This window comes from Ornithorhynchus anatinus, chromosome X1, assembly GCF_004115215.2.
Source record: "Ornithorhynchus anatinus isolate Pmale09 chromosome X1, mOrnAna1.pri.v4, whole genome shotgun sequence".
NCBI lineage: Eukaryota > Metazoa > Chordata > Mammalia > Monotremata > Ornithorhynchidae > Ornithorhynchus > Ornithorhynchus anatinus.
In genome coordinates this window covers 117725832-117849904 of record NC_041749.1, presented here as the reverse complement: position 1 = coordinate 117849904, position 124073 = coordinate 117725832, and the positions used below count along the sequence as shown (strand labels likewise).

The 124073-nt window shown below is 50.4% G+C and overlaps 3 protein-coding genes and 2 non-coding genes across 6 annotated transcripts in view; 3 read left to right on the top strand and 2 right to left on the bottom strand.

Moving 5' to 3' along the window:
• LOC103170860 (integrin alpha-M-like) overlaps positions 1 to 2051 on the top strand; it is a 9207-nt gene extending 7156 nt beyond the window's left edge. The window contains exon 13 of the mRNA XM_039910295.1: positions 1972 to 2051. Coding sequence (XP_039766229.1) covers positions 1972 to 2051 — 80 coding nt within the window. The remainder of the gene's footprint in view (positions 1 to 1971) is intronic.
• Positions 75 to 212, top strand: LOC114806768. Its single transcript, XR_003754830.1, has one exon. It is a non-coding gene; the product is annotated as a small nucleolar RNA SNORA7 (small nucleolar RNA).
• Positions 2052 to 43422: 41371 nt separating the features above from the next.
• CCDC105 (coiled-coil domain containing 105) lies at positions 43423 to 48218 on the top strand. Its single transcript, XM_029049775.2, has 7 exons — positions 43423 to 44118; positions 44388 to 44492; positions 44816 to 45014; positions 46951 to 47117; positions 47406 to 47501; positions 47723 to 47836; positions 47942 to 48218. Exons 1-7 carry the CDS (start codon positions 43549 to 43551, stop codon positions 48140 to 48142), a joined length of 1452 nt encoding a protein of 483 aa, XP_028905608.1. The 5' UTR covers positions 43423 to 43548; the 3' UTR covers positions 48143 to 48218.
• Positions 48219 to 50834: 2616 nt separating this feature from the next.
• Positions 50835 to 121068, bottom strand: CERS4 (ceramide synthase 4). Of its 2 annotated transcripts, none has more exons than XM_029052092.1 (11): positions 120536 to 121068; positions 65168 to 65348; positions 62156 to 62273; positions 61873 to 61991; positions 61266 to 61323; positions 60409 to 60459; positions 58272 to 58364; positions 57703 to 57831; positions 54557 to 54663; positions 53398 to 53554; positions 50835 to 51345 (listed from the first exon to the last, which is right to left on the bottom strand). In XM_029052092.1, the coding sequence occupies exons 2-11, from the start codon at positions 65338 to 65340 to the stop codon at positions 51175 to 51177; spliced, it is 1176 nt and encodes a 391-aa protein (XP_028907925.1). In that variant the 5' UTR covers positions 65341 to 65348; positions 120536 to 121068; the 3' UTR covers positions 50835 to 51174. The 2 variants fall into 2 exon arrangements, with proteins under 2 accessions (XP_028907925.1, XP_028907926.1); XM_029052093.2 differs by lacking the exon at positions 120536 to 121068 and adding an exon at positions 87239 to 87344.
• On the bottom strand, positions 112204 to 112341 carry LOC114806880. Its single transcript, XR_003754935.1, has one exon. It is a non-coding gene; the product is annotated as a small nucleolar RNA SNORA7 (small nucleolar RNA).
• Positions 121069 to 124073: the final 3005 nt, after the last annotated feature.

Genomic DNA, 124073 nt, shown 5'->3' with positions numbered 1-124073 from the left:
GAGGTGGGACAGGGAATGAGTCTTATGCGTCTGTTGTCCTTTCCAAGCATTTTGTATAGCGCACTGCATTTAGTCCCCTCTCAGGGTCACACATGGAGAGTTTTCAGTACTCTACCAGTCTCAGCTACGAGAGGGAGAGTCAAGCAGAGGCCTATCCATTCCATTCCTCACTTGGCCAGTGGCTAGCGAGTGGAAGGCAATCTGCTACAAATCAAAACTCACCCATGCTGGACAGCAGCGGCATGGGAGAGAGCCGAGGGCAGAGACTCGAGTTTACTACACGGAAGGCGGCAGTGGTAAATCACTTCTGGATTTTTAACAAGAAAACTCTATGGATACACTACCAGAATGACTGCAGATGGAGAGCGGGGCGTTCTGGGAGAGAAGGGTCCATGGCGTGGCTATGGGTCGGAATCGACTCGACAGCATAAGACAGGACTGCATTTAGTAGGTGCTGAATACATACCAGTGCTAGTAGGAGTAATAGTATTTATTAAGTGCTTGCTCTGTGCAAAGCCCAGGACAAAACACTGGGAAAGAATACATAGGTGGAAATTAGGCACAGTCCCTGCCCTTCAAGGGACTCCCAATCTAAGGATAAAGAGGGCAGGGGTGGACTGATGATAGACACGTGAAGAACAACAAAACACTAGAGAAGCAGCATGGCCCAGTGGATAGAGCACGGGCCTGGGAGTCAGAAGGTCATGGGTTCTAATCCCAGCTGTACCACTTGCATGCTGTGTGACCTTGGGCAAGTCACTTAGCTTCTCTGTGCCTAAGTTCCCTCATCTGTAAAACAGGGATTAAGACTGTGAGCCCTGTGTGGGACAGGGACTGTGTCCAACCTGATTATTTGGTAACTACCCTAGCACTTAGAACAGTGCCTGGCACATAGTAAGTGCCTAACAAATACCATTTTTTGTATTTGTATTTATTATTAATAATAAAATACTAAAACAACATAAAAGAAAAGGACGAATACTGCCAGTCTTCTCCCTATCCACTACAGAGTGACCAAGAGGATATAGGCTTAAATGAAAGCACTGGAATTTCCCACTGAGCCTAAAGAAAGCAATCTATCGTTGGTGTTTATTGAGTGCTTACTATATGCAGAGCACTGAACTAAGTGCTTGAATATGACTATGAAAGCAATAAAAAGTGGAATGGGTTATCTAGGGAGGCTGTGGTTTCTCCATGCCTGAAGATCTTTAAGTAAAGAATAGACATTATCTTTCCTGGATGGTCTTCTACTTGTTTGAAGGCAGGAAACTGAAACATGACCTCTTGAGGCCTCTTTCAACTCGAGGGATAGTAAGCAAAACATAAATCAAATACAAATACCACAATTATTCATTCAATCATTTAATCATATTTATTGAGTGCTTACTGTGTGCAAAACACTGCACTAAGCACTTAGTACTGAGCTTGTACTAAGTACTAGAGCTTGTACAAAGCGCTAATAATTATTATTAGTAATAGTAGTAGAATGTGCCAAGCATTATACTAAACCCTGGTGCACATACAAATAAGCACTCAATAAATACCACTGATTGATTAAAAAAAGCAGATTGTATGCAGTCCCTGTCCTACATGGGGCTGATCTGCAATGGCCTTGTCTCTCCTTCTCAATTCTATTTCAAGTCTACTTTTCAATCCCTTCCTATCATGAACCTGTTCATATGTCTACTCCGTTGTCTCCGAATAACAAAACAAAGTATGTAACAATATATAACTCTCTATCTATCTCTCTATATAAAACATATATATATGTATATATATATATATATATATATATATATATGTAGTGCTTGATGAAAACACCACCAGTGACCGTGATATTCAACTTTGGGTGCGCGTGTGACTGAAAAGGCCAATGCACAACTACAGGCCTGACCACACCACGCACACACAGACACATTTGATATTTGCAGCATCTGGTGTCGCTTTCACTTTTGTCTCCTTGTCTCTCAGGCCCTGAGAAGTGTCTGCTTGCAAAGAGTCACTCCTTTCCCAGTTGCAGGGCTTCAGTCTGGTCTCTCTGTGGCAAATGACTCCCAGTCTTCAGCTGGAAGGCAGCATTGTCTGAGGTCTTGTTCTGCCAGATCCTTAACAGGTTTCCTCTGTCCTCCTGGCTTTTGACTTCCTAATTTCAGCTCACTATGCAGCAGCTGCTTGGATATCAGGCTGTTGTCCCTTTTCCTCACGGGTCACACTTGTGTGGCTGTGTGAATAACCGCAGTACGTTGCTGTCTCGTATTCTGTTTGTTACTAGTTCTGGCCCCCAGATCTTTTTCTGCTGAATTTGCTGTCTTTCCTCTTCCGGTACATGTGACTGTTTTTGGGCCCCAACTGTTCCATCTTACAGCTCTCCCTGTTTAATCTTCTTTTTTTCCCCCCTCCCCCCAATGTGTCTTAGTCAATATGAACTTTATTCCTGTCTTCCCAATTTAGCATTATGTCCCAGCTGGAAGAACAGGTCCAGGTTCCACGATCCACACCATCGGTAGAGCTGCTGATGGGGTCCGTCCCCATTCTCTACTGAGAATAGAGTTGCTACTGGACAGGAGAATTGCTCTGGGAGACCTTCTGAGCTAAAGGAATCATCTTGGTTTACATAACGTCTTCAGAGATGTTTCAAAGAGTCGATCACAGTATAAAAATCAGCAACTTAGACCCCTCACCCACCAAGTAGGTTAACGGTTCTACCTGAATCTTCGTAAACAGGAAACCATCACTAGAAACTGAAATTCAATGAAGTATCACATTTGTTAGTGACTGCAGAAACAGATGTTAATTTTAATAGATGGCCTCTCTCGCCCTCTCCTGAGAGTTTCTGTTCTGAAGACCACTTTCACTTCCCAAGCTGAAGGAAAAGAGGGATATCCTCAGCTGCATCTCTCCTGCCACCTCCACTCAGGAAATTTGAGGCCACCTTAGTTGAGTTTCTAAATGGAATGCAGAAACTCTTCCGTTGTCACATCTCCTCCAAGAGACCTTCCCCATTTAAGCCCTCTTTTCCCTGATTCTCTCTCCCTTCTGCATCATCTGTCCCCTTGGAGCACCCCACCCTCATCCCCACAGCACTTGTGTCCATATTTGTAATTTATTTTAATGTCTGTATCCCCCTCTAATAATAACCATAATCATAATAGTAATAATAATGGTATTTGCTAAGTGCTTACTATGTGCCATGCTCTGTTCTAAGCACTGGGGTGGATACACGCAAATCGTTTTGGACACAGTGTCTGTCCCACAAAGGGTTCACGGTCTTAATCCCCATTTTACAGATGAGGAAACTGAGGCACAGTGAAGTGACTTGCCCAAGGTCACACAGCAGACAAGTGGCAGAGCTGGGATTAGAACCCAGGTCTTCTGACTCCCAGGCCCACCAGAGTTTCTCCCTCCTGGGATCTCTAGAGTGTAAGCCCTTTGTGGACAGGGAACATGTCTACCAACTCTGCTGTACTCTCCCAAGCACTTAGTACAGTGCTCTGCACACAGGAAACACTCAGTAAAGTAGCAACATGGAGAAGCAGCATGGCCTAGTGGACAGAACATGGGCCTGGGAGTCAGAAGGACCTGGATTATAATCCCAGCTCTGCCACTTGTCTGCTGTGTGACCTTGGGGTAATCACTTCACTTCTCTGGGCCTCAGTTCCCTCATCTGTAAAATGGAGATTAAAACTGTGAGCTCCATGTGGGACAGGGTTTGGGTCCAACCTGATCAGCTTGTATTTACCCCAGTGCTTAGAACAGTACCTGGCACATAGTAAGCACTTATTACTATACAAAAAACCCATAAAGCTCCACTTTTTCACTGTCCTGTTATCAATTTTCCCTTTCCTATCAGGGACTGATATTTCCACTGGTCCACCTCATTTGTCCAAGTTCAGCTTGTCCAATTTTGTCCCTAAAAAATAATCAGTCAGTAGCATATATCAAGAGCTATGTGCAGAGCACTGTCCAGCCACTTCAGCTCTCCTGCATCACCTAAGACTTAGTTACTCGACCACTGTCCCTTCCCTAGTAACACTTAGATACACAACTAAATTCTATCACTTCCCTCTATCTATAATTTTAGTGTCTGCCTCACCTAGTAGACTGAAAGCTCCTTGATGGCAGGGATCTTGTCTACCAACTCTATTGTACTGTACTCCTCCAAGCATTTAATGCAGTGTTCTGCACACAGTAAGCACTCAATAAATACCGTTGACTGATTGATTATAAGTGTTGAGGGTAGTGTTGGGTTCCTGTGACCGAGATGTTGTGAATTAATCAGGGAAGACTCCCCAAAGGAGATGGGCTTTTAGATGAACAGGAGCCTAATGGACAGAGAAGCAGCATGGTCTAATGGAAAGAGCACAGGCCTGGAAGTCAGAGGACCTGGGTTCTAATCCTGGCTTGCCACTTACCTATGTGACCTTGGACACGTCACTTAACTTCTCTGTGCCTCGGTTCCCTCATCTGCAATACCTGTTCTCCCTCCTACTTGGACTGCGTGCCCCATATCGAGCTGATGATCTTATTTATGTTGGTATTTGTTAAGCGCTTACTATGTGCAGAGCACTGTTCTAAGCGCTGGGGTAGATACAGGGTAATCAGGTTGTCCCACGTGGGGCTCACAGTTAATCCCCATTTTACAGATGAGGTAACTGAGGCATAGAGAAGTTAAGTGACTTGCCCACAGTCACACAGCTGACAAGTGGCAGAGCCGGGAGTCGAATCCATGACCTCTGACTCCGAAGCCCAGGCTCTTTCCACTGAGCCACATGATCTTGAATGTGCACCGGCCCTTAGCACAGTGCTTGACCCATAGTAAGTGCTTAACAAGTACTGCCATTATTATTCACTGTATTATATTTCGAGTGAGAGGGCTCCAGGCTGGGGGAAGAACATGAGTGAGGAGTCAGAGATGGGGGACTCAAAAGCAAGGTATTGCTACAAGTGGAGTAGAAGTATTAATAGTAGTGTTAGTCATAGTAGTAATAAGCATTTACTGTGGGCAGAGCACTGTGCTAAGCACTGGGAGAGAATACACAGAAACTTGGGCGGAATGAAGAGTGTGAGCTGGGGAGCTGCAGGCAAAGGGGGATAATGTGTGAAGAGGGAGAAATCTGGTGCAGAATTTTGAAGTCAGCGGTAGGGAGCTTCTGAAAGTTTGTGAAGAGTGGAAAGATGTGTGGCCAAGCAGTGGTTCAGGAAGATGCTCGAAGCAGACAGTGTGGAGGATGGACTGAAGTGGGGAGAGCCTGGACTGGGGGTAGAGAACAGCAAGGCCTTGTGGAAAAAGCACAGGCCTGGGAATCAGAGAATCTTTTTTAAAAAAATAGTATTTGTGAAGCGCTTACTATGTGTCAGGCACTGTACTAAGTCTTAATCTTAGTAGTCTTAAGATTTTACAAATGAGGGAATTGAGGCCCAGAGAAGTGAAATGACTTGCCCAAGATCGCCCAGCAGAGAAGCTGTGGAACCGGGATTAGAACCCAGGTTCCTTCTGACTCCCAGGCCCGTGCTCTATCCACTAGGCTACATTGCTTCTCTCAGGAGCTAGGTTCTAATTGCGACTCTGCCCCTTGCCACCTGTGTGACCTTGACCAAGTCACTTCACTGGGCCTCAGTTTCTACAGCTGCATAATTAGGATTCAATACCTGTTCACCCTCCCACTTGGACTGTGAGCCCCATGTGGAACAGGAACTCTGTCCAACCTGATTAACTTGCATCTATTCCAGTGCTTAGAATAGTGCTTGACACACAGTAAGCGTTTAACAAATACCATTATACATTTTTAAAAATGCAAAAAAAAGTGGGGGAGCCTAACCATACAGTGGAGAAGCAGTGTGGCTTAGTGGACAGTATAACCGCCTGGGAGTCAGGAGGTCCTGAGTTCTAATCCCAGCTCCTCCAATTGTCTGCTGTGTGACCTAGGGCAAGTCACTTCACTTCTTTGTGTCTCAGTTACTTCCTCTGTAAAATGGGGAATAAGACTTTGAGCCCAGTGTGGGACAAAGAGTGTGTCCAACCTGATTTGCTTGTATCTACCTCAGCTCTTAGTACAGTACCTGGCACATAGTAAGCAGCTCAACAAATACCACAATTATTATTATTATTATTATGCTGTGTGACCTTGGGCAAGTCACTTTACCTCTCAGTGCTTCAGTTTCCTCAACTGCAAATTGGGGATTCAGTACCCCTTCTCCCTCTTAGTTAGACTGTGAGACCCATGAGGGACAGCAACTGTGACCAACCCAATTTACTTGTATCTACCCCAGCGCTGAAACAGTGCTTGTCACATAGTAAGCACTTAACGAATGCCATAAAGAAATAGAACATGATTGGGTTCACCAATAGGTTACGGGTTGAAAACTAGGGGTTTTAGGTGATAGAGTGCCTAAGTGACCCCCCCACACACAAACTCTTAAACTGTAAACTTAGTGTGGGCAGGGAATGTGTCTACCATCTTGGCTGTAATGTGCTCTCCCAACTGCTTAGTACATACAGTTCTCTGCCCACAGTAAGCGCTCAATAACTAGAAGCAGCATGGCTTAGTGGAAAGAGCATGGGCTTGGGAGTCAGAGGTCATGGGTTTGAATCCCGACTCCGTCACTTGTCAGCTGTGTGACTTTGGGCAAGTCACTTAACTTCTCTGTGCCTCAGTTACCTCATCTGGAAAATGGGGATTAACTGTGAGCCCCACGGGGGGCAATCTGATTACCCTGTATCTACCCCAGCGCTTAGAACAGTGCTCTGCACATAGTAAGCGCTTAACAAATACCAACATCATCATTAACTTCTCTGGGCCTTGGTTCCCTCATCTGTAAAATGGGGATGAAGACAGTGAGCCCCACATGGGACAAACTGTTAATCTTGTATCTACCCCAGCATCTAGAACAGTGTTTGGCACATAGTAAGAGCTTAACAAATACCATCATCATCATCATTATTATTATTATTATTATAGAGGAGATGTGCTTACAAGTCAATTAGCAATTAACGAAGATCCATAGGGAGTACTGGGCCCAACTCCCTCTGGTAGGTAAATTCTTCTAGGGAAACAGCTCTCTGTGGGAGATAAGGGCGATAGATGCCTCCTTAGGGACCCCAGGTTGGACTTGTGTGGCCCCAACTTGCGTAGGCCATAGTCTCTCTTGGGGTCACAAGGCTGGCAACTTGCCCAGGGTTGTGGCCCAGGTGACCTGCTGATGACTCCTTGCTGAGAAGAACCAGGCTCACAGGAGGCTTGAAGGTGTCAGGTTAACATCAACAGAAGGAAATGCTTCTGTTGTGATCTGTGATCTGATTTGATGATTTTCTATCTAACCCAGTGCGTAGTCAGGACTTGGCACACAGTCTACAGCCCAGGATTGCTCTCATTCTTGTTACCCCAGGGGGTGGGAAACTGAAGGAATTCACTGCCAGGGGAAATAGTGCAGCCAAGAAGGTCCTCCAGTTCCAGAGTGCTGTGGGTAGATCCAGGGATGAGGGGCCATGCTGGGTTGCTGGGGGAGAGTCAGGGGTGGAAAGGAGAGAGGGGTGTTGGATGGTCTGGGCTGGGTCACAGGAGGGAGAGTCAGGGTCAGAGAGGGAGGAGTCAGGGACAGAGAAGGACAGACAAGTGGCAGAGCCTGGATTAGAACCCATGACCTTCTGACTCCCAGGCCCGTACTCTAGCCATTACGCCATGCTGTTTTCCTGTTCCTTTCCTCTTCTCCCTTCCCTCTCTGTCCTTCTCTGTCCCTGACCCTTCTTCAGCGCTTAGTACAGTGCCTGGCACGTAGTAAGCACTTAATAAATACCAAAATTATTATTATTATCATTATTATTAAAGCCCCTCCTTTCTTCTTCTACCACTCCCTTCTGCATCACCCTGTCCGTTCCCCTTGTTCTTCCCCTCTCCCAGCCCCACAGCACTTATGTACATATCTGTAATTTATTTATTTGTATTGATGTCTGTCTCCCTCCCTTTAGACTGCAAGCTCGTTGTGGGCAGTGAACGTGTCTTTTTATTGTTGTATTGTACTCTCCCAAGCACTTAGTACAGTACTCTGTACACATTAAGCGCCCAATAAATACGACTGACTGAGTGAAGAGTTAGGAGTGTTGGATGGTCCATGTTGGGCTACTAGGGGGAGAAGCTGAAATTTTCTGAAATTTTTATATCATCAAATCCCCGTGCCCCATATAAATCAATCAATCAATCAATAGTATTTAATGTGTGCCCACCATGTGCAGAACACTGAACTAAGCGCTTAGACGAATACAGAACAATAGAGTTGATAGACACTCATTCACAATCACTGACCTCAAGAAGTCTAGAAGCAGCATGGCCTAGTGGATAGAGGGTGGGTCTGGTCAGGTTCTAATCCCTGTTTCACCTCTTGTCTGTTGTGTGACCTTGGGCAAGTCACTTCACTTCTCTGTGTCTCAGTTACTTTATCTGTAAAAATGGGGATTAAAACTGTGCACCCCAGGTGGGACATGGACTGTGTCCAACCTGATTGACTTGTATCTACTCCAGCACTTAGTAGAGTGATTGCCTTGCCCATAGTAAGCACTTAACAAATATCACTTTAAAAAAAAAGGAGCTCATAGTCTAGTGAGGGTCTTACAACAGACTAGTGCAGAGGTGAGGGGGAATAATGTTGGTATTTGTTAAGTGTTTACTATGTGCAGAGCACTGTTCTAAGCGCTGGGGTAGACACCGGGGAATCAGGTCGTCCCACGTGGGACTCACAGTCTTCATCCTCATTTTACAGATGAGGTAACTGAGGCACAGAGAAGTTAAGTGACTTGCCCACAGTCACACAGCTGACAGGTGGCAGAGCTGGGATTCGAACTCATGAGCTCTGACTCCAAAGCCCAGGCTCTTTCCACTGAGCCAGCGCTGTTCTAAGTGCTGGGGTAGATACAAGTTCATCAGGTTGTCCCATGTGAGGCTCACAATCTTCATCTTAATCCCCATTTTACAGATGAGGGAACTGAGGCACAGAGAAGTGAAGTGACTTGCCCACAGTCACACAGCTGACAAGTGGCAGAGCCGGGAGTCGAACCCATGACCTGGGACTCCCAAGTCTGTGCTCTTTGCACTGAGCCACGCTGAGGAAGGGGAGGATGAGGAGGGCGAGGAAGAGGAGGAGGGGGGAAGAGGGGGAGGATGGGAAGAATGGGGAGGAGGAAGAGGAGAACGAGGAGGAGGAGGAGGAGGAGAACGAGGAGGAAGAGGAGGAGAACGAGGAGGAGGAAGAGGAGGAGGAGTAGGAGGAGAACGAGGAAGAGGAGGAAGAGGAGGAGAACGAGGAGGAGGAGGAAGAGGAGGAAGAGGAGGAGAACGAGGAGGAGGAGGAAGAGGAGGAGGAGAACGAGGAGGAGGAGGAAGAGGAGAACTGAGAGGTGTCTTGGAATTCCGCTTCATGGAATGCAGCAAGCATTCCATGAACCTGCTCAGGGAACCTGCTCATCATCCTGGCCTCTGGCGCCAACATTCAGTCCGCCCCCCACCCTCCAAATCTTCCCACACGCCCCTAATGCCCCACGTCCCCTGGGCTCCCTCCTCCACCTCCTATGTAATTTCTGCTTCCTGCCTACCACTGCCCCCAAGGTGAAGGACATCCAGACTCAGAGTCCGATCCACTACGATGCAGGGCCTGGCCCTGGATGGACCAGTTTATCAATTCAGCTGGTCTGGATCACTGGCTCCTCTCCTTCGGGCTGGGTTGTGTCTAGATAGAACAATGCTTGGCACATATTAAGCGCTTAACAAATACCCTAATTATTATTATTATGGAGGCCACCTGCCACTCCCGCTTCAGCATCACCCAACACTGAGCCCCTGGTTCTGAGCCCTGATGGCTGACGTCGGTAGCCTCGTCACCATGTTAGTCACCAGAAGGTGGAAGAGTTGGCCTACTCCTTGTCTGCCTAGGCCACTTCCCCCAGATTATCTGGCCACCTCCATCACTCACCTCCCATCCCTACAAGCCCATGGCAACTCACTGAGAGCTCCAAGTTGTCTCCAAGGTACATAGCAGACAAGCGGTAGAGCCAGAGTTAGAACCCAGGTCCTCTGACTCCCAGATCCGTGTTCCACGCTGCTTCTCTTACTTTTACTTTTACCTCTGCTTCCTACTCCCAAGCATCTAGGACGGCACTCTCCACACTTTGGGTGATGATTACATTCCGATGATAACAATGGTGAGATTGATGATATGTACATAACCACAGTTCAGTGATAATTCAGATACACCTTTCACTATTGAGGGCGCCCTTCTGAGAAACACAGGATGTGCCAATATCTGATGATGTGGCCTCTGTTCCGCCTTCTTAGTAAATCACTGCCCTAGCCCCAGCTTCCAGAATGGTTTATCTCCATTCATTCGATGGTATTTATTAAGCACTGACCGTCCAGGACACTGTACTGAGTGTCTGGGAGACTAATCTGGGTTCCTTTCAATCTGGCGGCCTCTGGTGGCTCATTGACTAAAATCCTTCTGGGCTCCAAGAGCTAACTTAGTGGCCCAGTTGGCTAAAATCATTTATCAATCATCAATCACTGAGATTTAATGAGAGCTTAGTTTTTGTTTGTTTGTTTGTTTCTTTTATGGTATTTAAGTTCTTACTATGTGCCAGGCGATCACTATAATAAGCTCTGGGGTAGATACAGTCCCTGTCCCACATGGGGCTCACAGTCTTAATCTCCATTTTTTAGAGTTGAGGAAACTGAGGCATAGAGACGGGAATTGACTTGCCCAAGGTCACACAGCAGATAAACGGCAAAGACAGGATTAGAACCCTGGTCCTTCTGACTCCCAGGCCCAGAACATGCTCTATCCACTAGGCCACACTCCTTCTCTGTGTGCAAAGCAGTATGGTTAGCGCTTGGGAGGAAACACCCCCGTGCCCTTTAATGTTTAATGTTGGCATTTGTTAAGCACTTACTATGTGCCGAGCACTGTTCTAAGCGCTGGGGTAGACACAGGGGAATCAGGTTGTCCCACGTGGGGCTCACAGTCTTAATCCCCATTTTACAGATGAGGTAACTGAGGCACTGAGAAGTGAAGTGACTTGCCCAAAGTCACCCAGCTGACAAGTGGCCGAGCCGGGATTCGAACCCATGACCTCTGACTCCAAAGCCCGTGCTCTTTCCACTGAGCCACGCTGTTTCCCCTTTGGTAGGCCAGTGGTCAGTACAATACTCAAAGTGGCTTAACAAGAGTTGGGGGAATGACTTCCTCTTAAGAAATGCGGGGAAAAGCCAAAAACAAGAAACAGAAAACAAAACCAATCACCCACCCTACCTCTCCTTTCCAATGTTGAAGCGGGGGGAGACGCGGAGCTCAGTGGAAACCGAACCAAGGAGAGAACCATCCTCTCTGGAAGCAGCGTGGCTTCCAGAGCATGGCTTCCAGAGCAGAGCATCCAGCTCTGCTTCCAGAGCAGAGCATCCTCTCTGGGAAGCAGCGTGGCTCAGTGGAAAAGAGCCTGGGCTTCGGAGTCAGAGGTCATGAGTTCGACTCCCGACTCTGCCACTTGTCAGCTGTGTGACTGTGGGCAAGTCACTTAACTTCTCTGTGCCTCAGTTCCCTCATCTGTAAAATGGGGATTAACTGTGAGCCTCACGTGGGACAACCTGATTACCCTGTATATCTCCCCCAGCGCTTAGAACAGTGCTCGGCACATAGTAAGCGCTTAACAAATACCAACATTATTATTAACCATCAGATGGGAGTGCAAAGGAGCCATCCCGGCATGTAAACAGCATTGGGTGACTAGCAGGTGACCCCTGGGAGCCCGCTGGAGTGTAATTGAAAGGGCCCCACAGCTGGAGAAGGCTTTCTGCACGGATGCTCACATAGCCGAGAAGATGCCAATAGTCCTAATTCTATTTACATGTCTCTCCACTCTCCCACTTCTGAGACCTTGCTTTCCCTTACCTTCCCCCGGCCAACCAATCGGCCTGAACACAGCCCTTCCACTCTTCAAAGCTCGCCTAAAAACCCCACCTCCTGCGGGAAGCCTTCTCAGATTAACCCCCACACCCCAGACATGACAGCCCAACATCCACCCTGAACACTCCTGTACTTTCCTCCTATCCTCAGCCCTTACGGACATATGCATTCTTTCATTTTTGGCATGCTTTTATTTGTTTGATTATTGGTACATTCAAAGATCAATTCAGTTGGTTAATCTGGACACATTCTCACTACGTCGGATGGTATTCTCATGCTTCCTGTAGCCAGCACAAAAAAACCCCGGGAAGCCAGGAAGATATGTGACAGAGAAACAAGTCTGGCCCATCGTGCGGGGCAGGGCCAGCAACAAGGCCCAGCCGCTGGCTCAGGATGGGGACTGACAGCTCCGGGAGGGGAAGGGGGGACTCAAAGCTTCAAGCCAATCACACGCTGTCTGGGCCAGAAGAATGCCAACGTGGGTCTGTCAAGGCAGTGGAAGCGAGGAGTACCAAGAGAAAAGGATTCTGCTGGAGGGAGCTGCAGCCAGCGCCCTTGCCAAGCCAGAGCAGTCTTCCCTCGGGGAGCAAACCACAGGCAAGCCTTAAGATCAACTGACGTTCACAGAAATCAAGGCCAGATTTCTGCTTCAGCCCAAAATGACAACCGGGACACCCATCAGGTGTGGAAGGGGCCACAGAGGCTACCTGTCAAGGCACAGAGACACGGAGGGATGTAGAGTCAAGTGGCCTGGAGGCCAGATGGCAGGTGACCATCAACCAGCCACAAGCCAGCCCAGAGGAGAGAAAGTCATGGTTCGGACCTTCTGAAAGAATAGACATGTCCATCGGAGCCAGGCCTCACATCTGGGTGGCTCAACTCTGGGGCCGGGTGTACCCCCCAACCCCTTTCAGGACGGCGGTGGGTGGGAAGCAGACGTTGACTGCGGACAGGAGGCAGAGAAGGGAGCATGTGGTAGGTGGAGAGAAGTGTGGTTCCACCTCATTGCCACACTGGGGCATCTGCAGAGCGAGGGAGATGGGACATCTTGATCCACCATGTTGGAACTCTTCTTCTCTCCCAGCCCTCACCGCCACCTTCAGAGCCCTACTAAATTACCCCCCACCTCCTGAAAGCCTTTCCCCACCAATTCCCAAAACCCAGCATCGAAAGATGTCAGAATCAGGACACGGCATTGTCCCTTTATAAAAATAATAATGATGGCATTTGTTAAGCACTTACTACGTGCCGAGCACTGTTCTAAGTGCTGGGGTAGATACAAGGTAATCAGATTGTCCCAGATGGGGCTCACAGTTCTTATTCCCCATTTTACAGATGAGGTAACTGAGGCATAGAGAAGTGAAGTGACTTACCCAAAATCACATAGCTGACAAGTGGTGGAGCAGGATTAGAACCCATGACCTCTGACTCCCAAGCCTGTATTCTTTCCACCAAGCCAAGCTGTTCCTCCCTTGATACATCTGGAATCAAACTATAGTTCAGCCCCTTCTCCCTCTCCTCATCTGCCCTTGGCCTCCAGAAGTCTGTGCTGGCTTTCCAGAGTACACAGAGCCTGGGACTGGGCACTGTGAGGAGGGGCAGAGTGAGGAGGAGGAGCAGACACCATCTCTGGCCTTCAAGGTACTGACGTGGGGGAGCCAGGACACCCATTAGCCCAAAGTCGGGAAGTGAGACTCACTTTTCTCTCTCTATCTCTTGCCTCTGCCCAAAGCTCTGACCCCTAGCCACAGACCACAGCTCCTATCCACAGCCCCTTCCCACAGCCCGGCCGCAGCCCAGACTGCAGCCCTTACCACAGTAATTGCCCGTTTTCTCTCCCCGTTCAGTCTGGGCCTCCTCCCCCAACCAAACTCAGCCTCCCAACCCCACCCCTAGCTCCTTTGACAGATTTCCCCTCTCTGTCTCTCACCCGAACAGGAAATGCTGCTTTCGGACTCCCCTAGTTGAGTCCTCTTTCTTTTCCTTGGGCCGGACGAATGCAGGGGCCAACGGGGCTTAAGCTCTGAGCTTCGGGTTTCAGAGGGCCTCGGTCAATCTCAGACTCATGCTACCGCTAGACTGGACTGATTCGGCTGCTGTTTGTGGGAAATAAAAACCAGCCACAAGGTAGCCCGGATGGGTGGGATCAGCTTTTAAAGAAGATGCTGCCCTTGAAAGAGCACCAGAGAGTAGGAGGCATGCCCCGGCATTCATCGGGGTGCCTTCTGGCTGCTCTGAGGGGTGTGTCTATGACTGGCGGGAGAGGGAGACTCCCTGCCAACCTCTTCCTCCTCCACCCTCTGCCCCCCCTGACCACAGCCACCTCAGCTGGCATCAACCACATCCCAAAACTGGTAACTGTCTCCAGGATTCTTACTATATGCCAAGCACTGTCCTGAGCCCTGCGGGAGATACAATACCAACAGGTCAGACATAGCCTCTGACCCAAATGGGGCTTGCAGTCTAAGGGAGAGAGAGAACAGGTAAGTTATCCTTATTTTTATTGACTAGGAAGCTGAGGCACAGAAAAGTGAAGTGACTGGCCCGTGGTCCTGCTTCAGCCAAGAGTGGAACATTTTTGTGTGTGATGGATGTGGAGGGGCAGAGAGAGCTGAGCTCCAGTTTTGTAGGAAAGCAGTGACATGAAAAGGGCAGAGGAACTGGATCACTTTGGCCCTAATGTTCCTCATTCCATGTTTCTCATTCTTTCTGCCCCGTCTCTTCCTCCTGTCACTGTCCGGAGTCTCCTCCTGAGACACTGGCACTGACCTTTTGATCTGAACTCCTTTTTTTCTGTGACAGTGGTGGAGGGGAAGAAAAACTTGAACTCCAGTTTTGCAAGGGAAGTAGTGATGTGCAAGAGGCGGAACAAATGGCAGGTCTCAGTTGGGTACCCGTGCCGCAGCCTTAGGAGGGGGCTGGTGCCAGGTCGGGGCCAAGGCCGCTCTTTGGACACACGACAGGTACAGGCCATGTCCCATTTGGAGGGAAGTATCACCCCCTGTGTGACATCCTCTTTGGACTGTACAAAACAAGTTCTGCAGAGCCTGTAGCCATCCCCCATGAACTCTGCCACAGGACACAGGGCAACTTGACTTTATATGAAGATGATCTTCCCGATCCAAGAGTGTTGTCTGCTGTTCCTGTGTTATGGGATCTGACTCAGAATACTGCAAACAATATCAATTTGGAAGATTCCCAGCTTGATGGAGATTACCTTTTCAAGGCTGCAGGGCTTCCAGAAATGACAAACCCCACTGCACTTTTCACTCATGACAGTTACAGTCCATGTTCTGTTTGGAGGAAAGCATCATTCCTCTGCCATGCCACTTGGCAGCTGTGTGACTGTGGGCAAGTCACTTAACTCCTCTGTGCCTCAGTTCCCTCATCTGTAAAATGGGGATTAACTGTGAGCCTCACGTGGGACAACCTGATTAACCCATATCTACACCAGTGCTTAGAACAGTGCTCTGCACATAGTAAACGCTTAACAAATACCAACATTATTATTATTATCACTCACTGTGTGACTTCCTTTTCAGACTGTACAAAATATGTGCTGCAGAGCCTGTGGACATCCCATGTGAACTTTGCCATGGTAACCAGGGCAACCTGACTTGAAAGATAGATGATCTTCCAGATAAAACAGTATTGAGAAGCAGTGTTGCCTAGTAGATAGAGCATGGGTCTGCAAGACAGAAGGATCTGGATTCTAATCCTGGCTCTGCCACTTGAATGCTGTGTGACCTTGGGCAAGTCATTTAACTTCTCTGTGCCTCAGTTACCTCATCTGTAAAATGAGGATTAAGACTGTGAGCCCTATGTGAGACACGGACTCTGTCCAACACGATTTGCTTGTTTCTATTCAAGTGCAGAGTACAGTGCCTGGCACATAGTAAGGGCTTAACAAATACCAAAATTACTATTATCGTTTCTATTGTCTGCTGCTCCTTGGGTTACAGGATGTGACTCAGAATACTGCAGTCAGTATCAATTTGAAAGATCCTCAGTTTAAGGAAGATTACATTTCCCAGGCTCTTTGGTTTTCAGGAACAAGAAACCCCTCCACTCTTTGCACACATGACAGGTACGGACCACATCCGGTAGGGAAGAAAGCATCACCCACTGTGCGACTTCTTCCTGGACTTTATGAGACAAATTCTGCAGAGCTTGGGGACGTCCAACATGAACTCTGCCACAGGAACTAAGTCAACTTGACCTTATATGAAGCCCTTCCAGATACACTACTATTGTCTGCTCTTTTCGTGTTAAAGGAGCCATTCTGGGCATGTCATCTCTCTCCTCAAAAATCTCCAGTGGTTGTCTATCAACCTCCATATCAAACAAAAACTCCATCACCTTTGCCCCTTCTTACCTCACCTGCCTTTTCTCATTCTACATCCCAGCCCGCACACTCCGCTCCTCCGGTACTAACCTTCTCACTGTGCCTCGTTCCTGTCTGTCCTGCCGTCAACCACTGGCCCACGTCCATTGAATGAATACTTCTGGCCTGGAATGCCCTCCCTCCTCAAATCTGCCAAACTAGCACACTTCCCCCCCTTCCAAGTCCTACTGAAATCTCACCTCCTCCAGGAGGCTTCCCAGATGAACCCCCTTTTTTCTCTGCTCTTCCTCCCCTCCCCATCACCTCGACTCACTCCCTTTGCTCTATCCCCCTCCCCGCCTCTGAGCACTTGAGTATATATGTGCATATTTATAATTATAATTCTATTCATTGTTATTAATGATGTGTATATGTATCTATAATTCTGTTTATTTATAATGATGCAACTGCTGCCTGTTTACTTGTTTTGATGTCTGTCTTCCCCCTTCTAGACTGTGAGCCCGCTGTGTGCAGGGATTGTCTCTGTTGCTGAATTGTACTTCCCAAGCGCTTAGTACAGTGCTCTGCACACAATAAGCGCTCAATAAATACTACTGAATGAATGAATGAGAATACTGTAATTGGTATCAATTTGAAAGACACTCACTTTGATGAAGATTACATTTCCGAAGCTCTTGGACTTTTGGAAGCAAGAAACCCCTCCACTCTTTTCACACAGGACAGTTATGGGCCATTTAGAAGACAACATCAACCACTGTGTGTGACTTCCTTTCTGGACAGTACAAAACTAGTTCTGCAGAGACTGAAGAAATCCCACATGAACTCTGCCACAGGACCCAAGGCAACTTGACTTTAATTGAAGAAGTCCTTCCAGATACACCAGTATTGCCTTGTGTTACAGGAGCTGGCTCAGAATACTGCAATCATTATCAATTTGAAATACCCTCACTTTGATGAAATCACATTTTCAAGGCTCTTGGGCTTCCTGGAGCAAGAAACCCCTCTGTTCTTTCAATGGGTACAGGTCATGCCCCGTTCAGAAAAAAAAAATATCACCCACTATGTGATTTCCTTTCCATGCTGTACAAAACAAGTTCTGCAGAACATGTGGTTATCCCACATGAACTCAGCCATGGGACACAAATCAACTTGACTTTAAATGAAGGCCTTCCAGATACACCAGTATTGTCTGCTGTTCCTGTGTTATATCATCTGACTCAGAATACTACAATCAATTTCAATGTGAAAGCCCCTCACTTTGATGAAGAATACATTTTCAAGGCTCTTGGGCTTCCAGGAGCAAGAACCCCTCCACTCTTTGCCCACACGACAGGTATGGGCCATGTACCATTAGGAAGAAAGCATCACTCACCATGTCACTTCCTTTCTGGACTGAACAACCAAGTTCTGCAGCTCCTGTGGACAACCCGCATGAACTCTGCCATGGGAACCACATCAACTTGACTTTATATGAAGCCCTTCCAGATGCACCAATATTGTCTGCTGTTCCTGTGTTTTAGTATCTGTTTCAGAATACTGCAGCAGTATTAATTTGAATGACCCTCACTTTGATGAAGACTACATTTTCAAGGCTCTTGGGCTTTGAGGAGGGAGAAACCCTCCCACGCTCTGCACACACAAAGGGTACGGACCATGTCCCATTTGGAAAAAAGCATCACTCAATATGTGACTTCCTTTCCGGACTGAACAAAACAAGTTCTGCAGATCTTGTGGACATCCCGCATGAACTCTGCCACGGGACCCAAGGCAACTTGACTTTATATGAAGCCCTTCCAGGTACACCAATATTGTCTGTCGTTCCTGTGTTCTAGCATCTGTCTCAGAATATTGCAATCAGTATCAATTTAAAAGACCCTCACTTTGATGAAGACTACATTTTCAAGGCTCTTGGGATTCCAGGAGCAAGAAACCAACCCCTCCACTCTTTGCACACACAAGAAGTATGGGCCAAGTCCCATTTGAAAGAAAGCATAACCCATTGTGTGTCTTCTTTCTGACCTGCACCAAACAAGTTCTGCAGAGCTTGTGGACAGTCCACATGAACTCGGCCATGAGACCAAAGGCAACTTGACTTTATATGAAGCCCTTCCAGATACACCAGTATTTTATGCTGTTCCTCTGTTACAGGAGCTGACTCAGGATACTGCAGTCAGTTTCAATTTGAAAGACTCTCACTTTGTTGAAGATTACATTTCCAAGGCTCTTGGGCTTCCAGGAGCAAGAAACCCCTCCACTCTTTGCACACATGACAAGTATGGGCCATGTCTCATTTGATAAAAAGCATCACCAACCTTGTGACTTCCTTTCTGGACTGCACAAAACAAATTCTGCAGAGGCTGGGGACATCCAACCTGAACTCTGCCACAGGACCCAAGTCAACCTGACTTGATATGAAGCCCTTCCAGATACAACAGTATCGTCTGCTCTTCTTGCGATATAGGAACTGACTCAGAATATGGCAGTTGGTTTCAATTTGAAAGACCCTCACTTGATGAAAACTACATTTTCAAGGCTCTTGGGCTTCCAGGAGCAAGAAACCCCTCCACTCTTCACACACACGACAGGTAAGGTCCATCCATGTCCCATTTAGAAGAAAGCATCACTCACTGTGTGTGACTTCGTTTCTGATAATACAAAACTTCTGCAGAGCCTGTGGACATCCCATAAGAACTCTGCCATGTTACCCAGGGCAACTTGACTTTATATGAAACCCTTCCAGATATACCAGTATTGTCTGCTGTTCCTGTTTTACAATACCTGACTCTGAATACTGCAGTCTGTATCAAATTGAAAGAACTTAACTTTGTTGAAGTTTACATTTTCAAGGCTCTTGGGCACCTTGGGGCAAAAAAGCCCTCCACTCTTTGCACAAATGACAGATACAGGCCATGTCCCATTTGGAAGAATGCATCACCCACTCTGTGACTTCCTTTACGGAGTGCACAAAACGAGTTCAGTTCTTGGTCCCCTTCTATTCTCCCTCTACACTCACTCCCTTGGAGAACTCATGCGCTCCCACGGCTTCAACTATCATCTCTAAGCAGATGACACCCAAATCTATATTTCCTCCCCTGCTCTCTCTCCCTCCCTCCAGGCTCACATCTCCTCCTGCCTTCAAGACATCTCTACTTGGATGTCCTCCTGCTACCTCAAACTCAACATGTCCAAGACAGAGCTCCTTATCTTCCCTCCCAAACCCTGTTCTCCCCCTGACTTTCCCGTCACAGTTGTCAACACAACCATCCTTCCCGTCTCACAAGCACGTAACCTTGGTGTCATCCTTGACTCCGCTCTCTCATTCACCCACATATCCAATCCGACACCAAATCCTGTCGTTCTCACCTTCACAACATCGCCAAGAGCCACTCTTTCCTCTCTATCCAAACCGCTACCACGTTAGTACAGTCGCTCATCCTATCCTGACTGGATTACTGCATCAGCCTCCTTTCTGACCTCCCAACCTCCCAACCTCCTGCCTCTCCCCACTTCAGTCCATACTTCATTCTGCTGCCTGGATTATCTTTCTACAGAAACATCCAGGGCATATCACGCCCCCTCCTCAAAAATCACCAGTGATTGCCTGTCAACATCCCTATCAAACAAAAACTCCTCACTATTAGCTTTAAAGCTCTCCATCACCTTGACCCTTCTTACCTCACCTCCCTTCTCTCCTTCTACATCCCAGTCCTCACACTCCGCTCCTCTGGTGCTAAGCTTCTCACTGGGCCTCCAACTCTCCTGTCTCGCCGCCAACCGCCAACCCCTGGCCCATGTTCTACCTCTGGCCTGGAAGGCCCTCCCTCCTCAAATCCACCAATCACTCTTCCCCCTTTCAAAGCCCTAGTGAAGGCACACCTCCTCCAAGAGACCTTCCCAGACTAAGCCCCCTTTTCCTCAGCTCCCCCTCCCTTCTGCATCAGTTCGACTCACTCCCTTTCCTCCTCCCCCCATCTCCCGACCCACAGCACTTATGTATATTTGTATATATATATAATTCTATTCATTTATATTGATGCCTGTTTATTTGTTTTGATATGGGTCTACCCCCTCTAGACTATAAACCCACTGTGGGCAGGGATTATCTCTCTTTATTGCTGTATTGTACTTTCCAAGTGCTTAGTACAGTGCTCTGCACACAGTAAGCACTGAATAAATACGATTGAATGAATCAATAAATGAATGAAGTTTTGCAGAGCCTGTGTACATCCCACATGAACTCTGCCACAGGACTCAAGGCAACTTGGGTTTATATGAAGAAGGCTTTCCAGATACAGCAGCGTTTTCTGCTGTTCATGCTACATTATCTGACTCAGAATACTGCAGTCGGTATCAATCTGAAAGACCTCCAGTTTGATGAAGATTACATTTTACAAGATTACATTACAGAAACCCCTCTGCTCTTTGCATAAATGACAGGTATGGTCCATGTCCCATTTGGAGGAAAGTTTAACCCATCATGTGTCTTCCTTTACTGACTTTACAAAACACATTCTGCAGAACCTGTGGACATCCCACATGAACTCTACCATGAGATCCAGCTCAACTTGACTTTATAATAATAATAATAATTGTGAAACTTATTAAGCCTTACTGTGTGCCAGGCACTGTACTAAGCGCTGGGGTGGATACAAGCAAATTGGGTTGGACACGGTCCCTGTCCCACGTGGGGCTTACAGTCTCAATACCCACTTTACAGATGAGGTAATTGAGGCACAGAGAAATGAAGGGACTTGCCCAAGATCCCACAGCAGACAAGCAGCAGAGCTGGGATTAGAACCCAGGGCCTTCTGACTCCCCGGCCCATGCTCTATCCACTACACCATGCTGCTTCTCATGTGAAGCATGCTGCTTCTTTATATGAAGAAGTCCTTTTAGATACAACAGTATTGTCTGCTGTTCCTGAGTTACCAGATCTGACTGAGAACACTGAAATTCGTATTAATTTGAAAGACCCTCAATTTGATGAAGATTACTTTTTTAAGGCTGCAAGCCTTCCACCAAAAAGAAACCCCAAACCCGTGCTCAAAGCAGGTGATAGGGAAAAATCCAGTAATGGAAGGCAGTGGAGTCCACAGCTCTGTTTTAAAGGAGACAGAAGACTGGTTCACTCAGACCGATCGGCTTTTGGGACTTTAGGCGGCAGAGTGGCCTTTACGGTGATGCGCCGCCCCCTGCAGGTGATCAGGGACATTTCTGCTGGCCAAGGTTTAGGGGTTCAGGCTCAGACTCCCAAATTCCAGTTAAGCCAGAGACCTCTAACTGGTCTTAGCTCCAGTTAAGCTGAGACCCCCTTGTCCCAGCAGCAAAGGTCTGATGGTAGTGGCAGAGCTGAGCCTCTACGGTCATGTGGAACTGAATGCTGCAGTCCCAGAGCGCAGCCTACCAACAGAACCAGTACCAGCTCCTCACGGTACAAGGCAGATTCACTCCCACTCCCGATCCTGTGCCCCTGCCCATGGAGAGATGGCCTGGGAGGGAGATAGGCTAAAGGCTCTGGAAGGAATTACCCTCTGCCGCCTCCCTCAGGGAGCTAGAGGTGGAATTGGGGTTTTCCAAATCTTTCCCAATCCACGCCTTCATCTGCCACTTTCATCTTTGCTCCCTGTGGATTCAAGCATATTTAGGAAACAGGAGTTTTTTATAAACTCTGATACTAGTATTTAAGGCTATATATTCCTTACTGATATGATCTTCAGTGTTTCACGTTGCCTTCTCATACTTGCTGATCTTTAATGAATACACAAAATTAGTTTTGAAAACTTGGTGGACACTGCAACCAGCCTAGAAAACCCATTTTGAAAAGTATTAATAATAATAGTAACCATAATAATGATAGGAGGCAGACCAGCCCAGCACCGCTGCCGAGATTCTGGTCCAGGCATTTTTTTTTTGTTTTAAATGGTATTTGTTAAGCTCTTACTATGTGCCAGGCACTTTACTAAGCACTGGGGTTGATACGAGCTAACCAGGTTGGACACAGTTTATTGTCCCACGAGGGGCTTACAGTCTTTTACAGTCCCCATTTTACAGATGAGGGAACTGAGGCAAAGTGAAGTGACCTGCCCAAGTTCACACAGCAGAAAAGTGGCCGACCCAGGAGTAGAACCCAGGTCCTTCTGACTCCCAGGCTTGTGCTCTAGCCACAAGGCCACGCTGCTTCTTTTTTGCACTGAACAAGCATATACTGGGCCCGTCAGTGATTGCCCCTGTCTGATCCCTACTTATGCCTTTCTCTGAGGCTCCCATCTCACTTCCTTTTGAGCCCAGTCTAGCGAGGAAGCCCCAGAGTGGATGCCAGGAAGTGAGGGCAGGCTTGAAGGTGGCAGGGAGATGGTACCCGGCCCCAATCCTTGCCCCTCAGGAAAGAACGTGGCTGATGCAGATGAGGGGGAGCTGTTACTAAGGGGGGGGGGGGGGCTGCCTCAGGAGAGATTGTTCCCCATCCAAACCCAACACTGGGGTTTGGCAGTTCCAGACCCAGACCCCTTCTGAAGGATTTAACAATAGGTGGATGGGGGTGATTCTTAATGTTGGTATTTGTTAAGCGCTTACTATGTGCCAAGCACTGTTCTAAGCGCCGGGGTAGACACAGGGGAATCAGGTTGTCCCACGTGGGGCTCACAGTCTTAATCCCCATTTTACAGATGAGAGAACTGAGGCACAGAGAGGTTAAGTGATTTGCCCACAGTCACACAGCTGACAAGTGGCAGAGCTGGGATTCGAACTCATGAGCCCTGACCCCAAAGCCCGTGCTCTTTCCACTGAGCCACGCTGCTTCTTGTGACTATGGGGGCTGAGCCTCAGGGTCTCCCAATAAGTCCGAGGCCTGGGACCATCTGTCTGTCCCTATGATTGTGGATCTGTCCACCACGGGAACTGTGGGGGGTGTGCAGAGCTTGTGCCTGAGCTACTGTCTCAAGCCAGGAGGGCCCAGAAAATCAGCACCCTCAACTTGATGATGATGTTGATGATAACAGCATTTAGATACAATATGCCAAGCACTGTACTAAGCGCTGGGGTAGGTACAAGTTAATCAGCTTGGACACAGTCCCTGTCCCACATGGGGCTCACAGCCTAAGTAGATGGTAGAACAGCTATTGAATCCCCATTTTACAGATGAGGAAACCAAGGCACAAAGAACACAGCTGAGATTTGGCTGAGTGGGATTAATACCAATCAATCAATCAGTGGTATTTAATGAGTGCTTACTATGGGCAGAGCACTGTCATGAGCACTTGGGAGAGCACAACAGAATTAGCAGACACTTTCCCTGCCCATAAAGAGTTTACAGTCTAAGGTTGGCGGCTTTCCTCTATGCCAAGCTGCTTCCCTTCCCCAGGGGGAGGGCAGGGGAAATGTGGAACTCCCAACTTCCTTTTTCTTGCTAGGATTCACTCCCTCACGTATTCCAGATGTGAGGGATCTCCAGCTCTCAGAATCTCCATCTCCCCATCTTCTCCCCTCTGCCATTTTTCCCTCTGTGTCAGCCTGCCTCCTCCCTCCAGCCCCCACTCTGTTTTCCTCCTGGTTTCTGCCTCTGTCCTGGAGTTTCCCTCTTTCTTTCAGTCTCTCTCCCCTTCCAAAGCCAAAGCGAATGGGTCACTTCTGCCCTTAGTTTCTTCTTTCCACCGACCTCAATTACATCTCAACTTCACTGGGAGGATGTGAAGGAAGGGGCCAAAAGTCGGGGGATACCTACTGGGGCTGAGTCATCTTGGGTGAAGACTTCTGATCGAGAACCCTCATGCTATTTCACCAAGAATGCAACATCATAAATCCAACCAATTCCAACTACAGCTGGAGCCCATGGGGCTAGGAGGGAGTACTGAGGAGAAAAACAGAGCTGAGCTGCAGATGTTCATGATTCGGTGAAGCATGGATCTTATGTGACTTCTGTCATTGTCCCATTCTGATCCCTCCTTTTGCCCCACCTTTTCTCTGTGGCTGGCAACTCACTTTCTCTGGAGCTCAGATTGAGCAGTGGAATGGGTAACAGGCCCTGAAAATAGACTCGAAAGTGGCAGCAATGTGGTGCCCGGCCTTAATTCTTGCCCCTCAGGGAAAGAACGTAGCTGACGAGGAGGAGGAGCTGTGGCTGAGGGTAGAGGGAAAGACCTTTCCTCAGGAGAGACCACTCCACTTCCAATTCCCCCTCAAGTGTTCCTCAGCTTTGGATTCAGTCTCCCTGAAATAGGTTGACTATAATAATAATAGTAATAATAATAACTGTGTTTGGTAAGCGCTTATTATGTGCCAAGCACCGTTCTAAGTGCTGGGATAGATACAAGGTAATCAGGTTGTCTCATGTTAAGATCACAGTTCTTAATCCCCATTTTACAGGTAAGGTAACTGAGGTACAGAGAGGTTAAGTGACTTGCCCAAGGTCACACAGCAGACAAGTGGCGAAGCCGGGATTAGAACACACATCCTCTGACTCCCAAGCCCGTGCTCTTGCCATTAGGCCACACTGCTTCTCTGGACAATGTGGGGGCTGAGCTGCAGTGCCCCACCACCCCCCATCAACATGAGCCTAGGTGCCGGGTCCATCCAAGTTGCAACAGACCTGTCCAGCACAGGGATGCCACCTGTGCACACAGCTGTGTTCCTGAGGTGCTGCCTCATGCCAGGAGGGCACCAGCCTTATCTGCACCCTTGGGTTCAGCAATAACATGCTTCCCCAGTGGGAAGGTGAGGAAAATATGGGGCTCCCAAGTTCCTTTCACTTGGTAGGATTCACCCCCTCACACATCATGAGTGTGGGGAGGCCTCCAGCTCTCAGAATATTCATCCCCCACAGACGCCTTCTCCCCTTTGCCATTTCTCCTTGAGTTGTCAGTTGCCCTCCTCCTCCTAGCCCCCTTTCCTCCTTCCTTCTGCCTCTCCAGCCCCTCTGGCACTCCGTCTGTCCGATATTTTTATTAGTATTAGCATTAGGATATTTCTTTAGCACTTACTGTGCGTCGAGCACATCTAATCAGGTCGGGCCCAGTCCCTGGGCCCCATGGAGCTCACAATTTAAACAGGAGGGAGAATGGCTATTGAATATCCATTTTACAGACAAGGAACCCGAGGCATTGGTAAATTAAATGACTTGCCTAAAGTCACAGAGCAGGCAACCAGTAGAGCCACATCAGAACTCAGGTTCTTGGATTCTCGAGCCCGTGCTCTTTCAACAAAACCAGGCCACCCCACGATAGGGTCCCCTGGCCTGTGCCCCGCTCTCCCGTCAGCTTCCTTCCTTCCAGCCGCCGCCACTGCCAACCACCACAACCCACTCTGGAGTTCCGGAACAGACTCCTCTGAGGCCCTCACTGCCGGAACTCATGTGGCTTCAAAGTCGAAGCTTCCGAGGGACCCTGGAGTGCTGGCCTTGGGGCCCTGGGCTTCGTGGTCGGGCCCCGAAAGGGCATCCCCCCAGTGAACCCCCCCCACCTCCTAACCCCATCTCACCTCTATCTTCTGCCCCTGTTTCCCTGAGGGCGAACGCCACCTCAGGCTTCTCCCTGTGATTCTCCTTCCCCGACCCGCCCGGGAAATGTCTGCCCACCGGTTCCCGAGTCCGGCTGGGGGGCCGGGAGGCCTCCCAACTCCTCTCCTCCGCCCTGCAGAGGGAACCCCCCCCACCTCCGAGGGCAGCCTGCCCTTGGGCTACTGCTCCAATTCCCCTGAAGGGAATCCAGGCCTGCTTACGATGGTGGTGGCTGTTGTGCCCGCCAGTGCGGGTTGGGGGGGAGGAGAGGGGACAGAGAGTCCTGTAATAATAATAATAATAATGCTGGCATTTGTTAAGAGCTTACTATGTGCAAAGCATTGTTCTAAGCGCTGGGGGATACAAGGTGATCAGGTTGTCCCACGTGGGACTCACAGTCATCATCCCCATTTTACAGATGAGGGAACTGAGGCACAGAGAAGTGAAGTGACTTGCCCAAAGTTACACATCTGACAAGTGGCGGAGCGGGGATTAGAACCCATGACCTCTGACTCCTAAGACCGGGCTCTTTCCACTGAGCCACGCTGCTTCTCTTAGTGGACTGGCTGTCTGCTAGAGTTTTGGTGACCCTGAAAAGCGTTGCAGTTGACCCCCGAACCCCAATCCCTTCCCCCAAAAAACCCATTGCAGCCTCACTTCAGGGGCTTGAAATTATTAGCTCGAATTTCAGAAGAGAAAAGTGGAGGTGTCAAAGAGGTGTGGCCCGAGTCCTGGGTGTGAGGGAAACATGAAGGAGGGGGGCCATCTTCCCTGGCCCCTTTTCAGTCATTCATTCAATAGTATTTATTGAGCGCTTACTATGTGCAGAGCACTGTACTAAGTGCTTGGAATGTACAATTCAGCAACAGATAGAGACGATCCCTGCCCAATAACAGGTTCCCAAACAGTAACATAGGAATTTGGGTTGCAGAAGCAAGAGGCAAGACAGACCCCACATTACATACCCTTTGAGTTTAAATGACAGCCTAACTATAACCACAGCGAGGGAAATTCATTCATTCATTCATTCAATAGTATTTATTGAGCGCTTACTATGTGCAGAGCACTGTACTAAGCGCTTGGAATGTACAGTTCGGCAACTGATAGAGACCATCTCTGCCCATTGACGGGCTTACAGTCTAAGTGAGGGAGACAGACAAAAAGACAACTTAATCACAATAAATAGAATCAAGGGGATGTACACCTCTAACAAAATAAATAGGGTAATAAAAATATATACAAATGAGCACAGTGCTGAGGGGAGGGGAAGGGAGAGGGGGAGGAGCAGAGGGAAAGGGGGCAAAGGGGGCTTAGCTGAGGGCAGGTGAAGGGGAGCAGAGAGGGAGCAGAGGGAGCAGAGGGAAAAGGGGAAGCTCAGTCTGGGAAGGCCTCTTGGAGGAGGTGAGTTCTCCATAGGGCTTTGAAGAGGGGAAGAGAGTTAGTTTGGTGGAGGTGAGGAGGGAGGGCATTCCAGGACAGTGGGAGGACATGGGCCAGGGGTTGACAGCAGGATAGGCGTGAACGGGGGATGGTGAGGTGGTAAACGGCAGAGGAGCGGAGCGTGCAGGGTGGGCAGTAGAAAGAGAGAAGGGAGGAGAGGTAGGAGGGGGCAAGGTGATGGAGAGCCTTGAAGCCCAGAGTGAGAAGCTTTTGTTTAGTGCGGAGGTTGATAGGCAACCACTGGAGGATTTTAAGGAGGGGAGTGACATGCCCAGAGCGTTTCTTCAGGAAGATGATCCGGGCAGCAGAATGAAGAATAGACTGGAGCGGGGAGAGACGGGAGGAAGGGAGATCAGAGAAGGCTGACACAATAATCCAGCCAGGATATAATGAGAGCTTGTACCAGTAAAATAGCCATTTGGATGGAGAGGAAAGGGCGGATCTTGGCAATATTGTAATGGTGAGACTGGCAGGCATTGGTGACGGATTGGATGTGTGGGGTGAAATGCTCAATGAAATGCTCAATGAATAGGTCTGACTGATTACTACTGCCCCTCCCAGCTCCCATTTGAGAAAGCACAATCCAGTGAGGCCAGGAAGAGCCAGCCACCATTCCAGGGGTAGGGGCCGCCAGGCAAGTGGGAGCTCAAGGACATTTGATTGACACCCTCCTCCTTGTTGTCCCCACCCCTCCCCTGGAAGGGAGGGAGTGAGGAAACTGAGGCCCAGAGGAATAAAAGGACTTGTCTAAGGTCACCCAGCCAGGCTGAGCATCTGGACAGCCTCTCAGGCCGCCCGACTTTCCACTTAGGGCTCTGGTGACCTTGGTCTCTGCCGGCTGCCCAGATTGGGGCCTAAGGAGGTGTGAGAATGAGTTGCCCGGGAGACTTTTTGAAATAACCACATTGGCCATTTTGGTGGTCCTGGGGCTTGGCCCCCTGGCTTAACAGAGCAAGTCAGATGGGTGGGGGTGGAGGAGGGCCGGGGAGCAAGGCCCTGGGCCGGCAGGCTGGAAGGTGGACCGGCTGCCACCCAGCTGGGAAGGGGAAAGTGGAATGTGACCAATCTGCCTTCTTATCAGAGCTGCCACAGGCTTGTCAACAAGGACCAACCCGGGGCCCCTTCTCCTCTGGGAAGATGCCATTCCTGAAAGACTCTGGGATGCTGCTGAGTCCTCCGGAACCCTGCAGCGCAGTCAGGTGGGAGGATGAGGGAAGGGGCTGCCCACCTTCCTCTGCTAGAACATCAAAGGCTGTACGATCCCAGAAGGGAGAAACTCTGATGGGCCTGGGAGTCAGAGGAGCTCTGCCCAGCTATGTCACTTGTCTGCTGTGTGACCTTGGGCAAGTCACTTAACTTCTCTGCACCTCAGTTCCCTCATCTGTTAAATGGGGATTAAGGCTAAGAGCCCCATATGGGACAGGGACTGTGTCCAACCTGATTATCTTGTAACCACCTCAGTGCTTAGAACAGTGCCTGGCACATAGTAAGTGCTTAACAAATGTCATTATTGTTATTATTATTATTATTACTATTATTATTTCAAACCCTACATTCAAGAGAGAGATGCAGAGAGATGTGAATTCAAGGAGTGTTTCTGTTGTATTCCTTTGACTGCACTTTGGCAACTTCAAGAGATATTAACAACAACAGCAATAGTAAAGATGTTGCCTAAGCACTTACTGTGTGCCAAGCACTCTGATAAGCACTGGGGAAGATACAAGATAATTTGATCTGAAACCCATTAGACTTTTCTCCTTGATCACTATGTTATCAGTCTGTCTGGGACATTAAAAGTCTGTGTTTGAGCTCTGAGGGGTTATGAATTGATTATTTATTCAAAATATGGATCAAAACAATGCCTGGGAAGATGAGAAGGAACCTTACCAAATGTCTCCAGAGACTATAGTTTTAGAGCAGCAAGAAAAAGACTGCCACATCTCACAAGGTTTTGTAAATCTTTGTAGACTTTCAGTAGTAGATAGGGTAAAATGCATGCAATGTAGAGTGAGAAGATCTAAAAAGAAGCAGATTGATGAGGGATGGATTGTCCTGAATTATTAAACAGGTCACTGTTTGGGGATCAGCATTAAAATCCAACCTAAAAACCTCTCACCCCATAGAGCAGGGGCACTGGACTAATTAACCTAGCCTGGCAATCTTTATTCTAGCCCACTTCTGGGGTTAGGGAAGCCCTGGAACCTATTGGAAAGAGCATGAGTCTGGGAGACAGGGCACCTGAATTTTCCCCCATAGCACTGATGTACATATCTTTTTGCCAGATAAATACCCAGATTGTTTGGTTTCCCATAATCCCCCTTCATGGGGCTGCTCTGGCCATGGCTGCCCCTAACCGTGTCCTCGCCAGACTTTCTGTTAGGGTATTTCCTCCTCTCTTTGCTGACTGCTGCCCTGCAGAGATTTTCCAGGGGGCAGCTGGACTGGGAGTACTAAGCAACAGGATGTCCTCAAAGGGCCAGCCTGAAAGAGCCTCGGATTCAGATTGTTCATCCCTTCTGCTTGTTCCCCACCAGAAACATCAGGGAGTCTCATTGGTTTGGTCAGCAGGTCCAGGGTAAGGATGGGGCAGGGGTGACCCTCTCAATTTACAGATGAGGAATCTGAGGCCCAGAAAGGTTAGGTGATTCATCTGAGGCGACACAGCAGGTCGGTCTGTGATCCAAATGGGGCTGGGACCCGGATCTCTTTTTACTTAGCCTTTAGTGGGTTGCGTCTGTGAGCTGCTCAGGGAGAGGGGCAGGGGGTGGCTACTGGTATCTCCACTCTGGCTGCCCAGACCCAAGTTATTTTATGTTGGGGGCAGAACGTGGACCTTCCTACAAATAATAATAATGATTATGGTATTTGTTAAGTACTTTCAATGTTCTAAATGCTGGTGATGATACAAGTTAAACACGGTCCCTGTTCCACATGGGGTTCACATTCTTATCCCTATTTTAGAGATGAGGTAACTGAGACCCAGAGAAGTTAAGTGACTTGTCCAAGGTCACACAGCAGACAAGTAGCAGAGTCAGAATTAGAATCTAGGTCCTTCCAACTCCCATGCCCATGTTCTATCCACTAAGCCATGCTGCTTCCTCCAGGATTTGCCATAGCCAAACTATCCAGTTCTGAGGTCCAGAGGACTCACCAAGCTTTCCCCTGACCGCAACTCTTTTCTGGGATCCCAGCGCGCATGGGTCCTGGCTCATTCCTCATCCATAGGTTAGGATGGGCCCAAGAGGTAGGGGTGCGGGGGCAGGTTAGGGCAAGAAGGACACTTCCTTCTCAGCATTCACACTGCTTCTATAAGGAAGGCTCCAGGTAGGCTTCCCTGATAGGCTTTTAATTGAGATTTCCTGTAGGTCCTGATTGTATTTTAAACTCCAAATCATTTTAACAGCATAATAATAACAGTAGTATTTTTTAATTAATGTGGGTATTTGTTAAGCGCTTACTATGTGCAGAGCACTGTTCTAAGCGCTGGGATAGACACAGGGGAATCAGGTTGTCCCACGTGGGGCTCACAGTCTTCATCCCCATTTTACAGATGAGGTCACTGAGGCACAGAAAGGTGAAGTGACTTGCCCACAGTCACACAGCTGACAAGTGGCAGAGCTGGGATTCGAACTCATGACCTCTGACTCCAAAGCCCGTGCTCTTGCCACTGAGCTTTTAAGCGCTTACTAATGTGCCAGGCACTGTACTAAGCACTGGGGTAGGTAAGCAAATTGGGTTGGACACAGTCCCTGTCCCACGTGGGCTCACAGTCTCAATCCCCATTTTACAGATGAGGTAGCTGAGGCACAGAGAAGTTAAGTGACTTGCCCAAGGTCACCTAACAGATGAGTGGTGGATCTCGCATTAGAACCACGACCTTCTGCCTCCCAGGCCCTTGATCTATCCACTATGCCGTGCCACGGACCCCTTGCCCATGCCCACCCTCTGGCCTGGAACTCCCTCCCCTTTCATACCCGACAGAGCACTACTCTCCCCACCCTATAGCCTTCCTCCCAGAGGCCTTCCCTGACTAAGCCCTCATTTCCTCTAACCACCCTCTCCTCTGCATTGCTTATGCAATTGGCTCTGTTCCTGCCCGCCTCCCCCAGCCCCACAGCACTCATGTACTTATTCATCTGAACTTTATTTCCACGTCTGTTCCCCCCTCCAGGCTACGTGGCTTCAAGATGGTGGACCTGGCCATGAGCTAGAGATCAACGGGAACATTGGAGAGATTAATCATGATAAATGGGTACCGTACCATTAGAGAATGAGCGGTGCCAATTTCTTGCTCAACCACCAATAAGCCACAGAATCTGATTGGCAACACGGGGTCTAACGATTGTTTGCGCTGGTCGGAACAACTTCGGGAGGGCCAAGGGGAGCTGACTGCATCAGCTAGAGTTGGGATTATACAAATGGACCTATATATTAAAGCCTACATGTGTAAGCAGCCCAAGCTCAGTACCTGGTCCAGCAGCCACGTGCTGACATCTCCTGGGAAGGAGTGGGATTAAATTTACCTGCCTTGGAGTGTGCTGTTCTCCCTTTCTTCTTTATGCTACACCTCTCTGAGAGTGGTAGCAATTCCCCCTTTCTCCATCTCTGTCCACTTCTCATCCCCCTGCACCCCCTGCACCCCCTGCCCCCAATCCTGTCCCAATGAGCTCAACCATGTAATACAGCCCATATGGATTCTGTGGACGGATTACTACTTCCCCATCATTCATTCATTCATTCAATAGTATTTATTGAGCACTTACCATCAGAAGCATAGCCGCTGTCGGTCAATCTATCATATTTATTGGACGTTTATTTGGTGTTTGCTGTGTGCAGAGCACTGTACTAAGCGCTTGGGAGAGTATAATATAACAATATAACAAATGTATTCCCTGCCCACAATGAGCTTACAGTCTAGAGGGCCTCCAGCAACCAGGTGGAGGAACAGGGGAGGGGGCAGCATTGATGGCAGGGGACAGGGAGCAGAGGGGGAGACTTCACTGTACCTCCATCTTGTCTATCTTGCCACTGACCTCTTGTCCACATCCTGACTTTGGCCCAGAATGCTTTCCCTCCTCAAATCCGACGGACAATTACTCTCTCTCCCTTCAAAGCCTTATTGAAGGCCCATCTCCTCCAAGAAACCTTCCCTGACTAAGCCCTCCTTTCCTCTTCTCCCACTCCATTCTGCATCATCCTGACTTGCTCCCTTTATTCATCCCCCCTCCCAGCCCCCACAGCACTTCTGTACATGTCTGTAATTTATTTATTTGAATTAATGTCTTTCTCCCCCTCTAGACTGTAGGCTTGTGTGGGCAGGTAATATACTATTGAATTAATATATCTGTTTATTGTTATATTGTTCTCTCCCAAGTGGTTAATACATTGCTTTGCACACAGTAAGTGTTCAATAAATATGATTGAATGAATGAATGAGATTTCTGCCTCTCTTTGGTTCACTTTCCTCATCTGGAAAATGGGGATAAATCACCTGCTCTCCCAATCTCTTAGACTTTGAACCCTGTTTTACACAGGGACTCTTTTGGATTTGATTATCTTGTATATAGCCAAGTACCTAGGTCACCGCTTGGCACCTAGCAAGCATTAATAAATGCCATACTTATCAAATTGAGATGTGAATCATTTGCTTTTTTTTTATGGTATTTGTTAAGCACTTACTATGTGCCAGGCACTGTACAAAGCACTGGGGTAGATACAAGACAATTGGGTTGGACACAGTCCCTGTTCCACATAGGGAAGCAGCATGGCGTAGTGGATAGAGCACTGGCCTGGGAGTGTTCTAATCCCAGCTCCACCACTTGCCTACTGTGTGGTCTTGGACAAGTCACTTCACTTCTCTGTGCCTCAGTTACCACATCTGTAAAACGGGGATAAGACTGTGACCCCTATGTGAGACAGAGACTGTGTCCCACCTGATTTGCTTATATTCAACCCAGCACTTAGAACAGTGTCTGGCACATTGTAAGTGTTTAACGGATATGATGATCATTATTATTATTATTATAGGGCTCATAGTCTTAATCCCCCTTTCAATGAGGGAACTGAGGCACAGAGTAGAAGTGACTAGCCCAAGATCACGCAGCAGACAAAATGGCAGAGCTGGAATTAGAATCTAGGTCCTCTGACTCCCAGACACAGGCTCTTTCTAGTAGGCCATGCTGCTTCATGCTGTTAGCATTGGCGAGTAGAGAAATGGATCACATCAATTTGACAGTCTTGTATTGGAACCAGTTAGGTTACTTCACTGGTTACTCAATGCTCTGGTGATCTTTCCACCCACTCTTCCTCAAACCTCATTCTCCAAAGTGCCTTGGTAACCCTCCTCTGCATGAAGGAGCATGCCTAGATCACCTCCTTCCAGGCTGCCCACTGTTTGATGCCAGAAGACCACAGCTCTACCTGTCATTAAAGCCTTTCTGAAGCCCCATCTCCTCCAGGAGGTTTTCCCTGATTCATCTCTCCTCTCCCCACCTTAATTTCCCCTCCACTACCACTTAATAATAATAATAATTGTGGCATTTGTTAAGCACTTACTATGTGCCAGGCACTGTACTAAGCACTGGTGTGTATACAAGCAAATCGGGTTGCATACAGTCCCTGTCCCACATAGGGCTCACAGTATTAACCCCCATTTTACAGATGAGTTAACGGAGGCCCAGAGAAGTTAAGTGACCTGCCCAAGGTCACACAGTAGACAAGTAGCAGAGTTGGGATTAGAACCCAGGTCCTTCCAGCTCCCAGACCCATGCTCTATCCACTAGGCCATGCTACTTCCTTTCATTACTTCCCTTCAGTACTTCCACATCACCAAAACATTTTGGTGTTTCCCCCTCCTCTTGCCCCCACTCCATTCCCCCGGCAGCACTTAGGTATACAATCTTTACGTTCTATTACTTTCCTGTACCTGTACGTTATTTTAGTGTCTGTCTCCGCCATTAGATTGTGCGCTCGAGGGCAGAGATCATGTCTATTCTATTTTACTCTCCTAATGATAGTAGTAAATAACTGGTACTTGTTAAGCACTTACTATGTGGCAGGCATTGTACTAAGCACTGGAGTGGATACAAGCAAATCAGGTTGGATACAGTCCGTGTCCCACGTGGGGCTTCTAGTTTCAATTCCCATTTTAAAGATGAGATAACTGAGGCCCAGAGAAGCCCAAGGTCACACAGCAGACAAGTGGTGGAGGCAGGATTATAACCCAGGACCTTCTGACTCCCAAGCCCGTGCTCTAGTCAGGACACCAACCTGCTTCTCCTAAGCGCTCGGCACCGTGTTCTATGCACTACTGAATGCCTACTACTGCAGCAGTGATTTAGGCAATGAGCGGTGAGGGCAGAGTGGTTCTGGGCATCTGGGGATTGATTGCAATTCCAAACCAAAACAAGACTCCATTTGAGTTAGATAACAATCCTCCCAAATGTGGCAAATTAGCCTGAGCTTAATCTTTAAGTAAACAGCAGGAGTGATGAATGATACTGTCTGTTTGAACTAAGGGGTGTGCACTAGTTCTCTCTCTGGTTAGTTATTACAACTTGCCAACTTCCACGGAAGAGTAATCTCAGTAGAGCGAAGCAAGACTTGAATGAAAATCTCCATACAAGTAGGAACCAAGGCTCTGTGAAAGTGCTATGCCTAAGAGAGTCAGCAGGCACTGAGGGCGCTGTCATAATAATAATAATAGTAATCATAATAAATTCTGGTATTTGTTAAGCGTTTACTATGTGCCAGGCACTGAACTAAGTGCTGGAGAGTGGTCTCCAATGGGCTCGTGCTCTAACCAGTTTAGAGAGCAGCATGACCTAATGGATGGAGCACAGGTATGGGAGTCAGAAGGACCTGGGTTCTAGTTCCGACTCTGCCACTTGTCTGCTGTGTGACCTTGGGCAAGGTACTTCACTTCTCTGGGCCTCAGTTACCTCATCTGTAAAATGGGGGTTAAAACTGTGAGTGTGAGCCCCATGTGGGAGAGGAACTGTGTCCAACCCGATTACCCTGTATCTACCCCAATGCTTAGCACAGTGTCTGGTACGTAGAAAGCACTTTACAAATACCACGATTATTATTATTAGAAAGGTGGTTAGGAAGGGAACATGCTTAGTAGATAGAGCACAGACCTGGGAGTCAGAAGAACCTGGGTTCTAATCCCAGCTCCACCATGTTTGCCGTATGACCTTAGGCAAGCCCCTTCACTTCTCTGGGCCTCAGCAGCGTGGCTCAGTGGAAAGAGCCTGGGCTTCGGAGTCAGGGGTCATGGGTTCGACTCCCGGCTCTGCCACTTGGCAGCTGTGTGACTGTGGTCAAGTCACTTAACTTCTCTGTGCCTCAGTTCCCTCATCTGTAAAATGGGGATTAAAAGTGTGTGACCCCCACGTGGGACAACCTGATTACCCTGTATCTCCCCCAGCGCTTAGAACAGTGCTTGGCACCTACTAAGCGCTTAACAAATACCAACATTATTATTATTAACTTCTCTGGGCCTCAGTTACCTCATCTGTAAAATGGGAATTAACTATGAGCCTCACATGGGACAACCTGATTACCCTGTATCTACCCCAGCACTTAGAACAGTGCTCTGCACATAGTAAGTGCCTAACAAATACCAACATTATTATTATTATTATTATTATTACCTCATCTTTAAAATGGGGATTAAGAGTGTAAGCCCCATGTGGGAAAGGGACTGTGTCCACCCTGCTTAACTTGTATCTATCCCAGTGCTTAGAACAGTGCTGGGCACATAGTAAGTGCTTAACAAATACCAGATTTTATTATGATATCATTATTATTATTGTTTTGTTATATTATTATATTAGATATTATTAGATATTGTTATAATATTGTTAGATATTATAATATTGTTGGCTATTATTATAATATTATAATTATTTATTGTCATCATATGTGTTTATCTTCTTACTATGTGCCCAGCACTGTACTAAGTGGTGAAATAACAGTCAGGTGGTACATACAGTCCCTGTCCTACATGGGAGTTCACCGTCTAAGGGGCAGGGTGAGAACAGGTATTTGATCCCCATTTTACTGATGAGGAAACTGAGAAGTGAAGTGACTCGCCCAAGGACACAACAGGTAAATGGGAGAGCCGGAATTTGAACCCAGGTCCCCTTGCTACCAGGCCTGTGCTCTTTCACCTAGACCAGACTGCTTCTCATAGCCATGCCGCTTCTTGTGGGGGTTGTTTTTGAAATAGGTCATGGAGCCTCACAACAGAGGAGGCCCCCTTCCTGTTAACCAAGGGGGTGGTGGGGTGTGATTAGAGGAAACAGCTGCTTCCCCTCCCACCTCACATGGGGTCGAGGCTTCCAGGCCCTATTTCTGCTCACTTAACAGCAGTAGGGAAGTGTGTTTGACCTTGGGACTGTGTCTCCCTGTGTGAACTTCAATCACTCTATCTATCAATCAATCCACATTATTTACTGTGTGCAGAGCATTATATCAAAGACTTGGGAGAGCACAATAATTAGTAGACAATATCTCTGCCCTCAAGGAGCTTATGATCTAGCAAAGGCAGGCACTAAAATAATTTACAGGTAGGGAAAGCAACAGAGTTTAACAATATATAGGTAAGTGCTGTGAAGGTTGGGAGTGGGTGAGCACCTAAATGTTAAGCAGGGGATGAGGAATTCAGTGCATATGGGCCTGGGAGTCAGGAGGACCTGGGTTCTAATCTTGACTCTGCCACATATCTTCTGTGTGACTTTGGGCAAGTCACTTCACTTCTCTGTGCCTCAGTTACCTCATCTGTAAAATGGGGATTAACTGTGAGCCTCATGTGGGACAACCTGATTACCCTGTATCTGCCCCAACGCTTAGAACAGTGCTCTGCATATAGTAAGTGCTTAACAAATACCAAAATTATTATTATTATTTCTCTGGGCCTCAGTGACCTCATTTTTTAAATGGGGATTAAGACGATGAGCCCCATTTGGGACAGAAACTGTTTCCAACCCAACTTGCTTATACAGTGCCCTAATGCTTAGTACAGTGCCTGGCACATAGTATGTGCTTAATAAATATCATGATTATTATATAGTAGGGAGGAAAATAATATGGGGAGATGAGAGGTTTGTCGGGGAAGGCTTACCTTCCCCAACTAAACCCTCATTTTCTCTGCATCATCTTCCTTGTGGGTCACCTTTGCACCTGGATACCCTCTAAGTACATGATATTCACCCCGCCCCAGCCCCACAGCACCTACGTACATATCTGTAATTTTTTATCTGTATTAATGTCTGTCTCCCCCTCTAGACTGTAAGCTCCTTTTGGGCAGGGAATGTGTCTACCAACTCCATTATATTGTACTCCCCCAAGCTTTTAGTACAGTGTTTGCTGTGCACAGAGTGAGCGTTCATTAGTTACCACTGATTGATTGAGATGTGATTTTAGTAGGGCTTTGAAGATGGAGAGAGTTGTGGTCTGCTGGGTATGAAAAGAGAGGGAGTGAGCAAGGAGTCCATGACAAGAAAGAGATAAGAACAAGGCACTGTGAGTAGTTTAATTAATTATGGTACTTGTTAAGCATTTACTATGTGTCAAGCGCTGTTGTAAGCAATGGGATAGATAAAAGTTATTCAGGTTGGACAGTCCCTGTTCCACATGGGGCTCACAGTCTATATAGGAGGGAGCAGGATTTAATCCCCATTTTACAGATGAGGTAACTGAGGCACAGAAAAATTAAGTGGCTTGCCCAAAGTCACACAGCAGCAACTGGCAGAGTCAGGATTAGAACCCCAAACCTCTGACTCCCAGGCCTGTGTTCTTTCCACTAGGGCATGCTGCTTCTCCAATAGTTTGGTATTAGAGGAGTGAACTAGCAGAGAATCATGAAATAAATTGCTTAAAAAAAGTCAGCTCATCAGATGAGCTTTCGTTTACCTTGAGAAAAACAGGAAGAAGCAGGCAAAGATTAAACTCAGAGTAAATAGCCAGGCTAGGCTGACAAATCGGCTACTTCAAAGCCCACACGGACCTCTTCCTGCCCTCCCACCACTCTTTTAGGTCCTTGATTTCCCCATTAGTAAATTGGACTTTCACTCATTTTTGCTAAAATGGTAATCTGTTCTTTGGGGCCGGGTAGCCTGCCCTAGACCCAACCCCACATTAGCTGCTGATGCCCCCACCCCTGCCTGACAACATGGGGTGGTGGGAGGAGAGAACTACAGCTTAGTGATGCCCTTCAACCCAGTTGGATTTACCAGGGGGCGAGGAGGTGCCTTTCCTCCTCCTCCTCTTCCACCTGGCTACGCAGGCAGGAAACCTGGGCCTAGTCTGACTGGCCTGGGTTGACCCTCACCTCCATCATGCATGCTCCTGCTGCTGTCCGGCCAGTTGGTGCCAGACAGTGGCTACTCTTCATCCTGGAAAATAGTGCCCGCCGGTCTGGAGTCATCCCCCATCCCGCTCTCCGTTGTGCGTCCGATACTCACCTTCTCTGACATTTTGACTCGCTCCCCGGGGGCATCTGAAAGGCTTGCCTCCGCCCCGTGTCCTGACCTACTCATAATTATCTAATGCAGCACGCCACCCAGACCACTTCTACTGCTGCTGGCTCTGTCCTGTTCCCAGCCGGGTCTCTGTCAAGTCCTGTTCCTCAGTCAGTCAGTCCATCGTATTTATTGAGCACTTACTGTGTGCAGAGCACTGTACTAAGCACTTGGGAGAGTACAATATAACAGAAACATTCCCTGACCACAGCAAGCGTACAGTTTGGCGAGAAGGGTGTCTGAGAAGGAGAGAACATTCATTACAACCAAATCGACTCCAGAGAACCTTGGGGGAACTGAGCTGGCCCAGGGAGCGCCTTCCCATCCTCAGGGGGGAGGCTCCATCCTGACTGTCCCGGAGTCCTCGTCGGTCAGTATTTATTGAATGCTTACTGTGTGCAGAGCACTGTACTAAATGCTTGTGAGAGTACAGTATAAAAGACACATTCGCTGCCTACAACGAACTTACAGTGTACTGTCACTAGCTGTGTTGAGGCTCCAGCCCAGGAGGGCACAGAGTTTTCTCCACCTGCAGCTTCCGCCTGAGGGCTGAGATGCTCTTCTATGGCTCTGCCTGGGCAGTCAGTCAGTCAATCCTATTTAGTGAGCACTTACTGTATGCAGAGGACTATACTAAGCGCTTGGGAGAGTATAACAATATAACAGAAACATTCCCTGTACATGAGCTTACAGTCTGGAGGGGGAGACAGACATTAATATAAATAATAATAATAATAATAATAATAATGTTGGTATTTGTTAAGCACTTACTATGTGCAGAGCACTGTTCTAAGCGCTGGGGTAGATACAAGGTAATCAGGTTGTCCCACGTGAGACTCACAGTCTTAATCCCCATTTTACAGATGAGGTAACTGAGGCACAGAGAAGTGAAGTGACTTGCCCACAGTCACACAGCTGACAAGTGGCAGAGCCGGAATTCGAACCCATGACCTCTGACTCCCAAGCCCGGGCTCTTTCCACTGAGCCACACTTCTTCGATGGATGTGTACATAAGTATTGTGGGTCTGATGGGGGATGAGCTTCTCAACTGCGTGACTTTGGGCAAGCATGACTTTGGGCAAGTCACTTAATTTCTCTGTGCCTCAGTTACCTCATCTGTAAAATGGGGATTAAGACTGTGAGCCCCACGTGGGACAACCTGATTACTTTGTATCTCCCCCAGCGCTTAGAACAGTGCTTGGCACATAGTAAGTGCTTAACAAATACCATCATCATCATTATTATCATTATTATTATTATTATTAATAAAGGGAGCAAGTCAGGGTGATGAAGAAGGGAGTGGGAGAAGAGGAAAGGAGGGCTTAGTCAATAAGGCTTTGAAGAAGGGGAGGGTAATTGCCTGTTTGATTGCAGATTTAGATAATAGAGGACAAGTGAGCAGATATCGCTCCCTGCCTCTGATCTAATCAAGTGGCCAAGGGTTTCAACCCTGACAAGGGAGGAATAAAGCCATCCTACCTTGAGTCTTTTAATATGCCACTCTCCCTGATAAGACAGGTAGTGGGAGAGTACTGGTGATGTGCTCCCTTTGAGTAGCTCACTCAACAGTATTTGGAGGTTTTCTTGTTAAAGCGGCAATCAAGCGGGCCTAGACGCGAAACAGCTTAGAGTGGACAGTCAGAGAGAGGAGGGCAAATGCAAGACTCTGACCACTGTGCTCCCACAGGGTTCAGCTGAGGCTATGACCGTCCATCTGCATCATGAAACAGCAGAATGCTGCATGACAATGAAAACAGTCATCAACCAATAGTGTTGATTTAGCATCTACTGTGTGCAGAGAACACTGTACTAAGCACTTGGGAGAATACAATAGAGTCAATAGGCACAATCCCCAGCCTCAAGGATTTTGCAGTCTACTTTTATTTTTAATGGTATTTGTTAAGCTTTTCATTCATTCAATCGTATTTATTGAGCACTTACTGCGTGCAGAGCACTGTACTAAGCGCTCAGAAAGTACAATGCACCAGGCACTGTTCTAAGCGCTGGGGTCGACACAAGGTAATCAGCTTGGACACGGTCCATGTCCCACATGGGGCTCACAGTCTTAATCCCCATTTTACAGATGAGGGAACTGAGGCACAGAGAAGAGAAATGATCTGGCCAAGTTCACACAGCAGAGTTGGGATTAGAGCCCAGGTCATTCTGAATCCCAAGCCTGGGCTCTATTCACTAGTCTGCACTGCTTCTCGTGTGTGTGTGTGTGTGTGTGTGTGTGTGTGTAAAGTTCTACTGTCCAACATGCTTGGGAGAGTCCAATAACAGACACATTGCAGACACAATCCCTGCCCTCAGGGATCTTACAGTCTCTTGTGTGCAAAACACTGTACTAAGCTCTTGGGAGACATCGATAGAGTTCATATACACAACCCTTGTCCTCAAGAAGTTATAATCTAGCAGTGGAGCCAGACACTAATTTACATAACAGGTAGGGGAAAGCAATAGAGTATAGAGATCTGTGCCTAAGTGCTCTGCATAAATACCCAAGTTCTTAGGTGGCACAGAGGAGGTGAAGCGGCAGTTAGGGGTGGAAGTAGAGTGAGGAGATGAGATTCATCAAGGAAGGGGTCCTGGAGGTGTGACCTCAGAAGGGCTTGGAAGACTGGGACAGCCATGGTCTGCTGGATGTGAAGGAGCCAAGGGAGTTCCAGGCAGGAAGGGAGGGCAGGAGCAAGAAGTGGACAGTGAGAGAGGTGAGAACAAGATAAGAGTGACTGGGTTGGCTTGAGAGGGGCGAAATGTGTGGGCTGGGGTGTAGAAGGAAAAGCATGAGGGGCCTGGAACGCCCTCCCTCTCCATATCTGACAGAAAATTCCTCTCCCCACCTTAAAGCCTTATTGAAAGCACATCTCCTCCAAGAGGCCTTCCCTGACTAAGCCCTCCTTTTCTTTTCTTCCACTCCCTTCTACATCACCCTGACTTGCTCCCTTTATTCATCCCCCTTTTCAGCCCCACAGCACTTATGTACATATCTGTAATTTATTTATATTAATGTCTGTCTCCCCCTTTAGACTGTAAGCAGGAAATGTGTCTGTTATATTGTTGTATTGGACTCTCCCAAGCGCTTAGTACAGTGCTCTGCATGCAGTAAGCACTCAATAAATATGATTAAGTCGGGGCGGGGGTGGAATAGATTTTAGAGAGGCTTGAAGCCAATGGTCAGATGGTCAATGGTCAATGGTCTGACTCACAGACCATTGGTCTGATGGTCAGAAGCATAGCATAGAGAGCACAGAGACAACTGTTCGCTTCAAGTCTGGCATTTTTAATCCCACTCCCTCCTGGGAAGGTTCCTGGGAACACATAAACCCAGGTCCAGGTACTGAGCGCCGGGCCGCTCACACAGGTAGTTTTAAAGACATCTGTTTATTTGCATAAGCCCACCCCTAGCTGATACATCCCAAAGAGGAGCGAACCCACATCAGTCCCCATGCTGTAGGACAGGTTCTGTTGCTCATCACTGGAGGTTGAGCAAGAAGTTGGTATCTCTCAATCTCCACCGGCCCCCATTCATGGCTCTTAGACTTTCCTCCAACGGTCTGTTGACCTCCACCTTGTGGCTCGATCTGCCATCTTAGAGATGTGTGCCCTGGGGCAGGGGGTACCCCCGAAAGATCAAGGCACTGGGGAAACACGGGGTACTCAGGTCGATCCCAAACTGCAACGGGGTGGGGGCTGGAGGTGTCCCATGGGCTGCGCTCCAGGGCAGGGGCTGGAGGAAGGCGCCATGGCCTGCAATGTCGGGGTGTGTGTGGGACGGGGGCACCGGTCCTGTCGGCGGATGCTGTGCGCAGGCAAGGAGAAACCTGTTGAACACTGGAGAGGTGGCCCTGGCCCTCAGAGCATGCCGCAGATAAGAGAGGATGGGGGAAGGGAGGGGTGGCGTCAGCTCCACACCGGTGGTATCTGGGAGCCCCCTCTCCTCACTGTGGGACCCACCCCGGATCACAGGGAAAATTCAGCTCGGATCTTCCTCCGCACACAGCAAAGGTCAATCCAGATGACGGTTTGGAGCTCGGGAAAAAAACAGCCGTGGCACTCCGGGGATGGGTTCAAATCCCGGCTCAGCCACTTGTCAGCTGTGTGACTTTGGGTGAGTCACTTAACTTCTCTGTGCCTCAGTTACCCCATCTATAAAATGGGGATTAAGACTGTGAGCCCCACGTGGGACAACCTGATCACCTTGTATCCTCCCTAGCGCTTAGAACAGTGCTTTGCACATAGTAAGCGCTAACAAATGCCATCATTATTATTATTATGCCCTGGGCTCCATGGTAGAAGCAGTTCAGGGCTCACCTCACTTCCATGGAGCCCGAGCCTGAGTAGGGCCAGGGAAACAGTCGGGAGTCTCTGCCGGAGGAGGAGAGGAATGGAGGGTTTTGAGGAGTGGAAAGAAGTGTGCAGAATGGCCTTTTTCAAAAATGATCTGGTCTCCAAGCTGGTATTGTAGAGGGGAGGACAGAATGCGTGGCACGTGGAATGGGCATGGAAGAGTCCCGGGAAGGATGGGGGAGTTTGGCAAGCAGGCGGGGATTACGGACTGGGGCACCCAGTACCCGAGTTCTGGGGAGGTGAGGAACGTAGTGCTGAGGAGGGGTAGGCAGGCCTGACCCAACATTCCTAGTTCTCTCCTTCTGTGAGCCAGATTCTGTTACCATGGCATCCGTTTGTGGACTGGGGGCTCCATTCCACTTGGCCTCAGGGGGAAGCCGAAAGGGGTCTCTTTCCCTAGAGTCTATTTCCATTCCTGTGCAAACCCTTCCCTTCCCTTCCTAGTTGTCTCAGCGATGCCCCGGGTCAAGAAGAAGTTAGACCTAGAATCTGAGGACTGGATAGGGGGATCCAAATGGCGGAAGGAGATCGAGGATACGATCCAGGAGACCCAAAGCCTGAAAGAGAGGTGCAGGCAGAATGCAGTGGCCATGTGGCATCCCGAGGGGCCACCCCGCGACCCCAATGTGGCCCGACACCTGGTCCGGGAGGCCTGCCTGGCACCCTGGCGCTTCCGCATGGAACTGGTTAAGGGCGGGGGCATGTTGGAGACCCCACCACTCGGCAAGGGTGTCACGCTGTGGTGGGGCAAGATCAAGCCTCCGGCCTGGAAGTCCCGCTTGCCTCTGCCCCTCCTCCGGGACATGACCACCCTGCAGACCACAAAGCAGATCCAGTCCTATACCCGTGGGTGCCGGCTAGTCGCCGCTCGCCTGAACCGGGCAGGGGACCAGGTCAACCAGAAGATGCGGGCGCTGATGAAACAGCGAGAATCCTCGGACCGTGTCCTGAGCATTGTGCGCCGGGGGATACTGATCAACCAGCAGTGCAAAAAGCTGCGGAGCTACCGGCCCCCCTCGGAGAAGGTGAAGCCCCCTCGGTTCTCCCTGTGCTCCACCCGGGGCTGGCTGGGGGACACACCTGGAAACAACCCTCCTCCTACCCCGATATGTTCTGTCACCCTGCTCTCCCCGCTCCCCACGTCCCTCCTCCCAGAGGGAGGGCTGGGGGCAGAGCAGAGTACAGGGCTAGAGCCTGGGGGGGAGGCAGTAGTGGAGTGTGGAGTGGTGGGTGGCTGGGGGCTGGGCCCCAAGGGGAGAGACAGGATCAAGTCGTTGATCCTCTGTGGATCCAGGTACCTGACCAGGTGGATGAGCTCCTGGAGAAGGAGCGACAGCTGCTGCTGAATTTGAAGAAGAAACTGGAGCAAGACTTGGGCATTTCGGAGAGTGTGGTCAAGGTGCTGACAGACTTCCCTTGATCCTTCCTGGATTCCCCAATTTGAGGCCCTGGCTCATTCTCCCCTCTTCATCCTCCTCCTCTTCCCTTCCCTTCCCTCAGGCTCCAACTCTCACCCTCACGCACCCCCAACACCCTAGATATGACCTCTGACCCTTCCCCTTTCCCTGTACCACCTGTCTAGCCCATTAGTCCTGGCACGACCCCTGTGGCACTCCCCCATCCTCCCCCCCATCTGCCTTTGTATTGATCTCCATCCTTCCTCCCCTTCACCCCACATGCCTGGCCCTGACGCCCCAACCTCACCCCTCTGTACCCTACCAGGATCTGGCGAAGTGTCGCTCCTCCTTGGAGTCCTGCTGCCAGCAGCGATTGCTTGTGGTGGAGTTTCTAAACAAATGCCTGGAGGATGTGCTGGGAACAGCTAGAAGGAAATCTTGGCTCTACCTCAGCCGCGCGCCCACCCCTTGGGCAGAAATTAATGCTACTCCCCCCCCGAGCCCTGTGGGCACCTACACCCCCGGTAACTCCCCCTGCTGCCCCATACCCAGAAAGGGAGATGAGATAGACACTTGAGACGGTGGCCAGGGATGATAGAGGCAAAGACACTGAGATACTGAGACAGATGAAAAGGCAAAGGTCTGGGAGATACTGAGACAGAAGTATAGGGACCCACAAAGGATGCAAGACAAAGAAAGCCAGACACTGAGGCTCAGAATCAGTGAGACACTGACAGAGTCACTCCCAAGTCTCCAGCTACCATCTATTCCCAAATTTACATCTCCAGCCCTGATCTCTCTCCCTTTCTGCAGGCTCACGACCCACCTCTCTTCACGACATCATTACTTAGATGTCCCACCGCCACCTCTGACTTAACATGTCCAAAGCAGTACTCTTCATCTTCCCACCCAGACTTTGCCATCCCCGACTTTCCCGTCACTGTTAATGGACGGCACCACCATCCTCCGTCTCACAAGCCCTTGGCGTTATCTTTGACTCATCTCTCTAATCAATCGTATTTGAGTGCCTACTGTGCGCAGAGCACTGTACTAAACGCTTGGAAGAGTGCAATGTAACAGACACATCTCCTGCCCACAATGAGCTTACAGTCCGGAGGCGGCAGGTATTAATGTAGATAAATTATGGATATGTACATATTCAACCCGTCGCCAAATCCTCTCGGTTCAACCTTCACAACATCACTTTCCAAACTGCGACCGAATTAATTCAATCTCTTATCCTATCCTGCTCTGACTACTGCATTGGTCTCCTCGCTGACCTCCCCGCCTCCTGTCTCTCCCCACTCCAGTCCATACTTCACTTTCCTGCTCAGATCTTTCCTGCTCAGATTTTCCTGTAAAAACACAGTCCATGTTTCCCCACTCAAGAACTTTCAGTGGTTGCCCATTCACCTCTGCATCAAACAGAAACTCCTTACCATCAGCTTTAAACCACTCAGTTGCCTTGCCCCTTCCTACCTGCGTGGCTTAGTGGACAAAGCCCGGGCTTGGAAGTCAGAGGTCACAGGTTCTAATCCCGGCTCCGCTACTTGCCAGCTGTGTGACTTTGGGCAAATCACTTAACTTCTCTGTGCCTCAGTTACCTCATTGTAATGTGGGGATTAAGAATGTGAGCCCCACGTGGGACAACCTGATTACCTTGTATCTACCCCAGCACTTAGAACAGTGCTTGGCACATAGTAAGCGCTTAACAAATACCAGCACTATTATTATTACCACCTCAACTCGCTACTCTCCTACTACAACCCAGCCTGCCCACTTTGCTCTAATACTAACCTTCTCACTGTACCTTGATCTCGTCTATTCTCGTCACCAACCTCCCGCCCATGTCCTGCCTCTGGTCTGGAATGCCCTCCCTGTTCATATCTTACAGATGGTCACTCTCCCCACCTTCAAAGCCTTATTAAAAGCACATCTCCAAGAGGTCTTCCCCAACTAAGCCCTCATTTCTTCTCCCACTCCCTTCTGGGTCACCCTTTCACTTGGATTTGCAACCTTGAGTCAATTCTCCCTCAGTCCCACAGCACTCTCTGCATCCCCCTCTCTAAACTGTAAGCTTGTTGTGGGCAGGGAACGTGCCTACTGTTATATTGTACTTTCCCAAGCACTTAGTACAGTGCTTTGCACACAGTAACTGTTCAATAAATACAACTGATTGATAGAGACACTAAGAAACAGATAGCCTCATACCCTGACAGATTCAGAGACCAAAAAATGAGATGAGATGGGGCAGGGTGAGAGATGAGAAGGGAAGAATGGAGCAGGGGGGAGAGGGAGGTGAGACGGGAAGAGGGAGGAATCAGAGCCCGGGGGGGGGGGGGGGGGGGGAGGTGAGAAGGAAGGAGGGAGAAATGGGGGTGGGAGCAAGGTGAGAAGGAAGGAGTTGGAGGGTAGAAGGGGAACCCTTCTGGAACTCCCTGCCCTTTGCCTTCACCTCAGAGTGTGCTGTGGCCCTTGAGATGGCAAGGCAGTTGTATTCCAAGGCCCACGATGTGCTGAGACAGCTGGTGAGAAACCAGGCACTTGTGCAGTCCCAACAGGAAGCAACATTCAAAAAAGTGAACCAAAATCTGGCCCAGAAGATGGAGGAGACCATGTTTCTGAAGGTGGGCTGGGGCAAATGGGTTGGAGAGGAGATTGGGTGCAGAGGACTTGGGGCCTCTTCTCCCCCATTTCTTGGCAGAGATTCCTGAGGCTTCAGGGCTATCCCCTGGTCCATCCCCACCCAGTCGCCCATGTGAGGAGCTGATGGCAGTCTCTCTTGGGTTCCTCTCCAAGATGAGGGGTTAGGGAAAGCAGAGTGGGAAACCGTGGGTCACCCATGCTCACTGTCCCTCGGCCAGGCCCTACCCTGCCCTGCCTGATTAATCCTCCCCCTCCCCCTTTGCCTCCAGGAGCTGCTGAACGTGTCCTCGGGGCTGATGCGAGGGACCATCAACCGGAATGAGAGGTTCAAACGGGACTTGGAACGAACCCAGGGGATCGTCCAGGTGGGGGCAGAACTAGGAGGCTGGGTGGCGGTGGGGGGGGCTAGGGAGAGAATCTCTGACTAGGCCTTTGGCTGAGCCCCCCTGGGGACCGTTCTTCTCTTGTCCCTGGGCGCCTGCCCCGCTTCCCCCGGGCCATCTCCCTCCTCTCTCGGATGCCACGGTACTCTGGTAGGAGGGTGGGGAAGCCGGGACTCAGGCAATGCCTCCGTTCACTCCCGCAGGGCCCCGCGACTGTGAATTACCTGGAGATACGGGAGAAGTTGACACGTCCCATGGTGCGGGTGTACCAGAGACACGTGGGCACCCAGCTGCCCGAGGCCACCCGCCTTGGCCAGGTAAGGGCCCCGCCCCACCCTCCCCCTCCAAACTCACAGCGGTGAGGGGCAATGGCAGCCTTCCCCCACCTCCAAGTCCTCTTCTCATCTCCCTCTGCCCCACAGGCCTCCCAGTGCTTGGATAAGTTCCTGACCCACACAAACCAGGACCTGGTGGAATTGCACGCTGCGCAGAAGAACCTCAAGTCGTGCATGAGAGACAAGCAGCTGGGATACAACGTGGATTACGCCACCCTGCGACTGCGCCAACATCAGAACCACCGGCACATGACCTACGAGGCGGCCCAACGCCTGGTTCAGGACTGATTAACCCCTCACTCCCCAAAGGTGGCGGGGTGGGAGAGGTAGTGAGAATAAAGTATGATGGAGCTGTCCATTTCCACATCGCCTCCTACCTGACTCTCGTGGTCACCCAACACCACGGTCGAGCCCGGAACCCACAGAGTGGCAGCTCCGCTCTAGAGCTGTCCAGGGGCTGGGGCTCTGACGGCCCGGTCCTGTTACCAGGGCCGGACTCTAAAACTCTCAACACGGACCCCGCATTGCCCGGGGCATCCACAGGGGGATAAGAATGAAACCCAGACCTGCCCTGAGTGAACATGACCCCCAGGGATAGCAGGGGGCTGATAAGGGGGTGGTACGGGGCCAAACAGGGCCTGGGGGCCTACTTCCTTGTCCCCCTTGGCGACCTTTTCTTCCCTCTCCAGACCCTAGCCCCGGGGGGGGGGGGGGGGGGCCGCTATTTGGTCCCGTGATCACAGGGTGGCGACAGAGGAACAAGGAATGAAGCCTGGTGGGCTGCAATCCAGCTTCCAGCCACACCACGGCAGCAGGAAACGTAGTCTCATCCCTACCAGTGCAGGGGTGAAAAGGGCAACCCAGCCGGAAAGCTTCCAAGCTCAAACCTGAACCTCCTCCAAGGGCCGCCCGGGTCCTCACTACACCCGCAGGACGGTGTTTGGGTTTTTGAAGGTTTTTGAAGGTTTGGGTGTCTGTTAAGCGTTCACTAGGTGCCAGGCACTGTACTAATGGCTGGGGTGGATACGAGCTAATCAAACTGGACACACTTCACGACCCACATGAGGCCAGTCTTAATTGCCATTTTACAGATGAGGTACTCAGGTGCCTTGCCCGAGGTCACACAGCAGACAAATGGCAGAGCTGGGATTAGAACCCAGGTCTTTCTGACCCTCGGGCCCATGTTCTAGCTACTAGGCATGCTTCTGGTTCAGGCCCAGAGGCATTTAATTGCCTCCATCACTTGAACAGAAAGGAAAAACTTAAGGGGGTGGAAGAGATAATGAACTGTAGGTCTGGTGCAACTCCACCGCCACCATCCCCAACGGCATCCTATCACCCTAACATTTGGGCCCAGACCCAAACCTGCTTTGAGGCCTATGACCAGGTGATACTGGACTTCCCTCGTCTTCCTGCCCAACTCAAGGAGTCTTCCCAGGTTAGCCCCATCTGGCTCCAATCCACCTAGACAGGTCTCGATCTTTCTCTTTCCACGCATGAGTTCCATCTCCCCTACTCCCATATCGGACTGTCAGTCCTTCCAGGGTAGGAACTGAGTCTTCTCCCTCTGTCTGCCCCCACCAACACCCAGTACCGTGTGTCACTGTTCTGTCACCCCTAATACCTCTTGGGGTCAGGGACTGAATTATCTTCGTCACTCCTCACTCTTGGCTTCAAAGCTCTCCATCACCTTGCCCCGTCCTACCTCACCTCCCTTCTCTCCTTCTACAGCCCACCCCGTACACTCCGCTCCTCTGTCCCTAACCTCCTCACGGTGCCTCATTCTCTCCTGTCCTGCCATCAACCCCTGGCCCACGTCCTACCACTGACCTGGAATGCTCTCCCTCCTCATCCGCCAAACCCTCTTCCCCTCTTCAAAGCCCTACTGAGAGCTCACCTCCACCAGGAGGCCTTCCCAGACTGAGATTTCCCTCTGCCCCTCCTCTCCTCTCCATTCCCCCTACTCCCTCCCTCTGCTCTACCCCCTTCCCCTCCCCACAGCACTTGTGTATGTTTCCATATATTTATTACTCTATTTTATTAATGATGTGCATATATCTATGATTCTACTTATCTATTTTGATGGTATTGATGCCTACTTGTTTTGTTGTCTGTCTCCCCCTTTTAGACTGTGAGCCCATTGTTGGGCAGGGATTGTCTCTGTTGCCAAATTGTACATTCCAAGCGCTTAGTACAGTGTTCTGCACATAGTAAGCGCTCAATAAATATGATTGAATGAATGAATGGATGGATGAATGAATGAATGAGATGAATAAGAATGTGTGGCTTTCCCAATCAGACTGTCAGCCCCTCCCTGATCTTCCTCCCAGCATAGGACCCAGGACCCTGCACACAGATGCATAAATATGGTAATGTTGTGCCCGATCTTCTGGCCCCTCCCCAACCTCCTGGACAAGTCCATTTCAACTAAATAGCAGTGTGCTCAGCTGAGAGGGCACAGTCCGGGCTCTTGGATGATGGTGGAGGGAGGGAATTTCTCTGATTTTCCTGACAGTGGCAGCAATGGGGTAGCTAGCGGTGGCTGCCTCCAGCAGACCTTCCTTCCTTCCCTCCCTCCCTTCTTAGAACTGCAGTGGGAGCTTATTACCATAGCAACTCTATCGGACCCAATCTTTTCCCATCTCCAGGATCCTGGGGGCAGAGGGAGGGAGGGTCCAGTTGAGTGCGAGCCTCTGGCTGGGGGTGGGGGGCTTCTGCCCACTGGCCCAGGCAACCCACTGGGGTGCAGATGGAGGGTGAGAGAGCTCCAGGCATGCCTCGTGGCCTGCATATCTAGAATGGAATGTCAGCTACTGAACACCTGAAAAGGGCCCAGAACCCCACCCCTCCCCAATCCTTCTCCCCACCACGCCCCCACCTGGACGGCCCTTCTGTGTCCTCCACCTCGAGGCCCTGGACTCCAGGGGAAGGGCAGGAGTGGGGAAAGGGCAGATCTCCAATCAGACACTGACCAAACAGCCAGATTAGAATAACAATCTTGGTTTCTGCCTAGGAGAGTTGCTTGAGAGAAAAGGCAATTAAGGAAAAACCTACAGTCCTCTAAGATCATTTGATCCCTCCTCCGGCTCCGGCTCCTCCTCCCCTCAGCCCTCGGAAGGGGTGTGAGGGATAGATGAGGAAGCCATCAAAGGGCCAGCACCCCAGTCTCACCCGCCTGGAAGGCAGAGGTGGTCGTAGGGGGTAGCAAGCTGACACAAACGGATTCCTCGGGGAACTGAGGGGAATCTCCGGGTCCATGGGGCTCTCCAGACGTCCAAGACCCCCGCTGCTGGCCGGGTCCCCTCTGAGCCGAGCAGGGGCTATGTGGCTTTGAGGTGTCCGTTGGCAAGGTGGCGCGGCCCTTCCGCCCTGCTCTTTGGGGCGTAGTTGTTGTTGGAGGTGCTGCTGAGGTGGTCGGCCCCATTGGGGAGGTGTTCCCGCTCATCATCTGTCAGCACCTCTTCCACATCACTCCTTTCGTCCTTCTCCATCTGAGGGAGAGGCGGACAGGGTCAAAGATTCAGAGATGGACACAGAGAAGCAGAGAGGGCCAGAGGAAGAGAGACAGTGGGCAAGACAGAGAAAGAAAGGGAGGAACAAGGGACCCAGAGAAAGAGAGAGACCGAGAGCGAGAGAGATCTTCATCCAAACTACTTTGTTGATTCAAGCCCATATCCTATGCTGCCTTGACTTCTGCATCAGCCTCCTTGCTGACCTCCCTGCCTCCTGTCTCTCTCCACTCCAGACCATACTTCACTCTGTTGCCCAAGTTACTTCTCTATAATGTTCAGTCCACGTTTCCCCACTCCTCGAGAACTTCCAGTGGTTGCCCACCGCCTCTGCATCAAACAAAAACTCTTTACCAAAGGCTTTAAAACATTCAATCAGTTCACCCCCTATCTCTCAAAACAGAACTCTTTATCTTCTCACCCAAACCCTATCCTCCCTCACTGTAGACAGCACCACCGTCCCTCCGTCTCACCAGCCCATAACTTTGACATTATCTTCGACTCATTCAAACCACATATTCAATCTGTCGCCAGATCCTGACGGTTCGACTTCATGACGTTGTTAAAATCCTCCCTTTCCTCTCCATCCAAACTGCTTCCATGTTGCTCCAAGCCCTTATCCTATCCTGCCTTGACTACGGCATCTGCCTCCTTACTGACCTCCCGGTCTCCTGTTTCTCGCCACTACAGTCCATACTTCACACTGCTGCCTGGATTATTTTTTCTACATAAACGTTCAGCCCAGACTTCCCCAACTCCTCAAGAACCTTCGATGGTTGCCCATCCAACTCTGCATCAAATAAACTCCTTATCGTTGGCTATAAAGCACTCAATCACCTTGTACATCTAAACTGTAAGCTCGCTGTGGGCAGGGAATGTGTCTGTTGTATTGTACTCTCCCAAGCGCTTAGTACAGTGCTCTATACGCAGTAAGCACTCAGTAAACATGGTCGACTTGTCCCCTTCTCCCTTATTTCCTACTACAACCCATCCCGTATACTTTGTTCCTCTAATGCCAACCTACTTGCTGTCTCATCTATCTCGCCAATGACCCCTTGCGCACCTCCTGCCTCTGGCTTGGAATGCCCTCCCTCTTCAAATCTGACGGACGATCACTCTCCCCACCTTCAAGGCCTTATTGAAGGCACATCTCCTCCAAAAGGCAAAAGGCCTTCCCTGACTAAGCTCTCATTTCCTTTTCTCCAATCCGCTTCTGCATCACCCTTGTACATGGAGCGCTTAACAAATACTATCATTATTATTATTATTTGCACCCTTCATTCTCCCGTCCCTCAGCCCCACAGCACTTTAGTACACATCCGTAATTTATTTGTATATATTAATGTCTGTTTCCCTCTCTAGACTGCAAATTCGCTGTGGGAAGGGAATGCATCTACCAACTCTGTTATACTGTATTCTCCCAAGCACTAGTACACTATTAGTGCAGTGCTCTGCACACAGTTAGTGCTCAATAAATACGATTGACTGATTGATCTTACCTCTCCGATTTCCTACTACAATCCAGCATGCACGCTTCACTCCTCGAAAGCCAACCTATTCACTGAAACTCTATCGAGTCTATCTCACTGCCGGCCCCACGCCCACATCCTCCCTCTGCCCTGGAATTTCCTCCTCTTTAAGCACTTGATGTTCACCCCAGCCTCAGACCTTAGCACTTACATACATAGCCGTAATTTATTTTAATGTCTGTCTCCCTGCTAAACTATGCTCATTTGGGGCAGGGAATGTGTCTACCAATTCTGTTATACTGTACTCTCCTCAGCGCTTACTCCAGTGCTCTGCACATTGTAAGTGCTCAATAAATACCACTAATTGATTGGCTGATTATTTGAGAGACAGAGATAGGGAAGAGACAGTCGGAATGCGGCACAGAGCTGAGACTATCCATGGGTTGTGTGTTCCGCTGCAAGGAGCCTGGACTCCCAGCCACCACTTAGCCAGCATCCCTTCCCCTGGCCCCTTGGGGGGTTCCCAAGTGGCCCGCCCCCTTCCGGCGCCCAGTGGCCCCTATACCTGGCCGGCAATGGTGAACTTGTAGACCATGCGCAGGATGAGGTAGGACCAGAAGATGTGCAGCACCTGCAGGACCATGAGGAGGCCGTTGAAGAAGTAGTATCCGAGGAATGGCTTGAAGGTGACCATTGATTCGTAGTACGTGGTGTAGAGAACCCTGAGGCAGAGAAGGAAGGATGAAGTTAGGGGCTAAGGAGTGCAGGGTCCTGCCAGTCTCACAGCCTGCTCTCTCTGAGGTCTGCCTCAGGGCCCTCACAAGGGGCCTGCTATAGCGACTTACACCCGAGTCACAAAACAGCCAATGTATCCCTGGCAGGATGAGGACAGTGTTCATAGGAACACGGGCATGACCCTACTAATAGACTTTGCCCTGCTCAGCCCCAGAGAAGACCCTGGCAGTCAGGATGTGGAGAAACGGGGAGATGGCTCCGGGAAATGGGCCAGACATGATGAAAGAGATGGAAAATGGGGCCTAACGGGGAAACTGAAAAAAATCCGGGGACAATCAGCCAGGAGAAGAGAAAGCTGAGGAAGCTGGGGACCCTGTCTCCCGGCCTCTGGGAGGCATTTGCAAGGAGAACACTCCCTGGCAATTCTCCACATCCTCTGAGGACTGACAGGAGGAAAATGGTTTCCAGTGCAGCAAGAGAGAGATAGGTTAGATCTACGGTAAAATTTCCTGACTGTCGTGGTGCAGCATTAGACACTGAAGCGAGCAACTTAGGGAGGGTGGAAAGACCGCTTCCCCCAGCCCTCCTGCCGCTTTTTAAACACAAACGGACAGTCCTCCACCCTGGCAGGTTTAGGCGTTACCGGCCTGAAGGCAGGTGGCTGGACCCCATGACCTGTCACGGTCCCTCCCAGCTCTGAGCCTCCAGGATTTCCCAACAATGCAGTCAGGTTCCTGGAGCTGAACATCTCTCTTCTCTCCCTGGCACTGCCAGGAACTCTGAGGAGAAAGCTGGGGCCTTGGCCAAGAGAGACAGTTGCCAAATGGAAACTGAACATCGAGCGGAGGGGGAGCAACCGGGAGGCGGAAAGAGACTGTTATAGCCCTGCACGTTTCTCTACCTGGCCCAAGCTGTGTTCCCACGTGTCGGTTGGCGTCTGGGGCAGGACTCAGCAGGGGGCTGATGGGGGTGGGGCTGGGAGGACTCACTTGGTTGGGTACAGGACCAGTCGGCTCACAATGAATACCAGGGCGAAAATGATGAAGAGAATATCGCAGACCTTCCTCCACTGAGTGTAATTAAACATCTTGCAGGCCTGAACAGAGAGAGAGAGAAATGGGGGAATGGAGAGATCAGCCATTAACAACCCTGAGTCCTAGAGTTGTGAAGGGAATGAAGGAAATATCTGTTCCAGCTCTCACTTGCCTCCAGGCTGCTTTCTAAAGATATTTCTATTAATAACAATAACAATAATAATGATGATACTGGCGGTAGCATTTCACAACACCCTCACAAGGTGAAATCGGTCTCCCAAGAGGACTTCGTGCCCCAAATTCAGACAAGAATATATGTATCAGTCCAGTACTGAGGACCTTAGGTGAAAGACTCCTTAGGTTCAGGCTGAGTTTTCTTCTCTTCCCAGTTTTTTAATTAAACGCAATCCCTTTAGACTGTAAGCTCATTGTGGGCGGGGAACGTGTCTATCAACTCTGTTACAATGTACTCCCCCAAGTGCTTAGTAACAGTGCTCTGCACCCAGGAAGTGCTCGATAAATATGATTGACTGATTTACTCTGTGCCAAGCACCTTACTAAGTGCTGGGGGAGAGAGCAACTCTGACCTGCTGATCTTGCATCTCTCCCCAGTGCTTAGTATGGGTGCCTGTCCCTTGTGTGTTTTCCCTCCCAACAATGACAGACAACTGAGAATTTAACAAGAGCAAGAGTGGATGGGGTTGGTGTGTGGTGGGCTGAGCAGGCTGGCCATGGTTTCCCTCCTTCCAGGTTTCCTAAGAATCCATCTCTTCCAATCAATCAATCAATGGTATTTATTGAGTGTTTACTGTGCACAGAGCACTGTACTAAGGGGTTGTGAGAGTCCAATACAACAGAGTTGGTAGGCACATTCCCCACCCACAGTGAGCTTGCAGTCTAGAGAAAGCCTAACCTAGAGTTTAGTTCCAGAAGGCCTTTCCTGATGATTAATTCCCACACCTGCCCATCAATTGCATGGATTCACCTGTTGAATCATTTGCTACATGACTGATTTGCCTGTGGCTTCTTCTACCTTTTCTCTCGTTCTTAACTACGGTAGATTGGTCAGCTTTCTGTTTCTCGCGTCTCTGCCATTAGATAGCAGTTCCTTGTGGGCAAGGAGAATAAGTCTTGCTTCTGGTGTACTCTCCCAAATGCTCAATACATTGCTCTGTACCCAGTAGGAGCCCAGTACCGTGTCCTGCACGCAGAAGACACTTAGTTCAGAGCCCTGCCCACAGAGGCAACAGAATATAGGACGGGGAGTCAGGAGAAATCAGTTTAAAGTCCAGCTCTGCCACTGGTCTACTGGGTAGCCTGCGGCAAGTCACCCTCTCTGGGCTTCTGTTTTCTCACCTGTAAAATGGGGACAAGATCCCCGCTCTCCCTCTAAGATTGTTAGTTTCACTGAATTTAATAATGATATTCATTAGGTGCTTACTATGTGCCAAGCACTATTCTAAGCGCTGGGGTTAGAAGTTAATACAAATTAGTCAGGTCAGATATAGTCCCTGGCTCACAGTCTAATCAATCGATGGTAATTAATGTTGGTATTTGTTAAGCGCTTCCTATGTGCAGAGCACTGTTCTAAGCGCTGGGGTGGACACAGGGGAATCAGGTCGTCCCACGTGGGGCTCACAGTCTTCATCCCCATTTGACAGATGAGGGAACCGAGGCACAGAGAAGTGAAGTGACTTGCCCACAGTCACACGGCTGACAGGGGGCGGAGCCGGGATTCGAACCCATGACCTCTGACTCCAAAGCCCGGGCTCTTTCCACTGAGCCACGCCGCTTCTCGTATTTATTGAGTGCTTACTAGGCGCAGAGCACTGAGTACAACACAACGGAATTAGCGGACACATTCCCTGCCCATAACGAGAGATTGATCTGTCTCATCTATCCCAGCACTTAGAAAAGTGTTTGGGGCATAACTGCACACAAATGGAGGCCAGTACAGTGCTCTGCAATGATCAATGATCACCGATGATCTCCTCCTTGCCAAATCCAATGGCCTCGACTCCATCCTAATCCTCCTCGACCTCTCAGCTGCCTTTGACACTGTCAAACACCCCCCTTCTCCTGGAAACATCCAACCACGGCTTCACAGACACTGTCCTCTTCCTGCTTCTCCTCCTACCTCTCTGGCCCCTCATTCTCAGTCCCCTTCTAGAGTGTAAGCTCACTGTGGGCAAGGATTGTATCTACCAATTCTGTTGAACCGTATTCTCCCAAGCACTCAGTATAGTGTTCCGCACAGAGTAGATGCTCAATAAATAGGATTGATTGATTGAGCTGCACATAGGAGGGGTCCAGCACATGGCTTGGCATAGAAAAGGGGCCCATTATTGTGCTCTGCACAGTGGGCACCTCATAATGTCCTGCACCTTAGAAGGAGCCTAGTACAGTGCTCTGCAGACAGTAAGCTTCAGTTAATTCTAATAATACTGATGTCACCCCCAGCCTGAGGACCCAAGAGGCAAAGGTCAGTTTTAGAACCCATTTGGGTCATTAATAATAATGATAACAATAATAATTATAGCAGCAACATCAACTGTGGTATCTGTTAAGTGCTTGCTATGTTCCAAGCACCATACTGAGCACTGGGGTCGATTCAATACAATCAGCTGGGACACCAACCCTGTCCCACACAGGGCTCGCAGTCTAAGTCGGAGGGAGAACAGGTACTGAATCCCCTTTTTATAGATGATGAAACTGAGGTACTGAGAAGCAAAGTGGCTTGCCCAAGGTCATACAGCAGACAAGTGGCAGAACTGGCATTAGAACCCTGATCCCCTGACTCCTAAACCCAGGCTCTATCCACTAGGCCATGCTGCTTCTCCACAGTTGGACTGCTGTTCTCAGGGCACATGGGCCCAAACTAGAGCACTGGGCCCCCCGAAAGCGGCCTGAACTTCCCCAGAGAGACCCCTCCCTGGCTGTCCTTGGGGCTGGGGGTGGCCTGCCTGGGCCTGCCCATACCCAGAAGCAGTCCTGCCAAGGGCCACTCTGCCATGGGCCCCCTGGTTGGGCATCTCCATGGCTTCAAGCCTGGAGGGTCTGCTGTCCCGCCAGGAACGGGATGGGGGGGTCTGAATGCCCACCTCCAGGAGGTAATCCGACACGTCATGGAGCAGCAACACCAGTGTCCCGATGCGCAGGAAATTGGCACAGTAGGAGAACGTCATCAGGGTGATGGTGACAAAGTGATGAATTATCTGCTCTTTGAAATCCTTGGGGGTTGGTGGGGGGGGGGGGGGAAGGAGAGAGAGAGAGAATGAGGATTGAGAGAATGGGCAAGGGGGAGAGCTCAAGTCACTGGCACTCCAGCCCCCGTTCCGGCCCGCTCCTGAGTTTCTGGTTGCCCATGATGACCTAGTACCAGGTCTTCCTCAGTAGATGGCAAGTTTTTCCTCTGGGATCCCTCTACCAGCCCCCTCAGAAGTAATGAGTTTTCAGTATGACTGGAGAGACAAGGGGCTGGACCCTATGACCTCTCAAGGCCCCTTTCCAACTCTGGAATTCTGCAACTTCAGTGACCAGCCCACCACCTCCCAGAGCTGATGACCAAAGGAGCTGTCTTCTGCCCCACCCCCGGCTCCTCCACCCCTACCCATCAGGGCTCCTCTGGGTGCTGACTGTAGGTGGAGCAGGTCACCCCACCTCCACTCACCTTCCTCTTCACATCTAAGGGGAGAGTGAGCAGCAGCGAGACGTAAAAACCCAGTTCCAGGATGTACCACCAGTACAGGGAAGGCATCAGAGGCTGGGGCAGACAGAAAGCAGGGAGTGAGGGGGCAGTTAAAATGCCATCGTAGGGCATGGGGCTCATGGGCGAGGCGGTTAGAAGGGCAGATGAGCTGCTGACCTGAGGCCTTTCGGGGGTCGTTTGGGGTTTCCCCTTCAGGAGGCTCCCAGGAAAACCCAGCCCTACCTACCCAAGCCCTGCAGACCCTGGAGGGGAATCCAGAGGAGATAGTAATGGCATTGACTGTGCACCCTCTTGGTGCAACGCACTGGATTGAGCACTTGAGAAGGACCGACAGAAGCACCGTAACTGTGAAATCGTTCAGTGCTTACTATGTGGCAAGCACTCTGCTAAGCGCTGGGACAGATAAAAACACAATCCCTCACCCAAACAGTACTCACAGGCTAAGCAGGAGGGGGAACGGGTACGGGATCCCCATTTGACAGATGAGGCGACTGAAGCCCATGAGATGCGGAGAAGCCTAAGTGACTTGCCCAAGGTCCCATAGCAGACCAAAGACGGAGCTGGGATAGGAACCCTGGACACCTGACTCCCAGGCCCAGGCTCTTTCTGCTGGGCTACTCTGCCGCTCATGGCCTAGTGAAACATGAGAGACACTTTTCCTACCTGCAAGGAACTTCCCCTCTCATGAAGTCTGGAGGCACACTAACTCACTTTCACAAGTCTAGAACTGACTAGTCCCTCCCCACCCCTTTGCATGTAAATTTGTGTTCCTGTTGCTGGGGTCACACTCAGGGGCTGCGGGTTCTTGGTCAAAGCACCTCACCCTAGATGTCTGTCAGCATTCCCTCAGGGAAATCAACAATGTGGGATGCCTCCTCCAGGAAGCCACCCTTGATTCACCCACTCGCCAACCACCCAGCACTATCTCTGCCCCACTCCTCTTCCTGCCTGCCTGTCCATGTGGATGGGGACTCCTGTGTGGGTCTGTCCTGTTTTCCCTAGCAGACCGGGAGTTCCCTGAGGGCAGGGGCGTGGTGTCTCTTCTCTACCATGGAGCACACCTGGTGGGGAGGTGTGGGGGAAGGGTTTGCTCGGGACAGACCAGCTGACTGAATCATCTTAAAGTTGGCAAGTGGTATGGCTGGGGTCTCCCCTGGGAAACCCTAGTGCCTAGGGGTGTGGAGGGAAGGGTGGGGGATGTGTGGCTGTGTGTGTTCTAGGGACAGACACCCTGTGTCTTAGCAGACCATGGAAGAATAGATGGCAATGCCTTTCGTCTTTATTAGCAACAACATCCTGAACCGATACCACCCAAAGGGACACAGAAGTAGCAGCGCCTAGTAGTAAGAGCCCAGGCCCAGGAATCAGAGGAGCTGGGGTCTAATCCCGGCTCTGCCGCTTGTCTGCGGTGTGACCTTGGTCGAGTCACTTTGCTTCTCTGGCCCTCAGTTTCCTCTTCTGTGAAGTGGGGGTTCAATACCTGCTCTCCCTCCTACTTAGACCATGAGCTCCGCATGGGACTTTGACCATGTCCAACCAGATCATTGTGTATCTACCCCAGTGCCTAGTCCGGTGCTTGTCACACAGTAAATATTTAACAAATACTGTTCTCATTATTATTGTTATTGTTGTTATTATTATTATTATTAGGGGGGCCAGACCCAAGATCTGTGGATGGAGGAAGGCCCAGGGAAAGAGTCAGTAGACAGCCAATTGTACACTATTTCCCAAAGGTGATGCTAAAAAGGCCTATGTTCTGCCACTGGGAGGAGTTTCCCTAGAGTGAAAGCCCAACCAGGGGGAGAGCTACTTTTTCAGTTTTTCAGTCTTCCACAGTGGGCACAGGCCTGGGAGAGCCTTAATGAAGCCTTATGTGAGGCCATTCCTGGGTCAGACCCACGGTTCAGCACCAGCAGCAGCATCAATGGCATATATCACCCAGCCCAGGGCTCAAGTGGATCTGGAGCCTAAGACACTCAACAAGGCATCTACAGTGGCCCCTCGCATCTGCCCACCCCTGCCAACCCCAGTGGGCCCTGCCAGGAAATTTGGTTCCCTAGCACCCCTAGCTTCCTGACCACGTCCCTGGGTTACTCACCTGGTAGGGATAGTTGTCCCAGCATAGCTTGGGCTCCACAAACCAGGGTTTCTGAAAAGGACAGCTCGGTGAGAACACGCTGCTCGATGTCCCCACCCCTGCCCTGCCCCACCCCATTCCGGGACATCTCTCTCTGCCCAGCCCAGCCCAGCCCAGAACCACCCAAGGCAGGATTCGCTCATGACCTTTCTTGCTTGTCTTTCAAGGAGAGTCCAAGTCCTTAGTCCGTAGCTAACGGATGTGAGCTAATCCCTCCCAGTGTGTCCCGTCCCCCCCAGCCACCCTGCCATGCGCGTGCACGCATACACACACACACATACACACACACACACACTCTCTCTCTCTCTCTCTCTCTCTCTCTCTCTCCCCGCCCCACCCCACCCCCGGACATCTTATGTCAGTAGAATCATGTCTCCCACAGCTCAGGAAGAGATAAAGGGGGCCCATCCAATCAGAGACAACAGCATAGGGCTGAATCACTCGGGAAATGTTTCCAGCCAATGCGCTGCGGGCTGTCATCTCTGGCTCCCCAAGATCTGGCTGGGAGAGTTTCCTGTGGGGGCGTGGACGGGGTGAGCGAGTGCCTGTGTGCAAAGCAGGGCCCTGGTGGTTCGGGGTGAGGCCCAAGTATCCATGGGGTTGTGTGTGCGTGTGGGGGGGGGGGGTGCTGGGAGCAATGTGGGATTTCTTTCCCTGGGGCAGCCTATCCTCAATTCTGTGTGCTCCGAGGGAGGGGTGGAGCCTCTGGTAAAAGGCCCAGCCAGTCCCTCTGGCCCAAGATCTGCTCCCACTGACTCCTGCTGTGGGAAGGGTCAGACATCGTTCTGCGGAGTGGAGAGCAGCTGAATGATACTTACATCATGCAGGACAGCCAGCCCGCCAAAAAAAGAACAGAGGTAGAAAGCAAATCTCCAGCTAAAAGTACAAGACGGAAACAAAGCAGGGAGTACTGGGTTACTACAAGGAAGAGAAACAGCCCTGGGCAGAGAGTCACAAGTCCTGGGATAGAGAATCCCTGCTCTGCTCTTGACATGTTGGCACAGTGTGTCCTCAGGTGAGTCATTTGCTCTCTCTGGGCCCTAGTCTTCTCACATAGAAAATGGAAAGAAACTATTCTAGCCCAAGGGAGGGGAAGGGCATTTCCCTGGGTAAGGTGAGTCTGAAAGATGGGAGTCCTGGGCCAGAGAGCGAGGAAAGTCAATTCTCCCACTGGCCACTTGACCCAGGGGCCACGGCGGCTTAGTCCGCTGGAGGGGCAACGGGACCAAAGGGGTTTCCTCCGTCACTGGACTGTCGAAAGGGCCTTCCCACCCATTCCCACCTGCACAGACCACTTTGGCCTCAAGACTGTCCCCCTCTGTCCCGGAATCCCACTGGATAGGCATGTGGGAGCTGGGGCCCCAGAGATGCAGCAGCTTCCTGTCTCTACAAACCGGCCAGCATCCCAGCGCTTCCCCAACTCACCTGGCCTCACAGAATTTCTTGGTCATGCAGGGCCGGTCCTGGTTCCGTCTGCATCGGAACCACCGCTCCACCTGCCGGACCGACAGGTCACACTGCCTGCTGAGGCTGAGCAGCTGGTCCTGCAGGAGACCGGTGCGCGTCAAGGGGCGGAGGGAGGGAGGGAAGGATAGAGAGCTGGGGGGCAGGATGCCCCCACTCTGGGCGCAGTGCCCATCCTCGCTCTCCCTGGCCTCTCCCACCCAGAGGCAACAGAGGCCTGGACAGCACCCCTGCTGGTGCTCACCTCCTTGGGAGTCTTGCTCTGGAGCAGGAAGAAAGCTTCCAGCACAGGGTTGGGAGGGGCTTTTAATCTCACTTGGTTCCTCACCCCCAGCAGTCTGCTCAGGGGCAGCCCGACAAACCTGTAAAAGAGACGGAGGAGGCAAGAGGCCATGAATCGGGCCCTGAAGCAGCTCATCTTGGGGAGAGGGGTTAACACCCCAGGCAGTTGCCACCCTCCCCTCTGAGGGAGCTAGCTGGTGCCCCCATCCCACCTTCTTCCAGTGGAGAGACTTGCTCCCAAATCTCAGCACCCACCTTCCTCACTTTCCCTAGGGGGCGGCGGGGGAGTCCACAACATGAGCCGGGATTTCCACGGACAAAGGGCATCTCCCCTCAAATATCCACATGGAGACACAACTCACTGGCATCCTCACCAACAGTGAGGAGAGGGCAGCATGGTTTAGTGGAGAGAGCACGGGCATGGAATTAGAAGGACCTGGGTTCTAAACCCAGCTTCGTCTCGTGGCTGCTGTGTGACCTTGGGCAAGTCACTTAACTTCTCTGGGCCTCAGTTACCTCATCTGTAAAATGGGTATTAAGAGTGTGAGCCCCATGGGGGACACGAACTCTGTCCAACCCGATTAACTTAGTGCTTGGCACATAATAAGCGCTTAAAAGTTCCATAATTATTTTATTTTAGGGCAGACAGATCATTCAAAACAAGAGGAAGGTGGCATGTCTTGGGCCCCAAATCAGGATGGGGGGAAAGAAGGTGGAGCCACTGTCGGCGGGGGGAACAGGTTCTCAGTTGAAGACAGTTAAAAAAAAATCTGAAGTAGATAATGCAGAAAATGAACTGTCTACATCTGGAAAACTGAGCAATGACCTTACAGCTTAACTAGAGACCCTAAAGTGGAGGGTTGGGTGCCTTTGGGCTTGGTCCTTGTTCGGGTGAGCAGATATCCCATCTTAGGAAGGTCGATCCTGCCTAAAATTCAGGGCTCCCCCCAGCCATGGCAGCAGAAATGAGGAGTCTGTCCGGCCTCTTAGTGTGGCCTAATGGACACAGCCCAGGCCTGGGAATCAGAAGACCTGAGCTCCCATCCCGACACTGGCACTTGCCTGCTGGGTGACCTTGGGCAAGTCACTTCATGCTTCTGGGCCTCAGTTTCCTCATCTAATGGGGATTCAATACCTGTTCTCTCTCCCAGTTAGACCATGAGCCCCATGTGGGACAGGAACTGTGTCCCCCCTGCTTATGTTGTATCTACCCCAGCGCTTAGCCCAGGGCTTAACAAATCCCACTATTCATTCATTCAGTCAGTCGCATTTATTGAGGGCTTACTGTGTGCAGAGCACTGTACTAAGCACTATTATTACTGTTATTAAGAATGGCAGCCTACCCTCCCTTTCCTCTTGCTCCTCCCCCTGCCTTTTCCTCTTCCATTCCCCCACATCTCTTTTTTTTTTAAAAAAAAAAACCCAACATTATTAAGTGCCAGGCACCATATTAAGCATTGGGGTAGACACAAGATAATAGCATAGGTCACAGTCCCTCTCCCACATGGGGCTCACAGCATGGCCTAGTGGATAGAGCACAGGCCCGGGAGTCAGAATGACCTGGGTTCTTATCCCAGCTCCACCACTTGTCTGCTGTGTGACCTTGGGCAAGTCACTTCACTTCTCTGTGCCTCAGTTACCTCATCTGTAAAATGGGGGCGAAGACTGCGAGCCCCATGTGGGACAGGAACTGTGCTCAACCTGATTAGCTTGTATCTATCCCAGCACTTAGAACAGTGCTTGACACAAAGTGCTTAATTATTATCATTTAATATTTAATAATTTTTATTTAATATCTAATGATTATTATTATTTCATTATTATCATTGTTTATCCTCATTGTATAGACGAGGTAGCTGAGGCCCAGAGAAGTGAAGTGACTTGCCCTAGGTCACAAAGCAGGCAGGTGGCAGAGCCGGGTTTAGAACCCAGGTCTTCTGGCTCTCAGCCCCAGGCTCAATCCACTAGGCCATGCTACTTCTCTGCTCTTCTCTTTCTCTCTCCCCTCTTCCCACCCATTCTCTTCCCTCCCTGCACCCTCTCTCTTCTTCCCCCAACCCCCCACGCTCCCATCCTACCCAAGGTCCCCATATACCCATTGGGATTGAAGGGCGGTAGCCCTCCCTTGGCCAGGACAACTCCCTTCCCAGGAAGAGCTCTATTGCCACAGGGATGAAGCTGTGTCTGTATTCAATTGGTTTTCCCATACACCCTACACCCCCTCCTCCCGCCACACTAACACTCAGTAGGATGGGAGGAGATTTCTGAAGCTGATGAATATGAAGCAGAAAACACAATTCTCATGACAAGTATGGTGGAGGCCATGAGCAATTTCATCAGCATTAACATTAGCCTGAACTAATGTGTCACGGATAGAGTCCTGGGCTAGAAGATCCAACAAACCTCTTGCCCCCTGAGGGCCTGGCAGTGTGCTGGAAGGCACAGCCGCCACCCCCACCCCCCAACATGCACACTTAGACACTGGATGTTGGGGTGCTGGGGGAGAATGGAGCAGAAGGAGGAAACGACATGGTCCCTGACCCCAAGACTGATAGTGTAACAGGGGAGACAGGACACATATACATACACACACAACGGTGCACTAGGGGGAGGGCAGAGGGAAGAGACCTGATCCTTACCCTGGTAATCAAAGCTCCACCCAAGGCTATCTCTTTCAAGAGTCTTTTCAGATTAAGCCCACTCACCCACTCAATCCCAAAATCATCACCACTCCCACTACTCAACCATTTATGTCTCTCTTCTGTCTCTTGCTGTTATTTGTGTTTTTAACAGTTGGCATTGGTAGAGAGAAAGAGACAGAGAGAGAGAGTGAGTGAGTTGAGTGAGTGTGTGTGCCTGCCCTGTTTCTTCCATCTTCTCCATCCTGGGTCATTCCCCAGCCTCGTCCACTGTGGGTACTGCAGACAGACTGCAGTCAGGTCGACCCCTTTCCCGGCGCCTCCAGGCAGCATACCTTTCAAAGGTGTATCGGACAGCCACCATGACCATGGCCACAGGGAGGGCCATCAGGAGGTCCTGGGGCTGAGGGTACTTGATCTCATCCGTCTCCTTCATGTCTGCCCAAGAGTATCCTGGGGGGAACCAGTATTCATCCTTCCAAAACCATTTGTTCAGGAGGGCCAGCATACTGAGTGCTGAAAACGCAAGAGAGAGAGAGAGAGAGAGAGAGAGAGAGAGAGAGAGTCAGTCGCTTAGGGGATATGCACCCTTTGGGCACTTGATATTCACCTCACGCTCAGCCCCACAACACCTATGTACCTATCCATCATTTATTTTCATTTTCACATCCGTCTCCCCCTCTAGACTGTAAGCTCGTTGTGGGCGGGGTTCTGTCGATCAACTCTGTTGTACTGTACCCTCCCAGGTGCCTACTACAGTGCTCTGCACACAGTAAATGCTCAATACTGTTGATTCCAATGGCTCCAGAAGTTTTCCAAGCAGGTGGCACTCTCTTAGGTAGAGCTGGCACCCTGAGCCAGGCCAGGGCCGTGGCAGGAGCGGCAGCATGGGTATAGCAGGGGGGAGAGAGGATTGGTGGATGTGGGGGTACCAGGAGTGTGAGCAGGGAGTCCCTACTGCCTGCAACATCCTGCTTCTCCCCAACTTTGGCTCTGCTGCCATGCTCTCCTGAGGAGATGAATGGGAACAACCCTGTTCACTTGCCAAGCTGGCAAAAGTCTGACAAATTACACACTGCTGTTCATCCCCTGCCGGGCAGGTGCTGAGCTCACTGCACAGTCTCTGCCACAAAGGAGTCCTGAAACAGGATCATTTTAGGCAACAAGAAGAGAGGAGGCATCCGTCAGCCCAACAGGTTCTGGCCAGAGGACCAGACTTTGGATCTGACTATAATAATAATAATGATGGTATTTGTTAAGCGCTTACTATGTGCCAAGCATCGTTCTAAGCGCTGGGGTAGATACAAGCTAACTAGGTTGTCCCCCGTGGGGTTCACAGCCTTAATCCCCATTTTACAGATGAGGTAACTGAGGCACAGAGAAAGCGACTTGCCTTAAGTTACACAGCTGACAAGTGGTGGAGCCGGGATGAGAACCCATGACCTCTGACTCCCAAGCCCGTGCTGTTTCCACCAAGCCACGCTGCTTCTAGCCTTTTAAACACTTTGTCCCGGATCAGGGTCTCGTCTTTTCTACGTGATCCTCTGTCCTTTGACTGATGAGTTGGGAAGCAGACCCCGTGCCACTCCCTATCCTTCCAGGGGCTCTCACTTTTGCCCCATTGCCAGTGGCAATTTCTTTTTTAATGGTAAATAATAATAATAATAATAATAATAATGGTATTTGTTAAGCGCTTACTACATGCCAAGCACTGTTCTAAGGTATTTCTTATGTGCTTACTATGTGCCAGGCACTGTTCTAAGCAGAGGTGTAGATTATGAGCTAATCAAGTTGGACCTGATTACCTCCCTATAGATAATACATACCCGATTAGACTGTGAGCCCATCATTGGCCAGGGATTGTCTCTATCTGTTGCCGAATTTTACATTCCAAGCGCTTAGTACAGTGCTCTGCACATAGTAAGCGCTCAATAAATACTACTGAATGAATGAATGAATGAATGAATATATGCTAATGGTAATACATGCTATAGGTAATAGCTAATACCTCCCTGTCCCACATGAGACTCACAGTCTTAATCCCCATTTTACAGATGAGGTAACTGAGGCACAGAGAAGTGAACTGACTCACCCAAGGTCACACAGCAGACAAGTGGCAGAGCCGGGACTAGAACCCATGTCCTTCTGACTCCCAGGCCCAAGCACTATCGCCATCTCTCTGCACCCCTCCAAGTTTCCTCCTCTCCTCTTGTCCCTCACCCCTTGGCCTCAAACTGGAGGATCGCTCTCAGTACTGCTCTTGGGGGGCCCACCTGCACAGAGTTCCACCCCAGCCCCAACTTCCCTGGGGACCTCACCCCCTAAAAGGCACCTGCACAAGAGGAGATGCTCATTTGTATATGTTTTTATTACCCTATTTATTTTATTAATGAGGTGTACATCCCCTTGATTCTATTTATCGTGACTAAGTTGTCTTGTTTTTGTCCATCTGTCTCCCCCGATTAGACTGTAAACCCGTCAATGGGCAGGGATTGTCTATCTGTGGCCGAACTGTACATTCCAAGGGCTTAGTACAGTGCTCTGCACGTAGTAAGCGCTCAATAAATACTATTGAATGAATAAATGAATGGCCAGCAGGAGGCTGGGCAAGGCCAGACCAGGCCCAGATGCAGAATAAGGACCAACTGGCGTGACTGGGTGGGCAGAAGGTGGATCGCAGGGGGAGTTAGCGACAGGGGTGGAGCAGAAGCCAGAACTGGCAACCGACAGGCAGGAATTGATAGGAAGAGAGCGAATGCAATCTCCTGGCCCCCGGCGCTCTCTCTACGGCTCTAATGTGCCCATCTGCCTGCGGGGGGGGGGGGGGGGACGCGCCTGCCGGGGGCTGGGGCCGACCCCGGGGGTGGGGACATGTCCGGACCCCTGACAACATGCCACTCCACATGGAATTTTTTCATGGGTCCTGGAAATTCTGGTCACACCCACATGCTGAAATTTCACACCCCCTCCTCCTCCTCTGCGGCATCCAGTTTATGAAAGAAAATAAGCCACACTCTATAGCCCCTCTACACACAACATATAATCTCTCCCACAGATGAAGCACGTGCACGCACACATACACACTCATATGACGAACCCTCTCCCACGCACAAAATGTAACAAATACCCACAGAACCAGCAGAGTGCTTAGAAGCTGGGAAGCAGCTTGGCCTACTGGAAAGAGCCCACGCCCGGGAGTCAGAGGACCTGGGTTCTAATTCCGACTCTACTGCTTGCCCCCTGTGTGACTTGCTTGGAAAAGTCCCTTCACTTCTCTGGGTCTCAGTTCCTTCATCTGCAAAATGGGGATTCAATAACCGTTCTCCTTCCTACTTAGACTATAAGCCTCATGTGGGACAGGATGATCTTGTATCTACCCCAGCACTTAGTACAGAACTTGACACATAGTAAGCGTTTAACAAATACTAATTATTATCAATCCCACACAACACCCTTATCCATTGAAACATTACACAAAATATACACACACACACCCACTCACAATTCACAGCACAACACACCACTCTACACTTCACCCCCCACCCCCACCCCTTACCCCCTCCAACACATATACACAATGCCCTCATCACTGCTGTCTGTGTGCCTGGACCAGGCCCAAGTTTAGCCAGAAGGAGTCAAGGAAGAGTGAGCAGATGCCTCTGGCATGTTCTCTCAGGGCCAAGTACAGAGGGCAAGTTCCAGGGTGGGGGAGGGCCAAACTGGCAGAGACCCAGGATTTATATGGCCTGAGAGCCCCCTCCCACTCCAACCCCTCAAGACACTTTAGCTATGTGGCACAATGTTGAGAGGTGAGGGTGTAGGGGGTAGGGAGAAAGACATTGATGGGATCAGAAGCCTGCACTCCACCACACAACATGCATTTCTCTTTGGCCACTGACCCAGTTCCCCTGACTAAGCCCTCATTTCCCTTATTCCCTTCCTCCTCCACTTCACTACCAGGCCGGAGGGGTGAGCTATCACTCACCCTTGGGTCATAGGGGGCAGTTGGGGACAGAAAGTGGACCTCCTCTCCCCCAGCCCTTCCTCCTTCTGTTATATTCCACTCCCCAGCCCCTCTTCCTCCCCCTCCCAGGCCGCCTTGAGGTCATGACTGAAATGCCTGGAGAGTCTCACATGAAAGCAGCTAGATAAGTATGACACTAATAATTGGGGCAATTATCCTGATTGGGTTCTTGACTCATGTTTTCGCCTGGAAGAAGTCACACCCCTGTAAGATAGTAAGGAGCCTCTCTTCTTCTTCTTCATGAGGAGTCTTCACGCGGGAGTCACGGGGTAGGGGCAGCTCGACCATGGATTCCTTAACTGCAGTACACTCTGTTAACCCTCCCACACCTCCTCAGGTGCAAAGTGCAAACCCAAACTCAGGGACCTTCCTCTCTCGCCTGCTGGGCCTGCGGGATTTCTGTGTCTGTCTAGCTCAGTCCATCCGTCCATCCCCGGTGCCCAGCGACGTGGAAGGCCCACAATGGGGAGAGAGCACTCATAACATGAAACTGGCCTGCCTTTCCTGGGGCCTTAGAGCTGAGATTAGAACAGTGGCTTGGGTGGCCGCTGCCAACCTCCAGGGTTGGGAATCGGATTAGCTCCTGAGCGGAAAACCCAATCTCCCTCCCTCTCCCTTACCCTCTCCCCCTCAACCTCGATGATGAGGGCTAAAGGAAGCTTGGGAAGTCGGAACCGAGGGCAGGTGTGGTGACTCAAAGGCTGCCTCCTCCGGGAGGCCTTCCCCCATGTCTCTCCCCTACCCCAAAATGCCCCTCTTCTCCAACAGTCAACCAGATGCTCCAGGACCCAATCCTCCCAACTTGGATCATCTCTGACTTGACCGACTGTCTGTCCCGCAGCCCCTGTAGAGGGCAGAGATGGAGGCTGCTCTCTAACACCAGTCCCAGCATCCTGGCCCAAGCTTCTAACCCCACTAAGCCCAGTCGTGTAGCAGAGGGCAGACACGGGGAGGTGTGGCCAGCCAAGTGGGCCCTTTAGTGGTCCCCTTGGTGGTCCGCTTGATGGTCACAGCCCTGAGCAAATGCCCCTCTGGCCCACTGGGTAAAGCACCTCCAGCCTCTGGGGCGTTCTTGAGCCTCTTGATCTCCCTCAGAGGTGTTTTCCCTCCCCGGGGAGGCTGGCCTCTCTGTGTACACTTCACCCCACAGGCTGAGGTGAATCAAGAGCAAGGAGCAGGTGGCTTAAAATGTTCCCAATGTGCGGGGAGTTTCCACTACGTTTTCCTGTGACTCTCTGTCTCAAGTCTTCCTGGATCCAGAGGTGCCAAACTTTTCACCATGAGCTTGGGGCTGAACTAGGGTCTGAACCTGGGGTTGAACTTGGGGCAGAGCTCCAGGTGCCGAGGGCGGGGGTGCTCCCAGGAGGGTTCCAAGGAGAGGCCCGGAGGAGGGAGAGAGGAGAAGGGTTGAGAAGGGGCCAGCCATTTTGGTGGCTCCAGCTTCCAAGGAGCCCTTGTCCAGAGATAAGGGGTGGGGCTGGCCAGTTTAAAAGGCGGCTAATGGCGTTGTGGGAGTTTTCTCCTCTGCAGTTTCTCTCCTCTCAGGGAGTCGGCATTACAGAAGCTTCCCTTTCTGAGTCCGTAATGCCTCTGCCGGGCACAGCTGCCCCGAAGCAGACCTGCGGCAGCGCTACTACCTCAACGGGGGGTCGGCGATAGTCCCCATGGAAAGCCCCAGGAATACCAGCTAGGAATCTGCTCTCCCTGCCCTTTCCTCTGTTCATTAAGGCTTTGCTCAATTCTCTGATGCGTGCCAATAAAAACTCCCTCCTGACTAGCTTGGCTTCTGCCCAACCTGCGGCAGAATGGGGCTGGGACGTCGCGGCCTGCTCCTTAAATGTGCAGGTGGTAATGGATTGGGTGGGGTGGCTGACAACTATGAAGGCAGGAACAGAATACATGGGACCTTAATCGATGGACAAGAGAGGCCCTCCAAAGCAGGACCAAATTCAACCGGGACAAGGGGATGGAGAATGGAACAAAAAACAAACACAGCACAGGGAAAAGACAGCAGAAAAAGACCCTGGGCTCACAGAGGACCACAAGCCCAACGAGCCAGCAGTGTCATGCAGAGTTTAGCAAAACTAACATGATGCTGGAGTGGAGGAGAGGCCTATAAGACATACAAGAACCAGGCAGTAATCCTTTTGCTCTCTCAACCCATAGCAGATCCAGTTTGAGTCTCTGCCTTTTAACAAGAATGTGGAGACCCTGAAGGGGATCCAGAGAAGAGAGACTAAAATCACCCCAAGAAATGGCAAATCAGACCTAGGGAGAGAGATTAAAGGGATTGTGGGGGTGGGGGTGGAGGGGTATGACCTGGAGAAGGGAAAGCTGAAAGAATGACTTAATAATGGTCTTCAAGTCTACGAAGGGATCCACCGCTAACCAAACTAGAGGAAATGGACTTACACTGCAGTAAGAGAGAACTGGGTTGGATCTGAGGCAGAACTTACCGAGTCACAGGAATTCGAGCCTGGAACCGAACACCAAGGGAGGCCGGCCAGCCACCTGAACTTTAAGGCTTCCCAGATTTGCTCCGTTTGGCTCGAGTGTCTCTTCAAGCTCCACTAAACCCCCCAAGGACGTGCCTACATCTCTGAATAATTTCATGATGGTTTACTTCCGCCATTTGGGCTTTTTATGTGTTCTTCAGCTTCCGTACTGAATGTTTATATTTGACCCATCTCCCCTGTGGGACCGTCAGCCCCTCAGGGGCAGGCACCGTGCCATCTTCTCCCACAGTCCCTTGCCACCTCCCCCTTTTTCCCAGTGCCCATTCTAGAATGGGGCCAGATGCCACCTACCTCTGCTTGAAGCTGAACCCATTTGACCTGACCGTGAACCCGGCAGCCCAGGGAAGGGTCGGGTTCTGCTATATCCCAGCGGATCCGGTCTCAGCCAGAAGTCTGAAAGCAAGGCAAGCGGGCTGAGACTATAACTAGCCCACCACAAGCCTGCCCTTGGGGCTGAGCGACAAGTCATCTTCCAAACCCAATCAGGCAACCTTAGCATTCTTATGCGTGATCCCGTCACCCCTTCCCCTCTGTGATCAGCCTTCTGAAACCACCTGTGACACTGACTCTGGTTTCGGGTGGGTGTTTCAAGGGGCGGGCTGGCCAATCCAGCCATAGGAGGCCAGTACAAAGGCAACCATCTGAACCTCGGTTGGGGGGGGAGGGGGGCCTCTGACAGTTTGGACAACCGAGAAGGAAGCTCGGAGAGCCCAAGTCTGCGGGGCTCCCATCCCAGGAGGCCGGGTCTAATTTGGTCCACACTGCCAAACTTGGGGCCCGGACCCCACGATGTAACCTGCAGGGAGCTAGTTTCTGCCCACCACCACAGAGAAGACTTAAGCACCGCTTGGGGCCTCCCTCTGGCTCTGACCTAGAAGCCACTCCTAAATCTTGTTCCATAAAGAACAGATGGGCAGATTGGCCATGCGGGAGGCTATTATTAGCTGGGATCCCATTCACGCAAGTTACTCCCTGGGGACACCACGGCCATGCTGATCCTTCAAACTGTCTTCCCCAAGGACAGGCTGCCATGGCTAGCTAGGTGTGGGCTGCAGTGCCTGGAACGCTGCACAGCAGCCACAAGGGGAGGTAGGGGAAGGCAGGAGAAGTTGAATGAGGCCTCTTTTAAGTCCTATTTTTGGCTTGGCCCCAAGAGACCACAGAGCTCACCACTTACCCATGGGAGGAGATAGAGAAGGGGGACAGGAAGAGGAGGAGGAGAGGAGAGGGATGAAGGTTCAAGAGGAAGGAAGGGGTCAGCTGCCCAGTCACCTGGAGCAAAGTGCCTACTGTATTCTGGGGCTGTCAATCTGCCAACCACACACTAGAAGGAGGAACTAACTGGCAAAATCTTCTAGCCTAAACCCTGTCCCGAGACGCCAATCCTCTCAGAACTCAAAAGCCCTATAAATACCGCTGAGACTTTCACGGCGAGGCGAGGGGAGGAGGGTGTGTCCAGGGATAATGAAGTTCGGCGGGTTTAGGAGCTAATCCTAGTCACCTGCCCCATTGGTGGGAGCCGGTTGTTTTTAAAAGCTTGGTCCCAAGGGCTTCTGCTCCTGTTATGGGTCCCGTCTGGGCCCTGCCCTGAGGCAGCTTCAATGGTCCCAGGGAGGTGAGGGATCTGCTACTGCAGTGGGCTTGTGGGCTACAGAATGGGTCATGTGAGCCTGCCCTGCTGGCCTGGGCAGAATGTGGGAATTCAGGAACTCGGCCGACAAGTTCCCAAGATCCCCTATGCAGGTCCAACACCAGAGGGGGCGGCGACACAGGGATAAAGTCAGCAGCACAGGTGTAATGAGAGTTCAAAATCCGAGAGCTCCCAGTCCGGGTCGAAACTGGTACTTGTGTGGATGAGAACATGAGGAGGGATGTGATGGCTCTAGAGCAAGGGGGCAGGGGGGCTCAGAGAAACCCTCTGCGGGGTCAAACCAACTATGCTACCTTCACATGCAGCATCGTGTAATGATGGAGCATGGAATGGGAAAGGGTGACAGATTTTTCTCCAACTCAGGGTGATCAAATGCCTGAAAGTGGCCCTACTTGTGAAAAACTGAATAAACACGGAATTGGAGGGAACGTACTATCATGGAGAATAGCGGTATTCATTTATTTTTTATGCTGTTTGTTAAATAATAATAGTGGCATTTGTTCAGCACTTACTATGTGCCAAGCACTGTTCTAAGCGCTGGGGGGATACAAGGTAATCAGGCCATCCCACCTGGGGCTCACAGTCTCAACTCCATTTTACAGATGAGGTAACTGAGGCACAGAGAAGTTAACTGACTTGCCCAAAGTCACACAGTTGACAAGTGGCAGCGTCGGGATTAGAACCCCTGACCTCTGGCTCCCAAACCCGTGCTCTTTCCACTGAGCCACGCTGCTTCTCTAGGTTAAATACTTATTTTGTGTCAAACACTGCTCTAAGCATTGTAGTAGATACAAGTTAATTAGGTCAGACACAGTCCCTGTCCCACATGGGGCTCACAGGCTAAGTGGGGGGGGGGGGGAGAGAACAGGTAAACTGAGGCACAGAGAAGTTAAGTGACTTGCCCATGGTCACACAGCAAGCAATTGGCAGAGCCGGGATTGGAACCCAGGTCCTCTGACTCCCAAATCCATGCTCTTTCCACTAAGCCACGCTGCTTCTCAGTGCACTGTACTAGGTGCTTGGGAATTTCAGGATAACAAACACGTTTTTTGCCCAAGGGGGAACTTCCACTCTAACAGGGGAGTCAAACATAAAACATTTACAACTTGAGTGGTCAAAATAAATAATTGAGCCCACATACAGCCATGAGCGCTGTGGAAGGTGTAAATCAGTTCCTAAGCGTTAGAGCTGGCTGAAGGGATGACAAAGCTGGGGGTGATGAGAAGTAAACTGGGGAAAGCTTGTTGGGGAAGGTGGGATTTCAGGAGGGCTCTGAGTGGGGGGACAGTTGGTGCAGGGCGAGGGGATGGGGGCGGGGGGGGCGGTGTCTGTCTGATGTGGGGAGACCCAAGCCTGGAGAACAACGTGAGAGAGGGGACAGAGGCCAGAGAGTCGAGAGCGAGGGTCGCCCTGGAACGAGAAATGAAAGCAGGTTGGGGAATAGTGGGTGAAGAGAGCAGATGGATAAACTGGGGCCCAATGGTGGACAGCCTTGAAACCGACTGTTTTTGTTTAATGTGAAGGGACACAGGAAGCCTTTGGAGGGTTCTGAGGAGAGAGGAGAGGTGGGCTGAGCGACACTTCAGGGTCACTTTATGATCTGCGCAGCAGCAGGGTGGAGTACAGAATAGAGTGGGGAGAGGTTGGAGACTGGGAGACTGGTGAGGAACCTGATGTAAAGATCAGAAACACTGGGGTAGGGAGGGGGAAGATAAATGGCTACTTTTCGGTGGAGGGTGGCGGGAGTGTGAAGGCCCGCCCACCTCTCCCGTGGGACCCATTTGGCTCACACCTTCATAACCGAAGAGGCAGGGGAGTGTGCAGTGCAATCTCCCCAGGGGCAGAGACACTTGGCCCTTCAGGCAGAGAGAAAAGCAGGACCATTGGGGACAAACTGCAGGCGCTGCTCACGGAGCCGAGCGAGGGGCCTAACAGGGTCGGTGCCGGGTGATGCGGCCGGGGAAGGGCAACACAGACTACAACCACTGGATGCTGGACTCAGAACGACCAGTCGTGACTCTGGAGGGAGATCTCAGAGCCGTTGCTGACGGCCCATTTGGCAGCAACCACAGAGGCCGACCAGGTGCTGGGCATCATCGGAAAGGGGCTAAGCTAAGCCACGGGGCACAGTCCTGCCCCTGGATAAAACCATGCCGCCCCACCGCCCCCCCCCCCCCCGACCTGGAACACCACCGGCAGCTCTGGCCTCAGTCTCGTGGGCAGGACAGAGGAAAGTCGGAGCAGGGACGGGGAGGTCAACCAAGATGGCTGGGTGAGGAGCAACTTCCATGGAAGGAGAGACTGAAAACATTAGGAATAGACATGATTCTAAAACAGAATATTTGGAAAGATGCAGGCTGAGAGAGGATGAGATTGAACCTTACAAAATCATGAAGGGGGTGAACATGGGCGTACAAAATTTTTGTTCACCAATCCCACAGCATCAGGGTGAGGGGGTACACCTACTGAAGCAAAAAGGTGGTGGGTTCAAAATAAACACACCCAGCTTACCACCCATCAGACGGTAAGGCTATGGAATGTATTACCACGGGAAGTTGCACAGTGGAAAGTATCAGCAGATTCAAGAGGAATTGGGATTGATCTGTGGAAGAAAGAGCCCTGATAGGATATGAGAGGGGAAAGTAATAATAATAATAATGTTGGTATTTGTTAAGCGCTTACTATGTGCCGAGCACTGTTCTAAGCGCTGGGGTAGACATAGGGGAATCAGGTTGTCCCACGTGGGGCTCACAGTCTTGATCCCCATTTTACAGATGAGGGAACTGAGGCACAGAGAAGTTAAGTGACTTGCCCACAGTCACATAGCTGACAAGTGGCAGAGCTGGGATTCGAACTCATGAGCCCTGACTCCAAAGCCCGTGCTCTTTCCACTGAGCCACGCTGCTTCTCTGTCAGGATGGCCCAACTTTAAATCAGGAGGATGGGGTCCGGGAAGGCAACCAGTACACCGTTCCTCCAAGCATCCTGTTGCCATGGAAATGGAACCCTGGGCTAAATGGACCACGGGTCAAAACCATGAACGACGGAATGCCCAAACTTATGGTCTTATGATAGGAAAACTCATTGTGGGAAGGGAATGTGTCCATCAGCTCTGTTGTATTGTAGTCTCCCAAGAGCTTAGTACAATGCTCTGCACTCAATATGCGCTTAATAATAATGGTAGTATTTGTTAAGCGCTTACTATGTGCCAAGCACTGTTTTAAGCGCTGGGGTAGATACAAGGTAATCAGGTTGTCCCACATGAGGCTCACAGTCTTAATCCTCATTTTTACAGATGAGGGAATTGAGGCACAGAGAAGTTGTGACTTGCCCAAGGTCACACAGCAGACAAGGAGTCGGGATTAGAACCCACGATCTCTGACTCCCAAGCCCAGGCTCTTTCCACTGAGCCACGCTGCTTCTTCATAAACACCATTGGTACCATTAAGTACCATAACATTTTGCAAAAATAGCACACTATGGAAATTCAAAGTCTTTCCATCTCTTTGAGTCCTGCTTTTCCCTTCACCTGCTTCTCGGGGTTGGCAACTCTGAATTCCTGGATCTGTGAGGAATATGTGGGGTTGTTTTTTTTTCATTTTTTTAGGATAACCCGGCCACTCCAAACAACCAATCTAATTGGGTCAGCTCTTCCTTAATGAATCAGGGTGCAAAGTCTTTCTATTTTAGCTTCCAGTGGCCTGCCTCTCTCCCAGATCTCCCATTCCCTTCCCTCTGAGGAAAATTACCCTCCCACCAGCAGGCACCCAGTGCCAGCTCAGGGAGGTGCCCAGCCTCCCAACGGGCGGGTACAATTTGCCCTGCAGGGGGCACCAGTGTTGCCCAGGTAGAAGCCAGGCAGGTTCCCAGCCTTCCAGAACTGCAAGAGGAAGGGGTGCTGTTAGGCGAATATGATCCCTGAAATCGCCCCCCACTCTCCACCTCCAGCCCAGACTCCCTGCCTTGCCCTCCCACAGCTCTGCTGTACAACAGATTTACAGGTGTTCCCTGCCCACAAGAAGCTTACGGCCTAGAGAGTCTTTGAGGGTCTGGGCATTCATCAGCCCAGAGGTAAGAGGCTGCATCAGATCACGTCTAGAGATCTCTTTTCTGAGACATAACCTTCCCCCTGGACTCTGTTGGGCCTCTTTCAGGGCAATCTTGGTGGAGAGAGGGATCCCTGAGGGACACTGCACTCAATAAATACCATCGATTGATTGACTGAAAGGATTTCCTAGGAGTTCTTGAAGCAGGCCAGAGAAAAACAAATAGGCTTAATCACTCCTTCACCTTTTGTCCTAAAATCAGTGGAAGTATTAAATGTATCGGGCGAAGGAGCAGGGGTGGGCATCTAAGAGAGGAGCAGGAATGAAGGTCAATCATCTCGCTAGATAGTTCTGCAGTGGAGGGGGAGGAAGTGGGAAGCGGTGGGGCTGAAGAGGGAAAAAAGGACCTTGCAGCAGCTGCCACCACTAAATTTTCAGTCCTGGAGATTCCCTTGACTGTTCTGCAAACTTCTCCCCAGTCCTCAAAAATCTCCAACCTCCAAACCTCCATCCACCTCTGCATCAAACAGAAACACCTCACCACTGGCTTTAAGGCACTCAATCAGCTCTCTCCCCCCTCCGCTGCTTATCCGCTCTCTTTTCCCACTACACCCCAACTTGCACTCTTCACTCCTCTCAACTCAATAATAATGTTGGTATTTGCTAAGCGCTATGTGCCGAGCACTGTTCTAAGCGCTGGGGTAGACACAGGGGAATCAGGACGTCCCACGTAGGGCTCACAGTCTTAATCCCCATTTTACAGATGAGGTAACTGAGGCGCAGAGAAGTTAAGTGACTTGCCCACAGTCACACAGCCGACAAGTGGCAGAGCTGGGATTCGAACTCATGAGCCCTGACTCCAAAGCCCATGCTCTTTCCACTGAGCCACGCTGCTTCTCCAACTCCAACTCAATATACTCACAGTGCCTCCTTTTTGTTTCTCCTGCCACCAACCTCTTGCTCACGCCCTCCCTTCAGCTTTGAGCTCCCTCCCCCTTCATATTAGACAGACCACAGCCCTCCCCACCAGCCAGGCCCTTTTGAGATCATATCTCCTCCAGAAGCCTTTCCTGATTGATTTCCAATCTGCCCATCTTTAATCCCCCAACTGCCATTTCAGCACTTCCGTGCCACCACCTTAGCACTTAAATACTCTTACGCTCCTCCACAGCACTTATTTGCATATCTTATAAATTCTATTACTTCCTACCTATAATTTATTTAAATGTCCATCTCCCCTACTAGATGGTAAGCTCTTTGGAGACAGGGATCACGCCTACTACCTCTGTTGCATGATCCCACATGCTTAGTACATTGCTGTGCCTCCAGTGGGTGCTCAACAAATCCTAGTGATCGAGAAGTAGGGTGGCCTAGTGGAAAGAGTGTGGGCCTGGGAGTCAGAGGACTTGGCTTCTAATCCCACCTCTGCCACCTGCCTGCTGTGTGGCCTTGGACAAGTTACTTCACTGCTCTGGGCCTCAGTCTCCTCATCTGTAAAATGGGGATTCAATGCCTGTTCTCCCTTTTTGTCTGTGAGCCCCATGTGAGGCAGGGTCTGTGTCTATCCTGGTTATTATAGTGTATGTACCCCAGCACTGAGCATGCTGCTTGGCCCATAGAAACTACTTGACAAATACTATTATTATTATTATTATTATTACTATCATCATCATCATCACCGTCTTGGTTTTCGAGCCTCATCAAGGCAGTACTCCCAGGAGGGACTGTTGGGTGAATGCCAATGCAAATCCTGCATTTCTGCTTTTCCAAATCGGGCAGACATGTGCTCAGTCTGGGCCAACCACACCACCTCTTCCTTACCACCACCCTGCCCCTTTTCCGCCGCTGCCCGCCCAGGAGCCAGCAGCAGTGAGGACAAGCTGCCCGCCCAGGACAGCGGCAGTGAGGACAAGCCACGGGGGGGAGGGAGGGGCGAGTGGAGGGAGGTGTTGCCGGTTCACTCCTCTATCCAATGCACGCCCCAGTACCTCCCTTGGAGGTGGGTACACACACCCCTCCTCTTCCCTTGCTGATGGGAGCACTGGGACAGCAATCTCCCTTGCCCCCACCCCAGTGGGCAGCATCATCATTATCATCAATGATACTTATTGAGTGCTTACTGTGTGCAGAGCACTGTACTAAGTGCTTGGGAGAGTACAATGCAACAGAGGTGGTATACATGCTCCCTGCCCATAACAAGCTTACAGTCTAGAAGAGGCGGCAGACATCAATATAGATAAACAATTTATAATATAATTTATATACACGAATATAAGTACTGTGGGGCATTTGGGGCAAGTACTGTAATGGCCACCCTGTGAGCTTATTTCATGTTACATTTAGGCTCCACATTTCAACTCTTGTCCATGCCTTCCTGGAAATTCACCCTAAGCCTCCAAAGGTTCCCTGGCTTTTCCTTCAGATCCTATTTCCCAGTGTCCCCCTCCCAACCTCACCCCTCTTCCTGCTTCCTCAAATCACTGCAGCAAACACACTTGAAGTCTCCCTCATCCCTCCCCACCCCTCCCCATCCCACAAACCCCAGACTGCTCTCAGAACTAAACCCAGAGGGGGAAGGGAAGGAAGAGTTTAAACAGTGCTTGGGGAGGCATGGGAAGAAGGCTGATTTCTAGTGGATCTAGGACAAGAGCTGCTAATTTGCATGGCAGCTTTTTCAGACAAGCACCAAATAGGCTGTTCCTGCCCCGACCGTGGGCCTCCCTGGGTATTGTTGGCTGTCAGGCAATCATTTCTGGCAATCAACAACTGGTTTGGAGGGGAGGGAGGCAGAGCTCCCTGAGGGCTGGGATCATGTCTACAAACTCCATGGTCGGCTCCCAAGTGGTTTCCCAAGTGGTTAATAATGGGCTCTGCAAACCATAGATGTTCAAAACTACTACCGACCGAATGATCGATCGGCTAGAGCACGGGCCTGGGAACCAGAAGGATGTGGCTTTTAATCCCGGTTCTGTTGCTTCTCTGTTGTGTGACCTTGGGCAAGTCACTTCACTTGTCTGTGCCTCAGTTTCCTCATTTGTAAAATGAGGATTAACACATTAATCCAATCACTTATCCTACCCCGCCTTGATTCCTGTATCAGCTTCCTTGTTGACCTCCCTGCCTCCTGTCTCTCCCCACTCCAGTCCATATTTCACTCTGCTGCCTGGATCATTTTTTCTACAAAAACGTTCAGGGCATGTTTCCCGACTCCTCAAGAACCTCCAGTGCTTGCCCATCCACCTCCGCAAACAGGAACTCCTCGCCATTGGCTTTAAAGCAGTCAATCACCTTGCCACCTCCTACCTCACCTTGCTACTCTCCTACTACAACCCAGCTTGCACACTTCGCTCCTCTAAAGCTAACCTTCTCATTGTACCTCGAGCGTCAGCCATCTCACCGCTGACCTCTTGCTCATGTCCTGCCTCTGGCCTGGAGTGCCCTCCTTCCTCATATCAGACAATTACTCTTCTCTCTTTCAAAGTCTTATTGAAGGCACATCTCCTCCAGGAAGCCTTCCCTGACTAAGCCCTCCTTTCCTCTTCTATATGACCTCTAGACTGTAAGTACGTTGTGGGAAAGGGACGTGTCTGCTAATTCTGTTGTATTGGACTATCCCAAGTGCTAGTACAGTGCTCTGCATAGAGTAAGTGCTCAATAAATACCATTGATAGATTGACTGATTGATTGACTGGAGGCGGGGCAGATTCCCCAGCAGCTTTTGCCCAGTTGTAGAACCCACATCCTCAGCCCGGGGTCACAGCGGGGCCAGATGCTTGGTCCAGGGCTCTGCACAGAGTGAGCACTCAATAAGCACTACTGGCTTTAAGCAGAGTAGCTTAGTGGAAAGAGCACGGGCTTGGGAGTCAGAGGTCGTGGGTTCTAATTCCGGCTCCTCCACTTATCAGCTGTGTGACTTTGGGCAAGTCACTTAACTCCTCTGTGCCTCAGTCACCTCATCTGTAAAAGAGGGAGTAAGTCTGTGAGCCCCACATGGGACAACCTGATTACCTTGTATCTACCCCAGTGCTTAGAACAGTGCTTGGCACATAGGAAGCACTTAATACCATAATTATTATTATTATTATTAAGACACACAGGGTCCCAGGTTACTGCTATACAGTGAAGGACCCTGGGCATTTCCCACAGGAAGGGGGACACCAACTACTGAAGGATGCCCAGGGCGGGAGGTGAGGTGATTTGTCAGAGCTGGTATGTGTTGACTGTCCTGATAGCAGCACCCAAGCTTTCTGCCCTTCCAGATGCCTGGCAGCTCTGCTTACTTCAGCCTCAGGGGGCATTCGGGGAGAAGGCCCCTGAGGGTATCCTAAGGGGCCAAACTCCTGGAGGGGTGGGGCGGGGAATTAGACCAAAGAAGCTCTGAATTGGATGGATCCCTTGTGGCGTGACTTCCACTACGGGTTGTTTTACATTAACCTGCAAACCACAGTAGGAACACCACAGTAGGCAAAGGCTTGAGGAGGGAGGGGAAAGATGGGGAGGGGAGATGAGGCAGAGGAGGAAAGGAAATTGGGAGAGAGAGGGGAAGGGGAGGAGAGAGGGGAAGCAGGATGGGAGGGAGAAAGGGAGAGACAAAGCAATTATCTTCAAAGAAAATGAACACCCTCCCTCTCTTTCCTTCACTGTGGACGGGCGGGCGGGCAGGCAGGCGGGGCAGTGTGGGGATGGCAAGCGGGGTTACTGGAAGTCAGAGAGGCAGGGCAGTGCGGGAGGGCCCGTGGCTCACGAGTTGCTGAATAAGGGGGTTGAGGTCAAAGTTGTTGGCTGGTCTCAATGCCGGTGGGAGGGGATGCAAAGTCAGGGAAGAGCCAGCTTGGTGTTAGTGGGGGGAGGGGGACCTCAGGGAACAGAGGTGGAGGGGCCCTAGGGGAGAATCTCCTGGAGGGCCGCCCCAGGAGTTCCAGCCTTAAATTGGGCTCCCCACCTCCCTGGCCCTAGAGAGGGGACAGGAAGGGAAGGGGAAGCAGTGTGGTGGGGAGGACAGAACACAGGTCTGAGAGTCCGAGGACCTGGATTCTGATCCTAAAATCTGTCAATTGGGGATTAAGACTGTGAACCCCATGTGGGACATGTACTGTGTCCAACCTGATTAGCTTGTATCTATCGCACCGCTTAGTACAGTGCCTGGCACATAATAAGCACTTAAAGGGAGAGGAGGATGGAGAAGGAGAAGGGCACAAGGGGGAGGAAGGGTGAAATGGGAATGGGGCAGCAAAGGGGGGATTCAATACCTATTTTCCCTCCCCCTTAGACTAAGCCCTATTAATCAATCAGTGGTATTTATCAGGCACTTACTGTGTGCAGACCACTGTACTAAGCACGTGGGAGAATACAATATAAAAAAAGTTGGTAGGCAAAGTCCCTGCCCTCGACAAGCTTGCAGTCTAGAAGGGGAGACAGACATCAATATAAATAATATTAATATTAATACATAAAATTATGGGTATATACATAAGTGCTGTGGGACAGAGGGAGAGGTGAATAAAGGGTGTAAATCCAAGTGCAAGGGTGACCGAAGAGAGTTGGAGAAGAAGAAATGAGGGCTTAGTTGGGGAAGGCCTCTCGGAGGAGTTGTGCTTTTAATAAGGCTTTGAAATGGGGAGGAGAGAGGGAGGGCATTTCAGGCCAGAGGCAGGATGTGGGTGAGAGGTCTGCAGCGAGGTGGACGAAATCAAGGTACAGTGAGTAGGTTCCCACTCTTTACCAATGACTTTAAAGCTCTCAATCAGCTCACCCCCTCCTACCTCACCTCACTGATTTCCTACTGCAGCCCAGCCCACACACTCCGATTGTCTAGCGCCAGCTTACTCACTGGTTTACTCACTCAAATATGACTGACTGAATGAATCAATCAATGGGCCCTGATCTCACTGACTACTGAGACAGTGTCTCACCTTTTCACTGTCAACCCCTTTCCCCTGTCCTCCCCCTCCATATATACCAGACCACCACTCTCTCTACCTTCAAAGCATTACTAAGGTCACAGTTCCTCCAAGAGGCCTTCCCCGATTAAGCCCTCTTTTCCCTGGCTTGCTCGCCCTTCTGCATCATCTATGCACTTCGATCTGTGACCTTTGGACATTTGATATTCATCCCACTCCCAATCCCTCAGTACTTATGTACATATCTTTAAAATATATATTATAAAGTATTTATTTATTCATATTAATGTCTGTCTCCCCGTCTAAACTCGTTATGGGCAGGGAACATGTCTGCTAATTCTGTTGTATTGTACTCTCCCAAGAGCTTAGTACAGTGCTCTGCACATAGTAAGCACTCAGTAAAAACGATTGATTGCCTGATTGATTGAGTTGGCATTAGAGGAGCAATGTGTGTTAGCTGGGTTGTAGTATGAAATCAGTGAGGTGAAGTTGGAGGGGGTTAGCTGATTGAGTTCTTTAAAGCCTATGGAAAGAAATTTCTGTTTGATGTGGAGATGGATAGGCAACCATTGGAGGTTCTTGGGGAGTAGGGAAACATGGATCGAACAGTTTTGTAGAAAAACGATCCAGACAGCAGTGAAGTATGGACCGGAGTGGGGAGGAAGAGACAGGAGGAAGGGAGGTCAGCAAGGAGGCTGATACAGTAATCAAGGCAGGATAGGATAAATGTTTGGACTAATGTGGTAGCAGTTTGGATGGCGAAGAAAGGGCAGATTTTAGTGATATTGTGAAGGTTGAACCGGCAGGATTTAGGGATAGATTGAATATGGGGGTTGAATGAGAGAGGGGAATCAAGGATAACGCCAAGGTTAGGGGCTTGTGGTGGCAGTCTACAGTGATGGGAAAGTCAGGGGGAGGACAGGGTTTGTGTGGGAAGATGAGTCCTGTTTTGAACATGTTAAATTTGAGGTATAGGGACATCCAAGTAGAGATGTCCTCAAGCAGGAGGAATTACAAGACTGCAAAAGAAGCATAGCAGCATGGTCTAGTGGATAACCTGCAGGCCTGGGAGTCTGAGGGATCTGAATTTTAGCCCTGACTCTGACACTTGCCTGCTGGGTGACCCTGGGCAAATGCACTTAACTTCTCTGTGCCTCAATTACCTCATCTGTAAAATACGGATTAAGATAGTGAGCCCACTATGGGTCACGGACTGTGCCCAACCAGATTATTCATTCATTCATTCAGTAGTATTTATTGAGCGCTTACTATGTGCAGAGCACTGTATTAAGCGCTTGGAATGTACAATTTGGCAACAGATAGAGACAATCCCTGCCCATTGACGGGCTTACAGTCTAATTGGGGGAGACAGACAAAAACAATAGCAATAAATAGAATCAAGACGTACATCTTATTAAGAAAATAAATAGGGTAATAAAAATGTATACAAATGAGCGGACGAGCACCGAGGGGAGTGCCGAGGGGAGGGGAGGGGAGAGGGGGAGGAGCAGAGGGAAAGGGGGGGAAAGGGGGGCTTAGCTGAGGGGAGGTGATGGGGGGGCAGAGAGGCAGCAGAGGGAGCAGAGGGAAAAGGGGGAGCTCAGTCTGGGAAGGCCTCTTGGAGGAGGTGAGCTCTCAGGAGGGCTTTGAAGAGGGGAAGAGAGTTAGTTTGGCGGAGGTGAGGAGGGAAGGTGTTCCAGGACCGCAGGAGGATGTGGCCCAGGGGTCAACGGTGGGATAGGCGAGAATGGGGGACAGTGAGGAGGTGGGCGGCAGAGGAGCGGAGCCTACGGGGTGGGCAGTAGAAAGAGAGAAGGGAGGAGAGGTAGGAGGGGGCAAGGTGATGGAGAGCCTTGAAGCCTAGAGTGAGAAGTTTTTGTTTCGTGCGGAGGTTGATGGGCTTTTTAAGAAGATTTTTAAGAAGGGGAGTGACATGCCCAGAGCGTTTCTGCAGGAAGATGAGCCGGGCAGCAGAATGAAGAATAGACTGGAGTGAGGAGAGACAGGAGGAAGGGAGATCAGAGAGGAGGCTGACACAATAATCCAGCCAGGATATTATGAGAGCCTGTACCAGTAAGATAGCCGTTTGGGTGGCGAGGAAAGGGCGATCTTGGCAATATTATAAAGGTGAGACCGGCAGGTCTCGGTGACAGATTGGATGCGTGGGGTGAATGAGAGAGCCGAGTCAAGGATGACACCAAAGTTGCGGGCTTGAGAGATGGGAAGGATGGTCGTACCGTCCAGAGTGATAGGGAAGTCAGGAAGAGGACAGGGCTTGGGAGGGAAGATAAGGAGCTCAGTTTTGGACATGTTGAGTTTTAGGTGGCTGGCAGACATCCAGGTAGAGACGTCCTGGAGGCAGGAGGAGATACAAGCCTGAAGGGAGAGGGAGAGGACAGGGACAGAGATGTAGATTTGAGCACCAAATTAGCTTGTATCCCTGAGGAATGACCTCAGGGATGGCATGATAGGGGGAGAGCGAATGGGATTAACTGGGGAAACTGGCGGCAAGGAGAAGGGCCTGGGGAAGCGATGAGAAGGGCGGGGTGGGAAATGGGGGGGTCAACTCACCTCCCTGGGGGGCCGAGGCAATGAGGGCTGGCAGGGTGGGCTAGCCGGCAGCTCTCCCCTTTGATTGGCCAGCCTTGCCCCCGACCCTGGCAAGGGGACAGGGAGGCCTGTACAGTGCCTGGCAGTGCCTGGCAACACTTAGTACAGTGCCTCTAGACTGTGAATTCGTTGTGGACTGGGAATGGCACTGTTTATTGTTGCATTATACTTTCCCAAGTGCTTAGTACAATGCTGCTCTGCACACAATAAGCGTTTAATAAATACAATTAAATGGCACATAGTAAGTGCTTAACAAATACCATTAAAAAGAAGTCAGGGCTGGAGAAGTAGATTTGGGAATTATCTGCATATAAATGGCAGTTGAAGTCGTGGGAGAAAGTTTGTTCTCCAAGGGAGTGGGTGTAGATGGAGAATAGAAAGGGATACAGAACTGAACCTTGAGGGGCTCCCACAGTCAGGGGTTAGGAGGCAGAGGTGGAACCTGCGAAGAGACTGAGAACGAGTGATCAGAGAGATAGGAGAACCAGCCCTGTGTAGAACAGGAATTGGGTCTGACCTGATTAACCTGTATCTACCCCAGTGCTTATTACAATCCTTGGCACAGAAGTGAGTGCTTAACAAATACTACAATTATTATTAATATTAATAAGATCAATAGCCATAATGATAATTGGGGCATTTAAGTGCTTACTGTGTGGCAAGCACTGTATAATTCAATCAGATGAGACAGTCTCTATCCCACATGGGGCTCATAGTCTATGCAGAGGAAGAACAGGTCTTAACTCCACCTTCCTGATGAGAAAACCGAGGCTCAAAGAAGTTAAATGCCTTGCTCAGGTAGCTGGGCCCAGATGAGGACCCAAGTCTCCCGATGCCCAGTCCCGCGTTCTTTTCATGAGCCCCCAGCCCAATAGTATTTACTGATACATAAAGAGATAGATTGACAGTGGATAGACCACAGGCTTGGGAACCAGAAGGTCATGGGTTGTAATCGCGGCTCTGCCACTTGTCTGCTGCGTGACCCTGGGCAAGTCACTTCATTCATTCCTTCATTTAATCGTATTTATTAAGCGCTTACTGTGTGCACAGCACTGTACTAAGCGCTTAGAAAGTACAATTCAGCAACAAAGAGACAATCCCTACCCAACAACGGGCTCAGTCTAGAAGGGGGGAGACAGACAACAAAACAAGTTGCTTCGCTTCTCTGAGCCTCAGCTACCTCATCTGTAAAATGGGGATCGAGACTGGGAGGCCCATGTGGGACAGGGACTGTGTCCAACCCGATTTGCTTGTATCCATCCCAGCGCTCAGTACAGTGCCTGACAACCAGTAAGCACTTAAGTGGTTAGTACAGTGCTCTGCACACAATAAGCCCTCAATAAACACGACTGAATGAATGAAATACTACAATTATTACAATCATTATCGAGGCCCTACTGAGTGCAGAGCATTGCACTATGCGCTGGGGAGGGGCACAGTAGAGAGCCGCGATCCCTAAGCGCAGATAACAAAGAGAAACACAAAAGGTGACAATTAAATCGATACACACACGTTTCCTCCCCCACCCCCTTAAGGGGAAGGCTAGGGATGGCCTCAGGGATGGCACGATGCGGGGGAGGGAGTGGGATTAACTGGGGAAGCGATGAGAAGGGCGGGCGGGAAATGGGGGGTACGGGGGGGGGTGGGGGGTCGACTCACCTCCCTCGGGGGCCGAGGCGCCGAAGGCGGGCCGGGCCGGCAGCTCTGCCCGTTGATGGGCCCAGACCCCGGCCTCGACCCCGACCCCGCCGAGGGGACAGGGAGGCGCTCTCGAGCACTGAGCCGTTTACCCGCCTCTCCTCGAGGAGAGCGCGCGCGGGCGGCATTGTCACGTGGGGGTGACGGGGATGGGGGGGTGACGGAGGGGGGTGACGGGGGGGGGGGGGAGAGCGAGTTCCGTGACTCGCATCGGCGCCGCCCCCGGCCTCCCTCATCGCCGACGATCATCGCTGCCTCCTCCTCGGACGCCCCCGTCTAAATTATTCATTCATTCGATCGTATTTATTGAGCGCTCACTATGTGCATAGCACTGGACTAGGCGCTTGGAATGGACAATTCGGCAACAGATAGAGACAATCCCTGCCTAATTTAAAAATTCACCTAGGTGAAGTCAATGGGGGGGCGGGGGGGACACTGAGTCTAAAGCCACAGCGGCTGGGGGAATTCTGGAGGTTCGATCAATCAGTGCTGTCGGTCTCCCCGCTTCTAGACCGTGAGCCCGTTGTTGGGCAGGGATTGTCTCTATCTGTTGCCCAATTGTACGTTCCAAGCGCTTAGTCCAGTGCTCTGCACAAAGTAAGCGCTCGATAAATACGATTGAACAAACGAATCAATGGTATTTACCGGGCCCTTACTGCGGGTGTACAGGGCACTGGACTAAGGGTTTGGAAGAGCAGAGTTGGTGGATGCCTTTCGTGCCCACAAGAAACTTTTTATGACTGTGCAAATTAGCCCTCTATCTGATTCCGGAGAGAACTGGGGCGCTTTGGACAGCAGCATGAGTTACACCCCCTCCACCCCTTCTCCCCATTCCTGCAGGGCTTCGTGACCAACCTATATGACACCCAAATTTGATTTGACACCCAAATCTACATCTCCTGCCCTGTTCTCTCCCCCTCCCTCCAGGCTCATATCTCCTCCTGCTCCTGCCTCCGGGACATCTCTACCTGGATGTCTGCCTGCCACCTAAAACTCAACATGTCTAAGACTGAGCTCCTTATCTTCCCTCCCAAACCCTGTCCTCTCCCTGACTTCCCTGTCACTGTGGACAGCACTACCATCCTTCCCGTCTCACCTAAACCTTGGTGTCGTCCTTGACTCTACTCTCTCATTCACCCCACATATCCAATCCGTCACCAACACCTGCCGGTCTCACCTTCACAATATCACCAAGATCCGCCCTTTCCTCTCCATCCAAACTGCTACCTTGCTGGTAAACCTCTCATAATATCCCAACTGGATTATTGCATCAGCCTCCTCTCTGATCTCCCTTCCTCCCGTCTCTCCTCACTCCAGTCTATTCTTCATTCCGCTGCCCGGATCATCTTCCTACAGAAACACTCTGGGCATGTCACTACCCTCCTTAAAAACCTCCAGTGGTTGCCTATCAACCTTCGAGTGAAACAAAAACCCCTCACTCCTGGCTTCAAAGCTCTCCATCACCTGGCCCCCTTCTACCTCACCTCCCTTCTGTTTCTACTGCCCACCCCATATACTCCGCTCCTCTGCTGCTCACCTCCTCACGGGCCCCCGTTAGTGCCTGTCCCGCCGTCAACCCCTGGCCCACGTCCTACCGCTGTCCTGGAATGCCCTCCCTCCTCACATCTGCCAAACTAACTCGCTTCCCCTCTTCAAAGCCCTACTGAGAGCTCACCTCCTACAGGAGGCCTTCCCAGACTGAGCCCCCCCTTTCCCTCTGCTCCTCCTCCTCTCCCCATTCCCCCTTCTCCCGCCCTCTGCTCTTCCCCCTTCCCCTCCCCACAGCACTGTGAATATTTGTATATATTATTTATTATTCTATTTATTTTGTTAATGATGTGTATATATCTATTATTCTCTTTATCCTGATGATATCTACACCTGACTACTTGTCTTGTTTTGTTCTGTTTTGCTTTGCTGTCTGACTCCCCCGTGTGAGCCCATTATTGGGCAGGGATTGTCTCTATCTGTTGCCGAATTGTACGTTCCAAGCGCTTAGTACAGTGTTCTGCACATAGTAAGCGCTCAATAAATACTATTGAATGAATGAATGAATGAACCTGCCTGCCAGCCTTACTCACCTGCTTCTCTGCCCTCCCCGCCCCCGCAATATACCCACTTCCTAGGGCTACACTCTAGGGTCCACAAGGATGAATTAAAGTTTCCGGAAACCGTTCTAGCACCACCACTGCTAAGACCCCAAAGAAGAAGTCAAGAGATGGTGAAGATGCTCCCATGACCCCCTATGTTCCCCCCCAAAGCCCTCAGGGGGGTGAGGGTGACCCTGATTCATCCCAGACCTGTAGAACCCAGCTGGGCTCAGGGAACTTGGGTGCTTTCAGAGGCAGCAGAAACTCAACTGGGGCCAGTTGGGTAGGCATCCCTGCTACGGCTCGTTGCTACTTCCTCCTTCACCAGTCTCAGCAGGGGCAAGCTGCGTGCCCGGAGGTGGGGGGTTGGGGTGTTTGCAAAACAGTGCTTTGCGACCAAGCCTGGTGCGGGAACTCAGGTCGCATTGGTCTATATGGCACAGGGGTACGGTGACTGCACCCCATGGGGAAGGGGTGAGCCTGTGGTTCGGACAAAACTGCCACACCCTCAGTGCGGTGGCAGCAGGGAGGCTTGGGCCTTGTGGGTGAGGGTTGGGCCCTGTGGTCTCTGGGGAGGGTAAATGAAATGACTTGCAGTTTATGCTGACCACCATGGGCTGGACGGAGGGCAGCCTACCCAGAGCCCTAGGAGAACAGACATTAACATGCTCACTGGGACAAGCTCTCCTAAAAACTGTATCATGTCTGGCATGGTAGGATGGGACTCTACCTCCCTGAAACAACAATAATAATAATACTTTAGCACTTACTATGTGCCAAGCAATCTACTAAACATAGGGTTAATACAAAATAATCATGAATGACACAGCCCCTGTTCCATGTGGGGCTCACAGTCTAAGAGGAGGGGGAAACAGGTATTTAATCCCCATTTTACAGATGATGAAACTGAGACCCAGAGAAATGAACTAACTTACCCAAGGTCACACAGCAGACAAATGGCAGAGCCAGGATTAGGACCCAGGCCTTCTGATTTGGAGGCCCATGCTCCCTCCCCACACACATACCACCACACAAACACCCAGTTCTTCTCAATCCTGGAAGCTCCTGCCTTCCCTATCACTTCAGCATGAAAAAACACCCTGTTCTTGTTCACTATCCCTCCTCCCTCTCCTCCTGTACATCACAGCTCAACAGTACCTCCTCCAGGAAGTCTTCCCTGATTCGCCCCACCCACTCTCCAACTCAGCTCCATCCCTGATCAACTCCTCCCTTCACGGCTCATCTCTGCCCCCATTATGACAGTACTCCTCTAATCTGATAACACAAACTGGGTTGTATATCTTCTGTCAGCTCCGGATTGTATCTGCCCTCTAATGGAGGCTCCCATTGAAAACACAGGCAAAGCCTCAGTCCCAAGGCCAACCACAGACTGTACAGAAGGTGCTTGAAATGGCCTTTGGCCTGGCACTTTTCTCCAACGATGCAGTGACGTGTTTATTCCACAAGGCTTGGACAGCTGAGCGGCACGTCTGACTCAAAGAGGATCTGCCCTGGGCCATGAGCGCCAGTGTCTGGGGAGCAGTGTAGTCTAGTTCACTCATTCATTCATTCATTCATTCATTCATTCAATCTTATTTACTGAGCACTTACTGTGTGCAGAGCACTGTACTGTGCGCTTGGGAGAGTACAGTGCAACAATAAACAGACACATTCCCTGCCCACAATGAATTTACAGTCTAGAGAAGCAGCGTGGCTTAGTGGAAAGAGCACGGCCTTGAGAGTCAGAGGTCATGGGTTTGAATCCCAACTCTGTCTCTTGTCAGCTGTGTGACCTTGGGCAAGTCACTTAACTTCTCTGTCCTCAGTTACCTCATCTGGAAAATGGGGATTAAGACTGTGAGCCCCACCTGGGACAACCTGATAACCTTGTATCTCCCCCAGCGCTTAGAACAGTGCTTGGCACTTAATAAGCGCTTAACAAATACCATCATCATCATTATTATTATTATTGGAGGGGGAGGCAGACATCAATACAAATAAATAAAATTACAGATATGTACATAAGTGCTGTGGGGCTGGGATGGGGGAAGAGCAAAGGGAGCATGTCAGGGTGACACAGAAGGGAGGGGGAGATGAGGAAAGGTGGGACTTGGCCTGGGAAGCCTTCTTGAAGGAGATGTGCCTTCAATATGGCTTTCAAGGAGGGGGGAGTAATTGTCTGGTGGATTTGAGGAGGGAGGGCATTCCAGGCCAGAGGCAGGATGTGGGCTAGGGATCAGTGGCAAGACAGGCGAGATTGAAATACAGTGACAAGGTTAGTACTAGAGGAGCGAAGTGTGCAGGCTGGGTTGTAGGAGAGAAGTGAGGTGAGGTAGGAGGGGGCAAGGTGTTGGAGTGCTTTAAAGCCAACGGTGAGGAGTTTTTGTTCGATGTTGAAATGGATGGGCAAGCACTGGAGTTTTGTGAGGAGTGGGATGACGTGTCCTGAGTGTTTTGGTAGAAAAATGATCCAGGCAGCAGAGTGAAGTATGGACTGGAGTGGGAAGAGACAGGAGTTGGGAGTTCAGCAAGGAGGCTGATGTAGTAATCCAAGCAGAATAGGATGAGTGATTGTATTACATGGTAGTTTGGATGGAGAGGAAAGGGCAGATTGTAGCTATGACGTGAAGGTGGCCCCAACAGGTTTTAGTGATGGATTGAATATGTGGTTGAATGACAGAGAGGAGTCAAGGATAACGCCAAGGTTAACTGACTTGTGAGACAGGAAGGATGGTGGTGCCGTCTACAGTGATGGAAAAGCCAGGGGGAGGAAAAGGTTTGGGTGGGAAGATAAGGAGCTCTGTTTTGGACATGTTGAGTTTGAGGTGACAGGAGGACATCCAAGTAGAGATGTCTTGAAGATGGGAGGAGTTGAGAGCCTGGAGAGAGGGAGAGAGATCAGGGCTGGAGATGTAGATTTGGATATCATCCACATAGAGGTGGTAGTTGAAGCCATGGGAGCGAATGAGTTCTCCAAGGGAGTGGGTACAGATGGAGAATAGAAGGGGACTCAGAACTGAACCTTGAAGGACACCCACAGTTAGGGGAGGAGGGGCCCATGAAGGAGAGTGAGAATGAATGGTCGGAAAGATGAGGAGAACCAGGACAGGACAGAGTCAGTGAAGCAAAGGTTAGATAATGTTTCCGGGAGAAGGGGGTAGTCCACAGAGTCAAAGGCAGTTGAGAGGTTGAGGAGGATTAGGATGGAGTAGAGGTGACCTTTGAGACCTTGGTGACCTCTGAGAGGGCAGTTTCTGTAGAGTGAAAGGGACAGAAGCCAGGGTGGAGGGGGTCAAGGAGAGAATTGGAGGAGAGGAATTTGAGACAACGAAAGTAGGCAACTCGCTCAAGGAGTTTGGTAGAAGGGAGACAGGGTGATAACTAGAGGGAGCCATGAAGGCAAGGGAGGGGTGGTTTTTTTTTAGGATAGGGGAGACATTAGGGATAGGGGAGCAAGACTGAGCTCCTCATCTTCCCTCCCAAGCCCAGTCCTCTCCCAGACTTCCCTATCACCGTGGATGGTACGACCATCCTTCCCGTCTCTCGGGCCCGCAACCTCGGTGTCATCTTTGACTCGTCTCTCTCGTTCACCCCATATATCCGATCCGTTACCGAGACCTGCCGGTCTCACCTTTACAATATCGCCAAGATCCGCCCTTTCCTCTCCACCCAAACGGCTACTTTACTGCTACGGGCTCTTGTTATATCCCGGCTAGACTACTGTGTCAGACTTCTCTCTGATCTCCCTTCCTCCTCTCTCGCCCCGCTCCAGTCTATTCTTCACTCTGCTGCCCGGCTCATCTTCCTGCAGAAACGATCCGGGCATGTCACTCCCCTTCTTAAACACCTCCAGTGGTTGCCTATCAACCTCCGCTCTGAACAAAAACTCCTCACTCTAGGCTTCGAGGCTCTCCATCATCTTGCCCCTTTCTACCTCTCCTCCCTTCTCTCTTTCTACCACCCACCCCGCATGCTCCGCTCCTCCGCCGCCCACCTCCTCACCGTCCCTCGGTCTCGCCTATCCCGCCGTCGACCCCTGGGCCACATCTTCCCGTGGTCCCGGAATGCCCTCCCTCCTCACCTCCGACAATCTAATTCTCTTCCCCTCTTCAAATCCCTACATAAAGCTCACCTCCTCCAAGAGGCCTTCCCAGACTGAGCTCCCCCCTTTTTCCCTCTGCTCCCTCTACCCCCCCTTCACCTCTCTGCAGCTAAACCCTCTTCTCCCCCCTTTCCCCCTCCTGTCCCACCCCCTCAGCACTGTACTCATCTGCTCAACTGTATATATCTTTATCACCCTATTTATTTTGTTTATTTTGTTTAATGAGATGTACATCACCCTGATTCTATTTAGTTGCCATTGTTTTTATGAGATGTTCTTCCCCTTGACTCTATTGCCATTGTTCTTGTCTGCCTGTCTCCCCCAATTAGACTGTAGGCCAGTCTAAGGGCAGGGACTGTCTCTATCTGTTGCCGACTTGTACATTCCAAGCGCTTAGTACAGTGCTCTGCACATAGTAAGAGCTCAATAAATACTATTGAATGAATGAATGAACATTGGCATGTTTGAAAGCACTGGGGAAGAAGCCACTGGAGAACAAACGGTTGAAGATGGTTGTTAGGGAAGGAAGAAGGGAGGGGGTGAGAGTTTTGATAAGGTACGAAGGAATGGGGTTGGATGTGCAGGAGGAGGGGGTGACTTTTGAGAGGAGGCAGGAGACCTCTTCTAAAAATACTAGTGAATATAGCACAAGACTGCGGAGTAGTACAGTGCTCTGCACACAGTAAGCGCTCAGTAAATACCATTAAAACGAATGAATGAAAGAGACCTGGGTTCTAATCCCAGCTATGTCACTTGTCTGCTGTGTGACCTTGAGAAAGTCAAGATGAGAGGCTGGCATTGTCTGTGGCACTCTGAGTCCCATTATAAGCACTGTACTAAGCACTGGGGTAGGTAAAACCATCAGGTCAGACAGTCTCTGTCCAAATGGACCTCAATCTAAAGTTGGGGGGAGAACAAGTACTTAATCCCCAATTTACAGATGAGGAAACTGAGGCAACGAGAAGTTAAATGACTTGCCCAAGGTCATACCTTGTTTCCACAACTGTAAAATGGGGATTCAATACCTGTTCTCCTTCCCCCTTCAATCATATTTATTGAACCCTTACTGTGTGCAGAGCACTGTATTAAGTGCTTGGGCAAGGACACTATAAGAATAAACAGACACATTCGCTTCCCACAGCGAGCTTCCAGTCTAGAGGGGGAGACAGTTATATAAATAAATTACAGATATGTACATAAGTGCTGCGGGGCTCGGAGCAGGGATGAATAAAGGGAGTGAGTCAGAGCAACGCAGAAGGGAGTGGGGGAAGAGGAAAGGAGGGCTGAATCAGGGAAGGTGCCCTGGAGGAGATGTGCCTTCAATAAGGCTTTGGAGTGGGGAGAGTAATTGTCTGTCGGGCTCTGAGTCCCATGTGCATGTGGGACCGGCACTGTGTCTGATCTGATCATCTTGTATCTACCAATCAAGCAGTCATATTTACTGAGCACTTACTGTGTGCAGAGCACTGTAGTAAGCTCTTGAGAGAGTACAACAACACTATAACAGACACATTCCCTGGCCACAACAAGCTTACGGTCTACCCCTGTGCCCAATACAGTGCTTGGTATATAAGCGCCTAACAAATATCACAATGATTACTATTAGGTCCTCTAACATTAGCCTGGTTTATATTACTGTTGGGCAAGCTAGGATCCCTACTCCTTGCTTCTTGATAGCTAGGAGAGTAGAGGGTGGAAAAGTGCTGTGGGATTAAAATCCCCAACAGTCTGGAGTGATCATACTACAAGCCCCAGAATGCTAAACTGTTGAAGTTGTTGTGAGCAGGGAATGTGTCTACCAACTCTGTTATCTTGTACTCTCCCAAACGCTTAATACAGTGCTCCCTCTAGACTGTAAGCTTGTTGTGGGCAGGGAATGTGACTGTTATATTGTTATATTGTACTCTCCCAAGTGCTTAGTACAGTGCTCTGCACACAGTAAGTGCTCAGGAAGTATGACTGACTGGCTGACTGCTCTGTACACAGTGAGCACTGACTAAGCCTTCTCTATCACCGTGGATGGCACGACCATCCTTCCCGTCCCGCAGGCCCGCAATCTCGCTGTCATCCTTGACTCGTCCCTCTCGTTCACCCCACACATCCTATCCGTTACCAAGACCTGCCGGTTTCACCTCTACAATATCGCCAAGATCCGCCCTTTCCTCTCCACCCAGACGGCTACCTTACTATTATGGGCTCTCGTTATATCCCGGCTAGACTACTGTGTCAGCCTTCTCTCTGACCTCCCTTCCTCCTCTCTCGCCCCGCTCCGGTCTATTCTTCACTCCGCTGCCCGGCTCATCTTCCCGCAGAAACGATCTGGGCATGTCACTCCCCTTCTTAAACAACTCCAGTGGTTGCCTATCGACCTCCACTCCAAACAAAAACTCCTCACTCTAGGCTTCGAGGCTCTACATCACCTTGCCCCTTCCTACCTCTCCTCCCTTCTCTCTTTCTACCGCCCACCCCGCACGCTCCGCTCCTCCGCCGCCCACCTCCTCACCGTCCCTCGGGCCTATCCCGCCGTCGACCCCCGGGTCACGTCCTCCCGCGGTCCCGGAACGCCCTCCCTCCTCACCTCCGCCAAACTGATTCTCTTTCCCTCTTCAAAACCTTACTTAAAAATCACCTCCTCCAAGAGGCGTTCCCAGACTGAGCTCCTCTTCCCCCTCTACTCCCTCTGCCATCCCCCCTTTACCTCTCCGCAGCTAAAGCCTCATTTTCCCCTTTTCCCTCCGCTCCTCCACCTCTCCCTTCCCATCCCCACGGCACTGTACTCGTCCGCTCAACTGTATATATTTTCGTTACCCTATTTATTTTGTTAATGAATTGTACATCGCCTTGATTCTATTTAGTCGCCATCGGTTTTTACGAGATGTTCTTCCCCTTGATGCTGTTTAGTGCCATTGTTCTTGTCTGTCCGTCTCCCCCGATTAGACCGTAAGCCCGTCAAACGGCAGGGACTGTCTCTATCTGTTGCCGACTTGTTCATCCCAAGCGCTTAGTACAGTGCTCTGCACATAGTAAGCGCTCAATAAATACTATTGAATGAATGAATAAGCCTCCCTTCCTTCTTCTCCCACTCCCTTCTGCATAGCCCTGTCTTGTTCCCTTTATTTATCCCCACTCCCAGCCCCACAGCACTTCCATACATAACTGTAATTTACTATTTATATTGTCTCTCTCCCCACCTCATTGTGGGCAGGGAATGTGTCTGCTTATCATTGTATTGTACTCTTCCAAGCGCTTAGTACAGTGTTCTGCGCATAGTAAGTGCTCAATAAACACAATTGAATGAATGAATAAATATGATTGATTCATTGTTCAACATATGCCCCTACCTGGATGTAGAAATCTTGTTATTTAATTTGAGAGGCGACCCAAAAATAGGAACCTAAGCATTGGAGGGTGTCCATCATTTTGGAGGTGAGGCTGCCCCTTATATTTTGGGCCTGGGAGTCAGAAGGACCTGGGTTCTAAACCAAGCTCCGCCACTTGTCTGCTTTGTGTCCTTGGGCAAGTCACTTCACTTCACTGTGCCTCACTTACCTCATCTGTAAAATGGGGATTAAGACTGTGAGCCCCATGGGGGACAGGGACTGTGTACAACCCAATTTGTGTGTATCCACCCTGGCTCTTAGTACAGTGTTCAGCACATAGTAAGCACTTAACAAATAACATAAGTTATTATTACTACTACTATTAAAGATATGTACATAAGTGCTTAGGGAGATGGAGCTGAAAGTAACTGGTGCCTGGGGGGACCTTTCCTCACTTCAGCTGGCTTTGCCCCTCTCAGCTCTGGTTGCTTTGCGCCTATCCCTTCCCCCAGGAGTGGCCAAATGCCACACAGCCCTGATGGCCAAATCCTCTGCAAGGCCCTGCTCCCCAGTTATGACCACTCCAATCATCCCAACTATCCAATCAATACTTGAATTGCTGATGTTTTCTTGGCCTGAGGCCCATGGCCACTTTGGGCCAGCACTAAATGCTCTCCCACTCTAAGGAGGGTCATTATTTAAACTACATGGGAAGGAGCTAACCTGAGGAGGCAGAAAGCCTAGAGAACAATTAGGCAGCTTAAGGGGAAATTGGTCCTGAATCTTTCCCACAGGGCTCTCCCACAGAATGAAAAACTCCTAGAGGAAATCTCTCTTGTCTGCAAATGATCCTTGGGCTCAACTGCTTTCATCCTCCCAGGCAGGAACAATGGGGTGTTGCATTCCCGCTAAGTAGTCACCCGGTCTTTGTAACACTAGCTCTCTGTCACCTCTTGGCAAAACACTGAAGTGTCCTGGGGACTAAGGGAGGTGGCGGGACAATTTGGACTTCTCCAGTGAGTAAGCGAGAAACCCGGGGGCTTATGCTCTGGCTTTACAATGCACAGTCTGGTTTTCAGTTCTGGCCCATCTGTCGGCCAAAATCCTTTTATGTCAGGTACATTAAATTTCAGGGCCAGCAGCTGTGGCATCTGAGGCCTGAGTTCACAGGGACCTGGGAGCAGTCGGAGGTGTCAGGGTCCCCTGGAGAAACACTTTAGCTTCAGGTTGGTTCTGGCCAAATTGGGCAAACTTCCACAAGTCGTGACCATATGGCACTTATGCATTGGTGCAATAGGTGTGAAGCAGCATGGCCTCCCTCCCTCATCCCCATAGTTATGACATATCTGTAATTTATTTATATACATAAATGTCTTTCACCCCTTCTAGATGATAAGCTCTTTGTGAGCAGAGAATGTGTCTACCAAATCTGTTATAGCATTCTCTCCTAAGTGCTTAGTAGTGCTCTGCATACAATAAATGCTCAATAAATGACTGATTAACTGATATTCATTCATTCATTCAATCGTATTTATTAAGCGCTTACTATGTGCAGAGCACTGTACTAAGTGATTGGGAAAGTACAATACAGCAATAAAGAGTGACAATCCCTGCCCACAACGAGCTCAGTCTATAGGGGGGAGACAGACTTCAGTACAAAAACAAAGACATCTAAATAAATAAATAAATAACCATGTGGGACAGGGACTGGATCTAATCTACTTAATATGCATCTATCCCAGTGCTTAGCACAGTTCTTGGCACATAGGAAGCATTTAATAAAGACCACAATTATTATTAAAGGGAACCGTGAGTCCGAGAAACATCAAGGAAAAATGAAGTCAAACAATTGGCAGACCAACTACAAGTCACTGGCTCCCACCTTCCCTGCTCTTTCTTATCACTGAGGGGAGCAGTAAGCACTGAGGGCTTAGCGGAAAGAACACGGGCTTGGGAGTCGGAGGATGAGGGTTCTAATCCCGACTCTGTAACTTGCCAGCTGTGTGACATTGGACAAGTCACTTAACTTCTCTGTGCCTGAATTACCTCATTTGTAAAATGGGGATTAAGACTGTGAGCCCCAAGTGGGACAACCTGATTATCTTGTATCTTCCCCAGTGCTTAGAACAGTGTTTGACACATAGTAAGCACTTAACATTACGCCTAATAACTATGTGTATATATCTATAATTCTTTTTATTTATAATGATGCTACTGATACCTGTTTACTTGTTTTGATGTCTGTCTCCCCCTTCTAGATTGTGAGCCCACTGTGGGCAGGGATTGTCTCTAAATGTGTTGCTGAATTGTACTTCTCCAGCGCTTAGTGCAATGCTCTGCACACAGTAAGTGCTCAATAAATATGATTAAATGAAAAACAAATACTATTATTATTATTATTAGCACACAATTAAGGGTTAATTGATTAATCAATATGGCATGTATTGAGTGCTTACTGTGTGTAGAGCACTGTACTAAATGCTTGGGATAGTGCCATACAAATAGTAGGTATAGACAACCTCTGCCCACAAGGGACTTACAGACTAGAGGGGCAGACAGACATTAAAATAAATCACAGATGGATATGTACTTAAGTGCTGGGGGAAGGGTGAATATCAGAGTGCTTATGGGGAACTGACACAAGTGCACAGGCAATTCAGGATGCAGAAGGGAGGGCTTAGAGGGGGAAATGCGGGCTTAGTGGGTTGGGGAAAACCTTTTGGAGTTACAACTTGAGTAGGGCTTTGAAGATGGAGAGAGGGATTCACTCCTTCCCCAACAGGCCTGCTTATGTGCTAGACTGGAGCTCTCTGGGCAAGCTGTACTTTCTGCTGTCTTCCTGGAAGCTCCCCACAGCCCATGCCAGCCCTATAGTAATAGCTGCAACCTCTCTGCCTATTTTGTTATTTATGCTCTTGGACTTTTCTAAGTGTAGGTTCCCAGAGAAGCAGTGTGGCTTAATGGAAAGAGTCCAGGCTTGTGAGTCAGAGTTCATGAGTTCTAATCCCTGCTCCGCCACTTGTCTGCTGTGTGGCCTTGGGCAAGCCACTTAATGTCTCTGTGCCTCAGTTACCTCACCTGTAAAATGGGGATTAAGACTGTGAGCCCCAGGTGGGGCAACCTGATTACATTATATCTACCCCAGTGCTTAGAACAGTGCTTGGCATACAGTAAGCAAGCGATTAACAAATACCATCATTATTATTAGTCTAATGACTAATTAGTCTAACGACTAATTAATAGTCCAATTAGTCTATATGATCTGTGTGGGGAGGGATTTTTGTCTTAACCTTCTCCTCTCCTTCCCCTCAAGACCTAGGGCAGTGTCACAAAAAGATGCTCAAAAAGCCCTTTGTCAAAGATGACGATGATGACGACTTCTCAGAGCCAAGGTACAGCTCAAAAGAGCAAGTGAACATTTCCCTTTGGCTCTATGGACCCCAGAGACAAGCCAATCACTGTCGGAGGGATCAGTCCCCAGGCTCTGTACCCCTGACATCCTTTCTGCTTATGTGCAGTATCGTACCCCCCACCCCCACACCAAAACACACACTTTGGTGGTTCTGGGGCCAGAAACATCTTGATTTCTGGGAATCATCTTGGTCTCAAGTGGAATCACCTACAGAGGCCTTCCTAGATTTAGCCCCCCCTTTTTCCTCAGCTCCCCCTCCCCTCCCCATCTCCCCGACTCACCCCTTTGCTCTGCCCTTCCTCCCGGCCCCACAGCACTTACGTATATATGTACATATCTATAATTCTAATTATTTATATTAATGCCTATTTACTTTTTCTGATGTGTATATATATATCTATAACCATTTATATTGATGCTATTGATGCCTGTTTACTTGTTTTGATGTCTGCCTCCCCCCTTCTACACTGTGAGCCCATTGTTGGCAGGGACTGTCTCTCTTTGTTGCCGAATTGTACTTTCCAAGCGCTTAGTACAGTGCTCTGCACACAGTAAGCACTCAATAAATACGATCAAATGAATGAATGAATGAGTTTCCTCATCTGTAAAACCTGTTATCCCTCCCCTTTAGACTGTAAGCCTCATGAGGCAAGGGGCTGCCATTGATCTACTGTGGGACCGTGGACAAGTCACCTTATTTCTCTGGGCCTCAGTTTCCTCTTCTCTGAGTCCCATGTGAGATTGGGTCTAATAGCAACTAAAAATAGTGTCAAATTGAAGTTCTCTTAAGAGTCTCAGGATGTTAGATAAAAAAGAATGACCATTCCCTAGCAGAAAATGCTTCCGTGAAAATGTCCCATATGTCCCATATGAACAGAAGACAAGAGAATAAGGATAAACTGATTTTAGGGTCTTGCCTCATTGCTTTAAATTTGCAAAAGACGTTGAGGCCACTAGGTATATATTAATAATTAATAATTGAGAAGCAGCATGGCATAGTGGATAGAGCATGGGCCTGCGAGTCAAAAGGTCATGGGTTCTAATCCCAGCTCTGCCACTTGTCTGCTGTCACTTCACTTCTCTGTCCCTCAGTTATTTCATCTGTAAAATGGGGATTGAGACCCCATGTGGGATAGGGACTGTGTCCAACCCGATTTGCTTATATTCACCCTAACGCTTAGTACAGTGCCTTACAAATAGTAAGCGCGTAGCAAATACTTTAATTATTAGTAGTAGTATCTACTGTCCCACCACTGTGGACAGCACCACCATCCTCCCTGTCTCACAAGCCCATAACCTTGGCATTCTCCTGGACTCATCTCTCTCATTCAATCCACATATTCAATCAAATCCTGTTGGTTCAAGCTTCACAACATAACAAAAACCCGCCCTTTCCTCTCCATCCAAACTGTTACCCCCCCACCTACCCCCTCCAGTCAAGCTCTCAGTTCCGGTGGAGCCAGATGTACTTCCACAAAATGACATCTTCACATTATGCTGTGTGCCATGTGTGATGTCATCAATCAATCAATTGTATTGATTGTATGCAAAGCACTGTATTAACTCTTTGGGAGAGTACAATACAACAGAGTTGGCAGACACATTCCCTGCCCACAACAAGCTCACAGCCTGATATCCACAGTGGGCTGGGAATGAGTCCCGTTTATTGCTGCATTGTACTCTCCTAAGCACTTAGTACAGTGCTCTGCATACAGTAAGTGCTCAATAAATACAATTGAATGAATGAATAATAATGTTGGTATTTTGTTAAGCGCTTACTATGTGCAGAGCACTGTTCTAAGCACTGGGGTAGATACAGGGTAATCAGGTTGTCCCGTGAGGCTCAGTCTTCATCCCCATTTTACAGATGAGGTAACTGAGGCCCAGAGAAGTGAAGTGACTTGCCCAAGGTCACACAGCTGACAAGTGGCAGAGCTGGGATTCGAACCCATGACCTCTGACTCCCAAGCCCGGGCTCTTTCCACTGAGCCATGCTGCTTGAATGGATGGATGGATGAATGGATGAATAAATGAATGGGCTGTCAGAGACCACCCTCCTGGGGACCTTTAGAACAGACACTTATCTGTCCTGGGTCAGGGAGTTTAGGTTCAGAGGCAGTGAGCTAGACCAGATAACTGCCTAGATTTCTCTGCTAATAATAACTATAATCATTATTATTATTACGCTATTTAAGCACTTATTGTGTGCCAAGGACTATACGAAGCACTGGGGCAAATGCAAGATAAGTAAGTCAGACAGTGATTGCTTATCAAGCTTCCCACAAAACAAAAACTCCTCACTTCTTGGCTTCAGAGGTCTCCATCACCTTGCCCCCTCCTACCTCACCTCCCTTCTGTGTTTCTACTGCCCACCCCGCACACTCCACTCCTCTGACGCTCACCTCCTCACTGTCCCCCATTCACGACTATCCCGCCGTTGACCCCTGGCCCAGGTCCTACCACTGTCCTGGAATGCCCTCCCTCCTCACATCCTCCAAACTAACTCGCTTCCCCTCTTCAAAGCCCTACTGAGAGCTCACCTCTTCCAAGAGGCCCTCCCAGACTGAGCCCCCCTTTTCCCTCTGCTCCCCCTCCCCACCTCCCCTCAGCACTGTGCTCATTTGCATATATTATTTATTAACCTATTTATTTTGTTTATTTTGTACATCCCCTTGATTCCATTTATCTTGATGATGTTGTCCTGTTTTTGTTTTCTTCTGTTTTGCTTTGCTGTCTGTCTCCCCTGTTTAGACCGTGAGCCCATCATTGGGCAGGGATTGTCTCTGTTGCCGAATTGTACATTCCAAGTGCTTAGTACAGTGCTCTGCACATAGTAAGCACTCAATAAATACTACTGAATGAATGAATGAATGAATGAATGAATGAATGAATGAATGAATGAATGAACAAACACTATCCCTGTCTCACCCGACTCACAGTCTAAGGGGAGAGAGAATGGGAGTTTTATCCCCATTTGACAAAACAGACTCCGAACAGTTAAGTGACTTGCCTGTGGGCACACAGCAGGTAAGGAGCAGAGCCAGAATTAGAACCCAAGTATCCTGACAACCGGTCTTGGGCTCTTCCCACTAGACCATGCCACTTTTCTTTGACCTTTATCTTTCACCCACTGTCATTGGTTTCTCCAGTATCAGAGCGCTTGGACAGGGCAGAACTCTCAGTTCTCTTCTGCTCACATTGTCTCCTCACACCCCACACCCCTGGCGAGGAACACAGAATCAGCAGTAGCCATGGCCACAGCAGGGGCAGGATCCTCCCCTGACCCAAACTCTCTAAGGTCACCAGCTTCCTGTGGGTGGGGAATGGGGGGAGGACAGGAATGGAAAATCAGTTGAAGTAGGGAAGAGGGCTGGCAACCCCAGCTGGATCTCTGCCATGCTTAGGAAATTGGCAAGAGAATCCTGCCCGCTGGGCTTCCCTGCTGCAACGGCACAAGAGGCCTGCACACAAGATCTTTCATCGATTTCACGACTCAAGCCAAAGCAGTTGGATCAGGAGCATCGGAGGATAAGAGGAACTTGATCCTGTCGGCTCCCTTCTCCCGTGCTCCCAGCCTCAAGGTCACCCCCTCTGGGAAGCCTTCCTGGATTAGGCCCACCCAATTTTCTAAACCTCTAGCAACGTCCTTCTCAACTCACTCCTGCCGTGACTGTGTCTGCTTGTCCATACTATTGGGGACTGACTGTGTGTCTGTCCTGTCTCGCCTATTGGGCAGCGGGCTCTGTGGGCTGTCACGGTCCCAGGACAGAGCGAACACTGGACCCAGCTAGCAAGAAGCTTGGATATTCAGGTCAAAAATCCCTGCTCAGATTTATCCGGGACACCTGGTGTGCACCTAGGCTCAGGCTATTTTCAAGTGGGGGAACATTTTACTAGCCAATTGAAACTGCCTGACCCTCCTGTCTTCCCTGTCCTTCTGCACCCATCCTGACCACCAGATTCAGAACACTTGAATTCCTATTCTCGGCACTTACATCCCTACATAGTTTTATTTGGATGGTTAATTACTGATTCGGCTATTTCACCCTGACAGCGTGGCCTAGTGGCAAGAGCATGGGCTTGGAAGTCAAAGGCCGTGGGTTCTAATCCTGGCTCTGCCACCTGTCTGCTGTGTGACCTTGGGTGAGCTGCTTAACTTCTCTAGGCCTCAGTTACTTCCTCTGTAAAATGGGGATTAAGACTCTGAGCCCCATGTGGGACATCCTACTTACCTTGTATCTACCCCAGTGCATAGAGCAGTGCTCGGCATATAGTAAGCACTTATCAAATACCATTATTATTATTATTATTTACCATCCATTGACCGATGGATTGATTTCCAGAGTTCCTTGGAAAGCTCACTTAGAGAGGGATAAGGAGCAAGAGAAGCAGCATGGCTTAGTGGGTAGAGCATGGGCCTGGGAGTCAGAAGGACCTGGGTTCTAATCCTGGTTCTGCCACTTATCTGCTGTGTGACCTTGGGCAAGTCACTTCACTTCTCTATGCCTCAGTTATCTCATCTGTAAAATGGGGATTAAGAGAGTGAGTCCCATGTAGGACAGGGACTGATTACCTTGAATCTATCACAGCACTTAGAACAGTGCCTGGCACCTAGTAAGCGCTTAACAAATACCATAAAAAAAGTTTATTCAATTTCTGTCGAAGCGGGCCTGCTGCCCCCGTTCATTTGACCTGCGGCCTGGTATCCTTTAGGCAGGAGGGCATGTGTTCGTCTGAGTGGTTGCCCAACACTCAAGGGAGAGGTTGATTGCTGGTTTGCTCCGGGCACCCTTTTCCTGATTATTCTGAGTAAATTAACACCCGTGCCCAGAAGCCTTGGCCAATCTAATCCTCGTTTTCCTGGTATTGTGGCAGCTCAGAGCCAATTATGAGGCTCCCAGGGGCTGAACAAAATCTGTCACAAAGCAGCCAGCAATTAGCCCGTTCCCTACGCCAGCCACAGCCCTCAAACGGCAGGGATAGGGAAGCCTGCGGTGACTCAATAAATACTATTGATTGATTGGTGAGGAGAGCTGGCAGGGAGATTGGGGGGGGGGGAGCAGGTGCGGGAGAAAGCTTGATACCCTATATGGATCAAAAATCTGCAACCTGACCCCTCTCAGCTCTGAGCTTGGGGTGGTGGCACCTCAGAAAAGCCTGGATCTCATTTCTGCGTGTGGGGGGAGGGGGGGCTGCTGCCCATGCTCAGGGGATGCTGAGACTTGAGGCTCCATTGGTCCGCTGCAATAACTGGACATGTGCACTGGAGTGCCCCAGCTGCCACAATGGGGCTCCCTCTTCCCACCTCACCCCTAATCCAAATGGCCTACAGGTAGGGGGTGGGAGGAGAGGAGGTGAAGAGAGGGGTCTTGCCTCAGTCCAACCTAATCTGGCCGGGTCTTTGGGGGCCTGACCTGAGGTGGCAAAACTTCAGCTTAATCTCTTTCTGTTTATTTATTTAGGCTGCTAATTGTTTGTTTTCTCTGTGTACTGAATGGATAGGTCTCTTTGTCAGCAGAGGGTTGGATAGAGCCCTAAACCCTCTCTAATCACTCTTGGGCCATTCTCTCCCCCCTTTAATAATGTTCCTTGTTAATCACCAGGCCTTGCTCAAATTGCAGCAGAGATTCAAAGAGGTGAAGGGAAGCCAGATTTAAGCTAGCTCCACCAGCCAGTGTTCATTTGCACGGTTGGGGAGATGAGCAGGTAGCCTGGAGGCTAGGTAACGTGGGGCCATGAAACAGGGTGGATAACGCCCATGCCTTCCTGGGCCAGGCTTCCTGGAATCTAAGTGCCTCCTGGGTCTTAATAGCACAACAGCCAGCCAATGTTTAGGAGATTTCTGTTTGACACTTTCTGTTTGACAAACATTAGGTTGGGGCCATACAGACAGATAATTTTTGCTGGGACACAGGCATCCTTTTTCATGCTTCTCAGATTAGCTCCAGAATCTGTTCATTCATTCAATCGTGTGTACTGGGCAATTGCTGTGTGCAGAGCACTGTAGTAAGTGCTTGGGAAAGTACAATACAACAATAAACAGTGGCATTCCCTGCCCACAATGAGCTCACAGTCTAGAGTGGGGGAGACAGACATCAATACAAATAAAATAAAATTACAGATATGTACATTAGTGCTGTGGGGCTGGGAGGGGGGAAGAGCAAAGGGAACAAGTCAGGGCGATGCAGAAGGGAGTGGGAGAGGAGGAAAAGTGGGGCTTAGTCTGGGTAGGCCTGTTGGAGGAGATATGCCTTCAATAAGGCTTTGAAGGGGCTGGGGGGGGGGGGGGGGTAATTGTTGGCTGACAACTGCTGCCTGGGTTCCTGCCACCCAGGCTGTCTCCCCACATCTTGATATCTGGGAGAAAAGCCCCAAGTGCTCTACTTTAGCGCTTAGAACAGTGCCTAACCCATAGTAAATGCTTAACAAATTCTATTATTATCATTATTATTATTATTATGTGGAGGACAGGCTCTGATCAAATCAATCCATCAATCAGTGATACTTATTGAGCATGCAGAGCACTGTACTAAGCACTTGAGAGAATACAGTAGAATTGGTAGACATCATCCCTGCCCTCAGGGAGCAATGGCAAGCACTGTTCTAAGTGCTGGGGTTGATCCAAGCTAATCAGGTTGGACACAGTCCCTGTCCCACATGGAGCTCAAGGTCTTAATCCCCATTTTACAGATAAGGTAACTGAGGCACAGAAGTGAAGTGACGAACCCAAAGTCACACAGCAGACAGGTGGAAGAGAGGGATTAGAACCCAGGTCCTTCTGACTCCCAGGCCCATGCTATATCCACTAGGCCAGGCTGCTTATTATTACATATCTGTAATTTATTTATTTATTTTAATGTCTGTCTCCCATTCTAGACCGTAAACATGTTGTGGGCAGGGAATGTGACTACCAACTTTGTTATGGTGTACTCTTCCAACACTTACTACAGTGCTCTGCACTCAGTAAGCATTCAATAAATAAGATTGATTGATTGGTAGATACAAGGTAATCAGGTGGAACAGAGTCCCTGTCCCACAGGGGTGTCACAGTCCGGTCACTCAATCAACAGGATTAACTGAATGTCTACTTTTTGCCAAGGACTGAGCTAAGGATTTGGGAGAATACAAGAGAGTTAGAGTCTTTAAGTAGCTTACCTCTAGTGGGGGTGACAAACACTGAAATAAGTTACAGTTGGGAAGAAGAGAAAAATAGAAAGGGATTTATGAATGAGTAAGTAGAATAATGCACATATGTGGATGAGTAAGATGGATATATGTGGATGAGTAAGAGAAGGTAGGTCAAAATGTACCAGAGAATGTTAAGGGCTGTTTGGAATGACTAAGTGCTGAGGTGGTAGTTGAGAGGATATGACCTGAGGAAAAAAAAAAAACAAAAAAAAAAAACGAACTGCCGCAGGAGGTGGGATTTCAGAAAGGCTTTGAAGACACTCCTTGCCCTGTCAGAGAGAGCCTTGGGCCTCCGGGCCCAGTGGGGCAGAGGGGCAGAGAAGCCAATCTATTGTTCAAAGGTTTGCTCTGGGCAGATTCAGGTTCCAAACAAGATTCCAGACCCAAAAACTCTCTTCAAAATGCATGCCCGGTCCCATGCGGAATCACCTGACCTGGCCACAGAATCACATTCTGGGGTTGTTTGCCAATAGAGCCAATAGAGCCCTGGCTCCCGAATGAGTTCCACGTAACCTGGGGCTTTGCCAAGGTCCAGAGTCCCACGGACACTCGCGCTGCGTCTCTTGGACCCTTTGCAGAGCCAACCTATGGGATAATCTGGCCCAGGACACAGAGCTTTCCCCTGGTTCCAAGGGGAGGAGGGAAGGATTAGGGAGCAAACTGTGGGCCCCTGGCCAGGGAGGGAAGAACTGTCTCAGGCAGAAAGGGATGGGCAGGGGGTGGGGGCAGAGACAGAGACAGGCAGAGACTCTCACTGGCACCTGAAACTCAAGCTGTGGGTCCCAGGGCAGCCAGACAGGAAGTGGGTATGGATGAGAGGCCAGAGTGGGTGAGGAGGAGGAGGAGGAGGAGGGGTGCCCTACGACCTATCAGGTGCCAATCTAATAATAATAATAATAATGTTGGTATTTGTTAAGCGCCTACTATGTGCAGAGCACTGTTCTAAGCGCTGGAGGAGACACAGGGGAATCAGGTTGTCCCATGTGGGGCTCACAGTCTTCATCCCCATTTTACAGATGAGGGAACTGTGGCACAGAGAAGTTAAGTGACTTGCCCACAGTCACACAGCTGACAAGTGGCAGAGCTGGGATTCGAACTCATGACCTCTGACTCCAAAGCCCACGCTTTGGAGTCTTGGGGGGAGGTGGTGCTTACTGGGTGCTTGCCCTTCTGAAGTAACTGGAGAAAATGGAAAGGGACAGATTGTTTTGTCTTGACAAGCCTAGCTGCCACTTGTCTGCTGTGTGTTCTTGGGCAAGTCACTTAACTTCCCTGAGCCTCAGTTACGTCATGTGTGAAATGGGGATTAAAACTGTGAGCCCCACGTGGGGCAACCTGCTTACCTTGTATCTACCCCAGCACTTAGAACAGTGCTTGGCACATAGTAAGCGCTTAACAAATACCATTATTATTATTTTCCCTGGGGGCCAGCAGGAGGGAAAGCAGCTTTCAGGGTCCAGGAAAGGACTGGGTGGGGATGGGAAAGACTCTGGGCTTCTAGAGTCCCTGAGGCTAGTGGTCTCCAGCCAGCACCTGTCCGCTCACCCTCTTTTTGAGAGGGCTTAACAGGATTCACAGCTTCCATCCTGTATCATCTCCTGAAAAGCAAGGGGGCCGCAACCCAACAAACTTTAGCAGTCTTTTACTTTAGATACCCAAAGGTGATCCAACTGGACGTCCAGGAGGGTAGATATTAGACCGTTCCTCCATGCATCCTGACCCTCTAGACTGTACACTCACTGGGGGCAGGAAATGTATCTGTTTATTGCTATATTGTACTCTCCCAGGTGCTTAGTACAGTGTTCTGCACACAGTAAGCACTCAATAAATATGATTGAATGAATGAATGAATGAATTCCCAGATAGGCTACAGAATCCTGGGCTGAGCGGACCCTCGGTCTGATCCGGGATTGACTTTGCTGCTTGCTCATCAGGTTTTAATAACACAAACAGATCTGCCTCATCCTCCCTTGGTAAGGCAGCCCCACTCAGGGATCGGAGCCTAAGATCACTGGGGTGCAGGGGGTAGGGGGTCAGTTGAATTAATCATTATGGTGCTTGTTAAGCACTTATGTGCACGCACGACAACTTGGATTATCTGGGCAATTTCCTTAAATCTTTGCTTTGCTTTGGCTTGGGGAATGTTTCTTGACTGGCTGCATCAGGTCTTGATCTTGCCTTTGTCCTCCAGGCAGCCTCCCTGACCTAGGTAAACAGGGCATTGTCATGCCAGGTGGGTGGGAGGGACAGGCTTGGCAGGGAGAACCCTAGATTAGGACTGAAAGAGGAGCCGTGGGTACCAAGGCTGTGCCGCTAACAAAACACGTGACCTGGTCGGGGGAGTCAAGTCCCTCTGGGCCTGTTTCCCGAATCGCCAACTGCAGATGACCCACGTCAGGGATAATTGCGGGGAAGGGTTTTGTGATCCTTAGGCAAGATGTGCTCTAGAGATTCAGCTGGTGAAGATTGCTATGAGCTCGTAAATAAACAGATGCCACCAGGTAGAAAAATATTTAGGCAGTGGGAACGAATCAATGCATGGCATTTATTGAGTCCTTACTGTGTGCCCTGCACTCTAGGCATTTGGGAGAGAACAGAACTGACAGACAAGTTCTTTGTTCATGAGACGCTTACAATCTAGAGGGCAAGAACGATACAAGCTCTCACCAGCCTCCCTGATGCTAAGAGTGTTGAATTCACTGTTGAATATGACCTGCCGGCCAAAAGAAACAGAATGATGAGTCTGGGCACTCTCATTCCTTAGCTGCCTTGCCCTCACCCCGACAAGTCGGGCAGGCTGCCTGTGCCTCAGCCCATCTCATCCCTCAGGCCCTTTCGCACCCAGCTCAGAATACACCTCCTCCAGGAAGCCTTACCAGGTTAACACAGATCAAACAAATCAATCAGTCAATGGTACTGATAGTGACTGAGCGCTTACTGAACCCTAGGTATTATACTAAGGGCTGGAGAGAGTACAACAGAAGCTAGAGACCCACATTCCCTGCCTTCGAGAAGATCACAATCAAATGGGGGATTCGTTCATACTGTGTTGATTAGAGGATGAGGAAGCTTGTTGTTGATGGAAAGAAAGGTGGGGTGGGGTGGCAAAGCACTGGGAGTTGAGTGACTAGGCTGCCACGCCAGAGGGTTCTACCCTCTAGCTCTGCTACTGATGGGGCCTGTGTGACCTTGGGTGAGTTACTTAACCTCTCTGGACCTCCATTTTCTCAGTTGTAAAATGGGAAGGGGCCATCCTGACTTTAAGAATTGCATGAGGTCATGTGAGATAGCAGTGGTTAGCAGAAGTTGAAGCATTTATTGAGCCCTCACTTGGTGCGGTGTACCTGTACGAGGCACTTGGGAAGTAGAGAATAAAGAAGTGACACATTCCCCACCCACGAGGAGCTCCCACGGTAGACAGGAAAGGGTCATGGGGACTAAAAGGAAGAGAGCTTTTATTATCAGTATGGTTTAAGGAAGGTTGACCTCTGCACTTATGTACACATGGATACTTTTATTTATCAGTCTATTCAATTATTTAGCTATTTCATCCTGACAATTTGGGGCCACTTCCCCCTATATCCTTGTTCTTCTTCCTCCTCCTCCTCCAATTCGTAAACAATATTTGTCAGTCTCCCCTGCGAGGTTGTAAGCGCCTCGAGGGCAGGAAAGGGGTGTTTTGCTTTGGCCGCACACTCTCAAGCACTCAGTACAGTCTTTGCGTGCAGCAGGTTCTCAATAAATACCAATGGAGGATCGATTGGGCCGATTCGTCTCCAGTAGAGCTCTGCTCAGGGCAGAGTGGTGTGCACTATACCACGCTGCTTCTGGGAGATGGGAGAGAGGAACAGGACTGCCACCATCCGGGAAGGGCAGGGGGAGACAATACCCTGGGAGTCCAGAAGTTGGTTCCTTCTTTCCTTGCTGATTCCTGGGTCCACCTTCACCTGGTTCTGCTCTCTGCACCCTGGCCTTATTTGGTCGGTTTTTTAAAATGGTAGTTGTTAAAGTGCTTATTATATGTCAGGCACTGTACTTAGCACTAGGATAGATACAAGACAGTCAGGTTATCCCACATGAAGCTCACACAAACTAAATTGAGGGAAGAGGAGTTAATCTCCATTTTACAGATGAGGTAACTGAGGTACAGAAAAGTTAAATGACAACTTCCCATCCCCCCCACCACCATTAACACCCCAGCCTCATAGGGAGCCAAATATTGACTTCTCCATGGTCCCAGAAAATTTGGAATCCCCAAGTGGGAAGGGGCACTAAGGGGTCATTTGGTCCAGAACCCAGCCTCTGGGAAAGCAAACACCTGAACACTCCAGGTAGATAAAGGAGGGGCAGAGGTGGAATCTGTTCTTTTCTCTCAAATCTCAAATTTCAAATAGGCACAGCATGGCACTGGCCTGGGAGTCAAAGGACCCAAGTTCTAATCCCAGCTCTGCCACTCGTCTGCTGTGTGACCCTGGGCAAATCACTTCACTTCTCTGTGCCTCAGTTACCTCATCTGTTAAATGGGGATTAAGACTGTGAGCCCTATGTGGTACAAGAACTGCATCCAACCCAATTATCTTGCATCTTGTCTTGTCTTATGCCGTCAAGTCGTTTTCGACCTATAGCGACACCATGGACACGTCTCTCCCAGAACGCCCCGCTCTCCATCTGCAATCATTTTGGTAATGTATCCATAGAGTTTTCTTGGTAAAAATACAGAAGTGGTTTACCACTGCCTCCTTCCACGCAGTAAACTTGAGTCTCTGCCCTCGACTCTCTACCCTGCTGCTGCTGCCCAGCACTGGTGAGTTTTGACTTGTAGCAGATTGCCTTCCACTCGCTAGCCACTGGCCAAGTTAGGAATGGAATGGGTAGGCCTCTGCCTGATTCTCCCTCCCACAGCAGAGACTGGTAGAGTACTGAAAACTCTCCAGGTGCAGCCCTGAGAGGGGCATCTTGCACCTAGCCCAGTGCTTAGTACCGTAATAATAATAATAATAATAATAATAATAATAATGTTGGTATTTGTTAAGCGCTTACTATGTGCCGAGCACTGTTCTAAGCGCTGGGGTAGACACAGGGGAATCAGGTTGTCCCACGTGGGGCTCACAGTCTTAATCCCCATTTTACAGATGAGGGAACTGAGGCACAGAGAAGTGAAGTGACTTGCCCACAGTCACACAGCCGACAAGTGGCAGAGCTGGGATTTGAACTCATGAGCCCTGACTCCAAAGCCGTGCTCTTTCCACTGAGCCACAGTGCCTGGCACATAGTAAGAGCTCTACAAATACCATTAAAAAAAAAATCTAGGGCTTGGGTTGCTGTTCTGAGGGTTGGAGGATTAGTACCATGCTCTGCACACAGTAAGTGCTCAATAAATTCGATTGAATGAAACTATGGGGAGATGGGGATGTCTCTGAATGAACCAAGCAGCATGGCCTAATGAAGAGAACAAGGGCCTGGGGGACGTGGGTTCTAATCTGGACTCTGCCACGTCTGCTGTGAGGCCTTGCTTGGGCTAAGTCACTTAGCTTCTCTGGGCCTCAGTTACTTCATCTGTAAACTGGAGATTAAATCCTACTCCCTCTTATTTAGACTGTGAGCCCCATGTGGAACAGGGCCCTTGTCCAACCTGATTATCTTGTACCTACCACAGTGCTTAGTGCAGGGGCCTGGCACAGAGTAAGCACTTAAGAAGTTCCATTTTTTTTTTTAAAAAAAGGACCAGATCCTGGGCCTGGCTTCTCCCCACCCAAAAATATCTGCAGGGCTTAGAGGGGTTAGGGCTGATACATTGGTGGGTGGTTCATTCTGGGTCACTCAAAGGAGTTAGGGCTGTCGGATGGGGCATGCCTAACCACAAAGATGGGCACCTAGAAGGGGAGCCAGTACCTGGCTCCTCCAAGGCATCCCGTTGCTATGGAGACAGAACCCTGGGCCTGAAGGACCATGGGCCTCTCCCAGCAATGGCAGTGCCTGATGGCCAGAGCTCATGTTCCCACCCAGGGCCACATCAATCCCAACCCACAGCTCCGAGGCGGCAGCAGGAAAGGCGTACCACATTCCACCGGGAAGAAGGTAACTGCAGCGTTCCTCCAGGCCTACCGGTTAGGCCTGTGGAATTTGTGGAAATATTGAAAAAAGGCCAAAATACTCCAAGCAGAAACTCCTGACCATCAGCTTTAAGGCAACCAATCAGCCCTCCCCTACCACCACTTAGCCTGGCTCCTCTCCCACTCCAACGCAGCCAGCACACTTGCTTGCTCTAACATCAACCTACTCACTGTGCCTCATTCTCATCTCTCGCCATCAATCCCTTGCTCACATGCTCCCTTCTGCAGGGAACTCCCTCTCCGCTTCGCATCTGGCAGGCCACTGCTCTTCCCCCAATCGTCAAAGCCCTACTAAAATCACATCTCCTCCAGGAAGTCCTCTCTGATAAATCTCTCATCTCCCCACCTTATTTCCCTGCCATCTGCATCATCCATACACCTAAGTCAGAACCCTCTAAGACCATGGTACTTACTCCACCCCGTCTTCTCTCACCACTTACATACATATCTTTTTACTTGGTTGCTTCCCCTACCTGGAATTTATTTTAGTATCCATCTCCCCTGCTAGATTGAAAGCTTCTTGAGAGCAGGTATCATGCCTACTAACTCTCCTAACCCACTTAGTACAGTGCTCTACATAGAGTAAAAACTTGATAAATACTATTGACCGATTGAGATTGGTTTCTGGGTGGTATTTGTTAAGCACTTACTATGTGCCAAACACTGTGCTAAGTGCTGGGCAGGATCCAAGCCAGTCAGTTCACACACAGCCCTGACCCACATGGGGCTCCAAGTCTAAGTAAGAGGGAGAACAGGCTTGTGGCTTAGTTTATTCAATAGTATTTAATGGTTAATAGTATTTTAGGGTTAATAGGCTTAGTGGAAAGAGCAAGGGCTTGGGAGTCAGAAGACATGGGTTCTAATTCCGATTCCGCCACTCTTCTGCTGTGTGACCTTGGGCAAGCCACTTAACTTCTCTGGGCCTCGATTACCTCATCTGTAAAATGGGGATTAAGACTGTGAGCCCCACATGGGACAACCTGATTACTTTGTTCCTACCCCAGCGCTTAGAACAGTGCTTGGTGCATAGTAAGCACTTAACGAATGCCATTATTATCAGTGCTTAGAACAGTGCTTGGCACATAGTAAGCGCTTAACAAATACCATAATTATTATTATTACTACTATCATGCATTGAATCCCCATTTTACAGATGAGGAAACTCAAGTGCAGAGAGGTAAAGTGACTTGCCCAAGGTCACATAGCTGGCAAGTGGCAGAGCTGGGTTTAGACTGTGAGCTCGTTATTGGGCAGGGATTGTCTCTATCTGTTGCCGAATTGTCCATTCCAAGCGCTTAGTACAGTGCTCTGCACATAGTAAGTGCTCAATAAATACTACTGAATGAATTAGAATAATAATAATAATAATGGTATTTGTTAAGCACTTACTATGTACCAGGCACTGTTCTAAGTGCTGGGGTAGAAACAACATAATCAGGTTGAACACAGTCCCTGTCCCATATAGGGCTCACAGTCTTAATCCCCATTTTACAGATGAGGGAACTGAGGCACAGTAAAGTGACTTGCCCAAAGTCACACAGCAGACAAGTGGTAGAGCCGGGATTAGAACCCAGGTCCCCTGACTCCCAGGCCCACCAGAGTTTCTCCCTGATGGGATCGCCTTTGATGTTCTAGCAGAGGAAGGTGGGCAGCCCCTTCCCTCATCCTTCCCCCTGACTGTGCTGCAGGGTTCCGGAGGGCCCGGCAGCATCCCAGCGTCTTTCAGGAATGGCATCTTCCCAGAGGAGAAGGGGCCCGGGGTTGGTCCTTGTTGACAAGCCTGTGGCAGCTCCGATAAGAAGGCAGATTGTTCACATTCCACTTTCCCCTTCCCAGATGGGTGGCAGCGGGTCCACCTTCCAGCCTGCCGGCTCAGGGCCTTGCTCCCCGGCCCCCCTCCACCCCCACCCATCTGACTTGTTCTGTTAAGCCAGGGGGCGAAGCCCCAGGACCACCAAAACGGCCAATGTGGTTATTTCAAAAAGTCTTCTGGGCAACTCATTCTCACACCTCCTTCGGCCCCCATCTGGGCAGCCTGCAGAGACCAAGTTCGCCAGAGCTCTGAGTGTTAAGTCGGGTGGTCTGAGGGGCCGTCCAGATACCCAGCCTGGCTGGGTGACCTTAGGTAACTCCCTTAAGTCCTCTGGGCCTCCGTTTCCCCACTCTCTCCCTCCCTTCCATGAACAGAGTGAGAACAACAAGAAGGGTGGGCAATTAAAGGTCCTTGAGCTCCCACTTGCCTGGCGGCCCCCACCCCTGGAACAGTGGCTGGCTCTTCCTGGCCTCAATGACTTGTGCTTTCTCCAACAGAAGCTGGGAGGGGCGGTAGCAATCAATCAATCAGTCGTATTTATTGAGCATTTCCTGTGTGCAGAACACTTTACTAAGTGCTTGGGAGAGTCCAATAACAGAGTTGGTAGACACATTCCCTGCCCACAACGAGATTACAGTCTAGAGGGTCTGCCTGGAGCCTCCTGGGCCCTGGCAGAGGAGTGATGAAGCATTTTAGAATCCTCCTAATCCCTGATGGAGGAGATTGGGAGGGGACCTAGAGGTCCTGCCGCCCCTGGCATCTAGGCACAGCTGACTCTGGGTACCCCTGCCACTGCCATCCACTATGATCCACAGGTCCTCTTCTGCCAGCCATTATGCAGCAGCACTGGAGAATGCCCATCTGTGTGCCTCGTTTTCTGCCCCCTGGCAGAAGGGGTCCTGCCTCAAGTTCTGTGGCTTCCTCAGCTCCGCTGGGCAGAAGCTGCATGGCCTAGTGGGAAGAGCAGAGGCCTGAGAGTCAGGAGATCTGGATTCCGATCCCAGCTCCCCCTCTTGACTGCTGTGTGGCCTGGGGCAAGTCACTTTGCTTCTCTGGGCCTCATAGATAAAATGGAAATCAAGTACAAGCTCTCCCTCCCTCTTAAGAGTGTAAACACCATGTGGGACAGGGACAGAGTCCAATCTGCATATGCTCTATCTACCCCAGCACTCCGTATAGGGCTGCTTGGCACAAAGTAAGTGCTTAACAAGTACCACAATCATTAAGGCAACTAGGCCTTACTTCCTGGAATGTCGCTGGAGCCTGGGCGGTAGTTCTGCTCACATCATCAACATAATAATAACTGTGGTATCTGTTAAGCACTTGTACTAAGCGCTGGGGTGGATACAAGATAATCAAGTTGGACAGTCTCTGTGCCACTGGACACAGTCTCTGTCCCACATGGGGCCCACAGTCTAAGGAGGAGGGAGAACAAGTACTGAATCCCCATTTTACAGATGAGGAAATTTGAGGCCCAGAGAAGTCAAGTGACTTGCCTAAGGACACAAAGCAGGCAAGTGGCAGTCAGGATTAGAATTCAGGGCCTCTGACTCTCAGGCCCAGGCTCTTTCCACTAGCACATTGCTTCTCACCCGCAGTTGGACTGCTGGGATGCCAATTCTGAGTAGCTCTTGGGGGCAACCAAAATTGGCAGCAATGGCCACCAGAAGTGGGTTCTGTCACCAGTTACAGCTCCGCTCAGGGTATGGGCCTTGCAGTCCAGGTCTGGGGATGGCCCAGGAGCGGAAGAGTCTGGCCCCGGGCTCTCCACCAGGCCCCTTACACCTTCAGATGGGGTCCCCACACCCATCGCCACCTCGGACCTTCCCTCCCCTAGCCGCCCACGTCCTGCCTCTGGCCTGAAACGCCCGCCCTCCCTCCTCATATTCGACAATTACTCTCCCCTCCTTGAAAACCTTATTGAAGGCACATCACCTTCGAGAGGCCTTCCCTGACCTCCATTCCTCTTCTCCCAAGTCACCCTGACTTGCTCCCTTTATTCATCTCCCATCCCAGCCCCTCGGCACTTATGTACAAACTCAGTGTGGGCAGGGAATGTGCCTGTTATATTGTTATGTTGTACTCTCCCAAGTGCTTAAATAAATACAATTGACTGACTGCCTTAGTACAGTGCTCTGCCCACAGTAAGCGCTCAATAAATACAATTGACTGACTGACCGGCTGGCAGTGCATTTTCCCCGCGCACCAGGCTGAGATACGGGCAGGCAGTGGGACAGTTGGGACGGCTCTGGGGGGATGGAGGGGAAGGTGCCTAGTACCGGATCCCATCAGGTCCAATGCTGTCGGGCGCTGTGGAGAGAGAGCTCTGAGCAATAGGCCCTCACATAGAGAGGGCAGTCATAGCCCCATTTTGCAAAGGTGGGGAGGGGAGGGAAGGGAAAGGACTGGAAGACCCAGGTGGGCAACCTCTTCTCCCAACCCAATCTGAGTTAAGTCCAGAGGCACAACCAGAGTGATTGAGGAAAGCCCCCGGGAGAATGGGTGGGGAGCAGTGATGCAAACATCTCACTTAGAAAGTACAGTCATGCCAGACCTGCTCTGCCAACACACCACAGCCGCGTTGCGGCAAGCAGGTGCTCTAACTGCCAGGCTTTCCTCCCCCCTTCCGCTCCTCCCTTGCCAGGGTATCAGGATGGGGAATCAAAACAGGTTGCCCCGGATGGTGGGAAGCCAAGTCCCGGTCTGCACAGAGACACTGCCCCGGCAAACTGCTCATTCACTGCCCTTTCATCACAGGCACGTGAGTGTGGACCTAGTACCGATGCCCAGGGCAGGGGGAAGGTCGGGGGGGGGGGTGGAATCTGGGGCAATTAGGAGTTCAAATTTGGGCTCCAATCTTCACTAGAGCCAGTGGGGAGGAGTTGCCCCAAAGGAACCCTGGATGGACTGGGGGCTCCTTGAGAATGATAGGTGGGAGGGCATCTGTCCTCTCCTACCCAGAAACCCTCCATCGCCTTCCACCCGGCCCTGAGATTCCAAATCACTCCTGGATTTATAATAATAATAATAGTATTTGTTAAGCACTTACTATGTGTCAAGCACTGTTCAAGCTTGACTATGTGTCAAGCTGCGGTAGACACAAATTAATCCAGGTTGGACACAGTCCCCGTCCCACATGGGGCTCACCGTCTTAATCCCCATTTTACAGATGAGGGAACTGAGGCTCAGAAGTGACTTGCCAGAAGTCGCACAGCAGACAAGTAGAGGATCTGGGATTAGAACCCAGGTCCTTCTGAGTTCCAGGCCCGGGGGTTCTATCCACTAGAAACACGCTGCTTCCCCAAACCGCTTGTCGAGGGAACGGGCAACGATGACTTTTCAACTATCCTGGCTCCACTGGCAGCCTGGAAACAAATTCCCGGGAGGCTGGGCTGGAAACTGGAAATTACAGCTGAACCCCATCCCTGAACCGGATCCTAAACCTGAGCCAGGACCCGTCTGCTGCGACTCCCAGGGCCAGCGAGGATGATCCTGCAAACTGGAGATTGGGAAATGCACCGAAATGCTCCTGCTGCCAGGCTCCCCCCAGCCCCTCCCTCCAGCCTTCTTCCAGCTGTGAGCTGGAGCCCAGGGGCACAGGGTCCTGGAACCTAAGCCATAGGGGGCTTTTTTGCCCCACTCGGAAGCTGCCACTTTTGTTTGGACTCGATCAAGTCCTGTTTGGACTCGGGACCCTGGGCTTTGGAATCCCGAGACCGAGCCTGCTGGCCTCACCCCAAAGCCCTTCCCTGGGCCGGGGGTTGGGGGGCCGGGAGGCCGGATGCTCATGCCTTAGAGATGGAAGACGATTCTTGCTTGGGTTTCACGGGGAACATAAGGTCCATCACCTCCTTCCTGGGGAACTTTGCCTCTCCCTGCCTTTCCTTTACCCTCTGGAGTAACCACTGAGCCCACCCCCCTGCTTCTAAGCAGAACAGCCCCTCCCCGCCGTGAGACTGCTGGCCGGACCCTGTGCCCTCTTTGGGTCTTTCCTTTCGGGAAACCTCCGCTCCACGGCGCAGAACCGGACCCATCAAGAAAACAAAGAGCTTTCACTTGTTTGGTGTTCACTGGGCCCCTGCCTGCAGTCAGGAGGCGGTCAGCAGCTCCCCAGCGGTCAGCCCTGTTCATGAGATCACCATTCCCAGCAAGACTGTCCCTGGGTCATCCCGAGCCGGGAGAAGGACTAAACGTTTTAGCCTTCCTCCACCCTACCCTGTCTACCACCTCCCCGAATTCCCTGATCATAAAAGATTTCCCCTACCCGGGCCACACTCCTTCCCTCCTCCCGCCCAGGCTATGAGCCCCGTGCGGGATTGGGACCTTATCCAACCTGATGATCACGTATCCGTCCCAGCGCTTAGTACAGCGCTTCTATTATTATTGTCGTTGTGATGTCCCGCCCCCTCTGCCACCAGCTCTGCACGGCGCGGGCTTGAATCATTTCCATGCCGAGGGAGGGGTACAAGTCCCCGGCCTGAGCATCCGGAGACGGTAACCCCGGGTCTCCCCTTCGACTGGGGGAGAGGAGTGCATCCAAGCGGCCCCTCCCCCTGGCTCGGGGGCAGAAAGGAAGTCAAGCCGGGAGAGGAAGTCCAGAGCCTCCGCGGTCCCCAGAAGCCAACGGGAGCCGAACCCACCGGTCTGGCCCCGGGATCAGCCTGTGTTTGGGTGTCGGGATGGGGGGGGGGGGGGGCCCGGAGAGGCGGGAGATGGGCGTTAACGCCGGATGCTCTGCCCCGCTCTCCCTCCCATAGCATCCATTTTAGGGGTCCCAGCAGGGGACGTGTGACATCCTGGCAGCTGGCAGGGAACGCCAGCTTGGTGCCCCCTCCTCCCTCCCTGCCAAAGCCCCCTCCTGGCCCCCGAAAAGAAGCCCAGACAGCTCCCTTTCCCCGCGCCCCCCGGGGGCTTAGTCCAGGGACCGTCGCCATATGGGAACCACAGTGGGGCTTTTTCCGTCCTGCCGAGCAGGTGGTTTCGGACTCGATTCCAAACGGCCCCCGCCCTGCCCCGGGTGGGGATGGCGGCGAGAAGACCCTTCTTCCCCCTGGGCTGGGAGATGGAGCTGAGTCAAAAATCCCTCCCATAGTAGAGGCTCCCCCAACTCCCCTGCCCCCGCCCGAGGGATCCGGCATCACCGGGTACCGCTCCTCGGCCCCCGCGGGCCGCTCTGTCCAGCCCGAGCCCCACGCCTTCGCTGCCCGGGGCTGCGCTTACCTGCTTGCTTCAGCGGCAGATGGCCGCGTCTGTGTCCTTCCCACGAGCCCGTCTGGGTGCCGACTGCGGACGTGGATGCCCTTGGACCCTGCAGCCGCTGGCGCGGGGTGAAGTTCCCGGGTCGGAGGTCAACCTCACCCCGGAGTCCGGGGCCGGGGCTCCGATCGCCGCGGAGGAGGAGGAGGAGGAGGAGGAGAAGCAGGGCGTGAGGGAGGCCGAGGCAGGACCGCCAGATGAAGCAAGACGAGGCGGATGACTCAGACCGGACTCCCCGAGCCGGGAGTCGGCGTTCCTCCCGCCCGTTCCGGCCGCCCGGCGAGCGCGGCGGAGCCGGCGGAGCGGATCTGGCGGCCGCGGGGTGGCGGGGCCGTCAACAGAGCCCGGAGGCCCCCGGGGGAAAAGAGGACCCCGTTGCCATGGAGGAGGGAGGCGACGAAGGGCAGGGCGGCGAGCGAGCACCGGATCCGGGAGCCGCGGCAACTTTCCAGTAGCTTTGGGCTGCGCGCACGCACACACACACACACACACAAACACACACACACACGGAGCTCCGGCCCGGAGGCCCCACCTCGGCCGGGTCACGTGCCGGGGCCGGCCCCGCCCCTGCCCGGGTTTCCCGGAGCCGCTCGCGCGTCCGTTCCACGAGCTGCCTCCCGGGCGCCCGGGCGGACCCCGTCCCCTCTAGCGCTCCTCCGATAACCCACTTATTTGGCCCCGCTTTCTGGGAACTGTGGAGACGGTCTGGAGGGCGCGCGAAGCCCGCCGTGGCAGAGTCCGAGGAGAGGAGAAGAACAGAAGCCGCTCTCCCGGCCGCCTCCCTCCCACCCCCAACCCATCTTGATAGCCCGCCCCCGCCCCTCCCTCCTTCGCCGCAGGCCCAGAAGAGCGACTGACCTCCTCCCCGGGGAAATGCCCTCGGGACGCTCGGCATCCACAATCGGTGCCAGAGTCACCCACTCACTTGGGGGCTGAGGCAGAGGGTAACAGTCCAAGGCTGGGCAGGGCAGCTGAGATAACAAATGTCTGACACTTTAGACTGTACCGTCCCGGTGGACGGGGGTTGGGAGAGAGGCCGGGAAGGAGAGAGCCCACACGGAGCCGAGGGAGTTAGCCCAGACCCCGGCCCCGGGATCCTAGTGCCCTGTGGAGCCTTCGAACGAGGGACCGAGCTGGTTACCGACGTGACCGGCTGCGGTACCCACCTGTGCCCCGCCCAAACCCAGGCTCCCCGAACCCCGCCCTCTGCCCTTTTCCTAGGAGCAGAGGTCTTTGACGGGTCTAAGCAGTCCATCCCCGTGCCTCCAGGCTGGACAATAATAATAATGATGTTGGTATTTGTTAAGCGCTTACTATGTGCAGAGCATTGTTCTAAGCGCTGGGGTAGATACAGGGTAATCAGGTTGTCCAACGTGAGGCTCACAGTTAATCCCCATTTTACAAATGAGGGAACTGAGTCACAGAGAAGCTAAATGACTTGCCCACAGACACCCAGCTGACAAGTGGCAGAGTGGACATTCGAACCCATGACCTCCAACTCCCAAGCCCGGGCTCTTTCCACTGAGCCACGCTCCCTAGCCCAGTTTGGCAAATGGCTCGCAGATCGCTTTAGGTCTGCCCAGATCGGCTTCAATTCTCTCCTGGTTCTCCTCATCTCTTGGGATAGTCCTTCTCAGTCTCTTTGGCCGGGTCATTCAATCATTCATTCATTCAATAGTATTTATTGAACGCTATGTGCAGAGCACTGTACTAAGTGCTTGGATTGTACAAATCGGCAACAGATAGAGACAGTCCCTGCCCACTGACGGGTTTACAGTCTAATCGGGGGAGAGAGACAGACAAAAACGATAGCAATAAATAGAATCAAGGGGATGTACATCTCATTAACAAAATAAATAGGGTAATAAAAATATATACAATTGAGCAGAGGAGCACAGTGCTGAGGGGAGGGGAAGGGAGAGGGGGAGGAGCAGAGGGAAAGGGGGGGAAAAGGGGGCTTAGCTGAGGGGAGGTGAAGGGGGGGTAGAGGGGCAGCAGAGGGAGCAGAGGGAAAAGGGGAAGCTCAGTCTGGGAAGGCCTCTTGGAGGAGGTGAGCTCTAAGTAGGGCTTTGAAGAGGGGAAGAGAATTAGTTTGGCGGAGGTGAGGAGGGAGGGCATTCCGGGACAGTGGAAGGACGTGGGCCAGGGGTCGACGGCGGGATGGGCAAGAACGGGGGACGGTGAGGAGGTGGGCGGCGGAGGGCGGCAGAGTGGGGGGGCAGAGTGGGGCGGCAGAATGAGGAGGTGGGCGTTGGGTCCTCCTCTGCCTCCCACCCCCTGACTGTGGGGGTCCCTCAAGGCTCTGTTCTGGGTCCCCTTCTATTCTCACTGTACGCCCGGGGAAGTCAACCGCTTCTACGGCTTCGACTGCCACCTCTAAGCGGATGACTTCCAAATTTATGTCATTAGCCCCGACTTCTCTCCCTCTCTGCTATCACGCATCTTCTGCCTCCAGGATATCTCCACGTGGATGTCCCACTCAAGTTCAATGTGTCCAAAATTGAACTCCTCTTACCTCCCAGATCCTCTCTGCCACCTAACTTTCCTGTTACGGTTGACAACCCCACCATCTTCCCCATCTCTGAAGTCCACAGCCTTTGACACCGCCCTTTCTTTCAACCCCCACATTCACTCTCTCACCAAATCCCTTCAGTCTTTTATCTACACATTTCCAGAACCCTCCCCCCTGCTCCCTCTCCCTCCATCTAAACGGTCACTTGGCTGGTCCAGGCACTCACCCTACCCCAGATTGACCAATGGGTTGGCCTCCTTGCTGACCTCCCTGCCTCCAGTCTCTCCCTTCAAGCCCATATTGCTGCCTGGATCATTTTTACTGCATACATCTCCTAAAAAACTTCAGTTGATTGCCCAGTCCTCTCTGCATAAGCGCCTGACTGTTGTCTTTAAGGTGTTCCATCAGGGTGTTCTCCCTCCTAAACAATAGCAATGATATTTGTTAATCACTTACTAGATGCCAAGCTCTGTAGTAAAGATTGAGGGAGATACAATTTAATCAGGTGGGACACAGCCACTGTCCATATGGGGCTCATAGTTTTTGGGGAAGGGAGAACAGGGATCAAGTCTCTATTTTACAGACGAGGAACATTTGGCACAGAGAAGTTAGGTGACTTGCTCAAGGTCATATAGCAGACAAATGGCAAGACTGGATCAGAGCCCAGATCCCTACCATCCCCACAATACATATGTATATAGCTGTATGTATCGGTTATTTATTTATATTAATATTTATTCAATAGTATTTATTGAGCGCTTACTATGTGCAGAGCACTGTACTAAGCGCTAATATCCATCTCTCCCTTAAACTGTGAGCTCGTTGTGGGCAGGAATGTGTCTGTTATATTGTACTCTCCCACGTTCTTCGTACATAGCTTTGCACACAGTAAGTGCTCAATAAATATGATTGAATGAATAAATTAATTAATTCATCAATCTGATATTTATTGAGCACCTAATGTGTGCAGAGCACTGTACTAAGCACTTA

Coding starts and splice junctions, on each gene's coding strand:
- CCDC105 (XM_029049775.2), top strand. CDS start 43,549: ATGCCCCGGGTCAAGAAGAAGTTAGACCTAGAATCTGAGGACTGGATA. Junction 44,493..44,815: donor TTTCGGAGAGTGTGGTCAAG/GTGCTGACAGAC, acceptor GTACCCTACCAG/GATCTGGCGAAGTGTCGCTC. Junction 47,502..47,722: donor GAACCCAGGGGATCGTCCAG/GTGGGGGCAGAA, acceptor TCACTCCCGCAG/GGCCCCGCGACTGTGAATTA.
- CERS4 (XM_029052092.1), bottom strand. CDS start 65,340: ATGCTGGCCCTCCTGAACAAATGGTTTTGGAAGGATGAATACTGGTTC. Junction 62,274..65,167: donor GTCCGATACACCTTTGAAAG/GTATGCTGCCTG, acceptor TCTCTTTTACAG/GTTTGTCGGGCTGCCCCTGA. Junction 57,832..58,271: donor CCTTAGATGTGAAGAGGAAG/GTGAGTGGAGGT, acceptor CCAACCCCCAAG/GATTTCAAAGAGCAGATAAT.